General features: G+C 37.0%; 13 protein-coding genes and 1 long non-coding RNA gene across 25 annotated transcripts; 6 read left to right on the top strand and 8 right to left on the bottom strand.

Moving 5' to 3' along the window:
* Positions 1 to 5944: 5944 nt before the first annotated feature.
* On the top strand, positions 5945 to 8698 carry LOC100862796 (putative methyltransferase WBSCR22-like protein). Of its 2 annotated transcripts, none has more exons than XM_012692608.4 (6): positions 5945 to 6218; positions 6300 to 6337; positions 7221 to 7399; positions 7889 to 8082; positions 8150 to 8339; positions 8455 to 8698. In XM_012692608.4, the coding sequence occupies exons 1-6, from the start codon at positions 6180 to 6182 to the stop codon at positions 8640 to 8642; spliced, it is 828 nt and encodes a 275-aa protein (XP_012548062.1). In that variant the 5' UTR covers positions 5945 to 6179; the 3' UTR covers positions 8643 to 8698.
* On the bottom strand, positions 8633 to 9477 carry LOC101738130 (ATP synthase subunit C lysine N-methyltransferase). Its single transcript, XM_004928838.5, has one exon. It carries the CDS (start codon positions 9289 to 9291, stop codon positions 8695 to 8697), a length of 597 nt encoding a protein of 198 aa, XP_004928895.1. The 5' UTR covers positions 9292 to 9477; the 3' UTR covers positions 8633 to 8694.
* A 5893-nt stretch (positions 9478 to 15370) lies between these two features.
* On the top strand, positions 15371 to 33253 carry LOC101740015 (ATP-dependent RNA helicase Ddx1). Its single transcript, XM_038016488.2, has 13 exons — positions 15371 to 16687; positions 17744 to 17861; positions 18944 to 19110; positions 19436 to 19567; positions 25944 to 26133; positions 26278 to 26465; positions 27495 to 27619; positions 28184 to 28321; positions 29344 to 29558; positions 31126 to 31241; positions 32401 to 32508; positions 32807 to 32941; positions 33083 to 33253. The coding sequence occupies exons 1-13, from the start codon at positions 16238 to 16240 to the stop codon at positions 33185 to 33187; spliced, it is 2187 nt and encodes a 728-aa protein (XP_037872416.1). The 5' UTR covers positions 15371 to 16237; the 3' UTR covers positions 33188 to 33253.
* A 287-nt stretch (positions 33254 to 33540) lies between these two features.
* On the bottom strand, positions 33541 to 42306 carry LOC101738260 (histone-lysine N-methyltransferase Set8). Its single transcript, XM_004928839.5, has 6 exons — positions 41870 to 42306; positions 41092 to 41194; positions 40532 to 40952; positions 39233 to 39423; positions 38672 to 38884; positions 33541 to 38047 (listed from the first exon to the last, which is right to left on the bottom strand). Exons 1-5 carry the CDS (start codon positions 41877 to 41879, stop codon positions 38677 to 38679), a joined length of 933 nt encoding a protein of 310 aa, XP_004928896.1. The 5' UTR covers positions 41880 to 42306; the 3' UTR covers positions 33541 to 38047; positions 38672 to 38676.
* A 734-nt stretch (positions 42307 to 43040) lies between these two features.
* Positions 43041 to 53213, top strand: LOC101738400 (histone deacetylase 8). Of its 3 annotated transcripts, none has more exons than XM_038016490.2 (9): positions 43041 to 43154; positions 43369 to 43463; positions 43636 to 43825; positions 47166 to 47307; positions 47462 to 47568; positions 47661 to 47853; positions 47950 to 48122; positions 52407 to 52607; positions 52917 to 53213. In XM_038016490.2, the coding sequence occupies exons 2-9, from the start codon at positions 43383 to 43385 to the stop codon at positions 53108 to 53110; spliced, it is 1281 nt and encodes a 426-aa protein (XP_037872418.1). In that variant the 5' UTR covers positions 43041 to 43154; positions 43369 to 43382; the 3' UTR covers positions 53111 to 53213. The 3 variants fall into 3 exon arrangements, 2 of the variants coding, with proteins under 2 accessions (XP_037872418.1, XP_037872417.1); XR_009975180.1 differs by having other exon boundaries at positions 43057 to 43259; positions 52407 to 52807; positions 52917 to 53035; XM_038016489.2 differs by having other exon boundaries at positions 43057 to 43259.
* Positions 53214 to 53487: 274 nt separating this feature from the next.
* UBE2L (ubiquitin-conjugating enzyme E2L) lies at positions 53488 to 57729 on the bottom strand. The gene is given in 4 exon segments (NM_001043925.2): positions 53488 to 54282; positions 56534 to 56720; positions 57158 to 57253; positions 57532 to 57729. Coding segments are annotated over 4 exon segments (465 nt in total). The 5' UTR covers positions 57559 to 57729; the 3' UTR covers positions 53488 to 54127.
* A 5111-nt stretch (positions 57730 to 62840) lies between these two features.
* Positions 62841 to 69988, bottom strand: eIF3c (Eukaryotic translation initiation factor 3 subunit C). Of its 4 annotated transcripts, XR_005245596.2 has the most exons (8): positions 69750 to 69892; positions 69468 to 69584; positions 66787 to 67201; positions 66315 to 66691; positions 64947 to 66230; positions 64194 to 64487; positions 63184 to 63419; positions 62841 to 63011 (listed from the first exon to the last, which is right to left on the bottom strand). XR_005245596.2 is itself a non-coding variant. In XM_012692632.4 (7 exons), the coding sequence occupies exons 2-7, from the start codon at positions 69558 to 69560 to the stop codon at positions 63252 to 63254; spliced, it is 2631 nt and encodes an 876-aa protein (XP_012548086.1). In that variant the 5' UTR covers positions 69561 to 69584; positions 69854 to 69988; the 3' UTR covers positions 62841 to 63251.
* A 202-nt stretch (positions 69989 to 70190) lies between these two features.
* On the top strand, positions 70191 to 72042 carry LOC101738668 (soluble NSF attachment protein 29). The gene has a single exon (XM_004928842.5). The coding sequence runs from the start codon at positions 70191 to 70193 to the stop codon at positions 70986 to 70988; it is 798 nt and encodes a 265-aa protein (XP_004928899.1). The 3' UTR covers positions 70989 to 72042.
* LOC101738536 (gastrula zinc finger protein XlCGF57.1) lies at positions 72029 to 75972 on the bottom strand. The gene is made up of 2 exons (XM_004928841.4): positions 73248 to 75972; positions 72029 to 73174 (listed from the first exon to the last, which is right to left on the bottom strand). Exons 1-2 carry the CDS (start codon positions 73410 to 73412, stop codon positions 72083 to 72085), a joined length of 1257 nt encoding a protein of 418 aa, XP_004928898.1. The 5' UTR covers positions 73413 to 75972; the 3' UTR covers positions 72029 to 72082.
* A 4471-nt stretch (positions 75973 to 80443) lies between these two features.
* LOC101738806 (mediator of RNA polymerase II transcription subunit 31) lies at positions 80444 to 99653 on the top strand. Of its 6 annotated transcripts, none has more exons than XM_062672986.1 (5): positions 80761 to 81087; positions 81164 to 81253; positions 81636 to 81805; positions 82810 to 82981; positions 97006 to 99653. In XM_062672986.1, exons 1-4 carry the CDS (start codon positions 81072 to 81074, stop codon positions 82954 to 82956), a joined length of 423 nt encoding a protein of 140 aa, XP_062528970.1. In that variant the 5' UTR covers positions 80761 to 81071; the 3' UTR covers positions 82957 to 82981; positions 97006 to 99653. The 6 variants fall into 6 exon arrangements, with proteins under 6 accessions (XP_062528967.1, XP_062528970.1, XP_037872455.1 ...); XM_038016527.2 differs by lacking the exon at positions 97006 to 99653 and adding an exon at positions 84997 to 85244; XM_062672985.1 differs by lacking the exon at positions 97006 to 99653 and adding an exon at positions 85020 to 85175.
* LOC101740294 (pickpocket protein 28) lies at positions 85296 to 96094 on the bottom strand. The gene is made up of 13 exons (XM_062673166.1): positions 96032 to 96094; positions 93947 to 94089; positions 92967 to 93173; positions 92531 to 92651; positions 92002 to 92150; positions 91513 to 91625; positions 90932 to 91020; positions 89922 to 90106; positions 88785 to 88870; positions 88638 to 88712; positions 87907 to 88048; positions 86679 to 86770; positions 85296 to 85503 (listed from the first exon to the last, which is right to left on the bottom strand). Exons 1-13 carry the CDS (start codon positions 96092 to 96094, stop codon positions 85373 to 85375), a joined length of 1596 nt encoding a protein of 531 aa, XP_062529150.1. The 3' UTR covers positions 85296 to 85372.
* LOC101740420 (uncharacterized) lies at positions 97879 to 98707 on the top strand. Its single transcript, XM_004929017.1, has 2 exons — positions 97879 to 98112; positions 98489 to 98707. Exons 1-2 carry the CDS (start codon positions 97879 to 97881, stop codon positions 98705 to 98707), a joined length of 453 nt encoding a protein of 150 aa, XP_004929074.1.
* On the bottom strand, positions 99206 to 106443 carry CPH31 (cuticular protein hypothetical 31). The gene is made up of 2 exons (NM_001126257.2): positions 106295 to 106443; positions 99206 to 100255 (listed from the first exon to the last, which is right to left on the bottom strand). The coding sequence occupies exons 1-2, from the start codon at positions 106304 to 106306 to the stop codon at positions 99506 to 99508; spliced, it is 762 nt and encodes a 253-aa protein (NP_001119729.1). The 5' UTR covers positions 106307 to 106443; the 3' UTR covers positions 99206 to 99505.
* A 9455-nt stretch (positions 106444 to 115898) lies between these two features.
* On the bottom strand, positions 115899 to 116320 carry LOC134200288 (uncharacterized). Its single transcript, XR_009975118.1, has 2 exons — positions 116245 to 116320; positions 115899 to 116122 (listed from the first exon to the last, which is right to left on the bottom strand). It is a non-coding gene; the product is annotated as an uncharacterized LOC134200288 (long non-coding RNA).
* Between the last annotated feature and the right edge of the window lie 2911 nt (positions 116321 to 119231).

Here is a 119231-nt window from a genome sequence, read left to right as displayed (position 1 = left end):
GCGTATGTAATAACACGCACGTATTTTTTGTTAGTGTGTGATCGTACTTTGAATCGACCACGCGTAGAATACCGAGTGTTTTAAACATTAAGGAAAACATTGCGCGGAAACTTGTAAGACTGTTCTATTTTCAATACATCATAATGTTGAAACTATAGATGTATATAATATAACAATTATAGGTAGGTAATGACATTTAAAAAAAAAAAAAAAGATTGTAGTTACATGCTACTAGTAACATATATTAGAGCACTTTAATACAATTTTATTGTAAAATAGAAATAATATTCTTTTATAGTTTAAATGATTAACTATACACACTCATTGTTCATTCATCTTATTGAACGAGAACTGAACTCATCACTTTTACTTTAAATATGGCAACATTATTTTACAAAGTGACATTAGCTACTGTCAGGTGGCTTCGTCTAAATAAAAATCATAGAGTTACTATTCTAACTGGAGTGCTTACTTCGTTTGACATAAAAACTAAAAATATACTTTATGTCTATGGCTTAAAGTTTATTTTTAAATAGCAAAAGATGTAAGGAAAAACGGTCTGAAAAGAGAATGATTATTAAGTGGTGGTGTCCCTCTCGCACATTTTACAAACAAAAAGCAGTGTTGCTAGCTTAGCGGATTTTCCATAAAATCTCGGAATTTGGACCCCCGTCTTAGTTATCAAAAATGGCTTTTAGTGGTTAGTGGATTTTTTAGTAGCTTGGGCGTTGTTGAAAATTATCGAAAAGGTTAAAATCAATCCACTTTACAGGATTTTAAACATTTTATGACAATAATATATCTAAATACATATTATTTAAACGATGTGACTTAAACTTAACTAGAAAATGTTGCGAGAATTTAGAATTTCCATCAACGTCAAAAATTAAATTGGTTCAAAATAAACGTACAAAGTTATGGTGAAATTAGTTTCGGATGATGACAATTTATTAAAATAAATTATATAAGAAGTATTGATTATATGATATATATTGATTTTTAATAGAACATCATATATTAATAAAACTTATTAACAAAAAAATTATTGTTCTATATTAATAAGAACTCTGTTTAATGGAAAATTTAATGGTAGGTACGTAGATTTCTGATGGTTTTCATGTTGAATTTGGTGGAAAGCCAGATTAATTGTTGGCATCACCGAAAAAGAGCTATGAATGGATTAAAAGAAAAATGGCGTCTATTTACGTTTGTAGTGCGAAGTTAAAATGGCACTGATACAGCTTGTGGCTTGTTTTTTTTCGAAAATCGTGAAAGTTTCCGTGTAATCATGGTGAACACTTTTAATGTAAGTGGTTTTAAGCGAGAATCCTCTCCAGTTTGTGGAATATCCTTCCATATGTCAGATTCATTGATAAATTTTTACTAGTGTGAGCATATATTTTTAAAATGTGAGATATTTTGTCTCATTATAATATTTAATACCATTTGTCTTGTAAATTGTACTTAATCTATGTCATATACTAAATTTGAAAAAACAATCGTGAAAACTATAATTTTGCAATGTATTTTTCATATTATAAGAGCCATCACGTGGTATTTTTTGAACTTTTTTTATTGTATTGAATAGCGTCGCACGCAAGCATGTATATCATTTGCCTGACGTTAAGCGAACGAGGAGGATCTTCTAGTAAATATGACGTTGGAATTTCTGGAAAATGTCCTATATAAAGGTCAAACAAGAAGAATCAAGTACTCAAACGCAAGAAATAAAAAATACCCCGAGAAAAGCAAAATTACGACAAGATGTTAAGGTATTGAAACAAAAACTTAAAAGTCGCGAAATAGTGATTGTAAATATAAAGTCGATTTTAGATTTATTAGAGAAAAATGGCGATTTTTAATTGAATTGAAATTTAAATTGCGAAATTTTAATGATACTGATGGTCCACTTAGATATTGATTAAAATAAATTATGTATTTCGTTGAAAAAAAAAGAATTTACTTAAAATAGAGGAAATGTTATATTATAAGACTACAGAAAATTAACTGAACTTAATAATAATAATATGTATAACCAATATTTTGTAAATAGAGATCAAGTACTATGTGTATCGTGTTATGTGTATTGACTTGTCATTTAAGAGTTATTTAATTGTCTACATATAACAAATAAATGAATTTCAGTTCATTTCATTTTATTACCCATTGTGTTTTATTTCCTAAAATGTAACTAGTAGACCTAATATACACGTGTCATGAAAATAGCACAGAAGTAAAAATACAAGCAATTTTAAATCAATTAAAGATGTGAATGTAGGAAAAGAGCACCCGATATGCGCAGACCATGTCTGTTCAGTGTCTCACTCAGTGTGTCAAATATTAATTTGCACGGCCCACTTAGCCAGTACATTAAAGTAGGAATTGCGTAATTAAGTTCAACATAATATATTATTTAAGTCGCGGTTGAGTATTCGGACGTTAAACATGAGTTTGTGGAAGTTTAAGTAATAGAACTGAGGTAATGATGTTTATAATAAAACTCAGTGCTAGATTTTCGACAACGCAGCAATTTCCAAAAAAAACCGTCGAAAAAAATCACCATGACGACGAAGCAATGTTTAGAATTGAATTTACATAAATAAAAGGTTGCAAGCACGTGTTTTGTATTTACATAGGGTTACACAGAATTACTTAAGGTAAATTCAAAACTGATGCATGTGTATAATTTTGTCCTATAATTAAATTATATATGGTCACCACATTAGACAAGGACACCGCGACCAAAAAGTATTCTCTTTCGAGACCGATTTCTCGGCATTAGACAGCACTCCAGTTGTAGGTACATATTAACTCCATGATAAAAATACTATAGTTTTATTTTTCCAAATGGAAAGGCAAAGGTATTACACCATACAGCGTAATCTTTTATATATATTTTGAAATGAAATGAAGCTGATTAATATGAAACATTGAAATGAAATTAATTGAAATGAGATGATATGATATGATATGGGACATTTTTTATGAAAAATGATAATATGGAGTGAAATGAAATAAAGAATTTGAGACATTGATCAACTGGGATGAAATTAAATGAAATGAGATGAGATGATATAGGATGAAATATATTAGTAAAATGGTGGTCGTTTACTGAGATTTTTTCAGTGCACTTTTTAGAGGATCCCGGGAAGTTACGTCCAACGGCTTGGGTTTCCAAAGGCCAAACCTTTGGTTTGGGCCAAATTTTCCCCCCCTTGCCTTTTCATGAGTTTTGTCTCATGCGAGGTTTGGACGTTGGTTGTTGAGAGACAGGAGGTTTTAGTCGGTTCGACTCCGACATGCCTCGCCCTCCATCCCCAGTGAAGGGCGGAAGTCCGGCGATTTCCTCCTGACAAAAAAAAAAAAAAAAATGTAGGGGTGAGGCGTATATATCGGAACAGTCAAACGGAACAGGTTCGTCTATATAAAAAAACTTGGAACTGTTGTCTATAGACCGAAAGAACTGTTCCACAATATTCCATATGTTGCGTTGTTCTATTCCACAGCATACAGCCAGAAACAAAACAGTTTGGAACAAGTTCTTTTCCCTTTTCACGTACAGAAAGAAAAATATAGCATATACATCCTGTTCCCAAACAGTTTGTAACATGTTCTTTTTTCCTTTCGCTTATTGTAATAGAAAAAGATAGCAATAATATTAAGAAGCATGCACATTTCAAAACAAAACAAACAAAACTAGTTTCATATATCATTAATATTAATAAATCAAGTTGTCAGTCCTAAGCCTGAGAAAGCATGAAGGATTGTTTTCATTTCAGAAAATGTATTAAAACCATTTCATATGTATAACTGATCCTTTATGTGGAACATGTTCTACTTAAAACATCATTAAACCTGTAACAACACAACAGGCTGTTATATTGGAACAGGCTGTTATATTAGAACAGGCTTTATATTGGAACAGGCTGTTATATTGAAACGGGCTGTTATATTGGAACAGTCCATAGAGATAGTATTTGTCATCAGGTTTGAGCCCCGTAAGATCACCTACTAGCCACGGTTACGCTGAAATAGCCCCTAAGGCTATCAGCTTAGGAAGGAAAAAAAAAAAAAAAGTTAGTATTTTTCTTTTTAACTCCATGGAACAGTCTGTTATTTTGTAACAGGCTACTGAATCAGGAACAGGTCTCTAAGGTTACAGACCATCCCTAATTTAAGTACAGTACATATCTAATTTATTAATCTGTAGATTTTAAGTAGGTCGGTACCTAGTACCGTAAAACGGGGTGATTGAGATTGAGCGGTGAATGGGGAGAAAACAAGGAAAATCTTTGGGCACTCAATTATCGAGTAGAGGGAACTCGCTCTCGTCCCCATCATCTGACGGCCGGAATCCGCGCTCTCCCCGTTATTATTTAGTTTTTATATCAATGATATACCCTTCGTATCTACTACTCGTGTAGGAAGAAGTCGCTATTGCATCGGCGACTCAAGATTGCAGTAACCACCACGGGACAGTGGTTCTGGAAGTGGCGCATTCACATCAATCCTACGAAAAGCACAGCGGTGCCCTTCAAGGGTCGCCCTCCGGATACCACTTCGAGCAGCTCACTCGCTATTGAAGGCTGTTGCTTAATCCCTTTAATTGTATCCTTATGTTGTCGGTTTGTACCCTCATTGTGTCGTTTTAAGACATTTACCTCAGCTGTCATATTACCTAACAGCACATAAGGTGAATGTAGCTTTATGTGTATCAGTCGGGTGCTCACTTAACCAAGATGAAAAGTCCTTGTTAGTTAACCATTCAGAACGAAATTTCTGTTTATATATTTTTTTTTATTTTCACCTTCCTGAGTCTTTGGTTTTTTGGAGTAGGTGGGCCATCACCATCACTAATACTGTAAGGAGTAGCGCATGCGGTTGTCCATCGCTTATAGTCAGTCGTACATAGACGGCCCGACACTTGTGACGCCGCAAACACTTGTGACAATATACGGAGTAAAATTGGACCTCATTTGTTTTATTTATAAAGGGCAGCTATCACCTTACATACCTGGAAACCGTACAATTACTGTCTATAGTAGCCATTTTACAACACACAAAATGATAAAATGATTTTTTTTATTGTAATGATAGGAAAATTTGCCAGGTAATCGTTACATTGAAAAGTAACAGAGCAATATTTTATTTAAAAAAAAAAATGAATCTTATTATGTTGACAAAATATATAATAGTTCATTTTATTTTATTTGATTACATAAAAGTATGTATATTCTAATCCATTAGACTATTCTATTTGGTCAGCTTAATAACGGATGAACCATAGATAATACACTTAATATTTGAGATGAACCGTGGAATGAGCGCGCCGGCGCCGGCGCGCTCATTCCACGCATAAAAATTCCCTGATTAGATTTAAAAAATTGTCATATTAATATAAATGTTACCTTGTCTAAAAACCATAATGACAATAAAAATGTAATAATAAATGTGTTATTTTATTAATGAATATCAGTAACCTTGATATTCATGCAGTGCAGAACAATACTGAACCACCCTTCAGTACTGCTAAAATGATGACTGCTACAAATTGCGTGTGCAGAAGTCACTATAGAAGACTGGAGAAAAGTCGTAGAGAAAACAAAGAAAATAATTTTATACGATTTTGAACGAGATGTGAGAATAGACAATATTATTGAAAATTAATTAATAATATCTCGGAGTGCTGACAGCAGTGATGAAGATGACAATACTAATAACAGTTCTGATAGTTCAACTGAATAAATGTAATATTTTTGTTAAATTATGTATTTGTCTTATTTTGCTCTTTAAATTTACGAAAGAAAAAATAATAATGGAACAGGGATTCGCCTGATGATTATAAAAATTCACATTATAATATGTTTCAAGTTCGTATCGATTTATTCACATTAAACGATGTTTTTAAGCAGGCTACCTCACTATGAAGATAAAACTGACAAGTGACAACGTCAAATGCTACATATTATAAGTGGTAAAATGACTCAATACTAAATATATTTAAGTCTGTGGAGCAAGCCGTAGATAAGTAGTTTTTACACTTATTATTTTAAAAAGCTACATACTTCCTAGTTCATAAAATCATTTTATTAACGAGCACATACATATGTAGATACTTACTAAACACTAGGTTCATTTAAATTTGATTGATTTGAAAGTGATCCTTATATTGATGTAAGATGTCAAAAAGACCAGAACACCAGGCACCGCCTGAAGTTGTGAGTATAAGCTAATGTAAATATATTGTTTCAAATTTGAACAAAAAGGCACTATTGTTATTCGAATTATTTTTGTTCTAGTTTTATAATGATGAAGAGGCTAGAAAGTATACACAAAAGTACGTAAGTAAAAGTAACAAGGTATTGCGAATACTAACCTTTTTGCTAATGGTGGCACAAATGGAATTGTCTCTGAATTGTTGTAACCCAAAATATAATGTAAGTGGGCGATAGTGGTGAATGAGCACAACCACAAAAATCCACAACCTTCCCATGTCTAACGTCCTACAGTTTCATTAGTGTGGGAATTCGGGGGGCTTAATACTACATTTTAAAATAGTAAAGTGCTGTATAAAGTTTACAATAGAAACCATTATTGCAGGCAATCAACCCATCTAATGTTAATTAAATGGCCCCTGTTACTTATTTACTACAGTAATGTTTTATATTTAAACTGCAACTAAAGATATTTTCAAACTTCAAGTAAAAACAAGTACCTGTTTCTCGACGAACCCGTCGCTTACGACGAAGGGCTCGGCGACAAAATTAACCCACAGACATAGCCCACTGAGTTTCTTGCCAGATCTTCTCAGTGGGTTGCGTTTGTGATCCGGTGGTAGATTCTGCGAAGCACTGCTCTTGCTAACCCTAGCACTTACACGAACACTAACCCTAGTGTTAACGTCGTAGTTTGGGACTGGTGAGCTCACCTACTAATTCAGTGAATCTGGAATAACTCCTCAAGGTTACTAGAATAGGTAGGAAGCGATAAATGTAGAAATGCTAAGAATGATTGTCTTGTACTACAATGTTAATGATACTAGTTGGACAATATTTGCCAAATTCATTTGAGCATGGGGTTTATTGTACAATCCAGGAAAAACCTAACTATTTGTGAGATCTGGATTATGAACAATCTGAATGCTTCCCTCCTAATTCCAAAAATGTCTTTCCTTTTTTTATTAACTCTTTTTGAGAAAAAATTGTGTTTGATTATTTTAGCTCCAGGATCATAGAAATCCAAGGACAAATGACTGAGAGATGCTTAGAATTACTTCTATTACCGGAAGATTCATCTTGCTTGTTGTTGGATATTGGATGTGGTTCAGGATTATCTGGTACAGTGCTAGAAGAAAATGGACATATGTGGATTGGGATGGACATATCATCTTCAATGCTTGGTAAAAAATATTTTTGTCATCTGGCCACAGAAAGTAGCCTAGTCGATACTAGACTTAATTGGACACATAATGAGACATAATAAGACACATGACTTGTACCTTAGGTGTTGTATTTTTTCTCAGTTTTCACTACTTATAAAGATTGTTAATAACTGAAAGAGAACAAATTATAACCTGACAAAATTAAAACCCAAAAGGCTATTGGGTTGAAGTGACATTTTTGTAATTTTATAGAAGAACCATTTTAAATTTAAGTTTTGGAAAATTAATCATAATAAAACAGCTTCTTCAGCTATTTGAAAGTAGTAAACATAATTGATGTTCAACTAAAAATATTGAAATATAGATACTAATACCAAATAAATAGCATTTGTAATGTCACATAAACAGAATAGCCTTTCACCTTTTGATATATATCCTTGTTTCCTAAAGCCCAAAAAAGTATTTTGGTTCTTAAATTACACTATATATAATATGTCTATGTTGTAGATGTTGCTGTAGAGAGAGACACTGAAGGTGGTTTAGTTCTGGCTGATATGGGTGAAGGTGTCCCGTTTAGAGCAGGTTGCTTTGATGGAGCAGTATCCGTATCAGCTATACAATGGTTATTTAATGCTGATAAGAAAACTCATAATCCAGTGAAAAGACTAAACAAATTCTTCACCACTTTATATTCAAGTTTGGTAAGTTAACTATGAAAACGGTATTATTTATTATTCAATACAAAAACTCAATTATTATTTTTTTCAGTCAAGGTCTGCTCGAGCTGTCTTCCAATTTTACCCTGAGAATGAGAAGCAATTAGAACTCCTAACGACACAGGCAATGAAAGCTGGCTTTTATGGAGGAGTTGTAATTGACTATCCAAATTCTGCCAAAGCAAAGAAGTTCTTTTTAGTTTTAATGACTGGTGGCGTTGGTCCTTTACCTCAGGCTTTAGGTAATGTTGTATATATCATAAAATTATATCACATTAAAATAATACTATAGTGTGATGCTAATAAAAATGATGAAACCCACTTTTTTATATAATAAAATCAAAATTTGTATTACAGGTACTGAAGAACCAGACAGTCTTCAAGTTAAATATGCTAAAAGAGAAGCTACAAAAGGGATAAGAGGAAAACCTATAAAGAACTCAAAAGACTGGATTTTGGAGAAGAAAGAACGAAGAAGGAAACAGGGCAAAATTACAAAACCTGACACTAAATACACAGGAAGAAAAAGAAGTGGTCGATTCTAAAATAAAAACTGTTTATTATTTTGTATATCTAAGTAAATAAATTTGTTGCAACTTAACTGATTTTTACTTCATATTTCCAAACAGTGTCTACACCATGTCCAATAGTTTCTACAGGCACCATTGTTGGTAATGGGAATCGACACGCGACCACTACTGTGCGCTCTTGCGTTTCATCTAAAATTTTATTTTCTATATCGTGCATCATTTGCTCCACACCAAATATTACAACATTATTGTAAGGTTTGAGGTTGAATTTCCATAAATCACAATGATAAAACCTGGTATCATAATATTTTTGATTCAATAAGGCTGATATTCGTGAGTAATAAACAAGGAATGGATTTAGTTCTACTCCATCTGCTTTAAAACCCATTTTGGCTGCTGTTATTACTATTCTTCCATCACCAGATCCAATATCTATTAGTCTGCCTCTTCTGCCCTTTAATGCCTTCGTTACTCCTAGTAACTGTTCTGTTGTTGCAGGTACATAAGGCAAACAAATTTTCCTTGCTGCTGGAGACACAAAAGGTATACAAACGATGCTGACACCAATGGCTAAACCGCCCGTTGTGTATATTAATATTTTACCAACGAGTGACAGCTTTGACGGAACATTATAAATTTTATCCTCTATACATTCCGATTCCATTATGCAATGTGATCATAGATAATACACTTAAAATTTAAGAAATGTGAATAACCTATTTCATAATATTGTCCCGCAAACCTCCAAGAATTCCAGTACCTACTGACGACTTATACATCATAATTAACAATCCTTTTCATTTTTAAAACAACTTTTTTTTTTGCTTTATTTTTACTGTTGGATTTAAGCTCTTAAACTCTTCATTTGAGCCCTACCCTTTTATGTATTCTTAATAGTTATGTACTAGTTATGTTATGTACTACTACTATTAAAATTTTTAATATAATAATGTGACGTATGACATTAGGTGTTATCAACACTTGTGATTGTGACACTGTCAGTACTGTCACACTATGGGTGCACTTTTTTTTTTTTTTTTTTTTATATTTTGACTCGCACGGTTTGTGCATTTGCCACTACTAGTGTGGAAAAGGTAGGGAAACCAGTTTTATTTAGGAATCAATTGGAAGGTTCGAAATTTGGAAAGGATATGTATGTAATAGGATAATAATATATAATAATGCCTAAGAGTTTATAATATATAGTGATTGGGTATAAATAAAAAGAATATTATATTTTAAAACTGTTTACATTTTAATATTATTACTAAATAAAAAATTTGATATCAAGTTATACAAATCAGAATTTATAGTACTTAATAATGTAGGGATTGATGTGGGAAGAGGAACCCGGAGGTTTATCAGGGAATTTATGAATGAGGAACAGTCACGTAGGAGGCATCCAAAGAAAATGTGATTCAAGTCCTCCTCACCAACGCCACAAGCACACAAACTGTTGTTAATGACACCGAGTTTAGCAAGGTGAGAAGCTGTACAAACATGTCCCAATCGCATTCTTATAATACAGGAGGTTGCAAGCTTACATAGACTAATTTTACAGAACCACATTTTTAGAGGAATTCGTGGCTGTATATTTTTATAATAACGGCCTTTATGGCAGCTAGAGCTATTCCAAATACTTTCCCAAGACCTCAGTAAATGGTCTTTAGGAGTGGAAAGAAGGTCAGACACAACATTTTTGTAAGGTGACATATCACCACTATTTATCGCATCTCTCGCAAATTTATCAGCTATTTCATTCCCAAGTATTTTGTGATGGCCAGGTATCCACACAAAAAGAACATCATAACCTTTGAGCTTACAATTTAGAAGTAGCTGTCGACAGTCCATTATATAAACACAAGTTAAACAAGATTTGAAAGGAAATTTCTGCAAAGCTTGTAGAGCACTTTTCGAGTCTGTGAAGATGATGGATTTGTTAAGTTTTGCAAGTAGAATATATTCTAGAGATTTTAGAATACCAAAACATTCTCCAGAAAACACTGTTGTTTCGGGGGGTAGTTTTATCTTTTGGTGAATATTATACTGCTGATGATAAACAGCTACTCCAACTGTGTCAGAGAGTGCGTGTTTAGACGCATCGCAGTATATATAGTGCCAGTCTGCCCAATCTCTATCCATTACAAATTTGATATCAGTGTTAGCGTTTTGGTGGTTCTTCAGGATTTCAAAATTAAAATTTATTTTAGGAAGATTGACAAGAGCTTCGTAGCTGACGGAAAATATAGGTAGAAACTGTGAGCGATGAGTGGGAGCTTGTAATGAAATAAATTTATGGAAACTAATAACTAAGCACGGTGGAGATTTATGGGACCAATAGGAAGAGCATTTAACTTTTTCTGACAATTTTTTTAGTTTGTGATAGAGAGGATGGTTAGAAAATTGGAGAGCTCGAAATAAAAATTTGTCACATAAAAACTGTCTGCGTAATTTTAATGGGGGGTCTAAACATTCTACTTGCAAAGCATTAACAGGGCTGGACTTCATAGCTCCGGTCACAATACGCAACGCTTTAGATTGAATGGCGTCTAGCTTACTTAAGCCTACAACGCTACATGGTTCTAAAAAACATGTCCCGTAATCTAATACGCTTCTTATAATTGCATTATATAAGAGTTTTAATGTGAAGGGATGGGATCCCCACCAAACACCTGAGAGGCATCGTAATATGTTTAATAATCGTTCACATCTAGTGGAGACATAATAACAGTGAGATAATCCTGACAGTTTAGAATCTAATATGATACCCAAAAATTTTACTTCATTTTTTACGGGTATTGTTTGTTCATTGTACAAAAGTGTAAATGGTGGCGGTAAACGCATCCTTGAGAACAATACTGAGCAACTTTTGTTTACACAAAGACTTAGGGAGTTGTTATCCAGCCATAGTTTCAAAAATTCCAGAGCACAATTTAGAGAATAACTCAGTTTATTTACAAAGCGACCAGAAACATATAAGACTAAATCATCTGCATACTGCAGAATATTGGCTTTACTAGAAATATGAGATTCTAGGTCAAAGGTATATACATTATAAAGAAGTGGACTCAGCACCGAACCTTGGGGCAAACCTTTCCATGTAAGCCTTGTTATAACATTAGACTCATCAATATTTATTTGTATTTGTCTTTCAGAGAAAAGTTTATGAATAAAATTACAGAAAATTGGAGGCACTTTTAATTTACATAGTTTTGTATTTAAGATGTGAAGATCAACGTTATCGTATGCGGCAGAGATATCTAGAAAGACTGCAAGAACAGATTCATTATTTGAGTAAGCTAATCTTACATCTGTAGAAAAAATACCTAAGCTATCCATGGTACTTTTTCCTTTCCTAAATCCATACTGACTTGATGACAATAGACCTTGACTTTCGAGATACCATTCTAATCTATTTTTGACTAAATGTTCCGCTAGTTTACAGAGAACTGAGGCAAGGGCTATAGGTCTATAGGAGTTAGGATCTGATGGAGCTCTGTTTGGTTTTAAAATAGGGATAATTTCGTGAATTTTCCATGAAGCCGGGATTTCTCCGGAAGTTATGGTGGAATTGATAAGATGTAGCAGATAATTCAAACTTGAGTCGCCCAAATGTGCAATGAAAGAATATGGAATACCATCAATACCTGGTGCAGAATCTTTTACATAAGATAACACACCCTTTAATTCTATAACACTAAAAGGAGAAGCGAGATCAGCAAAATTACTTAATGGTGGAAGAAAAGAAAGGTGAGGTGATAAAATGGGCATTTGTGGAGTAAAAGGAGGGGCTAACTTGTCTAAGAATTTATCTGCCACAGACTCATCAAGAAACTGTGGCAAGGTTTCCTTAAATGCTGACCTAAATCTACGGATATTTTGCCAAATAGTCGATGGAGGAACATCAGGGGCTAAAGATGAGCAAAAAGCTCGCCAGCTATCCCATTTCTTTTTTTTAAATAATTTACGGGTATTATTAATTATCATGATTAGACTATCAAAATTTTCTGTTGTGCTGCATTCATTATATTTTATTTCAGCTTTTTTCCTCTCTTTCACTGCCGCTGAGCATTCACTATCCCACCACGGAGGAGAAGGTATATTATTAATTGATTTTTTAATGAGAAATGTTTGGTTTGCAGCCTCTATCATAGCCAAGGCCAAAGCATCAGCACAAACGGAATGATTATTTTTTTTAATATGAGGGAGCGAGGACACTTTCTTTGCAACATGCTCACGAAACGTTGTCCATCTGTCACTGTCAATATCATTGCATATTTTGTATTTTAGTCTTGGTGGGCGTCTAAATTTTGTTCTAACTAATTTTTTGGGCAAAGTTATTAATATGGGGTAGTGATCACTGTCGTATGTAGAGGAAAGTGTTTTCCAAGTCAGTAAGGAAGCTAAGCCAGGGGTGGTTAACGATAGATCTGGAGCACTGATACCTTCATGGGGCTGAGTGCGCCGTGTTGCGACTCCTGTATTTAGGATGCAAAAGTTATTAGAATCCAGTATATCCAATATTCTTGCACCATAGTAACTGGAATTGGTGCTACCCCAAGCTTGGTGCTGTGCATTAAAATCCCCTAATATTAAAACTGGTTTTGGGAGCTGTGATATAATTACTTCAATTTCGTCAAAGATTGATGATGTAGGATGTGGAATATACACCGAAACAAAACATATTTTATTAATACTTACTGCTATTATAGAGAAATCAATGCTATGGTTTGCAATAGGAATGTGGTCAAAAGGTATTGTATTATGAACAAGTAAAGCTACACCAGCATAGCCATCTGTTCTATCCTCTCTTACACATAAATATTGGGAAACTTTGAAGTTATAACCTGGTTTTAGCCAAGTTTCCTGTATTGCAATGATAACTGGTTTATACAAATTTATAAGGTGATAAATATCAATTTTTTTAGAGTTAATACTGCGGCAATTCCATTGAAGTATTGTTGATGGATCCATTATTGATATTATTATTAAAAAGGTTACTTACATTTAGCATAGCAGCGTTGGACGGTTCAACCATATTTTTGGATTGAGTTAATGATTTAATTAAAACAATGATAAGATCCCTAGTTGACATATTTGATAAAGGCATATTATTTTCATTGAGTGAGCCAATTGTGGGCAAAGGAATGTCGTAGTCTTTGGTTAGTGCGGCATGAGCTTGTTTGTCATAGCCCTTACTATACTGTTTAGGAACACTATTTGACTGAATAAATACTGTTTTTTTATAAGAAGTGCTTGTTTTATTACTATTACCTTTAGATATATCAAAAGTATTTTTTAAAGGAGATGAAGGGGTTGCAATGGATGTTAAAACATCCGAATAGGATTTTGTCACAGGTGGGTGTAGCTTGGAAGCTTCAGCATATGAAATGCAATTATTTGCCATCAATTCTTTTATAGATTTTTGTCTACTAAATTCGGGACATTTTCTGTTGGTTGCATAATGTGAGCCTGAGCATAGACAGCATACTACATCATCTTCATCAATGTTGCAACTATCACCCGAATGATTGTTACCACACTTAAAGCAACGTGGAGTAGACTGCATTGGACTTTAATATGACCGTAGCGGCAGCAGTTGAAGCATTGAACTGTTGGGAATATGTATAAATCAACTGGAAGGGAGTTATAACAAAGGAATATTCTCTTGGGTAAAACCTGGCCATCAAAAGTGAGAACCACTGTCTCTACTGGAACATAATTTGTCTTCCCTTCTACCACATTTTTCCTATTAATTCGGCGTACTTTTAATATATTTCCACATCCAAAAGGCACAGTGATATTTTTTATGATTTCGTCTTCGGACCATTCTGTTGGTACTCCTCTGACTACACCCATACGTGTTACAGATGAGGTAGGAATAAAGGCTTTACAATTAATTTGTTTTATTGCTTGATTCTCTAAGAAAGAGTTTGCGTCTGCATAGTTAGTGAAAGCTAAAACTAATCTATTTCTACCTATTTTTTTCAGGCTTCCATTAACTATGTTTTTAATGGATTTATTTTTTAAGAAACGGCCAAAAGAAATTGGATTGATAGAAACATTGTCATTTGGACATGATTGTACCTTTTGGATGTGAATGGTGTAAGGAGCTGAATCACATGCTTCATATAATTTCCTACCGACTGGTGTGCGAGGTTCAGTTAGACTGGTATTAGTAACATCAATCTGCTTGGGCTGTGGCGCTGGGATGGGTGCTAATTGAGGTGTCTTAAAAACTGTTGACGACTCTTTCTTCATAACATTTTCACAGTGGCAGTCACTTTCGCAAACAACATCGGAAGGCAATTTATGACGTCTCCTCTTTTTATTACAATGCCTACAAATTTTACGAGATAAGGCTCTTTTTCGTTTAGTACTTGTATTACTTTTGGTTTCTGAAGCATCTGTGTCTAATAAAGAGCTTTCAGTTTCCATTTCCGAGCAATCATTATTAATCGTGACAACATGAGACACCTGTGGGGTTGTCCCCCCAGGATCTTCAATGACATTCATCAGGGACTAAGAAAAAAAATCATAAAACTTACCTACTGGCTCCAAATATATACAAATAACACAAAATATTAATAAATAAACTAAATTAATAATACTACCACTAGAATAATCCTATTATTTACACAATAAAATGAATTTTAAACAAAAGACGCCAAAAACATCACCGCCTACTTCAAAGTTTCCCGCGCTTTCAAAGGGTGCACTATGGTCACAATGTATAGTGGGGTATATCTGTCAATGATAAGGGAAGATAGATGTTCTACTTAATTTTATAAAAAAAATACTCAAGCAAGTACATGCCGTTGGGGGTGGTGCGGTCGAGGCACTTTACAGCGCTCCGGTTTGGTGCCGTGCTCACCCGCGAGAACGTAGCCGCGTTGCGACGACATCAACGCGCGATCGTGTTCAGCGCAATTCGAGTATACCACACTGTCTCCTACGAGGTGGCGTGCCTGCTCGCCGGAGCGCCACCATGGGACCTGGAGGCGGAGGCGTTAATTGCTGACTATAGGTGGCGTAGTGACTTTCGCTCTAGGGGGAAAGGGGGTCCTGGTGAAGGAGTAATTCGAGCGCGGAGACTCCAATCTCAGCGCTCCGTGACGGAGGCGTTGTCTCGTTTGGTGGACCCGCCGGCTTCCTTCCATACCGTCGAGGTGGTTTCCCCGGTTCTCGTGGGCTGGGTGGGCCATAGCCGCGCATACCTCACCTTATGGCTCACACAAATGCTTACTGCCCACGGATGTTTCGACCGATATTCGCACAAAATTGTCGAAAGGGAACCGATGGCGCAGTGCAGTGCAGACCGCAACGAGGAACCTACATTGGCACGTTGCTCATCGAATCCAGAGCAACACGCCAATGTTGTGCTGCCCTCGTCGCGAGGATCGATACCCAATATAAATACAGCATCATTTTGAGAGATAGTACTGAAAAGTATGTACTTCTATTTCATAAAATTTAAAACCATAAAGTGACACTTCTACTATATTGTGATATTATCTATGCTATGTTCACCGGTACCCATCTGTGCGCATACATACCGTATGCTGAATAAAACTGAAAACACTATTTAAAATAGCATAATTCTTTAAAAGATGACTGCTTTCGAAGAATTTGGTGTGCTGCCTGAAATAGGCAAAGCTATTGAAGAAATGGATTGGACTCTACCGACTGATGTCCAAGCCGAAGCTATTCCCCTAATCTTAGGCGGTGGAGATGTACTTATGGCAGCCGAAACTGGCAGTGGAAAGACAGGAGCATTCTGTTTACCTATATTGCAGATTGTCTGGGAAACCTTGAAAGATATGCAGGAAGGAAAAACCGGTAAAGTAATAACACAAACGTCTTCTGAGTGTACTATGTCATTTTTCGATCGCACTGACGCACTGGCTGTTACTCCTGACGGGTTACGGTGTCAATCCAGAAATCAAAAAGACTGGCACGGGTGTAGGGCAACCAAAGGTGTTCATACGAAAGGTGCATATTACTTTGAAGCCACTGTCACTGATGAGGGCTTATGCCGTGTCGGCTGGTCTACACAAGCGGTAAGGGACATAACTTATTTTCAAAGGAAATCACTTTACGTAAATTAAATTCAATCTGTACAAAAATTAAATTTCTATTTAAACTAACCACAATGGAGCTATTTGAAACAGTTAATATAGGGACTTTATGAGTTGGTCTGCTTAATAAACAGGGTGAAAAATCACTGAGTTATCGTGGCCACATTTTCAATGTGCTTTGGTTATGTACTTAATTTTGAAAGTTTATTTTTAAGCTGAACTGTTCAAGGGGTTTAACCAATGAATATATTTTGCATTTCAACTCAATTACTTATAGACAATCTCAGAATTAAAGTCTTCACATTTGCCTTGATTTAAAGCTTTAGTATTCTATGACTTCTAGAACATTTTAAATTGCTGAATAATCTACACTGGTCTATTTATTTTATATGCTGGGGTGTGAACTTGTCCACCAATCTATGCTATAACAAAAAATATTATTAAGCAATTTACTAACTATGTAATATATAGTAAGTGTAGTCATGACCATCAGCATGAAAGGAGCATCTCAAATCTAGATACTTTTAAATGTGACCATGAACCAACACTGTATGTTGCCATGCCTTTTGTGCAGGGCTTAAACATTGCTATGCTAATGAGTACCTTAGCTGTTCTCATACTGATAGAAGAAAATTTTCTTAAAGGTACAATTTATAATATAAAAATTATTTTAATGCAAGTTCATTTAGGACAGGAATGTCATTATAGAAGAAATACAGCTTTGTTTACTGTAACTTATTGTTTTTAGATGTTAACACATCAATGCTAAAGAAATTATTCAAGTATAGTTAGTGTCTTGTCAGCCTTGTGGAACAATAATACTTTCTGGTTTAAAAGGGGGATTGCTAATATTCTATAGTATACAATTGAGACTTAGACCACATGTTTCAATATTTACGTTATTCATTTTGCCTATAGGCTTTGGTATAGGCTTTGGTATAGGAAAAATATTTTTTTTGGAATAAATAAATTTTCATTGCCTAATCTACTTGATTATGAAACTACTGCAAAAGAGTTAATCAAACTCATTGTTTTCAGGCAAAGCTGGATCTTGGAACTGACAGGCTAGGCTATGGATTTGGTGGTACAGGCAAGAAATCAAATTGTAAGCAATTTGATGATTATGGCGAGGCTTATGGGATGAATGATGTCATTGGTAAGATTAAGCATGAATTTCAAATATTTTCATAAAATTTTTAATGATTCTGATAATAATAATAAAATACAGTCTTTCATACTTTTTATGCCATACCAATAGGCATTGATTTAAAAATAAAATGTGATTTTAAATATTCACTATAGTTATTTTTTAACAATTTATTTAAAATTTCATCATTTTTAAGACAATGACTTCACCAGTGCCATAAATAAAATTGGTGCCATTGCCTTAAAAATATTAACTTGTGACATGATACTCCAACATTTACTGTACTTTTAATAAATGATATCTATTTTTTTGTACAGTCTAAGAAAAATATCTCTGAAAACACTTTCAGATTGTTATACTTAGCGTTGATAATTGAGACTATAAATTTTAATACCATTCAAGTAATGACCGCCTTCATGCTTTAAGTTGAAACAAGAAAAGTGTTTTGATTTTATCAATAAAATCATAACATAACTGACACTTAAGTCATATGCAATATAAAAAAAATTGTTAACATTAACACAAATAGGCCAATATTGTTTTGATAGATTTATTCAAATATTTTTTTTTTTACTATTATAAATATAGGTTATACAATATTTAATATTCCAATAAATTTAAATGATTTTATATAAAATAAAAATATATAAATAAGATTTAGCCTACAACCATATAATGGTCAGATTTATTGATCTTGGATCTTGGATTGGTATAAAAGATTTTTCTATTTGCTCTAAAGTGATGGACAAGTTGATCGGTCCATCTGATGAAAAGTGGTTACTGGAGCCCTTAGACATAATTTTGTGAAGGCCTCTTTAAGATACACAGGCAACCACTCGAATACTTCTTTACTGCTCTGAATTGACTGAATACTCTGCTTAATAATCTGTGTCTTTGAAGTGGTCACTAAACTGGGTCTGGGAAACTCACTTCCAGGTGAACTGGGTTGGCATTCATAAGATATGATAAGAAAATAATTTAAATATGAGTTTGGGGCTTGAGTTTGCAGAGAATGGCTTCTTTATCTACATCTACAATAAATGTCTACTGCATTTTTTACATATTCAATAAATTTGGTTTTTTTTTGCAAGGCTGTTTCCTGAATTTAAATAATGGTGAAATTCGATACTCTAAAAACGGAGAAGACTTGGGTGTGGCTTTCAGTCTTGATTCATCTAGAAAGTCAGACTGTTACTTCCCTGCAGTTGTCTTGAAAAATGCTGAGATGAGTTTTAACTTTGGTGCCACACCATTTAAGGTAATCATGTGAATAGTTGAATTATGTAGTTAGAATATAATTAATTAGTCCATAAAGAGTGTGTTGGTGGTATCCTGAATGAAGAGTATAGGAAAATCACTAAACCATATGGAGGCAGCGGTAGCTAGGGTAGCGGAGGCGGTAGGCAGTGGCTTGGCTCTGCCCCTGGCATTGCTGAAGTCCATGAGCGACAGTAACCACTCACCATCAGGTGGGCCGTTCGCTCGTCTGCCTACAAGAGCAATAAAAAAAGAGCTCTAGTATTATCAGTGCTGCAACCATCAAAATGCAACTTAAAAATATCAATAATAACTATCTTTTGTAGTACCCACCACCAAACGGATACATAGCAATCAGTCAAGCACCCAAAGAAAACGTCAAGCAGAATGTTATAGCCGCTGTAGCTTCAACAGATATTAAACCAGTGAATAATGCACCGCAGGCTATTATTATTGAGGTGAGTTTAGGTTTATTTTTAATTAGCAAACTCTTACTGCACTCATGACGAATTCAGGAAGCTCAATTTTAAACTAACCGTGCTTCTTTCAGCAAAATATGTTCATGTCATGTATACATAAATAAATAAATGGACGACCATTAAACATTTCACTCATTTGTGTACAAAATGGTAAAAACATTAAGATTCACGTAGATAATGAATCGGAAACAGAAAGTATTGATGCAACTTGACCATGATAATTGTGAAATATGCAATCGAAGCATTGGAAACAATATAATGACAATAAAAAGTCGTGTTTCTTATTTTATTGCCCTTAGAGGCTGACGAGTACATAGCCCGCGTGATGGTGAGTGGTTACCATCGCCCATAGACGTCAGCAATGCCAGGGGCAGAGCTAACCTGCTGTCTAACTGTTAAGGTAAACCGTAAGCATATGTGCAAGCCCTGAACCGCGTGGCCACCGCCGTGGAGACACGACTGGACGATCTCCTAAAACGTACAAGCACGGACGAAGTGATTAGCCTGCGGTTGCAAATGGAGCAACTGCAGGCACTATACACTTCCGTCCAAGTAGAAAACGCGGAGCTTCGTGCGGAGAGTGCTCGGGTGCGGGAGGAGATGGCCAGGATGCGTGTGGTCCTTGACGATGTCGTGGGATGCCAAGGCAGCTCGGCCTCTCCGCCACCCGTGCCCTCACCGCAGGAAGCAACGGATAAAGACCGCGAGATAGAGGAATTAAAGAGGTGTCTCGCGATAATGGAGGCCCGCACGTCTACGGTGGAACGCGCAAGGCCTCCACTGGCGCACGAGCGGCCTGTGCCCACAAATGCGACAGCGACCGCAGTTGTACCAGCGCCCACGGGGGCTGCAGCCAAGGTGCGTATGGCACCCGCCACACGAACGGTGCGCAGCTCTCGTGCACCGGCCAAGCCCGCTGGACGACGAACGCCCGCCCAGCCCACGAGGCCCCAAGCCGCTGCTTCTGCCCCGCCCCAGCCTGACAAGGTGGGGCCTGGCAGAAACCGCAAAAAGCGAGAGAGGGGCGTGAATGCCGCTGAGACGGCGCAGATCCCCCAGCCCCGCCCATTACCTCCTGCTCCGTCCAACATGGATGAAGCCTGGAACACGGTGGTGAGGCGGGGGCGAAGGAAGGCTGCAGAGCCAAGCACCCGAACCACCCCTGCGGTCGCCTCCCCTCAAGCAATGGGTCGAGCGACGACTGGGGGAGGGAGAAAAGGGCGCAAGGTGAAGAAACCGCGCGCCCCACGGTCGGCAGCGGTCGTATTAGAACTGCTGCCGGCTGGCAAGGAAAAGGGCCTCACCTATGGGGAGGTGATGGCTCGGGCGCGCGGTAGCGTCGACGTTGACGCCATAGGTGTGGAAGGGGGACTCCGAGTCCGGCAGACGGCCAGCGGGGCTCGGCTGTTGGTATGTCCTAGTGCTGACTCCGGCGCGGCCGCAGACAGACTGGCAGCCCGGCTTCGCGAAATTCTGCCGGACCCGGAAGTGGTGCGCATAGATAGGCCTGTCAAGATGGCGGAAGTCAAAGTGACGGGCCTGGATGAATGTGCCACTAAGGAGGAAGTGGCCGCCGCTATTGCATCGCAGAGCAACTGCGCCCTCGCACAAGTGAAGGTGGGGGAGCCTCGGAGTTCTTACTCTGGATCTTTCACTGTGTGGGCGCGTTGCCCTGTGCAGGTGGCCACTCTTTTGGCCACGCCTCCACAAGGTCGGCCCGCCGACTCGCCGGGGAGGCTGCGCGTGGGCTGGGTGATAGCCCACGTGCAGTTGCAGGAGGCACGTCCATGGCGATGCCTCCGGTGCTTTGGCACCGGTCACGGCCTCGCCAAGTGCCCATCGGCTGTGGATCGCAGCGGACTTTGCTTCCGTTGCGGTCAGGCTGGGCACAAGGCAGCCTCTTGCAGCGCCGCCACGCCACACTGCGTCTTGTGCGACGCGGCGAAGCGGCGGGCCGATCATCGAGCTGGAGGCCCGGCCTGCTGTTCCGCCCCCTCTTCCACAAAGAGGCGGCGTGGCGGGAAAAAAGAGAAGAAAAAGGCAGAGAGAGAGCCGGCTGCACGTGAAGCAGCCGGCCCGTCAGTTCCCGCCGCGGCCGTCGAGCCGCAAGGCGGGACGGAAGACGAGGGAGCGATGGATGTGACACCTCAATAATGGGTCACGTCCATCGCTTCCTCCAAGCGAATGTGAACCACTCCGCCAGGGCGCAGGATCTCCTCGTCCACACCATGGCGGAGTGGTTCATCGACATCGCGATCGTCGCGGAGCCATACTTTGTACCGACCGGGAGGATTCCTGGGCCGGAGATGTCGATGGCTCTGTGGCGATCGTGATGCGACAGTCGGCGGCGTTACCCCCCCTTGGAATGGTGGTCAAGGGACCCGGGTACGTCGTAGTTAAGGTCGACGAAACCGTCGTGATCGGGGTGTACTTCTCTCCGAACAGGAGTCTCGCCGAGTTCGAGCAGTTTCTGGGTGGGCTCGAGGCGTTGATCCATCGCTTCGAGTCTCGCCCGTTGATACTGGCGGGGGACCTCAACGCCAAATGTACGGCGTGGGGTTCCCCTCGCACGGACTCACGCGGCGAGTTCCTGTCGGAGTGGGCCTTCGCGACCGGCCTCTGTCTTTTGAATAGAGGTTCGGTCGCGACCTGCGTGCGGTGGAATGGGGAATCACACGTGGACGTCTCGTTTGCGTCCTCATCCGCCGCGCGCCGTGTCCTTGGCTGGCGTGTCCTCGAGGGGGCGGAGACGCTCTCGGACCATCGGTTTGTCCGATTCGAGCTCTCTGCTTCCAGCTCGTTGAACGCGCCGGCTGAAGACGCCCGCGGCGAGGAGGAGCTCCCGCGTAGCGCTCCCCGATCATTCCCACGATGGGCACTGAAGCGCCTGAACAAGGTGCTCGCGGTGGAGGCGGCCACAGTGGCCGCGTGGGCGCCGATGCCCGCGCGTCTAGTGGACGTGGAGTCGGAGGCCGACTGGTTCCGGGGTACAATGCGTCGCGTCTGCGATGCTTCGATGCCCCGGATCAGCGGTCGCGCTCCACGTGGTGGTGCGTATTGGTGGACGCCCGAGATCGCGCTCCTCCGAGAGGAGTGCGTGCGGGCGCGCCGCCGAAGCGCCCGACCGCCGTCGCCGCCTTCGCGATGCGGACTTCGCGGAGGTAGCGGCCCGCCTGCATGCCGACTGCCGTCAGAAGCAGGAGGCACTGCGGCGGGTCATCGGCGAGGCCAAGTCTCAGAGCATGAAGACGCTCCTAGAGACGCTCGACCAGGATCCCTGGGGGCGCCCGTACCAAACGGTCCGCAAGAAATTGCGGCCGTGGGCGCTCCCGGTGACAGAGCGTCTCCAGCCTCAGCAGCTGCGGGAGATTGTCTCCGGGCTGTTCCCGCGGATGGAGAGGGACTTCGAGCCCCCCTCCATGGGCGCGCCGCCACGGGGTGATGTGAGCGGTGATGCCCCTGCTGAGGTGGTCCCTCCGAGCATCTCGGAGGAGGAGATTCGTGCGGCCGTGTCGAGGATGCGGAGGAAGGACGCGGCCCCCGGCCCCCCGGTTCATGGTCGGGTCTGGGATTTGGCCTTCGGTGCCCTTGGGGACCGGCTCGTGCGGCTCTTTGAAGCCTGCCTCGAGTCGGGACGGTTTCCGAAACAGTGGAAGACGGGCAGACTTGTTTTGCTGAGGAAGGAGGGACGCCCTGCAGACTCACCTGCGGGGTACCGTCCAATCGTGTTGCTGGACGAGGCGGGAAAACTGCTCGAGCGAGTGGTGGCCGCCCGCATCGTCCAGCACTTGGCGGGGGTGGGTCCCGATCTGTCAACGGAGCAGTTCGGATTCAGGGAGGGCCGCTCGACCATCGACGCGGTGATGCGCGTGCGCGCCCTCTCTGATGAGGCTGTCGGCCGGGGCGGGGTTGCACTGGCGGTGTCCCTGGACATCGCCAATGCGTTCAACACCCTGCCCTGGTCGGTGATCGCAGGGGCGCTGGAGTATCACGGCGTCCCTGCGTATCTCCGTCGGCTGATCGGGTCCTACCTCGAGGACAGGTCGGTCATGTGCACCGAGCACGGTGGGGCGGTGCTCCGCTTCCCCGTCGAGCGCGGTGTCCCACAGGGGTCGGTCCTTGGCCCTCTCTTGTGGAACATCGGCTACGACTGGGTCCTGCGGGGTGCCCTTAGCGCTCCTCTCCCGGGTCTAAGCGTAGTTTGTTACGCGGACGACACCTTGGTCGTGGCCCGGGGTAGGGACTTGCGCGAGTCTGCCCGTCTTTCCTGCGCGGGGGTGGCCTTCGTCGTCGGCAGGATCCGAAGGCTGGGTCTGGAGGTGGCGTTCGATAAATCCCAGGCCCTGTTGTTCCACGGGGCCCGGAGAGCGCCGCCTCAGGGGGCCCACCTCGTGATCGGAGGCGTTCGCGTCGAGATCGAGGCGACCGGGTTGCGGTACCTCGGCCTCGTACTGGACGGTCGTTGGAGCTTCCGTGCTCACTTCGAAAGATTGGGTCCCCGACTGATGGCAGCCGCCGGCTCGCTGAGTCGGCTGATGCCGAACGTCGGGGGTCCCGACATGGTGGTGCGCCGCCTCTACACGGGGGTGGTGCGGTCAATGGCACTGTACGGGGCGCCCGTATGGTGCCACGCCCTGACCCGTGACAACGTCGCAGCGTTGCGACGTCCGCAGCGCGCGATTGCGGTCAGGGCGGTTCGTGGGTACCGCACCGTCTCGTTCGAGGCGGCGTGCGTGCTCGCCGGGACGCCTCCCTAGGACCTGGAAGCGGAGGCGCTTGCTGCGGATTACGCGTGGCAATGTGATCTCCGCTCCAGGGGGGAGCCGCGTCCCGGCGCGGCGGAAGTTCGAGCGCGGAAGCTTCAATCTCGGCGTGCCGTACTCGAGGCGTGGTCTCGCCGCCTGGCGGACCCCGCCTACGGGCGACGGACCGTCGAGGCGATCCGCCCGGTCCTCTCGGACTGGGTGAATCGCGACCGAGGACGTCTCACCTTCCGAGCGACGCAGGTGCTCACGGGACACGGCTGTTTCGGTCGCTACCTGCACCTCGTCGCCCGGAGGGAGCCGACGCCGAAGTGCCACCATTGCAGTGGCTGCAACGAGGACACGGCGGAGCACACGCTCGCGTGCTGCCCCGCTTTCGCGGAGCAGCGCCGCGTCCTCGTTGCAAAAATAGGACCGGACTTGTCGCTTCCGACCGTCGTGGCTGCGATGCTCGGCAGCGATGAGTCCTGGCAGGCGATGCTCGACTTCTGCGAGTCCACCATCTCGCAGAAGGAGGCGGCGGAACGGGAGAGGGAGAACTCTTCCTCCCTCTCGGCGCCGTGCCGCCGCCGTCGAGCCGGGGGTCGGAGGAGGGCGTTTGTCCAGCTCCGGCCCCTATGAGGAGGCAGTCTCCTCCCGGTGATGGTCACGGGGCGACCTAAGGGGGCTGAGACTGCGCCGCACGCTACCGTCACTCTAGCGCGCTGGCACCAGGAGGACGGGACGACGCGTCGGCGGCTGCGGACTGCGATGCGGTCCGCATTTTCGTCGTCGCTGTCGTCGCCGAACACTGTGGAAGAGCAACCCGGTCGGCGGTGTATCGCGTTCCGACCCGGCAGGCTGGTTCTGGCCCAGCGGGGTATCCCGGAACACCAGCGGCATCGCCCGGGCGGCCTGAAGGGCCGCCGTACCGCGGAGACTGACGTCGTTGGTCGTCGACTATCGCCTCGACGACCCGTCGGTCGGGCGTCCTCGGGGTGGCGCCGCGTGTCTGGTTGTAGTGTTGACCGCGGGAACCCCCCTACTCTGACCGGGTTTTGACCCCGGACGGAGATCGGACGCCGGGTGTAAGAGTGCAGGGGAGTCGTTTAGTGGGTGGGCCCTAAATTCCTTGGGCCCGCGGTCTGCTCTCAACACCTGCAGATCGTTGAGTCTCACATACCCCGCGCGCCCCCTAGGCGCGGGGACCTCGTAGGAGGTTCGGCCCTCGGCCCGGAAAAAAAAAAAAAAAACCGTAAGCAAATTATAGTCTTGAAAAAACTTTACTGGTGGTAGGACCTCTTGTGAGTCCGCACGGGTAGGTACCGCCACCCTGCCTATTTCTGCCGTGAAGCAGTAATGCGTTTCGGTTTGAAGGGCGGGGCAGCCGTTGTAACTATACTGAGACCTTAGCACTTATATCTCAAGGTGTGGGGCGCATTTACGTTGTAGATATCTATGGACTTCAGTAACCACTTAACACCAGATGGGCTGTGAGCTCATCCATCCGTGTCCAAATGGCGAGCAACTCGTCAGTCCAGCCTTCTGTTACCTGATAACATAGCGTAAAATGATAAAAATGTCAAGTAATTTTCATTTTTACTGTTTTCCAGCCGTCCAGAGAATTAGCGGAGCAGACCTGTACACAATTTACGAAATTCAAGAAGTATTTAGAAAATCCCAAAATTCGGGAGCTGCTGGTTGTTGGAGGTATAAATGTTAAAGATCAAATTAACCAGTTGAACTGTGGGGTGGATGTCGTCGTTGGGACGCCGGGACGCTTGGAAGACCTTATCCAAGGAGGTCAGTGTACCATCAGTATTTGTACATTGTTAATTCAGCTTTTTTGAAAGTGGCAAATAACACTTGGTGTTGGGTCCAAAAAGAAAAAAAAACAGCTTCATTTAGTTAGTTGATGTAGTTAATATTAATGTCATTTTTAAACAGGATACTTATCACTGACGCATTGCCGTTTCTTCGTCTTGGACGAGGCTGATGGTCTCTTGAAAGCGGGTTACGGAGAACTGATTGAACGCCTCCATCGTCAGATCCCGAAGATAACATCCGATGGACGGAGACTGCAGATGGTTGTGTGTTCGGCAACCCTGCACGCATTCGAAGTCAAGAAAATGGCTGTGAGTTTTATAATTGATTAATCCTAAAAGATTCAAATTTTTCATCAGATAGGAAAAATCAAATTATATATGAGTCGTCTATTATCAAAGGTGGCAATCTGTACATTTGGACAAAAATTTTTTATTGATATGTCAATACAGATTTATTTGAATATAATCGTCTCCTTCAAAGAATACGGTTCAAAACCTGATTTAAATAAAGGTTAATAGTTAACCTGTTATTTATCTAAGATCTCGTTCCGAAGAGTTTTGTGACTGCCAATGGAATACAAAGTCAATAATTCGTTTTTCTGATTTACCAATCATTGTCCAAAAGTCAGATTGCCGCTTTTGATAATAGTCGACTCATATATTATTATGTAAAATAACATTTAATATTTTACATGTATTTTTTTATGTATTAACATTTACTGGCGTCGGGCGTGTGGTGAGTACGCTGTGTCGGTACCATTGTCGAACCAATTTTTGCAAGCAATCTTATATTTCTCTTTGAGGGTAGGATAGCGGTATCTAAATTTTTGCTTAGATTTGTGGAAAAGTCTTTCGCCCTTCTGGTGTTGAGTTGTTACTGAAGCCCAAAGAGGCGTATTAATAATTTATATAGAACGCTATAACATAACTTATTAGACTCCTAGCAACCCGCCCTCGCTTCGCTTCGGAAACTGTAATTTATTATTGGTTTCTCCACTATTTAATGGATGTTATTATACATATTAACCCTCCTCTTCAATCACTCTATCTATTAAAAAAAACGCATTAAAATCCGTTGCGTAGTTTTAAAGATTTAAGCATACATAGGGACAGACAGATATAGGGACAGAGAAAGCGACTTTGCTTTATACTATGTAGTGAAGATATTTGTTATCATTCTCATGTTCTCTTAATATATTGGATGTTATTATTCATTAATAGCGACTTCGGTCGAAATGAGCGACGGAAATTTGTGTATTCCAGCAATCACTTTACACCTAACAGATTTTAGAATCGCTTAACCACTCATTTAGAAATATGTTTTTTATTGTTTGACAGGAAAAATTAATGCACTTTCCGACTTGGGTCGATTTGAAAGGGGAAGACGCAGTTCCTGAGACCGTACACCATGTTGTTGTGAACGTAGACCCGCAAAAGGACAGCTCTTGGCAAACACTGCGCAAGTTAGTTCATAGTATCACTATAAACTTTGTTCTATTACACTGCAGCTTACTCGACTAGGCCTTAGACCGCTAAGTGAATAACGCTCAATAATTTAAAATTATTATGCCCGGAGTGGTACGCTTCTGTAATTGATTCCTATTTCTAGAAATTTCGTACTTATAAAATACTGAATGGTAAATTATTATAATAAAATACCTATTATATTAAACATCACATGTGGTCGCGATCCTCAGCAGTGAGGAAACGATATAGAAGAAGAAATTATTATAAATGCTATATTTTCATATATTATTATACATATAATAATATGCTAAATAGCTAAAAAAAGGTATTGATTTTGTGTACTTATATCTATACTTAGAGATTTTAACAGACGAGCGAAACGGTTGGCATGAATATAGAAAAGGAAAATGTCGGTATTCCGCGACCGTAACGCTTTTTCGTTACGTGACGTTTTCTACCTTCGTTACGAAAACGCAGCCCTTATAAAAATTCTCGGTCCAAAATTTCTAAATCAATGCAGACACGTGGATGAGTTATTAATAAAAGTTTTTCTCTCTCAGGCACGTGCAGACCGACGGTGTGCACGCTAAGGACAACATTCGAAGCGGCAACACTACGCCTGAAACGTTGTCTGAAGCTGTTAAGATACTGAAAGGAGAATACTGTGTGCGCGCCATCAGGGAACACAAAATGGACCGGTAAGTTACGGCTTATTTAAAATTACTATTGGTTCCCCTGTAGTCGAAAATCGACTATAATAAATTGAAATTATAAGTTTGTACACTATTAAGATTCTCATTCTCATTAATTTTTTTATTGCTTAGATGGGTGGACGAGCTCACAGCCCACCTGGTGTTAAGTGGTTACTGGAGCCCATAGACATCTACAACGTAAATGCACCACCCCTCTTGAGATATAAGTTCTAAGGTCTCAGTATAGTTACAACGGCTGCCCCGCCTTTCAAACCGAAACTATTTCTGCAGAAATAGGCAGGGTGGTGGTACCTACCCGTGCGGACTCACAAGCGGTCCTACAACCAATAAATTCAAAGATTATTTATTATACTTCTATAATTACAGATTTCGCCAAGATTACACATTAAGACAAATATTGATAAAGACAAACAATATTTAATCTATTCTCATCTTGACCTTAGACTATAAGCAATAAGAAAAGTTTGACAATAAACAAATAGTATGCATGCGCGTGTTAAATACATGATAGTGTGTGTAATGTTTTTTTTTTCATTGATTTAATGTATATTTTACGCATAATTTAAAAAAATATTAATATTTTGCACTCCTTCTATATAAGTGTGGGAAGTTTCATATTCCTCCGTCTGTGCAATTTTCGTAAAAAGGGGTACGAAGTTTTTGCTTCACCTATTAATATATAGAAGTAAAGTTGACTTAAATTTCAAAGCTTTGTCAAAATGTTCATTTCTCGTCCCTTCTTTCGTCTCAAAAGCAAAATAAATATCATTACATTGAGGTCGGTAATGATTTATATATACATTTCGCGGTCGCGGGAATCCGCTGGAAGCAGAGAGCGCAAGATCGATCGTTGTGGCGAAGCTTGGGGGAGATCTATGCCCAGCAGTGGAAGTCTGGACTGGAAGATAGATGTTTCCTTATCTATCTAAATGAGAAAATAATAGAATAATAACCATTTATTTTATAATGAAAAATTAATTTAACTATGATTTGCTTTGTTTTCTTAGGGCCATAATATTCTGCCGCACTAAATTGGATTGCGACAACCTCGAGCGGTACTTCAAAACGTTCGGCAATGAGCTGTCCTGTGTGTGCCTGCACGGCGACCGAAAACCAAAGGAGCGCAAAGACAATTTGGAGATATTCAAGAACAGCCAAGTGAAGTTTTTGATTTGCACCGACGTCGCTGCTCGCGGCATCGACATCTCGGGCCTGCCGTTCAGTGAGTAGCTTTTTTTTTGTCTTACCTAAGCTGGTAGCCTTGAGAGGCTATGGCAGCGTAAGCGGGCGAATAGGTGAGCTAACGGGGCTCAAACCGGGAGTGTTGTTAACACTGGCCCTAGCAAGAGCAGTGCTTCCCAGAATCTACCACCGGACCGGAAACGTGACCCACTGAGAAGATCCGGCGAGAAACTCAGTGGGCTGTGTCTATGGGTTAATTTACTCGTCGAGCCCTTCGCCGCAAGTGATGGGTTCGGTGAGAACGATGACCGGTGCTTGAGGTACCTAAAAGCACCTTTAGTGGATTGAGAGGATCTGAAATGACGTATTTAGGGCGACGTCGACTGTTTACCATTCGGTCCACAGGATTGGGTATGGTGAGTGGCGATGAGACGCCGCTAGTATCGACTTTTGAATCGTACCACGCATGCGCGCACAAAAAACACATTAGATTACATCGAGGGGCGAAAGGCTATTTGGTTTAAGCGCAACATTTCGCAACTTTACAGGAGAGTAGGTTATTTAATGTTTAAAATTGGAAAAAATATCACAAATCAGATTTCGCGTGGAGTAATCTTAATTGAAGTTCAATTAAAAACATCGAACTGTTGATGTTAATACCAAATAAAACGCACCTTTAGTTACAAAGATGAATGTCGCTTAAACCAAATAGCCTTTCACTGGTCGTTATTAAACAGTACTTATACTTTAGAAATCGAATTGTATTTTCGATTTTAGCCGTGTCCGTTGGTTCACTGAAGCAATCGCATCAACTACCCGCTAAACGACAACACATGAAAAAGCTTTTTAAATAAACCATGAGTTTTCCTGCGTCTCTAAAAAATATGTCCTTTCTTGAGTAACGTTGGGAATATGCAACATTATGACTTGCAATTCCGCACGCATCAGTGTAGTCGCAATAAATAAATAAATATTTAAATATATTTTTAACAACAAAATAGACATGCTTTAACAAAAACCGACTTCAAATAGAAAAAACAAACAAATTAATATACACTAAAAACAATAATCATCGAAATCGGTTGGCGTGATATTGAGTTATTCATCTATTTTTATCGCCCATGTACTTAATGCAAATTTAAGACTTATATGGTTTTCTCATAGAAACCATTATCAGAATTGGATTAAATTGAAATGGGACCACACGGGAAGCGTCAGCTTTTTAAAAAAAGAGTCATCTAAATCGATTCACCCAGTCAAAAGTTATGAGGTATCAAACATAAAAAAAACCCTGTCGACTTGAGAACCTCCTTCCTTTTTGAAGGCGGTTAAAAAATTACTTTTAAGGTTTAATTTTTAATTAGATTTCTTACCGTACGCATGCTTTAAAATATTTGAGGTCTATTATACAAGATTGAAAATTGTGAAGGAAAGTCACATGTGATCGCGATACTCAGCAGATAGGGAACGATGAAGAAGAAATATATTTGGACTCCGGTAACCACTTAAATCAAGGGAGCCGAGAGCTGTTCTTATTTAGTATACATGAACTATTTCAGTATACGAACTATGAATGTAATGTTCACTAATAGTATTAACGTTTTTAGTGATCAACATAACGCTTCCCGACGAAAAGTCCAACTACGTACATCGCATCGGGCGCGTCGGTCGCGCGGAACGCATGGGCCTGGCCATCAGTCTCGTCTCCACCGTACCCGAAAAGGTGAGGATCTTTTGTGAAGGAGAAAATTTTGTGTGCGTCCTTGGTTGTGTGCGAAAGAGGATATGCGTGAACCCCAATAACCGTACACGTCAAGCTCGTGAGTTTCTCGCCGGATCTTGTCAGCGGGTCGCGATTCCGATCCGGTACTAGATTCATTCGCGAAGCAGCTGCTCTTGAGTTGTTAGGTCTTCTTCGTAGGCGCTCAGGCAGCTGTTAGCAAATCCCATCCCTCCTGGCTGAGCCTTTTCTCGCCCACCTGTCCTGATGAAACCGGAAAGGCCTCCGGGCCACCGGTAATCCCTCAATCCTAAAAAAAGATGTACGTGAGAAGAGCGTGACTGCCGAGATGTCGTACATATGCATGACAGGCTTGACGGGAGCGCCGACCCCGCCTAGTGGGATAAGAAGGTGATTTTCTAGACAAATTTACATTGAAATATGTAGAAATTAGATCCATGAATAGTAAAATGCAATATTATTTAATACACTAACATAAAAAAAAATATGTTAGAGAAAGTGTGATGGTATGGACCATGCGATGAGACGAAATGAAAATGAGGTTGGTAAGAGAATGTTAACTGTGAATGTGGAAGGATATAGAGGAAGAGGTAGAACTAAGAAGAAATTGATGGATTGCGTGAAAGACGATATATGTAAGAGGGGAGTGAGCGAAGAAATGGTATAAGATAGAGGAGTATGGAAGGAGAAAACATGTTGCGCCGACCCCAGGTGACTGGGAGAAGGGCAGGAGAATGATCATGACACATCGCACCATTAGAATTATAGAGACCCATTTCGAAATTTTTGGATTTCGTCTTTAATTAAAAAATGGACCTAGAACGACCCTTTTCTTAAGCAGTATGGTCATACCTACCCGTGCGGGCTCACAATACGTTTTACAATAAAAAATAAAGCAAATTATATTTTTCGCTGAAGTATTTCGTGTGAACACATGTTTAGTACAGCATAGTGGCATAGCTCGATAGGAGTAAATATACCGGGCGTCATATGATATATACGATATCACGACGACTTCGAAAATATAATTTTACGACTAAATTAAAAATACTAATATGCATTTTTAAACTTGCAAAATCTAAGTAGAGACCCTTTAACAACAAAAAATATCTGACTTCAGTTTTTGTTAAACATTATCAAGGTATGGTATCATGGCGAGTGGTGTTCATCTCGCGGACGGAACTGCTGGAACACTAATCTGATTGACGACAAACCTAAGGGATGCTGCATGTGGTACAATGAACCTCAGGTGAGAATTTTATGTAAGACGATTAAGCGCATAATAAAAACGGTAAAGATTGCATTTAACACGTTACAATTATAGAGCATGTTATGTAATCTTGTGTGATCACAGTATTATAATAAAATTAAGATCTGTTATAAAAGTAATATCTATAGTGATTGTACGTTCAGTTTTGTTAATATATAAATGTGATATAAAATATTACTACATATGCAGTGCAGTGGCGGGAGTGAGTGACTGAAAAGATCATGCTAAAAATCGTTAAAACAAAAATTCCTATATAAGTGTTTTCTGTTTCAAACAGTACCTGGCGGATATTGAAGATCACCTAAATATCACGATACAGCAGGTCGAGACGGATATGAAAGTCCCATCCAATGAGTTTGACGGTAAAGTAGTTTACGGTGAAAAAAGAAAACAAGCTGGTTCCGGATACCAAGTGAGTTAAAATATGTTTATTAAAAACTAGTTAATTTTATATTAATAAATAAACTTTTTCGCGATATTGCGTTCGGACAATAATTAGTAAAGTCATATGAAATAACAGATAATGCCAAAATGAACTTGTTTTTCTTTTCAGGACCATGTCAGTCAAATGGCGCCTGTTGTGAAATCTCTGCAAGAGCTAGAGTCGCAAGCACAACTCTACTATCTTAAAATGCATCATAATGTCTCCATTTCTTGAATCAGAAATATAATTAAAATATCTACTAATTTATTGTCGCATATTAATTAAACTGATTAGAGCGCAGGTGACTTTTATTTAAAATATTATTTAACAGACAAATTGATTTATTATTTTTAGCCTCGTAAGGCTGCCTGTCCACCGGAGCGGAGCAAGGCAGTGGAGCGGACAAACGGAGAAATATTAACCAATAAGATTGCACAAAATCTCCGCTCCTCTTTATAAATAATGTAAATGCATATTTATTTATGCCAGAATTAATGCACTAAGTATTTTTTCTCTAATCAATTGTCCACTTTGGGCCTGAAATGGGCATTCCCCTTTGTATCGAATGGAAGATTAAAGACAATAAATGAAAGGAAGTATTTTTTTATTTCATTCAATTTTCAATCTCTACGAATACTGCCAAACGATAGTGTTTTCGGCCTGCATTCTCACAATAAATTATTAAGTCTCATAACCGATACGTAGTAACATAATAGTTTTAAATACTGTTTCACTATATCATAATTTAGTTATAACAACGTGTCAGCCGTGCCTTATCAACCTGTTCATATCTCATAAATGTCTTAGACATTTTTAGAAAGGAACCACATTTATAAAAATATTGATTTCGTTTATACAAAATAACAAAGTGCTATTTTTCCTTGGTTTTGATTATGAACTATATTTCGATGCCTCCAATGAACACTACGCTAACTCCAAATTCGTAGGTTTACAGGAGGAGCGTTTAAACGAAAAAAGTTGATAAAATCTTTATTATTGCAGATATATTTATGGTTTTTTTGTGTAACTAGCTGATTTACTCTTGCTTCGAATCCCATCAATAATGATTAATTGTAATACTTTTAACATAGTGAAGCGATTTGCATGAAAAATGAAAATTTCAAAATTTTGAGTTAGAATAGTGTTCATTGGAGGCATCGATTTTCTTTTTGTATCATGTACAAAACATTGAAGTGTTTGACTATTTACCGTAAACTGTCTAATAACAACAAATTTAATAGGTAAACAAAATAGAATGTGGTCTAATGGTTTATAATTGAGTCGTCTATTATCAAAGGTGGCAATCTGTGCATTTGGACAAAAAAATGTTATTGATATGTCAATTCAGACTGATTTGAATATAATCGTCTCCTTCAAAGAATACGGTTCAAAACCTGCATTAAATAAAGGTTAATACTTAACCTGTTATTTATCTAAGATGTCGTTCAGAAGAGTTTTGTGACTGCCAATGGAATACAAAGTCAATAATTCGTTTTCCTGATTTACCAATAATTGTCCAAAAGTTACATTGCCGGCTTTGATAATAGTCGACTCAATTACAAAACATTCAACTCCTTACAATGGAAACATATTTTGTACAATCAGTAGTGTGGATTAACAATAAACTAGATTAAGTTTCAGTATTCACATATTTTATAATAATTGTGAGAAGAGTACTGTATTATCAATTCGTTAATATTGTACGTTTTCCTTCGTCAAATTCTAATTGGATTGAAATATAGGATTAAATTATTATAAGGGTTTTCGTTTCCAAAATATTAAAAGAAATTTTAGTACAGCCTACATTAAAATCTTAATTTCGCCTTCAGAATTGAATGCGCAAATCTCACAATTCGAATTGTTGTTCCGATAAACTATAGGTATTTTTTATTTTATTTTATTGCTTAGATGGGTGGACGAGCTCACAGCCCACCTGGTGTTAAGTGGTTACTGGAGCCCATAGACATCCACAACGTAAATGCGCCACCCACCTTGAGATACAAGTTCTAAGGTCTCCAGTATAGTTACAACGGCTGCCCCACCCTTCAAACCGAAACGCATTACTGCTTCACGGCAGAAATAGTATTATGCTATCTTTTTATAATAATCTAGTTATTTAAATTACTGACCTAATAATTATAAGTCAAGACGACCATATTTAATTATTAGACAGTTGAGAATCCCAAGAACAAGATAAAAACTACACACAAAGCGTACTCCAAAAAGTGACATGATTAATACAAATTAAGTGTTGATACGGTGTTTCAAAGTGTTGTGTTAGTTGATGACCGACTAACATTAGATTTAAAAGGAATAGGAACTAAGAAAGCACTATTTATCCCTATATTTGAAATGTAATACAATTTTCAAAACTAACCTGTAACTAACAACGGAATTTTTGTAAACGAATACATATAAAAACAATAGATAGAATAGATAGATATAGATATTGGGGCTAAGCAGTCTAAAATCCAACCACATAACGTTATGAATTAATCGTAAAGAAGTGCACGATTGGTACAACAATTTATTTACCAGTAGGTGCACCAGAGCTTCGCTAATGTCTAATTATAAACAAAGTTGATGATTTAATATTTGGAAACAACAATCGGAAATACTTTAGCCACAGCGAAAGACTGGTAAACCTTAAATTAGAAATAGACTACCTATATTAAGCAAACATACTTATTTAGTAATAAATTTACTAGTTCATCAGCGTCAAAACTTACATTATAAATTATAATACGATACATGATATAAAATCTAGATACTAAGAAATGTATCAAAATTGGTTGTGCCTCCTTGTTTTGTCTTCATAGACCCCTTTAACCTTTTTGTCTGATTACGCTTGAACGCGCAGTGGAGGTTTTTGGGTTGTTTTCCATTTTAGCATCATAACTTTATACACTAAAATGGTATTATGCCACCTCCTTAAAAATTGAGATCACTAGATCGTTATGAATGAAATAACATTAGTAAAAGCTACATTTTTGTAGCTTGGGTCGTGTTATACATTACATTAGTAACAAAGCAATTGTACAATTATTTATCGCATTGTTGTCATTTAATTTACACATAAAATTTATAGGTCTAAACATTACTATACTAATAGAAATCGAAAGCAGTCTATGCCAGTCTATGGTAACAGCATTCGTTCTGCATACTTTTTTTTTTGGCTCAATTACACTAAAGGAGCCTGGCAGTTTGTCTTATTACGCTCATTTGTTTAAATGTTTTCGAAAATACAAGGGCATTTTATACTTGACATCTGAACAATACTATGAAAAAACGCTTTTAAAAAATGGACGTGTTTTACAACTATAATATCCTATCTACGTAATAATTATTTAATTAAATATTGCTTATTAAACAGGTCAGGTGTGTTTAGCATTATAACCGATGTCTAACTAACACGCACACGCAGCTAATACGGCGTCAAAATTCATTAATGATAAATGTTAATATTATCACCATTTATCATAGTATTTTCATCATCTCAGTGAACAAAATTGCTTATTATTTAGGTACAAATGAATTAAAATTGATGAGTTTAACTCTGAATTCATAGTTCGCTTCCGCAATTTTAAATTGATTGTTCCTATAAAATATTTCTGGATCCCTGGCAAAACAATTTAGTTCTATACATTGTAAATCTATTATTAAAATTGTTGCATCTCCACATTCTTTCATATCTAACAACACTGAATTCACTAATTAAATTACAATTAATGCTACTTATAAATAAGAGAATTATTCGAGTATATGAAAGCCTGTGTCCTTTAAGCACGGAAGCCATAGAATTTTACGATTTCAAGAGTAAATTTATTACCACTTAATTCTGTCTTTGTAAATCTTTTACCAATAACTAAGATTGTATCCTTCTAGAAATTTTAATTGAAAAAAAAGGAAGAAATAATTTACTATGTTATTGTAATTACAATAAAGCACAGGTTTCAACGGAGTCTAGTAATGAGATTTGAGATGACAATAAGGCGCTTAAACGTGGGAAATCTGCAATGGTAGGTAGTCCAATTAACATAATTCGACCATATGCTCACCTTAAGCTTATGATCCGTTTTATCTACTTATTACAAATTTTCTTTTGTTTTGTTATTGAAATTTTAAGGACAATTTCCAAAAAAAAAGGTATTGATCACCTAATAGTCATCATTAGAAAGAAAACAAAACGATCGGTGCAAGCAGAGAAGAAATCAGTTCCTAATTGTTTTGTCTTTGTCTATTTAAGATATCGGTACTTTAGGATTTTAACCATATTTCTCTTCATTAGATTAACACACAGACTGATTTTATTAAATGTTGTACTTCCACTGATAAGATAATCTTTTCTGCACTTTAAAAAGTTATTTTCATAACTGAAATTGATAATGTAGGTTGATTTTTAAACACATTTTAAATTCCCTAAATAAATTACTTTCGTGATAAACTTTGAACCGTATACGTGAATATAAGTATCACAATTGAAAGTAATTTATATAACTTAAATTCCAGTGCATCTTTACTGATCATCGTCGATGAAACGAATCTTTTATATTTAGGTATTCTATTGTGCCAGTCTTTTTATTTTATTTTATCCTTTGTTGAGTCTTTTTACACTTACAATAGTTTATTTAGTATTATTTTCTATTTAAAACAATAGTGTTTTAACGATACGATGGCGTCGTCTTGAAATTTGTATAAAATGAGAAATTTTCTTATCAATAGATCGACTACGTATTTTGTTTGGTTTTCCATTAATATTCGACCGCGCATAACTTCTATGTTGAAATGTTGATAAAAGCCGCTGCAAACATGCCGTAATCATTATCAACGTACCACGAAAAATTCTCAAAACCTACGTATTTATAATAATTTACTTTTTAAATATTAATGTGCAATAAGGCAGTTAACAAACTATCCACATCATTCGTATATAAAACTATTATTATTAGGCCACTATTGTCTCACTACATAACGATTATGCTATGTCAAATTCAAACCATTAATAATAATAATATTAAAATTTATATTAATTTAATAACTAAAATTATTTTAATAAATAATGCTTAGTAGTCCATGAGATTACTGTTGACAAACCTGTAAAAATTAAGTAGAATTAAAACTTTCTTTTAAGCAATTATATATTAATATAAAAATTAATTGTTGTTCGTTAGTCTCGCTAAAACTCGAGAACGGCTGAACCGATTTGGCTAATTTTGGTCTTGAATTATTTGTGAAAGTCCAGAGAAGGTTTAAAAGGTAGATAAATATGAAAATGCTCGGAATTAAATAAAAATAACAATTTTGTTTTCCCTTTGATGTGTCTCCCGTCGGACGGACTCCTTTTGTTTGTTTTAAGTTTATTTTATACAAACGTTTAAGTCTTTTATTTATCGATTGAGGCACTACGAAGTCTGCCGGGTCAGCTAGTTTTAAATAAAATTTAGTTAGTAATATTTCTACATTCATAACCTACATTAAAATACTTTGTTTTATTCCATCTTTTAAGTCTTACAAAAAGTAGTAATCACCTAGTAAGCAAGTCAATGTTTATATTGAAAACATACATTTTGAAATCTAACTTATGTGCATTGTTACCAAATCTAATGTAACATTTGAAACCCTTTTATCCCAAATAAAGATATCACAAAAATTTGATATTATTGAATGAATTTAATCGAAAAGCTTATTAAGGAATTTGGAGAAGTGTTGCAAACTCACCCAGGTCAGAAAGCGAGCCAGGGATGATGTTGCAGGGATTCCTTAGAGCGGTCTCCATAATCATAAGTGAGTTCATCCCCCGGGGAGATATCCTGTGCAGCGATCAGCACGAGTCGCGGCCCGTCCACCCACAACGCCTTTGTGTGAAGATTACCGTTGCGAGAGTGGTTCACCAATCGACCCAGCCGTCCCGACTCAGCAGTTGCATCAATACTATAAAACATTTATTAGATATAGTCTAAATATAGTATTTAAATCATTTTTATTGTATAAAAATAATGAGTGATGTTTGAAACTACTTTTACAGTTCAACCTTATTGTTTTTGAAGTAAACTGTAAACTGTAAAATTAGTTGAAATTATGCTGATGATTCGCGAAAATCAAAGAAAATATATTATTAGTTATGTTTTTTTTTGTTTCTGTAGTTCATCCTAAGACTGTAGCTGTTCTTGACATCAGTGGTAGTGCTTATTTTAACCTTTGACAAGCATATTAAATGGAATTCTAATTTATATAAATTATTTGAATAGAAACGACGGATTTTTTCCACGAGAAACTCACCAATACTGTTGATCTCCATGTCTGAAGTAATACATGTAACATCCGGCCTCAGGATCCAGGGCGTACAAACGTTCTCGTTCACGAGCTTCTGCCACGCCGATCAGTTCACCGGCATATTCCACCACGTACTGACCGCGACTAAACGGACGGGTTGCGATCACTCCGCGACCTTTGGCTTCGAAATAGGCAACCTGAATCAAAATACAAGAGGTTAAATACACAATTTTAAAAGAACATAGCAGAGTACTTTTTATTGGTGGCAGGACCTTTTGTGAGTCCGCGCAGGTAGGTACCACCACCCTGCCTATTTCTGCCGTGAAGCAGTAATGCGTTTCGGTTTGAAGGGTAGCGCAGCCGTTGTAAATATACTGAGATCTTAGAACTTATATTTCAAGGTGGGTGGCGCATTTACGTTGTAATGTCTATGGGCTCCAGTAACCACTTAACACTAGGTGGGCTATGAGCTCTTCCACCAACGTAAGCAATAAAAAAAAAAGTACACTATTCAATCTCAAAATTTAGATAGTATAATTTAGTTTAAGTACTCCTGCAACCTTTTTCCCTGGATTTGCCTTTCCTTGCCAGGTTATCTGCTGATATATTTCTTCCTTGGACTATGTCAATGATCTCTATTTTAATTGTAGTAGTATTTGTAGTTTTGAAGAGTTGCAGTTCTTTTTTTTTGGTATTCTTTAATCCATTTTTTGTTATAGTTGCAAGTATTTTATTCTTGCCAGCACTCTTTTTTCAGTTATAGACAATGACCTCTCAATTAGAACAATTATTAATTAGTGGTAAAACACCTACTTAGCTTATTTTGCAGTTTGTTTTTAACATTCAATAATCAAATGTAGAATCAATAAATTAGTAGCTATTTGTAGACATCATTGTTGTGTTTTCTGATACCAGATGGATGAATGGGAGGTTTAACAATTTTCTCACTTGAATCTTGGCTTTGAAGATTAATTATAATAAAAATGACTATTGTACTGTACTCAATTCTAAGCTTTAAGGTCACAATAGGAACATCTTCCACTGAGCAGGTGCTATTTTATTTTTATTGAATATGTCCTCAATACAATTCAGCATTTTTGTCTCCTTTCCAGAATATTTATATTCTATAAAAACTACACTAATCAATAATGAGCACTTCAAATTCCACGTAAATTACAAAACATTAGAAAGAATAAATCATAATCAAGATATCAAAATAGCATAAGGTGGGTCAATTTTATATGAAAATAAAATCTCATCTTATCATACTTAAAAATAACCATGTAAGATTTGAAAGAGACTTACTTGTAATCCATCTTCTCTTTGTTCTCTAACAGCTCTTTCTAAATCTCTCATTTTCTCAGCCATGACACATTTTGATGTTTTCCTTACACTTCTTCTTACAGGAAAAAATTCAGTTAATTTGTGGTTTGCATTTCCATTTGAAACTTTCTCAACTTTAACAGTCTTTTCTATGGGTGAAGGAGATACAGCAGGTTCTACTTTAGGAACTTTTATTTCCTCTTTGAAATACTCTGTTAATTTGTGGCTTTCCGCTGCACGTATCTCTGCCCTTGCAGCACGTGTCCTCAGTGAGTGTCCATTTGTCATATTGGAAATACCGTTGCTAGTCTTCAATGGTTTCGATTTTTGTTCAGTTTTCTTGAATGGAGGCTCAGAACTCAGTTCTTCATTTTCAGTCTTTGGCTGTATTGCAGTGATAATCCTAAAATTAAAGTTTTTTTTTCAAATCATGAATCATAGTTTTAGTTTAATATATTTGTAATTAACTGCGCTATTATATGCATAATCTTATAGTAATAAGAAAAATAGTGTAAATAAATTACTTTTACTGATTTATTTACCTTCGTTTCCTATAATTCCGTGTGGGCCTAGCAGGCTTGTCTTCACACAATTCAATGCGATGTGGAGTCTTTACCCCTTCTTGAACTGCCATTAAAGTATTGACTGAAAATGTAAAATATAATATAATAAGGTGCATTAAGTTGAATAAATAAATAAATAAATAAATAACCCCAATTTATAATTAAGTAAGTCCTTTTTAATATATAATCATGTTTTATTTTATTTTGTCATATATATCTGAAACTTTACACTTTAGACTACACCAGTCAGTATTTGTGATAAAATTAAAATTGAGTTCTAATTTTTCTTCTCACAATATTTATAAATTACTGGCTACTTCACACTCTATTCAAATAGTCCTTTGCTTATTTTAGAACTAGAAAAGTATAAAATTAATGAAGCATTATACAGTCGATTGAAAGAGAGATTTCATTTTAAAATCAAAACCATTTTTTAATCAAGGCATTTAAACAGTCTATAACACCAGTTCGTAATTCAGTTTCATCAGAGAAATAGAGAATTTAACACCGGGAATCCTCCTATTGTGGTGATGAATTTCCAAGTTAAGCTGTTCAATCTAATTAAAAATTAATTCTTTTTTCTTGATTAACCTCTATATATTTTTTATAATTAAATGAAATACTATCTATTCATGAGGAGCACGAAGAACATAACGTTGAGGGTAAATACAATATTAACCATATATGAACAAAGGACGTCTCATTAAGCAAATCGCTGCACTGTTACATAAATAAATAAAAACAGTAATACACTAACCTCGCACCATTTCCACTCGGGATGTCTTCAATACAAAAATTTATACAAAAAAAACATCAGAAAATAACCTGATAGATAACTCCTGATACAAAACAAAACAGACTGGCTCGAGTTACTGCTATTTTGTAACAGACCTCCCTGTCATATTACGATCGTAACAAGATTACATGTGATTAGTTTTTCCTAGGTCACGAAATCATCTTGATAATTATTAATGGGCAATTTACACTAATTATGTTATTTTAAGACATCATAAACTATTAGATCGGTACTTTAGCTCACAATCTAACCGAATCCATTAAAACCGAAACGTCAAGCCTGATTAATATTGATGGCTAGTCCGTAGAAAATGGACGCTTGTTTTTTGTTTTTCGTGACAAATTTATTAAATCGTTTTGATTTGATTGGTAGATGGCTCAAATTTAACCAATGGAATCAAACTATTTTCCATAGACATTTTTTTCTTTTTTCTACAAGTAATAGAATGTGGCGCATTCTAATAAGTTTTTTAACCTCAAAACTAAAATCATATCTAATGAAATAATATGATATACTATGAAAGTAGATATAATATGCGATATATGACTTCCAATCTTCAATGGACTTCCTTAGCTAGGTACCCTAAAAGTCATGTCCAACGATTTTGTTCCATAATCTGTCTCAATTCCTAAACTGTTATTATGCCACCATTGTGCTATGTTTAGTAAATGAATTAATTAGTAGTGTATCGTGGTCACTTTTCTGGTAAAAATCATCCATAGACTCTATTATATCACAATATACTAAAATTTGGGGATCGTACTTCGACGCTCGTAATTCAAAGTTCATATCCTTGTAGAAGAGACTCTGCGTCTTATGTAGAATAAATTGGCACTGCATTTGAAAAATAGTAATAATATTGATTTGAAGTTTATGGCGCTGTTTTTTAAATATTTCCACCTGCTATTATGGCGGCACCTTAATTAGCTTCCTTTCAAATGACCACCATTTTACAGAGATTATATTTCATCCCACATCATCTCATCTCATTTCATTTCATTTCATTTCGTTTCGTTTCATTTCATTTCATTTTATTTCATGCGATGCCATGTTTCATATTAATCAACTTCATTTCGTTTCATAAAATAATTTTTCATATAAAAAATATATAGAAGATTAAGCAAAATGGTATGACACCCTTGCCTTTCCAATTGAAAAAATAAAACTACTACTACTATTAGTTATCAATTAACATTCCCGCCAAAAAGTTCACAATTGAATATTGACTGAATAAGACTAACAAATGGTATTTTATTATGATATCGTACTGTGTTTATTACTTTTCTCATTTATTTACTGTTAGATCATTTCGTTCAATTTTAAAATTAATCTGTGTGTAATTAGTACCTACGTAAGTGAATTGTTTTAGGAGATTCATATGAATAATTGGATAAATCAAACTTAAAACAACTTTACATTTTACAACAAAATTAACACTTTCTGCTACCTATTTATTATAGATTTCAGATTTATCATGAACAATGCTCGTGTTGCTTATCTTTGGGATGAGAAATTAGTGAAGGAATGTATTAGGCTACCAGCAGTATTCGGCAGGGTGAGAAGTACTAAAATTCATATCTATGTCCTGGTTATTTTCGCAATTGAATTCTTATTCATTATTTGTGTTTTGAATATATATTTTTAAGTTTATTCTATAAGTAATGAATTGATTATTTTTCGGAACCTTAGGAATAAGTATAATTCCCTCTATTTTTACGTTTTCTCAGGCTCGACTCGTGCACAATTTAATCGAAGCATATGGTCTGATTAGTAAATTGAAAGTAATCCGTTCATCTCCAGCAAGTTATGAAGATTTAAACGTTTTTCATTCAGACTTATATTTAGAACATTTAAAACAAATAACAGACATTGATGATGATTACATTTCTAATGCTCAAGATGAAAATTTTGGGATAGGTAAAGTCTATTTATGTTCTAGTTGAACACAGGTCCCCTAGGATTGTGTTAGGTTAGATAATAAAATTATAGATATAATAAAATGAATTCATCCTTATTGTAAACATTGTTATTTTATACTTTAAAGTAATAGTGACAGAAATATGCAGAATGGTGGTTTCTATTCATGCAAAATAACCCAATGACTATGATATCTTATAAATAATTACAGTTTTATATTTATCTCAAAATGTCAACCTGTGTATATTGAATTGAGTCAGTAAATATCAATAAATAAAAGTCATAATATGACTTTGATATCTTAAAACTGAAACAACAGTGTGTTGTCAGTATGGTGCCAGAGAAAATTCTAGTCTTGTATCATCCAGCTCTGGAATTAACTTCCTTCTGATTTCTTCAAGATGTTTTCTATTCCCTTCAAATTCTTACTTTTATAGACAAGAGAAGAAAAATGTGTCAGCTTTCATGCCTGACTGGTGTTTTCTTTTTAAGTGTGATTGTTTTTTAATATAGAACAGGCAGAGGCAGTAAATAAATGCATCTCAAAGACATGAATATACTGCAATTCATGTTTATATAGATTTGGTAAAATATGACTACATTTTTTTTTTGCTGTTGTAGGCATACGGCCCTCCCGATGGTGAGTGGTGACCGTCGATCATGGATGTCATGCCAGGAGCAGAGCCAAGCTACTGCCTATTGATTAATACTTTCCACAAGCCTTGCTTGAAGAAGGACATGTCATAGTGCTCAGGAAACACTGTAGAGGGGAGTTCATTCCAAGGAAGGATGGTACGTGGTAAAAAACACCTCTGGAAGCTCACTGTGGATGAACGCAGTGGTTCTAGGTAGTATGGTTGAACTCTACTCGCTGCTTGGCGCCGATGATTCCTGGAAGGCTATGCTCGACTTCTGCGAGTGCATCATCTCGCAGAAAGTGGCGACGGGGCGGGTGAGGCAAAGCTCTCCTTACTACGCAGAAATCCGCCGCCGCCGAACAGGGGGTCGGGACTGGGGTCCCATCCGTGACCCGGTCCCCTAAGAGCTTCGGGCTCCACTCGCTTTATGCGGGGAGGGATCTAGGCGTAGTGTAAAGCACCCCGCCCGTAATAAGAACCGGGTGATGGTAGACCGCGTTCCCCTGACTGCTCCGGGGGAAGGTGCAGCGCGGCGCCATCAAGGCGGGCTCTCGGCCTGTCGACCGAGGGAACCGGTGGTAGTATCGCCGGCGGCCGCCGGTCCAGCGTCTAGGGGACGGCGGGATGGATGTAATATCATCATCATCATCATCATCAGCCTTTGTCTGCCCACTGCTGGACATAGGAATTCCACATAATGCGGCCCTCGGCCTTCCGCATCCAATAACTTCCCGCCGTGCGCACTAAGTCGATGGTCCATCTGGTTGGAGGACGCCCCACGCTCCTGGTACCCATACGTGGCCTCCTGTCGAGAAGGATCGTCCTGGGTACGACGTTAAACTTTCTAGTCGCCATTCCCGCATGCCTAGCATGGTGAATTAAGGGCACAAACTTCCCAATGACAGGACACAGAATGCTAGGGCCCTCAGTACCCGGCAGCTCTACTATTCCTGGCCACGGTGGCGGTCACGGTAACGGTAGGGCAGGGGGTGCGAAGGATGTAATATGCTCTGCGTAAACCCTGTTCCGCCGGCGCCGTCTCAATAACTCCGACTGGGCTCCGGCCCGGTCCGGGGTAGGGCGCCGGCTGTAAGCGGCAGGAGTTTTTAGTGAGGCTCAACTCCCACATACCTCATCCGCCGCGCAGATGGGGATCCGGCGATTTTCACCTATGGAAAAAAAAATTAATAACCCACTGAATTTCTCGCTGGATCTTCTCAGTAGGTCGCGATTGCGATCCGATGGTAGATTCTGTGAAACATTGCTCTTGCTAGAGCTGGTGTTAGCAAATTCTAACACTACACCTACCCGTCCGGGTGTAGCTGGAATAGCCTTTTAGATTACCAGCGAATAGGTAAGGAAAAAAGATAATTTAAACCATTTCCAATGTGATGAATCAAGAGCCCGTAAATCTTATTACCATTCAGTCTATTTTTCGTTTCTGGTTCTGTTGAGCAACGCAAGGCACGCTTCGCGTCGCTGGCTATTGATCAGTTTGTCTGGCATTCACTTCTCAAGCTTTTTTGCCTTGCTAATTTGACAGAAATAGGCAATACTATTATGAAGAGCGGTTTCTTCCTCAGCCGCAAATTAAGTATCGTCAGTTTTCACAATTTCCTTTAAATCGTCATGTTATAACGTAGTTTCCGAGCGACCACTAGGTTCATTTTTCAATTTTCAATTTGCTTACTGGAAGCTATATGTTCGCTTCATAAAAGTCGTTGATGTTACATGTCGTTTGGCATATTGCCATTATATTTCTATAATTTTTCATACTTTTATTGCACATGTTGACAAAAAATAGCTCAAACGTAGCAAGGTATGCGCGGAGAACGTATCTCTCCTCGTATGACTTGTACTTTGTAAAGATAACTTCATATCACTAAAATACTAACTTATTTCACATAAAAACTACATAATTTTAATTTCGTCTATACTAATATATAAATCTACAGGGTTTTTACGGATGTTCCGTTATAGCTACTGAACTATGCATCCGATTGACTTGAAATATGGTATCCATGTAGAAAATACATGCACTTAATGGATAGGCTAATATTTATATTAATGTTGGACTCCCTACACAAGTTGCGGGGGCGTTAATGATGAAAATCGTCTTGGGGGCGCTGATGATCAAAAACGCTAAATTTAAAATCAGCTTTTATCAACTTATTATTAATTGTTGTTATTATTATCATGTAAATTAACTACTATTGTTATTAATTTTAATAAATATTAATATATATTTTTTCTGTGCGTGTGTTTGTCACTGATCTCCTAAACTGCTGGACCGATTTAAATGTTTTTTTTTTGTATGCGTTTGGGTGGCACCCTGGATGGTTTAGATTCACAAATCAGCCCGGTAGATGAGGCTGCAGTCGGTATCTAGGCTATTTATCTTTCCTAGAAATAATTTATATGACAAAACAACGTTTGCCGGGTCAGCTAGTGTTTAATATTGTCATAATATTGTTTCCAACGTGTCCATACTCACAAGATATAATATTAATGTTCGAAAAAACCAAGAAATAATTGTTATAGAAAATTAGACAGTTGTTTGCACATTTTTTTGTCGAAAGTAGTGGAGTGTGTTGAAAACGTCGGAAATAATATTGACTTAATAAGGACTTACATTTTGATACAACTACCTACTACTACCTACGTTTTAATAAGGACAATTTTGTTAACATTTCAATTTTTAGGATATGATTGTCCCCCTGTCCCTAATATGTTCGAGCTGGTGTCAACCATTGCTGGAGGTTCAGTGACGGCTGCTAAGTGTTTGACGATGGGTATTGCTGATATAGCCATTAATTGGTGTGGGGGCTGGCATCATGCACATAAGTATGATTTCCTTTATTCGTGAACTAATAGAAATAAGCTTCATAATTCGTACAAATATTACAAATGTGAGTGTGTTTGTTTGTTCTTTAGTAACGTAGAAACGGATTTTTAAATTAAAAAAAAATAATCATGATTTTATATATTTGTTTTTCAGTAATCGTGCAGAGGGTTTCTGTTACGTAAACGACATTGTAATAGCAATAGAAAAATTGAAAGGAAAATTCAAAAATATTTTATACGTTGATTTAGATGTGCATCATGGTTAGTAGTTTGGAATCAAATGATTGATTAAATTAGTGTTCGATACCAATTCTTTAAAAGTGCATTTCGTATTTCATTAATTTCCTTTTAAGGCAATGGTGTTCAAGATGCTTATTGGACGACTCGGTCAGTATACACATTGTCTTTTCACAAGTTCGAACCAGGTTTCTATCCAGGTACAGGGAGTATAGAAGACATTGGTTGCGGTGACGGTGAAGGATATTCATGTAACTTCCCACTTAATGAAGCTTATTCCGATAATACAATTCAATTTGTTTTTGAAAAGTAAGTACTTTCTAGGTTGCACGCTTGTAAGTTCTTCTAAGTATACATTAACTTCTGAGGGATAGTCATAGTCTGATCGATTTTTTTTATTTTTAGGGTATTCAATTCTGTTTATTCGAATTTTGCTCCTGACGCAATCGTAGTACAATGCGGGGCTGACGCATTGTCTCATGATCCGCACGGCGGTGCTTGTTTGACTAGTCGCGGTTATTGCGCCTGCATAAGCACTGTTCTCGATAAACAAAAACCTACAATGCTACTCGGAGGGGGTGAGTGTTGTTTTGTTATATAAGTATCATAAAATGGCCCTACCTTAATTACTCTATAGTGGATACACCTAAAGTCAAAATATGTTCTCATTTTTTAATTATTATTATCTTCTAAACTAGAACGAGCTCACGACCCAACTGGTGTAAACTGATTACCAGAGCCCATAGACATCACAACGTGAAAGTTGCCATATTTGTGAGATAAATCACGGAGTTTGTTTTTATAATTACATAGTTTATTTTTTTCATCACACACTAATAATGAACATAGAAGTACGTCATGAAAAAAAATTATTAAACTTTCCTTTATGGTTTGTCGAATTTTGGGTCGGTTTGGGGGTGGGAAGGGGCAAGGGCTTACCCCCTGCACCATTAGCAACCCGCAGAACCCCATGGTTATGAAGGTATTCACGGTTAATGTTTTAGTTTAATTTATATTTTACAGCATTATTTAGTCTTAACTCGAAGGGAGCTTCCCTCTCCGCCCCCAGTTTGAATCCGCCTTATCTCCGGCGCACAGTGGGTCGATACTATGATTTTAGTGACTTAGGGACCAACTTTGTTTTTTTATAATTTTTTTTATGTAGATTGATAGAGCTCGTTAATCTCAATAATAATTGTTTTAGGCAAAAATTACAAAAACTTTATAGTTTGGTCAGAAAAATGTGTTTTGTGATTTTTTTGTATGGAGCGGGTCACATTAAATTAAATTCCTGCTAAGTACCGCGAGGTCCCGCTTTGAAACTTTATTTTCCTTACACCTTGTCTAGTCTACTATCATTTGATGCTATGAACATGTGCATAAAGTTGCAACTCTGCCAAATAAATGGATCGAAAAAAATGAATAAATACATAGAATAAAAACCTTTATATTTTTTTTTGTAAGTGCTTTTAAGTTAAATTTGGTATGGACTAGTAAGTAAAAGCACGTAATGATACCCATAATTACATAATACCTAACAACAATACATTTAGTAGGTCTCTAATTATGCAATCTTAAGTATTATATATTTTGTTTCACTTTTCGATCTTTGGGTCAGAAGACGAAAGAAGATTGTATAAAATATCCTCATTAGTCGACTTTCTACTTATACTAACAACTAGTGTTCGTTTATTCGTACTACTACTAACATCTCGTGATTGTCGTTATGATCTTCCTGTTTCCGTTATAATTGATAATTTTGTTAACAATTTAGAATTACTTATGATTTTAAGAGAGCAACTACAGTCGCTGTCTGATAATAAAAAACTCTTACAATTCCTACAAAATCAAATAAATGTGACCGAAGAGAAAAGTATTGAGCTTCAAAAATTCTGTACGCAATTTTGTTCAAATATAAGTGCAATATGGAAACGAAGTAGTCGCATGTTAGCGCAGTTTATAGGAAAAAAATGTGATTGGTTAGAATGTGCAATAAACTGGCCCGAAGGAATGATACCTGAACTATCAACACTGCACAGGAAAGGCTCGAGATTTCTAATACTGAAGATGTTCAAAATTTACCACCCTCAAATGTTCTACAGAAGCCTCGACATCTATTTTTACACCTCGAAAACCTTTTGAAGAATTGGGATCCAGGCAAAAACGATGACGCATTGAACAAATTTACCAATCGCTTTCGTTATCCCCGGATGAAATGAAAGCTACTACAATTGCTAGTTTGAGAAACACTGGAAATGAAGATGTAGGAGAAATAATGAACCATTTGTCAAATCACCCCGAAGATCTAGAAAAAGTTAAGGAGTGTTTAATTACAAGTAAAGTGAAAAGTAGTACATATTCTCCCGATAAGGCACTATTAGTTTCACTTAAATTAAGTGGCAGTATATAAACCTAAGAGAAGCAGCAAGTGAAAATGGGTCTGATTTATACCCTTCTTAATATAAAATTAAGCAAGAAAAGACCAAATGTTATCCAGGGAAAGACGAGGTAATTATTACTGAAAAAGGAGCTGCTATTAAAATGCAAGCATTACTAAATGTTGGAGTTTGTATATAAATATAATGGCAGGCAACACTTGACACATGATTACAGATTTCGAATATTAGAATTATTTTAAATGTTTAAAAACAGATGGTTGTATTCTCCTAAGAAAAAGTCAGTACTTCTCATCTAGACACGGCAAGAGAAACATGTAATAGTTTTATAAAAAATATTAAGACAATAATTTTATGATGGTGTAAAAGTGTTCAAGCTATCTGCAATATAATTATAATGAAACCTACCTCTCTAACCTCATCAACCTACAGAACCCAATCCCTCAAATTTAATCGTCCATCACTAAACTTGGCGCTATATAGGCTTTTAGATGTGATTATTTCGGATTTGGACTCGGCAAGAGAGCTACTGCTTATAAGCAAATAGGCTTTGATAGAGCCCCAGGTCAAAGTAATGATAAACAAAAAACTGAAACAGAGTTTGATGATTCATCTATTTTCATGGTCAGTCTAGTTCCTATAAGGCTTCAGAAATTTGATGGAACAATTGTTTGGGAAAACGACCTACCCTCATCAACTTTTTATTGCTGTCCAATAATGTTTAAATTTACAAAAGAAACGCAGTCAACAGTGACAATTATAAAAGCTAGCATAACAGAAGAAATAGAAAGACTTCAGCCATCAAAAATCAAACAAGTTGAAGTTAAGCATCAATTGCACATGACGATGATAGACGGCAAAATAGCCCCATATTTGTCAGAAACATTTTCTGCTGTCTGTGATACTTGCAAAGCAAAACCGTCAGAGTTTTTTGGAGTGACTTGCTTATCAAAGAGAAAATAATGAAGAAATATTCCAGTATGGAATGCCATCTTTACATGCCTGGATAAGATGAATGGAGTGCTTACTTCATATCGGTAAATAAAATTTTATTACTTCACAATTTTTTCATCATATGTAGGTTCCTGTGAGATTATTTTTTAAATGACACTTTTTTGTTTGCGTCTTATCGTTTGGACTTCAAGAAATGGAGTTGCAAGGGGCGATGACAAAGAAAAAATATCATTCAGAAAGAGCGCTATACAGCAAGCATTTAAAAAGGAATGCGGTTTACTTATAGATGTTGTCAAGCAAGGAGTAGGAACAACCCATGATGGCAATACTGCCAGAAGATTTTTCAGGGATGCACAAGAAACAGCCCGCATAACAGGAATACGTTAAGATTTAATAGAGAGGTTTCACGTGATTCTTCAGTCTGTTGCATCTGGAGAGCGCGTGGACCTTTCCAATTGTTCCGATTTTTTTAGATATACTGCAGAATTGTATGTTAATTTATATCCCTGGTATTATATTATATCCCTTCCAGTATCCATAAATTGTTGGCATATGGCAGTGATATACAATAATGAAGAACTTTGGTGCCATTCGTATAGGTAAACTCTCAGAAGAGGCAGCGGAAGCTCCCAATAAAGATTTTCGGAAATATACAGAGAGTTGTTATTCTAGAAAGATAAGTAGAACGCTGACTAATGAGGATATTTTATACAATCTTCTTTCTTCTGATCCAAAGATCGAAAAGTGAAACAAAATATATAATACTTAAGATTGCATAATTAGAGACCTACTAAATGTATTTTTGTTAGGTATTATGTAATTATGGGTATCATTACGTGCTTTTACTTACTAGTCCATACCAAATTTAACTTAAAAGCACTTACAAAAAAAATATAAAGGTTTTTATTCTATGTATTTATTCATTTTTTTCGATCCATTTATTTGGCAGAGTTGCAACTTTATGCAAATGTTCATAGCATCAAATGATAGTAGACTAGACAAGGTGTAAGGAAAATAAAGTTTCAAAGCGGGACCTCGCGGTACTTAGCAGGAATTTAATTTAATGTGACCCGCTCCATACAAAAAAATCACAAAACATATTTTTCTGACCAAACTATAAAGTTTTTGTAATTTTTGCCCAAAACAATTATTATTGAGATTAACGAGCTCTATCAATCTACATAAAAGAAATTATAAAAAAACAAAGTTGGTCCCTAAGTCACTAAAATCATAGTATCGACCCACTGTGCGGCGCCGCGTAAAGAGCAGCCCTTTCGGCCTTGGGTGCCGAAGCACAGTCACTTATGCTCCGCTCCGCAGCTAAAAAAATTATATCTCGTAAATCGTGAATTTCCGCAACTTGAAATTTTGCAATAAGCTTTCTGTTTATGAGTAATATCTACGAAAAAATTGTGAACTTCCAAATCGACGGACCACAAAGGAAAGTTTAGACCCTTTTCCTTTCCTTTTAAAAATAATATATTTCATACCTCTTATATGTCTCTTTTACAGGAGGATACAACCACTCAAATACTGCTCGTCTGTGGACAACCTTGACAGCTTTCGTTACTGGTGTAGAATTAGATGAGATAATTCCTGAACACAATGAGTGGCCTGAGTATGGACCAGATTACATGCTTCCTGTTCAAGGCACCCTTATTAAGGATACAAACAAGAAATCTTATCTTGAAGACTGTATAAATAAAATAAATGGTAATAATAAAAAAAAACATAAGTTATAATAACCAACTTATATAACACCATTAAGACAAGACAGCCAAGCAGCTGGTGTTTGGTAGTCCCCACGGCCTCTGGACGAACTATGGAAGTTGTACATCAAAACTGTACAATATAACTGAGATAATATGAAAAACGAACGAATTAAATAAATGTCAATATAAAAACCAATCAAGGTAGAACCAGCTCACCATATGTTCATTGGTATCTAACAGAAAAACTTCTATATGTTAATTCTGAAATCGACCTGTTTTTATAGTTATCAATTTAATATTCCTGTTGCAGAAAACTTGAAAAAACACTTAGCCAAAACGGAAAAACTTGAACCTGAATCAAAAATATATAAAACAGGTGGAGAATTGGTAAAAAGTGATTATAAAATAAACAAGAGCTATATTCCTAAATATAGTTATGTGCAGAAGACTGAAAGTACCTGTGATACAATGCAGCCTGTTGATGTATACGACTTTGTAGAATAATAAAAAGAGATCGGAAAAAAATATATTTAACTTCAAACTGAACATCATCATGCTATCGAGTAACACTTAGCCTTTTCAATAAACCATTTTTCTAGACTCCGTTTATTGTAGTTTAATAGTAGGATCGGACTCAATCACACTAAAAACTCAAAATTCCAATTAACTTAAATTTTAATTGTTTACTGTTTCGGAGTCTATTTGATCAACAAAATAAATACAATTCTACAGGTGAGAGAAAAAATATTTATTTCTTTGATAGTTATTTATTTAGAAAAAGGTACTCTTAAGAAGAATTTTCAATTGTGGAGCTATTGAGTAATCTCTCAACTGTAGAAGCAAATGCAAATTTCAATTCTAAGTCGTAAAATGCATATTACTAGATTGTTCTAAACATCAAATCTCTTCATATTATATTTACACAGACACATTCAAAGCTGATCATAGATGTAGCAAATATTAAGCAACATTTTAAGCCATTAAATGGAAACTGCTAATACTACGAAATGTTCACATTTTCCTTCATTAAAACACTAAGTAAAAAACTGTTATATAAAATTTAGTAAACCAAAAGATAAATAGAACCAATATCTTAACTCACTATGATTCCCTCTTATAAGATTTTGTAAAGTGCTTTTGAATAAAGTGCTAGTAAAATAAGAAATGACAAAAGCAAACAGCATAGACCTGTTAAATATTTTAAAATGATTTACAGCAGCATCATAGAAAACAATGAGCCCATAAATTTTGAGTATATTGTGGACATTTATTTTATTTTATTTTAGTAATAAAGTGGTGGTTTTATTTTATTAGTTTGTCCTTTGACATCCATATGACACTATATGTACTTCAATTGTTATTTATGGGTTGAATTAATAATTAGCAAGTAATTATCAATACAGTTTAGTTATATATTTTAACATCAACATTGTAAAAGCAAAACAATAAATTTTTTACTATTTTTCAATGATAACATTTAGGCACTGCTGTAAATCTAAACTTAAAATTCTTATAGTGTATTTAATCTGTAGGCCGTTTTTCACTGTGTTTTTTGGTAAATTCTTCTGCATTCTTTGTAAATTTCTTCCTATCTTTGAGAAATTCTTCGGCTAGTTCCGCCCGCAGTGGATGCTCTGGTTCTGGATCATTCACAAGAGCCACTAATGCTTGGATAACTGAAATAAATTAAATGAATGAAATGAAAAATAAAAAATGGAAGTTTAGGTTTCTTGCAGAACATTAGGCCTATGTAGTCAGTTAATTTGTGGCAGGTAGCCATCATACAACGCAAGATAATTGACAGATGCCTGAATCTCGCTTACGACGATTTCAAGATAAAGCGCATATATACAAGTTCCGAACAACAACATTCGGACCGTCGGTCTACCGAGCAATATCACCCGCTCGGTGGAAGATCTTCCCTTTGTCGTTTAAGCCTCCCAAAAAATTTTAATTGGATGTATTAGTAAAAAAGAGTTGATTGTATTTTTACCAGGGGCAGAGCCAATCCGCTGCCTACCGCTTAATACTCTCCGCAAGTCTCGTTTGAAGAAGGACATGTCATAGCGCTCGGGAGACACCGTGGAGGGGAGCTCATTCCATAGCCGGATGGTACGTGGCAAAAAAAACCTGGAAACGCACTGTGGATGACAACAGTGGCTCCAAGTGGATGAACTCTACTCCGATGGCGGGCGGTGCGATGGATAAAGCGGGAGGATGGTATCATCTCGAATAATTTCTCAGAGCGCTCTCCATGGAACTTACAGTACAAAATATAGAGGGAACCGAAATCCCTCCGCAGACCCAGAGGTTTCAAACGATCCGTGAGAATGAGTTTATCGACAAACCGAACGGCCCTTTTCTTGATGGGAGTCAAATGGAAGAAGCTGGTATTTCGGAGCCCCGGCCCAGGTATGAGAGCAGTACTCCACGCGAGGCCGGACTTGTGCTTTATAAAACAAAAGTCTTTGCTGTCCAGGCGTGAAGTACCGCTTCGCTCTGTTGAGGACTCCCAGGATTTTAATGCCAACTTGGCTTTGCCCAACAAATGACTCCGAAATTGGACATCGCTCGAAATGTCGACCCCAAGTATCCCGATACTCTAAGGTAAGTTGCAGGGATACTCCTTGGAATTGAGGCGTCATGATAAAGAGGTCCTTCTTTGCAGTGAACGCGCAAACTTGTGTTTTTAACGGGTTGACTTTCGGACTTTCATCCCATTCGGAGACTCGCCCCAGAAAGTTCTCCACTTCAGACACAAGTTTTGAACATCCCTCTTGCACCACGCTCCGAGAGAGACTCTGAGGCCGATATATCGCGTATCACCCGTGTTGATATCCGCATAGCGATGCATGCCGTCAATTGTCATTGATATACAGGATAAGCGTGGGGAGGGCCGGACATTGTGGAACGCCAGCGTTAATGGTCATGGTCAGAGCAGTCAACGTCTACAACGACCGTGATGCTCCGCTCACCCAAAAAGCTAGCGATCCACTTGCAGAGACCCTCGGGGATTCCGTAAGATGGTAGCTTCGACAGAATTGCCCTATGCCAGACCTACCAGAATCTACTATTATATCGTTTTTGATTCTCACTATCTGACAGTTGTCTGATCTATACTTTTGTAATTTTATTTAAGTGTACAATAAGGCATTATCTTATTCTTACTCTATGGCTGTAAGATTAGATAATTATCTGAATATTGGCAAACCATACTTTAAGTATTTTTTTGTTCAAGACCTTCTTAAGCTTCGAATCTAAGGGTTTCTTAACAATAAAAAATAAAATCCGGGTTCTGTAGGCTTTGTCTTGTATTATTGAACAGTAGTGTTCCTGAATAAGATATTTATTTACAAATGAATGTACAGATGAGAGAATTCCAAAAGAGCCAATATCAGTTTTCCAGGGGTGACATAAGCAAAAACTTATTTTGTATAAACAGGTCTAAAAATTGACCTCTATTAATGAACAGAAGTACTTATTTGAAATTTTCAAAATACTGTTTAAATTGTGTTATGTGTCACAACTTGTTATAAGAATGACTAATTGTACTTTGAAAAAACTCAACAAATTGATAAGAGTGTACAGGTCCATATCCTGGAGCAGTTAGATCTCCTTCAGAGGCACTCAGGCAGTTGTTAGCAAATTCCAGCTTTTGCTGAGCCTGTGCTTTCCCTTTCTTTGCAAGTTAGAGTATTTAAAGTAATTTGGCAATGGTAGTCTGAGGCATGAGTATGTTTTGTAAAAGAGGTTATCTTGCCCATTTTGTGAATTCCTGTTCCAGATGTTAGTGTAGTGTAGTGTAATTCCGCATAAACCTCATTCTCTGAGATTGGGGTAACAAACATTTATTTTGGGTTTAATGTTATATTCACTTTTATTTAAATATTTTAGATATTCTATGGACCTAACATATCACTACTTTACCTTGATCAGTCTTGGTAGCAGGCTTCCAATTTTCTGCACTAATGATGGGCAGGCACACCTGACCCTTTTCATCAATGTTAGGGTGGTAAATCTTTGTTTTGAAACTAATTTTCGGGGGTTTGAATGGGTATTCTGCTGGAAAGTTAATCTCAATGCGGAAAGCACCTTTGTTGTAAGGTGGGTTGTCCTAAAAGAGAATATTTAGTTATTAATTAAAAATATCACTTGGGGAGTGTATAACAGACAAGATCTTTTACCTATGACAACTAAATCAAAATGTTTGTTTTACATGATAAGATTCTTTTTATTAGATACATCTGACCATGAAAGACTACAAATACATACATTATCACACAAAATTGTTCTAGCACATAACTCATGACTCACCTAACATTATACAGATATTGAAATCCATACCTAAAAGTACACCCTGATAAAGGTTGAACTTGAACACTTGCATTACAATAATGGGATACCCCTTCTTTCTGATCAGAATACATGAGACAATAATTTTGAATAAATTTAATTGAAACAATAATTTACTGATATTGTTCTTTGTGTAAATATATTAAAATATCTATAAAAAAAAATTACAAATTCACTACTAAATCAATGGTTACTTACTGGAACAATTAGACCTTGCCATGTTAAGATGTTGGACTCATCAACCTGTATGTCTCTGAAAGACTTCAGGCCAGACTGTCTGATGTCATTAAGTTCCTAAAAAATATTATTGTGTAGTATTATGACAGTAATGGGAGAAAGTTGCTGAAAATATACTTTTTTTAAATTGTTCTCGTTGTAATAACTATTTTAGGTTTGTGACATTCTCTCGATTTGATTGATTTACTACATGAAGTGTTTAAGCAGATTTGACAATTCGTACAGCAACAAACTTTCGTAATTAACTTTTAGGTTAAATTTACGGGTAAAACTATACGTGGTTTAAATATATATTCGTCCCAAAGTATCAATGAAATACAAAATATATTTTTTACTTTTTGTAGTCTTCTCGTTGCAGCCATTGTACAAAATTTGCTAAAATGTCCCAAAATATTCCAAAGGTATTCTTTTTTAAAATTCAAATCGATTAATTGTCATTCCAATCAAACACCATAATTACGCAGCACAATAGAAATTAAGAAACTGAATTAACATGGAAAACGTCAATGAATTCAGTATTTTATCACAGAAAAACGGTGATCGGTGACTGTACTAAACTTTATTTAGTGTTGCCACCTATTTTTTTTAATTAAGGGGCTATGATGCAAACCGGTCTTTTAAAATAATATGATTGTTGATTGATTGTAACAAGAGTTAAAAGAGCACTAATAAAGTTATTAAAAATATATTTAATAAAGCTATTCCCTGTTTTCCAATTACAGCACAAGAGCGCATTATGCGGCATAATGCTCAACGTTGAATGTTTCAATGGTTAATGTTTCAATCGAGTCGGTATCGATTGCGAGTATCACGCTAGAGCATTACTTTTGGGAGTGCTCGATTGTGCGAAACGTTGCTGTAGTGGAAACATTCAACGTTGAGCATTATGCTGCATAATGCGCTCTTGTGCTGTAATTGGAAAACAGGGACTATATCCAACTAATAAATCAAAATTGTTCAATGCACTATTTTCTACAAACGCTTTATTAATGATGTTGGTTTGTAGCGATTGTATTTTCTGCGATCTACGTTGTATTACAGATTAATATATTATAACTGGTGCTGATAACGTACTGGTTACTACAGCTAATGCTCATTTCTTGTTAGTCTATGCTTCTCCCTACCTTTAACCGCCATTGACTTTTTGGCGGGAGCGCGAGGAGTAAAGTTGTGTGATTTGTTTTATTTTGTCTATTTAGTGTTTCTTCAGGTTTAAATGTGTAATAACGGTGGTTTATTATCTGTTTAATGTTTGTGAAAGTGCACAAATGTGGGAAAATGAAACAAAGCCTCTGGACGTAACTTCTCGGGATCCTCCAAAAAGGCTACTGAAAAAATCTCAGTAAATGACCACCATTTTACTAAGATAATGTTTCATCCCATATCATGTCATTTCATCCCAATTGGTTAATATCTCAAATTAATCATCTTCATTTCATTTCGTTTCACTACATATTATTATCATTTTTCATAAAAATAAGAATATAAATTAAAAATAAGACATCGCTTAAAGGTCTCAGTAACCAGGTCATAAAATCATTTAGAATTAACCGCCATTTAATATAGCATCTGCCCACAGCAATGTTAATGAATGGTCCGAATGGTAAACAGTCGACGTCGCCTTAAGCGCGTCATTACGGATCGTCCCGATCCGTTAACAGTGCCTTTAGATACCTCAAGCAAAGGTCATCGTCCTCGCCGAACACGTCGCTTGCGACCAAGGGCTTGACGAGTAAATTACCCAATAGACACAGCCCACAGAGTTTCTCGTCGGAGTGGGTCGCGTTTCCGACGGTGGTATTCTGCGAAGCACTGATGTTGCTAGATGCTATCTACACTTCCAGCTTAGTTCACCTACTCGTTAGGGTGGAGCTGAAATAGTCTCTTAAGGCTATCAGCAGAGGTAGGGGGAAAAAAAGATATTGAATGACGACAACGACCGCTCTGACAATAATGATACGAAAAAGAAAAAGAGGTAAGGAGCACTAAATCGTATAAGGGACAAGAAGAAAAAGTGTCGACCGTAAACAAAAAGTTTTTATTCGAAGACTCAGCGACATATCGCTAGTGTAGGAATGGAAATTAAATGGATAAAGTAGTTTTAAGCAGAGTGAAGTTTGCTGGATTAAAGGGAAGATTGCAGTTGGTACATGTAGAAGATGGTAGTTTATGATCTGTTTTTTAAATCTTTTCCCTTGCTACTATGGCGCTACCATAATTGACTCCCTTTCAGCGGTCACTTTTAATACACTGAGATTATGCTCCTTACTTCTACCCTTCATAATACATTAGATAGGTAGTGGTTTTTTGGTCGAAATTTTCATTTATAATGATCATCTAAATAGTTTTATTCAGTTAATGAGTAAATGTTTCTTCAGGCTTAAACCAGCAATAACAATTTTTATTATCCGATTACCGCTTATGTCTTTATTAGAACGGGAAAATGAAACAAAATCAAGGACGTTATTTCACTAGTTCTTACAAAAAAAAATTAATTTCTTACTTTACTACCCCCATTTTACTGGGATATATTTACACTTTATCACGTGTCGTTTAATGCCAATTTCTCTAAAAAAAAAATTTATTTCTTATCAATTTCACATTAATCAACTTTCTTCATACCAGTTAAATTCATTTGAAATGGCCAAGTTTATTAGAGTAAGTTGAAATTTTGGCTCTTTAGCCTTTAGGCTAAAATCTAGCGATTAAATAAGTAATTTAAAAAAATCACAACAATAGAACTTTTTTCAATTTAAAAGAAGACAGGCAAAGGAAGTCAGGCTTTTTGTGACGGGAACGTTATGTTTAAAAAAGTGTCAAATTGTGTGTGTGTGTTTATTTTTTTACTATAGTGTATGGCGGGTAGAGGTAAGGAGAACGAACCGTCTCTGTGTGTAAAAAGTATCCGCTAAAATCTGCTAAATAAGGGTCGCGCCATAGTAGCAATCGGGTAAATTTAAAAAAAGGCGCTGAAAGCTATTAGAATAAGATATAGAAATAAAAAAAGGACGAAAGAACTGTAAGCACTACAAAATCACAAAAAGTATTTTATTTAAAGCTGATAAGGAAATGCAATCGATTTCTCCACGTTTTACCACAGCAATAATTTTAGGTTATATTGACGAAATTAGTTTGGACTACGTAGACATGTGAGGTCTTGTATATTACACTGTCACTAACTACTCTAGTTATTTATTAAATTTCCTAACTCAGCATACTTCAATCAGATAACAACTGCTCAATTCATCATATCATACCCTGTGGATTTTGCAGGATTTTTTAACTGTTATTTAGTGCTGAAAGTGGGACACTTTTTCAAGCTTCTCCCATATGAGATGGTTCTCCTTACCTCTACCCTCCATACTTTAATATTTCAACTTGAGTAATAAATAATAATGGTAACTTAATCGTGTACAATTTATACTCCGCGCGCGAGCTCCGAGGATTCGGGGGCTAAGGAAGCGGGCGGGTGTGCACCGCGCCCGACCGTCGCTTCATACCCCGCACTCTCCCAGAACTAGTGTTGACCTTAACGTGAGAGTACGCTTACCGACTCGTTGTTTTTAATTTTGCGATAGCAGTGTTAATTACGTATGATTTCTAATATAAATAGTCTTACACTTATAAGTATTTTTGTTTACACAAATAACTATTTAATTTGATGAAAAAGGAATGGCGACCACTAGCATAATAAACATGTCTTAGCATTAGAGGAATATTACTGGCAAAAGGATGGCTTAATGGAGGACGTTGTCGAATCATTTATTATTGAAGTATGTGAGGAGAGTGACATCAAGAGGAGAGTACATCAAATTCTTCAACTACTGATTAATCTGATCACGAGAGTAATTAATAAGATTTCACGTTCATTTTGTTCAATAAAAATCAGTTCATGAAATGAAATTCATACGTGATCAATTGTTTTTTTTTTCAAGTACATAACACCCTCATAAAACTATTTTATACTTTACACTCGCACGGAGGCTTAAGATGTGTTAGTTTCGATAGCGCAATATCGACTAATCGACAACACTAGCTCATTACGTCAACATTCCTTAAAAATCCTCGGAGCTCGCGCGCGGACAGTATGTAAATGTTTGTACATTTTGGCGAAATTAAATAGTGGTTAAATAGAATTTCCTATGCATGAACGACATCTTCCTACTCGAGCAGTAGATAGCCGTATCATCCACGAAAAGGGCTAAGTGGATCGACCAGGGTAAATTGTCAATAAACAGGCTAAAAAGTAGCGGGGACATAGCAGAGCCTTGCGGGACTCAGACCGAGATATGTCGCGGGAGAGAGCGAGCTCCACTCGATACCGAAACGAACGGTATGGCTTCAGCGCTTATTATAAGACAGTTGCTGTATGGGTTATGTACTTTGCCCCGTCCAAATGGAACATTCAATGTAAAACTGGCCTTTCCTAGATGCCCCTAGTGATTTAACCGATTACAAAATTCGTCACTGGTAATTTTAGATTTTTTCAAATAGTCTGCGTTTCTTCGGCTTAAGCCGATGTATGTGACCTAAAGATTTACTTAGTGTACAACAGGGGATCGGAGAAGGGTGTTCGTCTAGCTCCCGTTCCAGTACAGAGGTAGTCTCCTTTCAGTGATGGTAATGAGGCGACCTGAGGAGGTCGAGGTTGCGCCACGCGTTACCGTCACTCTAGCGTGCTGGCAGCAGAAGGATGAGACGACATGTTGGTGGCCATAATCCACCATCGCCTGACGTACTGTGGAAGAGCATCGGTCCGCGGTCTTACCAAAATGGCCGTTATGAGCTGTCAAAGTTCGCGCGTTCTAATGAAAAACCCTATATTTATAAATATTTAATGTAAAATTACTTATCAACCAAAGTAATGAAATCATGTGTACGGTAAAAGTGATCACGTGATCAAAGCTTATTTGTATTATCTATGATCAAAGCACTGAGAGCACCTTATTCGAAAACACCTGTATTCACAGTAGAAACATGGCGACGTTTTATGATGTTATACCCTTAAGATACTACGACTGTTTACTGTCAGTCCTTAATTCCTTCACAGTAAGAGTACTGAAACGTGCTCGCACTGTATTTCGGAACACGGCCTATAAACGAGTAGCAATCCAGCAAACCTCATTCTGTTTAAAACTACTATGTTTATACCATTTCCACTTCCTACAGCTAGCGCTATTTCGGTGAGTTCTCGAACAATAATTTGCTGAGTTCAGATAGACTTTTTTAATTTGTCACCTGGTGCTTCTTTGTTCTATTCTTTATGGTTCGCGGGCAGCTTATGAAGCTATTCCAGCTACGGGCGGACGGGTAGGTGAGCTCACGGGCTCAACCTGAGAATTTGCTAACACAAGCCTTAGCAAGAGTAGTGCTTCGCTGAATCTACCACCGGATTGGATTCATTACCCACTGAGAATATTCAGTGAGAAACTCCGTAGTTTGTGTCAATAGTCAAGTTGCAAATCGAACTTTTCGATAAGAATGGTGTCCGGTGTTTGAAGAGCCTAAAAGCACCCAGAATGGTTCGGAGGATTCGAAGTCATGTTTGGGGCGACGGCGGCTTTGTGTTGCCCCCTCGCCTAGGTCAGATTGGGGGTCGTGTGACAGACATAAATTACGCTATTTAAAAATAAAATAAAAATGCTTCTCAAGTGACACGATTTATTTTTCCAAAATTTAAGATAAATGAAAAAATGAATACACATTTGTGAAATTAATTGTTCTTGGAATCGAAAAAGAAACTGTCTGGAGTTGATAATGCTGACGAGTTTTACACAATTAATTTTATAACTACAATGTTTACAGTGTGCTTAGTGCGAATTTTTTAACGTTTTCGATAGAGTAAAAGTTAACCCAATTTTGTATGCAGTTGGAACAGCGCCCCTAGCGACAAACGCAGGCAAACGATCCCATTCCATACAGATATGAGCTACCTTTTATGTTATCGAGAACGTTAAAAAACTCGCACTAAGCACACAGTTCGTAGTATTTACGGAGACTATTAATTAAAATGTGATAGAAAAATTCTCGTATCGTTTTTTGCTTTAGAGCAATTCTAGTCGTCTGCGCGTTCGTCGTCGCGGCGACGGTTGCGGGTGCGTCGGTTCCAGCCCTCACGCGGCCGCTCTCGCTGACGCCCCTCCCCGCGCTGTGCGCCGCCCCGTTGGAAGAACGAGCCTTGTTTTTCGAATATACGCTCATTCGAATCCACCAAATTTCCGACCTGCAATAATACAAGTCTCAAGTTGTAGAACAAAATATTTTCAACCCACCATGACAGTCCGCGATTGTTGCAAGCTTGACTTTTGCTTTATGTGGACTCAAAAACCTTGAGTTACGTCATTATCATCATCAGCCTGTGGCAGTCCACTGCTGGACATAGGCCTCCCCCAAAGCTCGCCACTGAACCCGATCTTCAGTTCTACGCATCCAGTCATTGCCAGCTGCCTTGCGTAGGTCGTCGCTTTATCTAGCAGAAGGGCGTCCTACACTACGTTTGCCGGTTCGCGGTCTCCACTCCAGAACACGTCTACCCCAATGGTTATCGGTTCTGCGACATATGTGACCAGTCCATTGCCACTTCAGCTTACTAACTCTGCGAGCTATATCAATTACTTTGGTTATTGCCCGAATGACTTCATTACGTATTCGGACTCGCAATTACAAACCAAGCATACATAGCAAAATTATAAATTATAGGACATATATCAAAATTATTGGATGAAGTATATCAGCATAGATTAAAAGTGTAAGCGGAATCAATTAATTAGTTAGTATCAAGTGCGGGCTCTTCAAAGCATCTCACTTAAGCGCGTAAATATATCGCGGAATACTATTGGAAGATATTGTACCCATCTATAGGTTGGGGGATGAGAAGAGTTTGAATAGGAGTATTATACGTGGTGGCGGTACGCTAGATGACATCGCTAGATATAAATGCACCAGACGTCTTATCCTAAATTAATCAAAATATCCATCATATTCCAAAACCACCTACCTTGTCGGCAAGCTGTAGTGCCAGAGCCTGCATACGTGTTGGTTCGGAACGGTGCAAGATAGCACATTCGCTCGGGTCATCCAATGATGCCAAGAGCTCCTCGTTGATGATCATTTTAGACACTAGAGAATGTACGCGTTGACGTGGTAATTCAAACATGTCAGCGAGAGAACGCAATGACAGTGACGCGTACACGTGAGCATATGTGAACAGATAGGTACGTAGGGACTCTTCACGTATAAGACGACCTAGCATTGCACGAACATTATCAGCTCCGACCATTAAATCCCAAACCTGAAATTACAGTAACTTTAACTAAAATTTATTTACAACTAATTAAATATTGCGGGTTGAAAGGCTATCAGGTTTAAGCGACGTTTTTGCAATTTTACAGGAGAGTCATTTCAAGTTTAAAATTTGGACAAAATATCCAAAAAAATCTTCAGCTAATTCATTGGAGTAAACATAATTGAAGTTCAATTAAAAGCATCTGACTGTTGATGCCAACACTGAAGATAAATTTCGCGTATTAAACGAAATGTCACTTAAACCTTTCACCTGACACCCCCCTCGATATGGTTCGTACCACCATCCTACTCATTTTTACAGCAAAAAAGACACGTGTTCCGGTCTGAAGGGCGGGATAACAACGATTCCGTGCATCTGAGACTTTTAATCCCGGAAGGTTGGCAGCAGTGAAGCCTGAACTAAATACTCAATTTAGCAATATTTTAATAATGTTTAATATAGTACCTTGGCATTCATTTTTTCATTCACGATGTAATTTAGGCAAGCTCTCCAATCACCTCTGCGCATGGCCCTTGCAGCCGCCACTGCGTGCTCTCGCATCGACTCAGGAGGGCCGACAAGCGCCTGACGTTCACTAGCACGTAGATTTTGATAGAAAGTTTTACTAATCATGCGACGTCGGGCATCAAATTCGTGTGCTGCCATGTACGGAATCTCAATCAGCATCGCTGATACTAAATAGACACACTCGAGTAATTCCAGATTAATGTGCATGTGAAAAGGCATCTGGCGTTGTTTTTCAATTTTCTCCTGCTCCTTTGAGCGCTCATGTTGACGTTGAGGTAGTAGACCTTGAGCCAATAGCTCTTTAGGCTTTCCAGTCATCATTAACTCGGCCAAACAGCCATGAGCTTCTTTCACGTTACCTCGGCGAAAAGCACACAGACCTAAATTAGCCATTGTCCGATTATACAAAATCTGTGTACTAGGATCAGAGTGTTGTACGGTCTCTTGAAGATGAGACATGAGTAACAAATCACGGGCTTGGAACCAGTTGTCATGCAGGGCATGGTGATAGATATGAGAAAGTATAGCACGAGTTCTCAGACGATCGGTCTCATCATGGGCATAAATGTATTTGCAGTAACGTTCCATTTTCTTAATAGTTGTTTCCTCAGTAGGCGGAAGATCTTTTCGAACTGCACGTGGATCAAATTTGTAGTACAAATGATCTATTTTTCTTAGATACGCCCTACAAATTTCTTGAGGTGTACCATCACGTTCAACAACTTGACATACACGGTCAATGAGAGCTGAAACTCGCACTTCATCTTTTAATCTCTCTACATACTCATTAGAATGTGGGTCACATTCTTTTAGCAACTTGGTAAATTCATCATCAAGTCTTTCCAGATAAGTAAGTAGACAACCGCGAACTTGGTATGGTGGTGTGACGAGTTGTTCATTCTCTTCAAGGATTGTCTCACTCAGAACCATATCTTCGTGAGCCAGAAGAAGAGTTACCATGTGATCAATATTTTCAACCAGTTTTGACCAATATTCCGGTTTCATTGCATCAGAGACTTTAGGATTATAGTCAAAGAGGGCAGCCACGATGGCCGAGCGTAGTTTTAGTTGTAGTGCATCTCCCAAATTATGTTGAAGCGCAACAGTACGCAACTCATGTAAAAGTTCTAACTGAGCACGACGATCAGTTCTTTTTCGACCTCTGGCTGCGCTTATTTCACCAAGTTTCTTCACGACAAGTGCAGCATCAATATCACTATCCTAAAAATTTGGTAACAAAAAAAATTTGCTTAATTTATGTATCACTAATTGAATATTTAAGTAAGGAGATTGTAATATACATACTTTAGCGAACATTTTAGGCTTATCAGAAGTCGCCGCACCCTTTCTGACTGTTTCCCATTCACCACCATCATCAGCTACGTCGCGTTTATTGATTTTACCAGACCTTTCACGTCTTTCCTCACGTTTCTTTAGTTTAAGTTTTATTTTCTCTTCATCATCCTCTTTCTTGGTAACTTTCTTGATGAATTGTTCACGAATATTGGAGGTACCACGTTCCTCATCATCAGAGCTAAAACTGGAGTCAGAAGAACTAGAAGCCCAATCCATAGAATCTGATGATTCATCATCTTCTGGTGGTGGACGAAGAAGGGGCTCGGGTTTAGGCTTCTCTTTAATTGGTTTTTCTTCATCTTCAGACTCATCTGATGATGATGAATCTATGAACAAAGTTTGTTATTAATTGTTTTGCATTGAATATGAAGTAGTGTTGAAGAATGTAATTTAAGTTTTCGTTTATTTTTAATTTGCTTACCTTTACGTTCATTGTCATCGGGTAGATCAGGATCTTCACGGAACTTGGATATTTCAGCTTCAAAATCTTTAGTGTACTTCCTAAGTTTCTGTCTTAGTGAGGTAAGAGCTTTACTGTTTCCTTTTGATAGAGCTTTTCGGGCTTCACGTTCATTCCATGCTCCTACTACCCAATCGTCCAATTCTACAAGAGCTCTTATGAAGAATCTAGGAGCAACTCCATTCTCCTCCTTTTGAACAACCGGTGCGGCTCGAGTGTATGCCTTTTGGAGCTCTTCGAAAGAAGCTAATGCTGAACTAAAATCCTTGATTTTCCGATGATTGCGTATAGAGTGTATAATTCCTTCTAATTCCTCATAACGCTTCTCTTTCATTGAGCGCACAACTCGCTTTGTTTCTTCCTCATCGTCACTAAACTGTTGCCAATATAAAGAATTATAATTAATTGTACTTTTCTTGTTCAATATTCTTCTACAGTTGACTGAATTATTAAATAAAATTTGAAAAAATTATTATTCTAAGCTTATAATTCTAAAGATGTAAAATAGACATGTATTAATTTGTTTGAAATTGCCACCAACTAAATCAACGATCTTGAAAAATTTTTGTACCACAGACCAAACAAATTTTATGTAATAAGGCGAACCTATTCATGCTTAGTCGATTTTGAAAGTACTTCAGAACGAGAACTCTAGTAAAATAATGTAATAGCCCTTAATATAGGAAGTCCGCTGAGCGGACGCGGCACTGTTGCCGCCACTGGCCGCGTCTGTTTGAAGTCCTTTGAGCGGACGGGTCCCTGTTGATAGATAAATGTGATTTGACATTTCACGTATCTGTGGAGTCCGCTCAGAGGACACCGCACTGGGGAGAGGTTAATGTATCACAATAGAACATTAACTAGAGTTACAACCATGCTCGGTAAGAGCTGTTGTTAGTAAGCTAGTGTTAATAAGAAATAACTATCCAGTTGATTTTATTAACGCAATATTATAATGGAAGAAATTTTCAATACTCGAATAATCATCATTTGAAGACCAAAACTAAGACATGTAAAACATGCATGCCGTGGTAGCGCAGGCTCTTCTTACACAAGTATACGCAACCTTCCTGTTGTTCACTTATCCTGAGTGCATACCTCAAAATAGAGGCAATTTACTGAAATGACTTGGGACTATAATAATATTGTGAATTGTAATTATAATCTTGTAGAATTTTCCCACAATGGCGCACTTTTAAGATTTTTAATCTGTTAACAATATACAATATTAAAAGATGACAACAAAAAAAAAATTAGCAAAAAAACACAGCAACTCTTATCTCCCAATCAATTTATAACTTTTAGTCTGATCATTTTCTTTTTAAAATTTGAAGCATATGTTTAATGTTTATTACAATTAACATTAGATATGTGTCGTTCGCCAACGAACGAACCAAACGACCCGGGTTTCAAAATCCGCGCGAACATTTCAAAAAATATGAGTCGTTCACTAGATTGACCCGTTTAACAAAACCTACGAATCAGAAGAAAAGAACCATGCAACAGTCATTCGGGTCATTTCGGGTTGCCGGGTCTCGCCCCGCGCCCGTCTCGGTTAGACGTTCGCTGTCGCATAATGACGCATAACGTATTTGAATTTTTTTTATCTCACCTAAACAATCGAACTATAACAGTTCCTTTAAACTGTTATTCAATACTAAACTTCATTCAGCCAGTGACCTGATAATATTAATCACATCATAAATTGGTGTGATTAACGGAAATCCAAACGTTTGACTGAACGGGTCGAACGAACCGGATCATTTTGTCAACAGGTCAGTATTGATCTGATTCTCTAAAATTGATTGAACAACACATATCTAATTCACATCACTGTACTATTCCGGAATCAAAGCATCTTGTTATACAAGTCAAGACAAATTAATAACAAATTGATATGCCAATCACTAGATGCACTTATTAAACTCATAATTGAAATAAATAGAAGTTTTAGTGGCTTACTATTGTTACTATTAAATTATTTATCCATGTATATTATTATATTACTCCAAATTATCTTTCAAGCAGTATGCCAGTTGACCAACAAGTCTACTAAGAGTTTAGGAACGAAAGAGTAGCACGAGCAACCCTTTGTCCTGCCAAGATGTAACTTGTGGGATTTTTTCAGATATTTTAAATTTAACATGGGTTGAATCCTATGTCATACCTTATTTATTATGAATTAAAAATGTTTTAATAATATTATACCATATTTTACAAAGATGACTGAATACAAGAAATAAAATTTATAATTAAAATAATTTCACAATCATTACAAAATATGGCTGTTCCCTTTGCCCATTCAATTTTTTGGACAAGTCGTTAGAAAGCTGTAAGCTGGCACAATAGCAGATTGCGAGCAGAGCAGAAATACATTATTGATCGCTACCCCCTCTATTAGCTACTGATAGTGGACATTTAGGAAAGAATTTAAAGGATCACATTTTTCAAAACTTCTAAAAGAGTTACAAAATTTTGCTAATTGCATTGCTGATTACCGAAAAAAAGTTTCATATATCTTGTCATCCTACATGAGATTAATGTTAGTCTCCCTTGGTAACTTAAAAAACTATTTATCTTTTTTTAAACTATAAATTGAAAATTTTGTTTCCTTGATTCCCAATTATTTATTTTAAATTTACCGTGTAAACTGGCGCGGGGGCGCGTACTACTGGCTCGTCCTCGCTGCTGCTCTCTGACTCCGAGTCCGTCCCAGTTGCAAAGAAACGACTCATATTTACAAGAGTTAGTTAATGCTTCTGTAAAAGAAAACTTCGTTAATTCCAAATGAACATTATTTGACTCCAATGGTAATTTATTTTCTTAAATATCTTAAATAAACATCAAAATTAGTAATAAATAGTTGACTTGTCCTCGCGTTGAGGTTATAAATTAGAACTGTTTAACATTTTTACAATACTTACTGTCTTATATTAAAAACAGAGTAGGTATTCAGTTTTCAAGCAATCCTCTGATGATAGACTTAATAAATTTGTAGCGAATAGAAAGAAAGCTCTCAAATACAGACCTTGCCCACGACTCACTTCATACGTCAAACGCATCAAAGTTGATCAAAGAGCTAAACTTTGTTTCAATTGTTCAATTGGAAAGGCAAAGGGAACGTGGCATATTGACTTTTTTTGTTCAATTAGACAGACACTTAAAAAAATCGTTTTATTTGGCTACATCCCTTTGCTCGTCGTATCAGATAAATTAAACCTAAAATAAACATTTATGGTACATACCTACCATAATAATTGTGTATTATCTGTGCTTACCACCCCCATAATTTCAAGTGCATTCTTTTTGAACATCACCAATAAAGTAACGAGAACACACCTACGTAGTAAATTACATTTTAAGCAATGTCTGGGCATAAATATTTCACAAATCCGAACAACCTATTCGAAAATGACGACGTCGATGATAACGAATTTGTAGATCGCTTCCGGTCAAGAATACCTCAAACACAGCAAGCAAATAAGCCTTATGGAGGTCATATTGCAGAACTGGAACGTCAACGCCAAGCTATGATCCAAACACAAAGAGAAATCGAACAACGGACAATAGATTCATCAACGAGAAGTATCGGATTGCTTCGTGATTCTGAACAAATTGGTATTGCAACGGCCGAAGAGCTTTCCCGACAACGTGAACAGCTACAGAACACAGACAGGCGACTTGATGAGATTAACACCAATTTAAACTATAGTCAAAAACATTTAAATGGTATAAAGTCTGTATTTTATGGTCTGAAGAATTATATTTCCGGAAAAAGTGATCAAACACCATCTAAAAGTCCAGCGACCTCGAATGTACGTAATGCTGGTACAAGTAGTAGCAGGCTTGATGAAACCCTAGATAATATGTCTAGGAACGTTGAAGATCGCTTTGAGAGTCATCCCTCAGCACGCCTACATGGTTTGTCTCAAGAAAGCGCTAAGAGTCCTGAAACAGAAAACGAGAGAGTAAATAATATACTTGATTCGAACTTGGATGAAATGGTGCATGCTATATCCCGGCTCAAACATCTAGGAGTTGCACTTGGTGAAGAGATAGAACAGCAAAACAACCTCGTGGATACTATTCAAGACAAAGTTGAGATTGCAGATATCAAGATTGGTAAACAAAATAAACAAATGAATAAACTACTTGGGAAATAGCAATAATTATAGCAAATTAAAGATTTATTTTAAACAACAACTAAAAGGGTCTATTAATCTATTAAATGTATCTGTTTATAAAGATTTAGCATGTTTTTAATGTGAGTGGTTTGCAAAATTCAGTAGTGTAATCATTTTGTGTGATAAGGAATACTAATGTATGGCAAAGTTTGATAAGATTATTTTTTATTTGAATCACATGACCAGCAGCAATTTGATAAACAACATGGTGTAAAAAGGGGATTTCATAGTAAAGGAAAAATCCATATATAATAAACCTACTAGTAATGTAAATTGTCTGAAAGGCTTCTTACTGCATACTAATGCTCTATACATTCGTCACCACTGCTGAGCTGACTGGCATTTTTATAAAGCTTCATAGTATGTAATAATGGTTCTTGTGTGATACTGTCCATTGTTAGCTGATCATGTACACTTAGTTACATCTAATAAAATGGTGTATGATTCATATTATTTAGGTAAACCTTTTCTGTATCATATTCGATCATCATAACCTTCATTCATTCTTCATAACTTTATTGTGCACAGTATATAGTAAAAAAAATTATCTTGTAATCTTTAAATAAATGTGTTATCTTTTTGGCTAGCAACTTATCATGACAAATTTCTTCTATTTGTTTCTAATTGTTGTTCATGCAATTAGAGACAGTTACAGTATAATAGCTAGGTTTCACTATTTTAAGATAAAGTTTTAAGTACACTTAAATATATATAAATAAGACTTGTGTGCAAATAAAACAATATTAGGGCAAAACAACCAATATAAGGTGAGTACTTACTTTAAGTACCTATGTTCTATTAACTAATCCAAATTTTAAATGGGTGAAAGTTCCAGACACCTCATCATGAATTATGTTCTTGCATCATAAAGTAAGGTACATACATACTAATATTGTTATCAATGAGTTAATGTTTGCCATTAACAATAATTTCATTTATATCCAAGAACCTAGCGATAAGTGTAAACAGTCATTATTATTATATATACTTATTTTATATTGTTTCCATTAATAAATATATTTCAAATCACAAATGCTTTATTTTCTTTAGTTTTTTAAATTCTAGATAGTAATTTACATATTTGCATCAAATACTTGTTCGAAGAAAGTATTATCAACAACAGTTTCCAATATCATGTCATTGGCATCAACATTATGAGTTTTTATATGTTTTTGAAGAACTCTTTTATTTGACAGTTTCTTCCCGCATATATTGCAATGGAGCTCCACAGTGGCATGAGATTCCATATGCATTTTTAAGCCTGAGGCTGTTGCAAAACCTTTGAAACAAGTTGTGCATTTGTGCTGTCTCTCTGTCGTGTGAGTGTGTGCAAAATGCACCAACAATGAATGTTTGGTGGCAAAGCTTCTTTCACAGTCTTTATTGGAACATTTAAATGGTTTTGGTCTCTGTTGGCCAGTATGAACTATGCTATGTTCCCGTAAATAAATAGCTCTGGTGTAAGCTTTAGGGCAACTAGGGCAAGCAAACTGTTTTACTCCAGTATGACTTTTCATGTGCATGACTAGAGTTGATTTTGCTGTAAATCGTTTTCCACATGTAACACATACAAACAGTTTACTGTTGCTCGAATGAGCGACTCGAAAGTGCTCTTTCAATGACTGCCTTGATTTATAGGTTTTGTTGCAAAAACCACATTTGAACTGAGCAATATCTCTGTGGCTCAAGAGATGTTGGCGTAAGCATCCAGAGTTGTGAAATGTTTTGCCACATTTGGAACACAAGAAGCTTTTCACATTAGCATGCTTAGTCATGTGATACCTTAAACCATATATTCTTGTAAATGACTTAGAGCAAACTGTACATGTGTATTTTTTTTCACTTTCTTTTTTAGGCGGTTGTTCAGTTGATTTAATTACAGTAACAGGAGGTAAAGGCGTTAACTCTTTAGATGAGAATGGTTCAAAGTCTAATGAAGCATGGTTATTGAAAAGTGGAATATCATATTCATGATCTTGATAAACAACATTAATATCAATATTTTCTATTTCAGTCCTGTGAAGATTAGTCAGAGATTGCATCATAAGCATTTGAGATAAGGTTGCATTAGCTTTTAGACAGTTTAATTTGAAATTGTAGGAATGCAAAGCTGTAGAAACACACGACGAACATATTCCTTGTGGCCAATTCTCTTCGTCATTATTCTGAAAATTAAAATAATATTAAATAAGATACATAATATTGTAGCAACAAAAAAGTGGGATAAACACCGTTTACCTCTAAACAGTTCAGGAAAACTAAAACATCGATCAGTTTAACCTTACTCATTTCGTGTTCTACTAAGTCCTGAACATTCATAAACATTGTAGAATCAGATTCTGTTAAGCAAGTCCGACATATGTTTTTTGACAAAGGTATTATTAGACTTGTGAATTCCATCATTAATGGTAGGTACTAAAAATCAAACGGAAATTTATCAAAAACATCAACCATATTTTTCACAGCAAAATTCACATCAATTAAATAAATTAGTGCAGTCTATGTCCATAGATTATACACTTAATATTTGTGCTATGTCAACTACTTACAGATAAGTAATACTCGGCTCACTGAATTTGGCCTCCTTTTTTTTGATTTACGGATTTTTTTATTTTTAATTATTTGTTCATCGTTTGTTCGTTAATGTTCGAATGTAAAAATTGTTTGTTCGTCTTTTATTTATTTATAATTATTAAACAAATGATCACCCTTAAGTTGGCCCCCTTTACTAGATTTTTTTTCTATCGCTCAGATTAATTAATTTTGATCAATTATCGTCTGCTCGACGACTATTGGTCATTGTTCGATCATAAAAACAATTTAATTCCCAATTATTAATTATTTTATATCTAATAAGGAAACCATCACCTCACGCCTACATTGCGCATGCGCTGCTTTTGTCAGTCAGCTGACAACGGCCGTATTTGCTAGCGTTTTGTTAACAACTGCGTTTATAAATGCAATTGAGACTTTTTGGTTGGAAAAACGCGGGAAACCTTTGAATTTGGCGGGCGCGGTTTTTGTTTGAATTTGTTGAAAAATATTTTTTTTTAATCTATTAAGTGATCAGAATAGTTAAAACTTGTATATATTTGTAATTTTTATTATTATTTAAATTTTTTTGTATTTTATTCTTTTTTTCTTCGAGTTGGGGTAAGTTTTTTATATTTATATGAACGAGCCTCCGGACCCGGGGGGCACAGCGCCCCCCGCGGTTGCATTTGTCACAATCTCCAACGAATCCGGAATGGATTCTGACTGCTCTTTGGTGTCTAAAAGGAAGCTGAAGCGTAACCAGCTCCACAAAATTTGTAAAAATTGTAACAAAAGGAAAAGAAAAAATAATACAGAAACATTTAAACAATCGGACTGTCAATGCAAAGACGAATTTACTGAGAGCACTATTGATTTGCCTGCACCTGGTCCTTGCACTGATACATCTTCAAAGCCCGTTCCTCCCACTGATATGTCTCATAAAGCCTCCACACAAATTGGTAGGGCTAGTTATGATGCCAATGACCACGGCCCGTTTGTGGTACACGTGCAGAAAATACAGTCTGCTGATGATGATGGTACAACATTACACCCAGTTGTGTTTGGCAGATTTTTAAAAAAAAATTTTTTCAAAAATATTGTTAACGGAAGTTTGAAACGTATTGGCCGAAATAAAATGACACTTTCTTTTAATAATTATACAGACGCTAACAGCTTTGTCACTTCAAACTGCTTAGCTACAAACAACATGAAGGCTTTTATCCCAACTTTTAACATTACGAGGATGGGTTTAGTTAGGGGAGTCCCAACTGAGTGGTCCCCTGAAGATATTATGCAGAACACTAATGTACCCATTGGGTGTGGGGAAATTCTGAAAATTAGAAGACTAAACTATAAAGTCATGATAAACAACACACCCACATGGAAACCTTCGCAAACAGTCGTGTTTACATTTGATGGACAAGTTTTGCCCAAACGTGTATTTATGTGTTATAATTCTATGCCTGTTAAATTGTATATATACCCAACCATCCAGTGCTTTAATTGTTGCCGCTTTGGGCACACCAAGGTCCAATGTAGGTCAAAGCCCAGGTGCTTCAAGTGTGGTCAGGGCCACACTGGAGATACTTGTAATGTGGAGGAAGACTGTGTATCTTGCTGCTTATGTTCTGGGCTGCACTTTGCTTCGAGCAAAAAGTGTCCAGAGTACGTGAGACAAACAGATATTAAAGTAACAATGGCAGAGAATAGCTTATCCTATATTGAAGCGTCAAAATTACATCCCCCCATTTCTAAATCATTTGCTGATATTGTATCCTCTCTCCCAACTAAATCTGTTCCTGGTGGAAATACAGTATTGCCTGGTTCACCATCCTCACGTACAATATCTTATAAAAAAACAGTCTTCACTAAACCCAGAACTCCTCCTCAACACAGTAAAGGTTTTGATCATGTAGCACATGAGTCTCTTGTAAGGGACTACAATATGCCAGAGCCTTCTAATGGATGTGCATTACCATCCTCGTCTAATGCAAATTCACAACAGACAATAGCAGAGTTAATTACTATATTGATCAAATTACTTTCTGAACCCAATTTATCTATACCGTCCCACGCTGCTAATTTAATTCGTACTTATACTAATATTAATAATGGCCAACATGGACAAGTTAGTTCAATGGAATTGCCGCAGTATTATAAACAAAAAGCATGAAATTATACATATTATAAATACTTTTAATCCTTTTATATTTTCTCTATCTGAAACCTGGCTAAAGCCAGATTTTGTATTCAAAATCCCTGGTTATTCGTGCTTAAGAGAAGACAGGGCTGATGGATATGGTGGTGTATGCCTACTCATCAGAAACTCTAGCACCTTTTCTTCCTTCCCTCTCCCTTCACATAGTAACTGCTTTTCTGTCATTGCAGCTATTGTTGATGGTATCTGTTTTGTCTCTATCTATGTCCCTCATCCCTCCTTGCAAATCTTCAATGAAATTAAAAACTTCATTTCAGTTCTTCCTCGGCCTTTCATGATTCTGGGTGATTTCAACTCTCATCACACATCTTGGGGTAGTTCAGTATCTAATAGTTATGGTTATGAATTATTAGATATCTTAGACATGTATAGCCTGTGCATTTTAAACTCGGGTTCTCCTACTCGCCTCACAAAGCCTGGTGAAGTAATTAGTGCCATTGATCTGTCCATTTGTACTCCCCAGTTAGCATCTTCTCTATCTTGGTCTACTTTGTGTTCCACTTATAATAGTGATCACTATCCCATAATCATTTCATTTCCCTGTAAAAAAAAGGATACAATGTGTATTCAAAACTCTCGCCTCAAACACAAAATCATAGACTCTAAATGGAGTCAATACACGTTATTAATAGAAGAGAAAATTAATAATTGCTCAGAAGTTAATGTCATAGATAATAATTATTTCAAAGCTATTTTGTTAGAATCGGCTGATAATGTTTTTCCAAAGAAAAAGCCGTGTAGTAATAAGTTGTCATCTCCACCGTGGTGGGATGAAGAATGTACCAATGCTATAAAGAAACGCAAGGCAGCAGAGCGTAATTATCACAATAATATGTCTATGAAAAACTACGAGGCATTAATGACTATAATGAAAGAGGTTAGAAAACTATTTAAAAAAAAGAAATTTGACGGGTGGAGGAAATTTTGTAGCACTATATCACCTGAAACACATGCTACTGTCATATGGCGAAATATCAAAAGATTTAGATCAGCTGTCAATCCTTCTAACGCATTGTTGCTGCCTATAGAATTAGCAGATCAATTCCTTGATCGTTTGGCTCCTCCTTCTGCTCCACTCAACGATCCTATCCTGTCTTATAAGCAATATAACTCTGATGCCCCTTCTTCTCTAAATCTAACTTTTACGTTAGGGGAGTTAAAAGGTGTATTAAATCACGTCAAAGACAGTGCTCCAGGGGAAGATGGGATTCCATATTCCTTTTTGTCTCACCTTGGCGAAAAAGGATTAAATTACTTTTTAAATTTAATAAATAAAATTTTACTGACAGGTGACATTCCACCGTCATGGCGAAGTCAAATAGTATTGCCATTTTTAAAGCCGTCTAAGGTACAATCTGATATCAAATCATATCGTCCGATAGTTTTGTCATCGGTGATCACAAAAGTTGTTGAACATTTAATTAAAAATCGGCTTGAATGGTATATAGAAAATAACGAATATCTGTCCCAAACTCAGTTTGGATTTCGAAAAGGTAAAAGTGTGGGGGACAATTTAGGCATATTAGTTACGGATATTCGTAATGCTTTCTCAGATAAAAAGTCAGTAGTTGCTGCTTTTTTGGATATTAATTCGGCTTATGATAACGTTCTATTACATATTCTAAAAAGTAAATTAGATAAATTAAAGGTTCCCTATTTTTTAACTAATTCCATTGTAAATCTTCTTTCGGAGAGGAAAATTATTTTAGATGTTGGCGGCCCTTATAAGCCTAGTAGGCTGGTATGGAGAGGTTTGCCACAGGGGTCTGTTCTGAGTCCTTTATTGTACAATATTTATACATATGATCTAGAAGGTTCAGTCGGAGATTCAGCAAGTTTATTACAGTATGCCGATGACTTGGTTATTTATGCCTCTGATATGTCTGTAAGTACTGCTGAACGATATGTTTCCTCCTCTTTATCTTTGCTAAAAATCTGGATGGATGCAAATGGCCTTGATCTGTCTCCCTCAAAAAGTACTGTTGTACTTTTCACCAAATCCCGTACTCCTTGCTCACTTAATATAACATATGATGGGGATATATTACCCATTAGGAATCAAGTTAAGTTCTTAGGAGCTATTCTTGATTCTAAACTAACGGGTCAACCACACTGCGAATTTGTGGTTAGTAAATGTGAGCGAAACTTGAACATGCTGAGATGTCTCGGTGGGGTTTGGTGGGGTGCTCACCCGGCTACACTGAGGTTGGTGTATAATGCTGTCATTAGAAGTGTACTGGATTTTGGGACCTTTTTCTTAGACCCAGGTAATGTGGCTGGCTTTAGAAAACTAGATCTCATACAGTCTAGGGCTTTGAGGATTGTTTCTGGTGCCATGAAATCGAGTCCGGTTAATGCTCTGCAAATAGAATGTTGTGACCCTCCTTTAAACTTAAGACGTCAATATCTGTCCGATAGATTCATTTTTAGAATTGTTCAGTTCCATAATCATCCCCTCATTTCGAAACTAGAGTTTCTTTCTAAAAAAGTACCCTCTTCACATAAACCTTTACCTTGTCTGTTAAAAAGTTTCCTGAAATTCAAACAATTACAAGCCCCAACTCATTCTTTTCAGGTGCTTCCTTTATTTGGCGCTTCTTATGATTCTCTCTTACTTTCTCCAGTGATTTGCTTTTCTCTTGGCATTGAAAAATCTGATTTTAATGCCAATGAAAATTTTAATTGCAATGTCAATAGTAAATGGCCTAACTGGCATCAAATTTATACAGATGCATCTAAACACTCCAGTGGGTGTGTTGGTGTTGGAGTGTATCACAAACAGTACAACATAGTTCAGAAAATTAAATTACCTCCGGAATCATCGGTCTTTACCGGTGAATGTTTTGGACTATTAAAAGCTCTTGAATATGTGCTGTCTTTCAAACTAAAAAAAACCGTTATATTTACTGATTCCTTAAGTGCATTACAGAGCTTAGCAAAATTTTCACTAAAACTTAACCCTTTTTTTCATGTAATATTTGAATGTAAGAGAAAGCTGTTGCACTGCCAATCACACAACTATTTAGTATCATTTTGTTGGGTACCTAGTCACTGTGGCATATCTGGAAATGTGAAAGCTGACAGTTTGGCCAACAGTGCTACTGTGACCGGTGACGTATACCCGTACAAGAATTTTGGCCATGATCTTGCTGCTTTGCCCGGCATATGCCTCCACAAATCGTGGAATATGTGTTGGGAAGAGAGCGGCCGGATTAAGGGTCGTTTCTTGTATGCTATACAGTCTTCCGTTCCCAGGAAGCCATGGTTTGCCAAATTGTCGTTTGGTAAAACCGCCACTTCTACTATAATTCGTATGCGTCTGGGACATAACAGCCTTCCAGTTCATTTGCACAAACTTGGTATCGTAACTAGTACCGCCTGTGAGTGTGGCGAGAGTTATTGTGACCTGAATCATATTTTCTTTTCTTGTTCTTTATATGATCATTCTTCCTTATATACTTCTTTAGTATCTCTCTCTGTTCCCCTTCCTACTAATATTTCTTTACTTCTTCGAGATTTTAATCCCCTTGTATATAGTATTTTAAGTAGGTTTATATTAAATAATAACATTAAACTATAATTTTGATTTATTTTCCCTGTTATATAATTATTCTGATTTTTTTTGTAAATTCAATTCGTTCTAAATCATTTATGTTTTGTTGCGATAAGTTTCCTTCGTTTTTTATTATTTATAAACTGTAAATAAATAAAACGGCGAATTATAAAAACGTTATTACTTGACGCTGGCTAATGCACAAAACGTGCCAGAGCCAAAAATAAAGAAGAAGAAGAAGAACTGCGTTTATACCATAGAGTTACTACTTATTAACTCCATGGTTTATACATATATTAAGTGTATAATCTATGGTTTATACTGTCTAATTATTTCATAAGTGGATCAAAAAAATATTGAAAACTTCAACAATAATTCAACAAAAAAATGTCGGTGAAGAGTGAAGACGGTCAATTAGTCGTTAAAGTACAATTAGCGTGGTTTTCAGTTCAGTTATTTTTAATGATACTATTCATTACCATGCAATAGGAGATAGTTAAGATACTTGTATTTTATAATAAAATTAATAATTCCTAAATTCATACTTAGTTCAAAAAATGTAAATATAATGCACACAAAATCTGTTTTTGTTGAAATGATAATTATTTATAAGTTCAAGAAATATATTGCAGGGACATTTAGTAGAAATTCATTTAATATAGAAGAATAAACTTAGTATATATACTTATACTCTATAAACAGGATTTTTTAAGAATAATTATATCTATTTGATATATATAATAATATTATAATAATGATATTAAGTATAAATGAAGCTGATTAATACGAAACATGGCATGAAATGAAATGAGATGAGATGATATGGAATGAAATATAATTTCAGTAAAATGGTGGTTATTTATTGAGACTTTTTCTGTGGACTTGTTGGAGGATCCCGAGAAGTTATGTTCAGCGGCTATATTTTATTTTCCCACATTTGTGCACTTTTACAGATATTAAACAGTTAATAAACCAGCTCTATTAAACATTTAAACCAGATTTTTTTTAAGGGATGTTATGACCTGTTAACTAAGACCTTTAAGTTATATTTTATTTTAATTTATATTCTTATTTTTATGAAAAATTATAATATGGAGTGAAATGAAATGAAGATGATTAATTTGAGAAATTAATCAACTGGGATGAAATTAAATGGAATGAGATAATATGGGATGAAATATAATCTCAGTAAAATGGTGATCATTTACTGTGGTTTGTTCAGTGGACTTTTTGGAGGAACCCATTTAAACTTGAAGAAACATTAAATAGACAAAATAAAACAAATCACACAACTTCACTCATCGCGTTCCCGCCAAAAAGTTTAGGTATAGTACCTTTAGGCCAAATATTAAGCCTAAGTAGGATGATGATCATAGTCATAGACTAACTTAATGTGTAGTGTAGTATTGCTCGTATATATTAAGTGTATAATCTATGTATATTAAGTGTATAATCTATGTAGTATTGTGTAGTTGTGTTACGTTGTGTAGGACTCGGAAAAAAATATATACACAAATTTATTTATGTGATTTAATTAATTTAAAAATTTTAAGAGCTTACTAAGTACTGTGTAACATTTTAGTAATGATAAAATCTTAAATATCACATATTTATATAAGGATAAAATGAACTGTCTTGTGTAACCTGAAAATATGTTATTATTTTGGTCATAGATTTGTTGAGACGTACACCACTGACCAACTTGTTTAATTTTGAATAATTTAAATACTCCAGCTGCATATATTTCGGGTTCAAAATGATGGCTGGAAAAGGTAAGAAAGAATGAAATAATTTTATTTAACAGTTTGTTATTTCATGATAAATTAATAATCTTTAATTTAATTGCAGTAATGCCAGAAACTGAAGAGCAGAATCGAATAAGATTTCAAGTGGAACTTGAATTTGTGCAGTGCTTAGCAAATCCAAATTACATTCACTGTAAGTTGCCTTTTTGGTTTTTGTTGTTAGACTTCACACTCACCTGGTATACAATGATTACTAGAGTACATAGACATCATAATGTAAATGTTGCCACTTGAACTTATGCAGGCTAATGCTGCTCACTGCATACATACACTTATGGAAACTTATAATGATAACTTAATGTGATGACTGATCTGAAGCTATCAAGTTGGTCATCAAATCATCACAAGAGGGAAATAAGTAATAAATTGTTAGGTATTTTTCATACCGGTTTAATGATTTTGTTATTGTGACTTAGTTTCTAATCGTCTATTTTGTGATTAAATGTTTTTCTGCCCAGTGTTTTTAAATGTTATGTGTAATGGATGTCAATTATGTCAACTCTGTCTATTTACAGTTTTGGCACAGCGAGGTTATCTTAAAGAACAAACTTTTGTAAACTATCTTAAATATTTGCAATATTGGAGAGAGCCAGAATATGCTAGATATTTGAAGTATCCCATGTGTTTGCATTTTTTGGAGTTATTACAACATGAAGCATTTAGAAGAGAATGTGTATCGGCACAAGTGAGTACAAATTGCACCTACTAAATTATTTTCCATATAATCTTTGCTTGAGCGGTAGATAATGCCATAGGTTTTAAGTCCGCTGATAAACATTCTTCTTCTTCTTCTCTGTCGTTTCCTCATTGCTGAGGGTCGTGACCACCTTGGTCCAGTTTTTGAAGTAGTGTTTATATGAAGGTTTGTTGTGGCCTGAAGGCTTATCGCTCAGGCTGACCTGACGCATTCATATCAAGCGATACAAAGGTGTTCAGATCCTGCAGGCAGGTTCCAATTATTATAATGAGATACATACTAAACAAATGTTCACTATTGACTTCCACAGTTAAGGAATAACACCATCTAGTAAAAGAATCAAACTTGCGAAATTATAATTTGTGTAGTTACTGGTTGTAGGATGTCTTGTGAGTCCGCAGGGGTAGGTACCTCTACCCTGCCTATTTCTACAGTGAAGTAGTAATGTGTTTCGGTTTGATGGGTGGGGCAGCCATTGTATTTTTTTTTGTTTAGGCATTTACTTTGTACATGTCTATGGGCTCAGGTAACAACTTAACACTACTTGGCCTTTTTTTTTTCTGATATAGTTTTATGATTTATAGGTTTCACAGTATGATGTTTATGGGCTTAAAACCAAAACAGAGCTTGACTTACAAATCAACAGTAAAAAAAATATGCAAATGAAATTGAGCTAGTTTGAATGTAAGAATATAAATTTGGTAATTGTTAATGACCACGTACAAGTTACTGCAAAAGTCATATTATTATAATTTATTGGCTTTTATTTACCACCTCATTAGTAGCTGTGCTTTATTCTTGTACTCTACCAAATATAAAATTTATGACTGTGCCAAACTGGCCCTTGACCAAATACCGCTTTTAATTTTATCCGATAGCAGTATAATTTGTATGTATTACAATTTTTAAATAAAGCCTGTGTTTAGATCACTCTGATGGATAGGTACTGTTCAAAATATCTTCATTAATGAATGATTAATATTTTCCTTAAGGTTTGCAAATTCATGGACGATCAAGCAATATTGCTATGGCAACATTATACTCGTCGGCGTACACGCACGTTACAACCGCCGGACGCACCGGCGCTTCCTGCGCCGCCCGCACCGCCACAACAAGGTCCACCAAGACAACAAACTTAGGATGTTCATGATTGTTGTTTTAGAAGTGAGTGGAAAATAAAATAAACTTTTTATAAATCTATACTTAATAAATAAATCTACAGTGGTTTTTATGGATGTTCCGTTATAACTACTGAACCATGCATCCGATTGACTTGAACTTGTTATCCATGTAGAAAATACATGTACATAATGGATAGGCTAATTATATGAGTGTTGGACTCCCTACACCAGTTGCGGGGGCGTTAATGATGTGAATCTTTGTGGGGGTGAGAAATAATAATGTTAATTTTAAATGCCCAGTGAAGCGGACGGGTACAGATAGTAGTGTATAATAATGTTAAAAAAATATTGGGCATGTCCTCTAGTAGGATGTCCCACCGGGGGACAAAGATCTCCCTCTAAATTATCTAAATGGGTGTTAATGAAACCTCTTTGTTATGTTATAAAAATAATTTGGCTGATATTAAAATATTTGTTCTGTGTAGTAGTAAAATATACGTAGTCTTACTCATAAAAAATATATTTAATTACTTGAAATGGGCACTGAACGTTTTTCAAAACGAATTTTATTTGATTGAACATAAACAAATCCTTTGTATAATAACCGGCAAACTTCTTGAGCATTTGTTGACGTAGTGGGGGTAAGTTTGCGCATGGTACACTCACGTGCAAAAACATTACTTACTCTGCGTCATAATGCTATTAAATTATTAAAATGAACATATGTATTTATTTATATATTTATTAGAACATTAACAAAACATATAGGTTAATAATTGTAATAATTTAATCTTGGGGTAAAATAGATATTCCTTCTATTAAGTCAAAACTAGAGCTGTTGCCAGGTCTTGGTTCAGTTGAAGCGAAGCTGGTATTTGTAATTTTTTTTCCGTTATCATAATCTTGACCATCATCATCATCACTGTTTTCATCACCCGAGTCGCTATCATCGTGATGAGTCGACATAGGGCTCATCGGCGTAGTTTACAACTCGGTCGATTCGGTCTTCTTTTTTGTCTATAATTAATTATTTTTTGAAGATATTCGATTCGTAGTAATCGAATGTTACTTTTTTCATTTACCAGCTTCCGATTATTTTCTGTTCTTTTTTTCCATCTGAAGCCTAGCTCTTTCATAATTCGTCGTAAGCTTCATTCCGAGCCATTAAAATTTAAATCTTCTTTAAATGTTTCGAAGCCTTTCGACGGTACGGAGTTTCGCTGCTTGTTATGTAGTTATTATGATTACATCTTTTTATTACACATTGAACGAAACTATCCATTCCGGTAACTTTCTTCTTCCCTGATCTTTTCTTACCCGGAGTCCGCAACACGGCGAGCAAGCCAGAGCCTTTAGCTTCGTTAATAATGCACCTAACAGTACTCACTGATGTTTTTGTTGCTTCCGAAGTCTGTTTTAATTTTTCCATATCATTCTTCCCCTGTTTTATAATGAAGCAATATACGTCGTACACAAATTTTCTACCCTTTCTTTTATAAGAAAGGGTAGAAAATTTGTACTTAAGTACTACACCAGTTTGTCACGGCATAGTGTATGTTTTATAAAAAATCAACAAACACTCAACAAATAGCAATGGCAACAAAGTCCACAAGCAATTATAACAAATAACTTAACGATTAATAACGATAGACTTTCCACTGTACGCAAGCGTACTTTTGGGAGCAAGCGGAATGAGGGCGCGGTGCGGGACGCAAGGTTCGACTGATCTACCAATAACGCGCTCGATACGATTTCCCCTGCCGTCGCGCCTCACCCTCACCACCAAAGTGATCTAAAATTCGGTTCTGCGCAGTCAAGGTCATTTGCTCAAGAAGTTTGCCGATTACTATACAGATAGATATGCAGTTAAATGTGTGCCTAGCTAGACTGAATTATGTAGTTTAAGTTTTGAGGTTAAGAAAAGACGAAATAAATTTATGTATTTTTCAGATCGGTTTTTTAATTATATTAATTCGAAATATATTATTATTTTTTATTGCATGTAATGTTATAAGGTAAACGGCCTTTTTTCTTCTTTGTCGTTATCACTCTTGACAGAGTGGTCGTGGTCATCACTTCAGGTGTCGGTGGCAAGCTTCGCAACACGCCGCTAATCTTCTGACGGCCAGACGGCTATTTTTGCCTCAAGAAGTGATAGATTATCATTTATCCACATACAGATTGTAGATAGAAGAGTCGACTATATGGCAAGGAATTATAATTATATACATAAACAATAGGGCTTTATCATTTGTATCTTTTGCATCAACAAGGATATTTTGAAAATACGAGTAATTATAAAATTTTGTCTGTCGAGTTTTTTTTAGCATAGACATAGGAATGAATAAAATCATTAGTTTATCGACACAATGCACATCCATATATTTCTAAAATAATTTTCGTGACACATAAAAATTAAACATAAGAAATAATTTTAATTAGTGAAAGGATGCTTTGGACGTCGTCTTGCCATGCACAGCGCTCGGAGAGTGAGGTAGTATATGAGTTCTACGGCACTCATAATACTGAAGCCCATACACAATCCTAGAAGGCCACCCGTGTTCGCTGAAAGCATTATTTGAAGCAAATACGTTGTATCAACTTAACTTAAAGCTATTGTTGAGTTGAGTTCTATTTTATTGAATACTTTAAATCAACATATTTATAATTTATACAGTTCAGATTTAAGTTTATGATATTGAGGGGTGTAAGGCTACTTTTTGCATTTTTGCAGATCTGTGAAAATCTGTTTTGAATTTTTGGTACAAATATATCACAAAAATCTTTTGCATCTATTTGAATGGGGTAAACAAAATTCAAATTCAATTAAAAACATCGAATTGTTGATACTAATATTTTTATATTTTTTATTGCCCTTGTAGGCAGACGACCATACGGCCCACCTGATGGTGAGTGGTTAGCGTCGCCCATGGACTTCAGTAATGCCAGGGGCAGAGCCAAGCCGCTGTCTGCCGCTTAATACTCTTCACAAGCTTCGTTTGTAGAAGGACATGTCATAACAAATAAAACGCACCTTTAGTCTAAACCAGTGATTCTCAACCTTTTTTTTTGTTGCGGCACATATTTAACGATTTCAAAATTTGGCGGCACACAAAAAAAAAGATATAAATTATTTACTTACTACAACACACGGCATAAATAGTTTATCAAAAAATTTTAATATACGAAATAAACTACAATATACTATAAATTTTTTTTGTGGATTTAAATATATATTATATTCATGTTTAATATATTTTTCTTTTAAAATGATATAATTTAATAATATTAACATTATTATATATTCGCAAAATTTGGCGGCACACTTTTGAAATTTGGCGGCACACAAAAGTGCCGCGGAACGGTGGTTGAGAATCACTGGTCTAAACCAAACAACTTTTCACCCCTCGATATAGTTAGTCTTTTTTGACGACTGCAAACTTGGATCTACACACTAATTATAACAAAATATTGTGCATAGTGTATACTGTCATATGTATTTGTTCTAAATATTAAGTGTGCTACTAACTATTAGTATTTATTAGGACGGGGTAGTGAATTAAAAAGTAATCGATATTCTAGACACAACTAGAATTTTTGTCATTTGATAAGGACATGCCAAATTTTTTTCTATTCTGTAATTTAATCCACGGATCTTATAAAAGTATTAGGTTATTTAGAGAATCATGAATGTGAATTTTATTCTTAGGTGATGTTTTGGGAAGGGAATTGTTTCTTACATAAAAATTCTGTTAGTCCAAATATTTCACCCTTTGTGAACCTCAAGAAGGTGTTGTCTTCAAAGAAAAAGTGCACTACCAGCATGTTTTCACTGAAATCGTAAAATAAGTTTTGTTTTAAGATGGAATAATTGAAATATTTTTTTTCTCCTACCTACGCCGAAAGTTCGGTTTCCCTCCCGGTGTACAGGGAAGAAAGTGTAACTTTTCCTCCCTGGGTACTGACAAGTGCGCATGCGCGTTAGTGTCTACTACGGCTGCTCTCACGCACCTAAAATTCTCCGCCATTGTTGTGCTCGGGTAGTTTTCAATACTGTGTTTAGTGTAAAAGTGAAATAAACAAAAGGCAATAAAATTTAATAGTGAAGTATTAAACAAAGATGAGTTCATCAGACAGTTCTTATTCAATTAGTAGTAGTTTATTAAAAAAAACAGTTAAATTGTTTTTTTATGAGTATTCCCCCTACCCCCTGCCAGGGCTTCGCCCCTGGACCCCACCGGGGCTTCGCCCCTGGACCCCGGCTCGGTACTCCACGAACTTTCCGCCTGGTAGGAGAAAAAATAGTATGTGCATCGCGGGAAAAAAGTAGGACATCTCATCCCGCGTGTTTGCAACCAATGCAATTTTACACGCGGGAGGAAATGTCCTACTTTTCTCCCTTGGTGCGCAATGTACTATTGCCGGTTTGATTTTTATTACACGATGTAATTCCTTCACCGTGGACGTCAGTCGTGATCATTTGTTAAGTACGTATTTCATTAGAAAAATTGGTACTTGCCGGCGGGATTCGAACAACGGTGCATCGCAACATAATTATGAAAGCACCAGACGTCTTATCCTTTAGGCCACGACGACTTCTTGTTTTTTTGAAAATAATCACTTTTCGATCTTGGTGAAGTTGATCAGGATATTAGGCGCAATAAGATTATTGTGTTGATGACGCGTGTGCCAATTTTCGTCTTAATCGAATTTGACATCCATGACAACAATGTTAGTTATTACATTGGTTACCATGAGCACTCTTATCTTGAAATTGGCGATAGTCACGTTGAAATATTTCAATACATACATATATAGAAAGATGATACAGGTCAAGCTGATAGCGTATTAAAATGGCTTTGTTATTAGGAAATCTTGAACGAAAATTAGCATGAATTACAAGAATGATAATGAAGGTTTACCTCTATATATTATAGTTGAAAATATATATTTGTTAAATTTATTTACGTGAAATATTCAGCGCTTTTATTTCCGGCGTTCGTCGCTATCTCTTCAACAAGGAAGTTTCTGAGGGGAGCCGAACTAACGCGTTCAACGTAAGCGATTTCTGTACACGCCTGCAGACATTCTTCACATTCTACTTCGCGACCTGGCAAACATTGTTTTAAAAACCAACATACATACAATAGATGAAATATAATTCTAGTTATTTTAAAGATGTAAGAACTTTAAACGCTAATTTATTTTATCTGGTGGTAGGACCTCTTGTGAGTCCGCGCGGGTAGGTACCACCACCTTGCCTATTTCTGCCGTAAAGCAGTAATGCGTTTCGGTTTGAAAGGTGGAGCAGCCGCTGTAACTAAACTTGAGACCTTAGAACTGATAACTCAAGGTGGGTGGCTCATTTACGTCGTAGATGTTTATGGGCTCCAGTAACCACTTAACACCAGGTGGGCTGTGAGCTTGTCCAACCATCTAATCTGTTTTTTTTCCTACCTAAGCTGATAGCCTTGAGAGGCTATATCAGCGTCGCCTTAACTAGTAGTAGGTGAGCTCACGGAGCTCAAACCTGATGACGTTGCTAACACGAACCCTAGCTAGTGCCGTGCTTCGCAGAATCTACCCAACGCGACCCACTGAGAAGATCCGGCGAGAAACTCATTGGGCTAAAAAATAAATAAAAACAAATTGAGGATTGTTTCGACAACACTGTGAAAGTTAAAAGTGAAATTTCAAACCTTCAGGCATTACGATGCTCATGTTATTGTAGCATTTAGCATCGACTTTGCCGCAGATACGCGTTGATTTGTTTTCTGAAAATTCAATTCAACTCAGATAAGTATATCTTAACTGTGAATTAATATTATTTCCGAAATAACACTTACTGGGCATATAATAATGTACACAGTTGCATACGTCGAGTAAAGCTCGGGCTTCACACTCCATTTCGCAGTTCTTAATCGTGTAAGTTCTAGGGAGCATAAATTAAATTTCATGACCAGAAACTCAACTTTATACCCAAGAGATTTTGGTAGAGGCTGTAGCACTCCAAGAAGGTTTCTATCATAGTATCTTTAATATACTATAGGTCGCGCCTGAGTATTTTCAAGCAATATATATTTTTCTTATAAAATTGACAATAATCACACGAAGCGTCACCGCGTTTGTGGGTGGCGGCGTTTACGTTGTAGATGTCTATGGGCTCCGGTAACAACTTAACACAAGGTGGGCCGAGAGCTCGTCCACCCATGTAAGCAATAAAAAAAATACACACACATATAAAAAGAATGAATGTGTTTCTTATGGCTTTTGTTTTAATATTATATTAAATCAGTTTTTACTCCTATAAATTCTTAATTAAAACAGGCATGTAGTTTTAGCAAGAAGTTGCGTAAATATATTTTTAAGCTTTGACTGTAGTCGTTACTATTGATATAAAGAAATAGGCTGTAAAGATATGTAATCGTTATTAAATTAACGACCTTATTACTTAAAAATATTGAAGATTATGTCTTAGGTTTCAATTTTTTAATGATCCTTTCAAAGTTAGTATTCATTACAATATTTTAGAAGTATTTTACGATTTTCGACTTCCATTTTATGTAAAGGTCGAATCGCCTCGCGGCACTGGTGGTTAGTGACCCTAACTATGATACCTGGAGTCCTTGTGACCAAAATAATACCCGTGTCAAACATATTGCGTTACTTATTGTTTTGGTTTGGCAGTGAAATAAGCTGCTTGTGGTTGATTTGGAACAATACTTTGTTGAATAGCAATAAAACTAACTCGTTATAAATAAAAAGGCTACCGTATATAATCAAACACTTATGATCCGACTAGTTTTTTTTTTTACTTCTCTCATGTGTTTGCGGCACACGTAGCGAGATACTTTTGCCTTGGTTTCTTTAGTCATTAAAATGTAGCGTGATGCCATTTAATGGTGGTACGTTAATCGTCTTAAGCTACTGTTTATTGACGTGTCTAAACAATCAAATTTTGATTTAAAGAATTCATTACGTACCTAAAGAAAGCCAATTCTTTTTCGCTGGAGAATAGGCATAATCTCTTTTGGATATCGATAGTTTGCAGAGAGGGATTTGCATCTAGTATCCTTGGCTTTATCGCAACTCTTGCTTCTATTCCGGGCCCGTAAATTTCGCCTAGATTTCGTAATTTTGGTGTTTCAGTAGGGTTGTGGAGGAGGATCTGGAAAAAAAATTTTTTTTTGTTCGTAAAAGCGACATAGTCATATTTTTCATTTTCATTTACAATGTTCTGTATCTATACGGTTTTGTTTTGCTTGCTCTTTGTTATCTACCGATTTTTCTGGACAAAGTTGAGTTTGATTAATAAGTATAAGAACTTATACTTATAAGATGAAGTTATTTGTTAAGGAAATTTATTAATATGTTCCTTTTAATACTGTATAAACTATTATATGTATGTATGTGTGTATATATGTATGTATGTATATGTATATGTGATTTTGTATATATGTAGATATACTTTTTTTGTATGTATTCGTAACCTAATATAAATTTCATTGCACCTACCACTATTTACTCTGCACTACCTTTGGTTGACTGGTAGAGAATGCCTTAGGCATTAAGTCCGCCAATGTAAATTTTACATGAAGTGTAATAAATAAATAAATAAATATATCGATTCAAATAACAATGATTAAATATAGTTACTGGTGGCAGTACCTCTTGCGAGTCTGCGCGGGTGTGTACCACCACCCTGCCTCTTTCTGCCGTGAAGCAGTAATGTGTTTCGGTTTGAAGGGTGGGGCAGCCGTTGTAACTATACTTGAGACCTTAGAACTTATATCTCAAGGTGGGTGGCGCATTTTACGTTGTGGATGTCTATGGGCTCCAGTAACCACTTAACACCAGGTGGGCTGTGAGCTCGTCCACCCATCTAAGTATTAAATTTTTTTATTAAGATTATACCCTGTGTTCAAGGTTAATTTTAGATGAAAATTTTAATAATTTTTTTTAAGTGTTTAATACAAACTATATTTAGACGCACCTTAAATCCTATGCTTTTTGTAGAAGCACAAAAATATTCGGCTAAATTTGCGTCTAAAACTAAGGTTAGACCATGATGGGTTCCTGTACCTATAAAATGAGATACTTAAAGTAATGTGCATTTTAATTTGATTTGCCATTAAATTGAATGAATTGAATTGAGATTCGCCATTGCTATTGAAGTCAAAAGAGCTGATAGCCCATTAGACAGTAAGTGACTAATATCGTTAATTCTAGAAAATGCACCGCTGTCTTGATTCATACCAATGATTTTCTGTTAATACCATTGATTCAAATCAAAACTACTTAGGGGTCCACTATTCCATCATTTTCAAGATTTATAAAAATCTTGTAGGTACATGTCTCGGTATTATTTTGTACCAACATCACTAGATATTTGAAAGATTCTTGAATCGACATCTTCCACACAATCGACATTTTCAAGATTAGCTTAGATATATACAAGTTCCGAATAACAACATCTGGACCGTTGTTCTAGCGAGCAATTTCACCCGCTCGGTGGAAGATCAATCCTTTGTCGTTAAACTCCCAAAAAACACATTTAGTTAAATACTGTGGTACCTCTAGGTCTCCAAGGAAATCCATTCATTGGTGAGTCTGCAGGATACCCACTCTCCGGTGTCCAATCTACAGCTGGCAACGGAAAAGTCAAATTTAAATCGTTCAACGATCTTCTGTAAAAGAAAACAATGGTACTAAATTGGTTTATATTGCACATATAATATTACATATATGTATAATATTGCACAATTTTTGATGATCTATTGCACAAAGATTTAATAGAAGGTATCCAAGTTAGCCAAGAGCTTAAATTTTTTTTTTTTTTTTATTGCCCTTGTAGGCAGACGAGCATACAGCCCACCTGATGGTGAGTGGTTACCGTTGCCCATGGACTTCAGCAATGCCAGGGGTAGAGCCAAGCCGCTGCCTACCGCTAATATATTATTTTATAAATATATCATTATAAAATAATATAAATATATTATTTTTAGTTATTATCATACGAGAATCAACTTCGAAAGCAATTAATTTGAAAAAATGTTTCTATACGGATTTCGAAACATCATTTTTCGGTGTACGACGTTAAATGTGCAGCAGAGTCCTTCGTCAGTGAGTTGTGCATTGAACAGATCCTGACAGTTCATCTTTTCAGAATCCCAGTTGCATAAAGCCAACATTTCTTGGCAAGGCTGGGTGACCTGTAAATGAATAAACCAATGGCGAAACATACCAAGATAATGACGTAATTTTCATGAAGACGAACTTTGAGATTTCAAATAAATCGAAATCTCAGGAAATTAAAAGTCAATGTTTAAACATTAGTCCCATTTTATCTAATTTAAACACATACACACGCAGTAGGCAGCGGCTTGGCTCTGCTCCTGGCATTGCTGAAGTCCATGGGCGACGGTAACCACTTACCATCAGGTGGGCCGTACGCTCGTCTGCCTACAAAGGCAATAAAAAAAAAAGAAAGAAAAACATAAAATTAAACTAGTGTGTGCATGAGATTGTATTTATACAAATATTATCTAATTGCGGCCATTACAATGTAAATAATATATTTGATAGTACGAACATTGATGAGAAATGATCGAGTGTAGTCCCAGTCTGCACTTCCAGCAATATCATCTTCAAATAATTCGATGTCACCGCGGGTCGTACACACGCTCTGCAGTAACTTCTTATCGATTGAATTTCTAAAAGTTTAATATGATTAAACATCGATATGTGGTAATATATCGATGTGATTAAACAACACTACTTTTAGGTTCAATTTTGCTGAGTAATAACAAGGAAAACACCATGTTTTCGAATCGATAAATATTTTATAAAATTGTTAAACACGGAAAATACTATACCTATATTTATTTTAAAAAAAGTCTGCCAGAGCAAAATTCGGGGCAGACTGAATGATAGGTATTAAACTTAACGATAGGAAATCGTGATGTTTTTGCATACATATAAATAAAAGATCCATTATAATATTTTTGTAGATAAATTAGTGAATTCACCCGTATTTTTGGTATCCTTCGGCGATAGATTTCTTTGCTTGATTAACATTGCAAATGGTTATAGCTGGGAAAGGCAAGCCATGCAAAGGCATATTTTCAGGATTGATGCTCACTATCATTGGCGACATCCGCCATTTCGAATACACGTTTAGAATAAAGAATCCAGCGCAAATTAAGGAGGAGCTAAAAGCTGCCAGCCAGAAGAACCTGTAACGTAAATATGCGTATTTTTTGTCTTTTATTAATGTTAGCAATATGTTGGTTGAAAAGCGGACACTACCCATCATGACGATGGGCAATGTCAAATATACCAGTCCCTTGCTTTTTATTGTGATGATGTTTTTAACCGACTTCAAAAAAGGAGGTGGTTCTCAATTCGATTGTATGTTTTTTTTTTTATGTTTGTTACCTCATAACTTTTGACTGGGTGCATCGATTTTGATGATTCTTTTTTATTAGAAAGCTGACGCTTCCCATGTGGTTCCATTAAGGCCAGTTCTGATAATAGTATCCGTGAGAAAAACACATAAGTCTTAAATTTCTATTAAGTACGTGCGAGACAAATATATGAATATATCAATATCACGTCAACCGATGTCGATGATTATCGTTTTTAGTGTGTATTAATTTGTTTTGGAATATATATTTTTTTCTTTATTCGAATTCGGTTTTTGTTAAAGTATGTCTATTTAAAATTATTAATTTCAATGTTGTTCACTGTACTTATGGGGTACTGTCAGACAGTAGTACTGTGTATATCGTCGAATTTCGATCAATAAGCACATGTATTTTTATTTAAAGTGTATTATTTATTCACTTAATAAAATTTGTTACATGCTTTCACTTATAAACTTGAATGTTTGTTCTGAATACAAGATCCTTCCTTGTGTTGCTTGTTAGACATTTTCCTTCGCTGTTTAGTAGATAATTTACGCTCGATAATATGAAAGATATCTTACAGCTACTATTACATTATTTACCTTTCGAACCAAGTCAGTTTCTTCTCGGCAATATACCGAAGACCGTGCAACGTGGAACATTGTAGATATTGCCTTATGTCACTCGCAAAAGACAGAGGTTCTTCGTCATCTAAACTTTGGTTCTTTGATTGTGGGGCTCTTGCCTGTATTCGGAAAGAATGCAGATAAATCAGTTAGAATTTGACTGTTGAATTTTGGTCATTTAGATTGAAGTATAGATGTTTAATTTGTTTAGGCTGGATGGCTACTGCGACTCTGCCAATTTGTTATTCACGCGGTATTCAAGAGTAGTCTTTATTTGTTTTTTTTCAATATTTTTTTCTTAGATGGGTGGACGGTCTCACAGGCCACATGGTGTTGCCTTCGGCGCACACTGTACGGTACCGTGGGTTTCGTGGAGTCGGAGTGGTGGTGCTCGATGGGGTTTAGTCGGTAGTCGGTTTTGCGGGGTAGCTCTTGCGTGGCTGACGCCGTGCAATGCGCGCGCGCCTTTCCCGGTAACCACTAAACACCAGGTTGGCCGTGAGCTCTTCCACCCATCTAAGCAATAAGAAATTAAAAAAAAACGCGCAGACTTACACCCTACGCCCTATCTTGTGTTAGGAAGCTTACTTTACTATGGCTCCCCGTTATGGGAAGTCTTCGGTCCCAGACGTACCATGGCTGATCTTGAACACCTTGTGTAGTCCAGTAATTCTGTTTTTTATTATTATTTTGTAACGCAATGCTCAATTTTAATGATAATACAGTCAAAATCTGTTATAACGACATCGAAGGGACTGCTCATATTCAGTCGTAAAAACCGATAGACGTAACAACCGGTGATGTTTAATGTGTATCGCGCAAGTACAAACAAATCGATAGGGAATTATTGGAAAAATATATTTACATAATACGCGATTTTTCTTCAATATTAATTTGTTTTCTTTTTCTTTGCGACATTTTGAAAGTTTCACGAATAACTCCACAAAGTTTTGGTGCGTCTTGTGTATAGATAAGTAACATACTAACTGAAGAGATATGAAGAAGCGGGCTTTGACTCTACCGCATGCACGTGTTTTGTTTCTAAGAATTAGAAAACTGAATCCTATTGTTTTCTTTCCTGATTTTAATAGCCATTGAAGACAAATGTGGATACGTATTCAAATTGTTTACAATACATCTTAGCCGGTCGTTCTAACAGATCTAATTTTCCGAAATATAGTTAAATGTGGTCGTTTTATGAGGTATGTCGTTATTACCAATGTCGTAGAAAGCAATATTTTTAATAAGGCGGTCATATGGCATTCAGCCGGGACCTTTGTTTTTGGTTATTATAACCGGCATGTTGTATTAAACGATGTCGCAGTAAACAGTTTTGACTGTATATGCAAATATTTATTTGTTATTTTATAAGCTTAGAAGACAGTTTATGGATAATTTTTCGTTAAGAGGTTACTGGAATTCATTGAGAACACATGTGAATGCAGTCACACTCTAGTGAGACTAGTTCGCAGCCGTGGTGGAAAACCTATCCTGTCTTCACAAGCAGAATGCAAATGGCTGCTTCGCACCAGTAATGCTCAATGCGTTGAGTCCATGGATTTCAGAATGTAAATGGCGCCATTCACAATGAAATATGAAGTTGAAGCTTTAAATGTATAGTTTAACAGCCGTCCCATCCTCCACACTCGAACGCCTTAGATACTGGTGGGCGGCAAAAATGGACAGCTTTTTTTTAGAAATTTTCTCTTTTTTCAATTTGTAGCTTTAAATAGCTAGCTGTAAATTCTGAACAACTTACTTTACTTTTACATTTTAAAATGTTGAATTGAAATAAGGAAATGAACAAGCAGCTCAACCGCATGTGATATCTATGGCTTTAACAATGTCAATGCATGGCTAACAGTTAGCTTTCTTGAACACAATGTCATGTTACGTGTAAATATATTATGTAGGATTTCGAAATAAAATGGTAAGGCCTCGAATTGTTAGTTGACATAGAACAATTAATTGATTATATAACAATTTTAGACTAAATATTTTTTCGTCTTTATATAGTTACATAGTTGAAGAATTAACGTTTTCTGGTTTTCGAATATTTACCTTCCTTATATTGCTTATTTTCTTCGGACGAATGTTATTTGGGCCGTTAAGATGTGTCGTCATGTTTTAAACCCAATATTATAATATTCAATTTAAAGGTAAACCTGGTACTTGGTCGTGCAGTTGTGATGAATGGTCGAGACTGTTTTGACTGACTGTTAACTGTGTGTCGAATTGAATAATTTCGATATTCAATCGTAACATAATTCAACAAAGTCAACCAATTGTTTGATTACCGCTATCGTTGTTATAGATCGACCTTGTGTTCTATCCAGTTAGGGTCTTTGAAGGGAAAATTATATACACAGCGTAGTTATTTCTCCTTGTGTCTTGTACGAGTGATTACTCGTTTACAATCAAGTAAATTAATGCTTTTTGTGGTTTTAAATCAACGAATAAAGTTTAAAATGATTGTGGTATTTCAATAGCACTCCGATTACTTTGTATAAAAAACAGATTCGAAGTGAGAACCTCCTCCTTTTTTGAAGTCGGTTAACAAAATTAAATGTGTTTTGTCGTATTATTTTTTCATTGCCTAGGTAGGCAGACGAGCTTAGGGCCCACCTGATCATGAGTGGTTACCATACCCATGGACGTCAGAAATGCCACGGGCAGAGCCAAGCCGTTGTCTACCGTATGTAGTTACTGCGGCTGCGGCAAAATAATACTTATAATTGAGTCGTCTATTATCAAAGGTGGCAATCTGTGCATTTGGACAAAAAAAAATTATTGATATGTCAATACAGATTGATTTGAATATAATCGTCTCTTTCAAAGAATACGGTTCAAAACCTGCATTAAATAAAGGTTAATAGTTAACCTGTTATTTATCTAAGATGTCGTTCCGAAGAGTTTTGTGACTGCCGATGGAATACAAAGTCAATAATTCGTTTTTCTGATTTACCAATCATTGTCCAAAAGTCAGATTGCCGGCTTTGATAATAGTCGACTCAATTCGTAAATTATCTTTACAGATCTTTTCAATGCATGAAAGTCACGCTATGTACACGGCATGATCCTGTTTTGTAATTAGTTTCATATGAAATTTAAATTTGTAATTGTTTTAACTCTAGATAAGTAATTAATTACATTGGAACATGCACCTACAATGTAAAAAGTAATTGCTAACGACCTCTTTGCGTTTCATATTTTGTTTTACGAAATGTTTAGTTCGTTATGACGTAGTTTGACGTAATAATTTGCTTAATAAAACTATGTATCTACGTTTATAAAATATATCTATCGTATTTAACTTAACCTACATAGATGTATGAGCGGTTAAGCAAATTGTTATTAATAAATACAATAAATAAATAAATATTTACTAACAATCACGCCACGTTAGCTGGTCCCGTGATAAGTTCGTAAAGAACTTGTGTTACAGGTACCAGATAACGGAAATAAATGTAAGATTTTTATTATACACATACATATATTTAATATACATCCATAACCCTGGAAAAGACATTTATATTTATCATACATTTATCTTCCCTTGGCGGGATTCGAACCCGCGACCCCCTTGTGTAGTGACCATGTCACTTACCACTACACCAGACGGCCGTTAAATAAATAAGTTGATGATTTGAATTCTCTCACTATCAGTTACTACTTGCACTACATTGTGCACTGCTTACACCTATGTTTTCAAAGTAAAGATAATTTGTTATATTAGGTACTTATTTATTATGAAATTAGCGTTTTGTCGTACTGACCACTTTGATCTGAATTAACTTCTCTTTGGTTAAGAATTCCAAATTCAAATTTATAAATTCATTTAGCTGGTACATTTGAGTTTTGAAAACAGTCATTCATTTGTTTTTTCCACGAGCAGTACGTGTTCTACCATGGCACCAGTGCTGAAGAATCAGCTCGAAGGATTAATGGTGTGTACGACGCTGGTGTCGCAAAAGGAATCACGGTACATACGCTTTTGGTTTCAACGTTTTCGTTCTAGAAATGTCGACCTTCAGATCCAATCCCGTGGACGGCTGGAGACCAAATTGGAAAATGAAGAATTAAAGGCTATCATGGAAGCGGATCCATCACAAAGCGCTTCAGAGATAGCTGCAAGCTTCGTGGTAAGTGATGAAACTGTAGTAATCCACTTGAAGCAAATCGGGAGAGTAAAAAAACTTGAACGATGGGTACCTACCTCATGAATTGAGTGAATCGAACTTGCAAACATGCCTCGACTCCTGTGATAATTTGCTCAACCGACACAATAATGAAGGGATTTTAAATCGAATCATTACTTGTGATGAAAAGTGTATACTGTACGATAGTCGGAAGCGCTCGTCGCAATGGCTGGACCCTGGAGTACCAGCTAAATCCTGCCCTAAACGAAAATCGACTCAGAAAAAGTTACTTGTGAGTGTTTGGTGGACTAGGGCCGTTATCGTTCACTGCAGCTTTCTAAAATCTGGCCAAACGATTACGGCAGATATTTATTGTCAGCAACTGCAAACCATGAAGGAAGAGCTAGCTGCTAAACAACCGAGATTGGTCAATCGCTCTAAGCCACTGCTGCTTCACGACAACGCAAGACCACACACTGCACAAAAAACAATCACTAAGTTAGATGAGCTACAATTGGAATGTCTGTGGCATCCACCGTACTCCCCGGACCTTGTACCAGCAGATTACCATTTTTCCGGAATTTGGAACACATCTTGAAAGGAAAAAAATTCAACTCCGATACGGCAGGGCAGTCCAAACCGCCTTCAAGGATATTATTGATTCTCGTCCCCATGGTTTTTTTAATAAAGGGATAAAGGAACTACCTATGAGATGGCAAAAGTGCATAGATAACAACGGTGCATACTTTGATTATTTAAATGTATTGTAAAAAAAAAGACTTTATATTCCTCCCGTACAAAACGCTAATTTCATATGTAAGGACCTAATATATCTATCTATAGAATTAAAGTTAAAGTTCGATTCTAAACTTTATACAGAACACACGATGAAATAATTACAACAGGAAGGAATAGGAATTCTAAGTGACGATAACTTTATCATCATTTAGAACTAACTCAGTGTGATTTTTAAAACTAACAAATAAAAAAATAAGTTTGACGATCTAAATTTAACATTTTTCAATTTTTAATGACCATTCCTTCGGCGATTTGTCGAGGACGAGGTAGTTTTGTAGTTGTGATTAAAATAACTATGCATTTTCCATTCCGTATAATTTGATTCGTTAATTACGCATACATACAAATCTATATTTTAAATATGTACAAAAGTTCATAGAGTAGGAAGTAGTTTTATAAAAGTATCAAAAAGCCACAGAATATGTAAAAAAAAAAGACTGACGCACTAGCACTTTGAAACTAAAAGTCAATAAGAGATCGAAGGAAAGAAGACACCTCCACGTGATCCTTGAGCGTAACACGTTCACGGCTTACAGACCGCTAGTTACGAGCCGGCTCACTTTGGGGAGCTCGGAAAGGGAAGAAGAGGCGAATTAATTCACCAGTGTTGCTGAGGGGCGTGAGCTGGGGCAGAGTGAGCGGCTTGCGCGTGGGCGGCCAAATGAGCAGCACGCGCGGCGGCGACCTCAGGTGTGTCGAGGATGCCGGAACCATCGTTGGCTAGTCTGATGTTAGCGGGCTGGTGAGCGGGGGCACCGGATTGCCAGGAGGGAGCTCCGTTCCATGATTGGTGAGCGGGAGCATTCCAGTCCTGGTGAGCGGGAGCGTTCCAGTCCTGGTGGGCGGGGGCATTCCAGTCCTGGTGAGCTGGGGCGTTCCATTGTTGTTGGGCAGGAGCAGCGGACTTAGCGGCAGATAGAGCGGCCAAGTGAGCGGCACGGGCTTGTGCTACTTCTGGAGTTTCGGCTACGGGGGCGGGAGCAGATCCGGCAGCATTCCAGGAATGAGCTGGGGCAGCGTTCCATGAAGGAGCAGCAGCATGGGCACCGTTCCATGAGGGGGCGGGGGCAGCGTTCCAGGCAGGAGCGGGAGCACCGTTCCATTTACCCTCAGCTTGTTGCCAGTACTCTTCATTGTCCCATCTAGGGTCGTATGATCCGTCGTCATTTGGGTTGGGGTTATTTTTCGAAGCCTGCTGAAGAGCGGAAATGTGTGCGGCACGAGCCTGTGCGACTTCGGGTGTGTCCAGAATATTGCGTCCATCTTGAGACAGAGCAATGTTGGCGGGTGGGCCGGCCCAACCGGACGCGTGTGCGCCGCACGCCAACGCCAAACAAGCTACTACGATCTGAAAAAGAGATATTGGTTTAGTATTTGAGATTATTAATGATGTTCCGGTTTGCTCCTGCAGCCAAATCCGATAAGAAGACTCAAGAGAGCCGACGTGCTACCCTACCAAGGCGAGACGGAGCATTGGCTCTGCCCCTCCAAACTATAACCTCTTGCAACTCGCCTAATTGTAGTCCTGGCGACTGATCGCAGGTGTTATACAGGAAAAAAATAAAACGAGTAATAATGATGTCAACGGTACGGTAAGAGTAAATGTAAGGTAAACGCTGTTGTAACATAATCCTGCAAATTAAATTCGTTTCCGCGAGAATACTGAAGAATACAGACCGAGATTATGGAATCATGAAATCTGAGTTAATGAAAACAAAGTGCTAATTTAATTACTGCCGTGAGATTAATCAGGGGTTACAGTTTTTACTTTTTGTAATTTTGCAGATTTAATCTGATGCTCATTATGTAAAGATGTATGACGCGTATTAGTGGATAATTAAGAGATCAAAATACAAAAGGTCACCTAGCAACGTGGGAAATTATATTAAATTTCAGTATCTTGTTCTGGTTTTGTGGCAATCTCCTTGTTATTGTCATACGAAATGGCACAACTACAAGTAAGGTAATAAGGTGTTGTGGGCGGGTTGTCATAATCGGACAATTGTAATCTAGTGTTTTGACACCACTTATAAAATATATGGGTAAGTTATTCAATGGTTATGCGCTATGCTGATGTTAATGTTTTCTTGCATTTAAATTTTTCTTTCGTACTATGTATTATTAGGTATATAATCCAATTTGAACATTTCAATTATGGAGCTAAAAAGAAGAGTTGGCGAATCAATTTTAAAGTCGTATATAACAATCGAAAGTTAATTTTGATGCGAAAGTAAAATGTACAATAAGCAATTTGCGGTAAAATTGAGTGTAAATTAATGATTCCTGGTCTCTGTATACTCGATTTAATTATAAATCTAATTGTTTAGTTAAGTTAATATACGGTTATTGATTGGTTGTTGATTTAAAAGTTTTCGTTCATAAAGAAATCGATGTAATGATTGACAGATGTGAATTGAATCTCGGCAGTCTTCATTTAGGAGTGACTACGGTACATCTAATAACCGAAGCGTTTTAACATGTAAACTAGAAATAAGCACGCCCGCAACAAAACGGCTTAGTTTTTCTAAGCTCTAGTTTCGTTCTCGTTTAATTATAAAAGTATTTAGAGCAGTAAGTGAATGGCGTCAAGGTCTGAAGGCCACCCGAAGGTCGGTGAGCAGGAAGCAAACCTTCCGGACCTGCTCGCGACATATTCAGACCAGTTACCCTCGCTTGTCAATCCCGCTTAAGGCTTTTAATATTTTCATTAACCCTTTAGATATATTTGTACAAATGTTAATGGAAGGTGCTCAGTAAATTTAGTACAGATAATAAAGACTTGAAAATATGGGTTTTTACTGCTTTATCAAAGAACATCAATAAAAATAAATGGTAGGTCAGCGCAATTCTTGCAAAAAATGCATTGAATAGTAGGCTTAGTATATAATAATATTCGATGCATCGATATTTGTAAGTCTTTTATACTTATGACGTATTAAAGCTCATATATAATATAAAATCACAGGTTGACTTGTCCGCGCGTATTTGGAATAGCCTCGTAGGCTACCAACCATTAGGCAGGATAAAAAACGCACGTTGAATTTAAATAACTGTTTTTATGTACTTTTCGCTTTTAGTTAAAAGCCATTATTATTTTAGTTTAAGTTTATTATTTGACCTTCTGAAAACATTCGGTTAATATAAATAAAGCTGATGCAATCCAAGTCAGAAATGATCTAATTGAGACCAACTAGCACAATGAATGGGCAAGTAATAAATGTGTTTATGTTGGTTTTCAACATTCCACTGAATTAAATGATATCTAAATATTTATGTAATAGATAATTATTTCATTTCAGTGCTTGTAAAGTCTTCTTTTGAGACAAATTTTTCACGTCTAAGTGTACAGTACATAAACATCCGTTTTTTTTATTACATTAGGAAATACTTATGCTGCAGAAAAAAAAAAAATTTGTAGAAAAAAAAAATATTATCGGAAGTTGCGATTGAATAATATACAAAATAATTAGAATTTCGATTAAGTATTGAAGGCGCGTGGGCATGCCCTTCTAAATCGGTCCGCAACGGAATGCAGACAAAAAGCCCTGGTGAGTGGCGAGGACAATTATCAGGTATGACCACCTATAATAAGTTGTATACAACAGTATCGCGTCGTCCGAGCCTTCCACCGATGAACACGTGCGAGGATATTTATAGAATTAATGGTTGGAATGAATGGTTTTTTAACATTATCTATCGACCCGATATTCTCCGGTTTCTGATGGAATGATACATGCAATAAATCGCACACTTCAAAGTGTGAATTTGCAATGGATTTCATCTAAACTTTCGTTTTCATTCTTAATAACACATAATCCAAAAGATATCCATGTGAAGTGCAGAATAAGACTTTTCGGAATTTGCTTTGTTGGCAATTTTGATCTCGCATACCGCAAATTCAATGAGAAAGGTTTTTTTGGATGTGATACCGCCATTTTTTTACTGGTGGTAGGACCTGTTGTGAGTCCGCGTGGGTAGGTACCACCACCCAATCTATTTCTGCCGTGAAGCAGTAATACGTTTCGGTTTGAAGGGTGGGGCAGCCGCTGTAACTATACTTGAGACCTTAGAACTTATATCTCAAGGTGGGTGGTGCATTTACGTCGTAGATGTCTATGGGCTCTTGTAACCACTCAACACCAGGTGGGCTGTGAGCACGTCCAACAATCTAAGCAATAAAAAAAATAATCTTTTCTTTGCTAATATACCAACTACTGAACCAGAGTTCAACCCTACAATATTGAATCACTGCGTTCATTCAGCGTGTTTCAAGACACCATTTTTGTTTCGTGCCATCGAATTCTAGAATAAGCACTTATTTCGGATTTTTTCCGAAACGATACGTGATGAGATATTCCTTAGCGTCAGGCTGCCGCTTAACTGATCCCAGATAATCCTGATGTCCATAAGCCACCATTATCCATAAGAGTACCAGTTCCGTCGATTAAAATTTAATCACCTCTTCTATATGAATTAAAGAACAATGCAGCACTGAGAACGGTAGCTTAAAATTGAAATGAAATGCAATAACCGAGGTAAGTGAAGAGGTGGAAATGCGGTTGACATTGTCAGCTTAAATGGAGCATGAACGATGCTATGTTAAGCTAGATGGCAACTTCACCTTGAATATTATACGCGAACGTTTCACGAATTATGAATAGCCTGCGATGAGAAAGAAAAAGGCACACGACACTCGGCATAATTAAGACAAAGCCTTATGATGACTTTTATTTTATGTGGTCTTTAATATAAATCAATGTTTTCGTTCTTAATAATACAGATCAATAATTATTTTACACTGTAATTCGCTGCAAATTATACAAAAATGTCAATGAAAAATTGTGTCTACTGACATTTTAAAATGAATTATGACACACCCAAAAAGTATTTGCGTTGCTTGAGCGTAATTTAAAAAAAAAAAAAAATCATTTATCATCGAATCGGTATTCTGTTAAGACTGTTTTTATTTTTTATTATCGATCGAATACAATAGCCGCGAATCGAAAATGGAGCACTCAATGTAAATAAATCGTATCGAACTTTACATTTTCATTTACAACATCAATCACAGTTGACAAGGCAGACGTGTTCGCAGATTTAATTCATTGTAAATGTGATTTTAAAGGGCACAAAACTCTCACATATTCAAGTAGTACTTGCTTAGTGGTTGAATTTCGACCACAGAAGCTGATACCTAAAGATTTAAGAGTCATTTTATTTTGCATTTTTTTTTTACTGTTATTGTGCTTTATGTTGGAGGGTGGGAAAAGAGTTTTTAATTTTATTGCAATCACTTATTTCCTAGTCTTTAGACCCTTGTGTATCTTATTTCCCATTTCTTAAGGTCACCTTTGTAAAAAAGTAGCAAATCAATAGTTTCTAAAACTATTTTATTGATGATACTAAAGCTTGAAAAAAAGAAAAACAGAGGGGAAAGTAAACCATTTTTTTCTTTACCTATTTGAACATAGATCTGGCGATATGAAACTTTAAAGTAGTGATGTTAATTAATAAAGTTACGTTATTAAAGATATACCTTTTGTAGATTAGAAATACGGATAGAGAAAATCCTGATTTGAATTACTTTCTAGTAGATATGGTAGATCTTTGTGTATATTCTTTGCGATTTTCCACGACTGAAACCGAGATGACTGAGCAATTTTAGTGACATTGACACAAAATTGGTACGATTTATTTATCATAGCCTTCGTGTTTTTACATATCCATTTTTTTCTGTTTTTTTTTGCGTGCTTGTTTTATTTATTAAAGGTATCTTTTATGAAGTTGTCTTAAGAAAGAAAAAATATTTTTTCAATTACTCTTCATATTGAATTTTACATATTATGTTGCGTTTTATGAAAATTCGTATTCTTAAACACTTAAAGTAATAGTTTTGTAAAGGATGTGGCAACAACAATATTACGAAGTACCCAAGTCCACACAGTCGTGCACGTGACTTTGCTCATGGAATTTACGTAAACACGAGATCATTGATACGTGCGAACGTTTAGAAATACTGCGTGCTTTTATATTTATTGTACTTACGAAAATTTGGAATGTTTCAATGTCTAACTTTTAAAATTTACTACATAGACGTATTTGGAAATAATTATACCTGATGAATTATAAAAGCGGTTGAATTAAAAAAAAAACTGAATCAAGACATTAGACTTTGGCTAGATTTTGACTGATTTTATGCATCAGACATAATTAAATTTCAAATAGCGTTAAATATTCATAATCTACGTTTTATTTGAGTTTACAAAAATTTAGAAAGTAAAATAAAAATATGTGGTATTGCGCGTGTCCGATTATTATTTCGTTTGAAACAATTAAATTATATTTGTTCACGGGCTGAGTTAATTAATTAGATAATTGCTTCAAATTGCTGCTCTAGCTCCGGACGTAGCATAGCGGCTCGTTTAATAATTGTATTTTATTTTTATTTCGAAAATATAATATTTATGACATTGATGTTGCTCCATCTTACGGGGTAGAACACTTATATTATATATATTATTACGCGAAGCAAAAACTTTGTAACCCTTTTTACGAAAATTGCGCGGACGGAGGAGTATGAAATTTTCCACACTTATAGAGAATATAGAGAAGAAGTGCAAAATGATAATATTTTTTTTAAATAATGCATAAAAGGTACATTAAATCAATAAAGAAAACATTACACACACCACATACCATGTATTTGACGCACACACGCATGCATACTATTTAAGTCAAATTTTTGTTCTTGACGTCTGTGGTCAAATTGAGAATAGATTAATTATTGTTTGTCTTTATTAATATTTTTTTATAGTGTAGCCTTGGTGAAATTTGTAATTATAGAAGTATAAAAAACAATCATAATAGTGTACAAACTTACAATTCCAATTAATTATAGTCGAATTTCGACTACTGCGGGCCTTCTAGTGAATTTAAAAAACGCCAATATTTCGGTTATTCGTTTTTTTTTTAATAAAGTTGAATAGAGATCAAAATTTCTTTGTTTTAAATTTTCATTAAACGATTTCAATAGAGTTGTCCTTGACAGTGTATTGATTTAAATTTGTTATATTACACGGTGTACGGAGGTCAAGTGTCCTGCGGCGTTCAACAAATCGGATATTGAGTAATATATTTGAAAACGAAGTGCGTTTTAGACTGTTATCTAGATGTAGCATTGTGTTCGTTCTCTTATTCGAACGAAGTTTCAATCATCAATCAATATTATTGAAACATTTCATTACCGTAGGTGTTGTGTCGGACAGAATTATTTGTACATTAATCATTAGCAAGCGGCTATGTTGTTTTGTTATAAGTTTTTTTTTATTTTTAGAAGATAGAAGAAAGCTTTTTTTTTTTTTTGGTCAAAGATAGAAATAGTACTCACCATGGATTTCATTTTCGTAATGAAATGAAGCACAGAAGTGAAAGAGTGAAAGAAAGATAAAGATAGTGTTTGTTTTTGTCGGTTGATAGCGCTGCTGGAAGACTAGGCTCTTCCAGGAATCGCTATGTCGAGGTGCAACTTGCGTCTGTATGAAATGAGGGCGGCTGCCGGTTTATATACTTCGGCGTGGCCGCAGAGGGGGTGTAGCTCCACGAGTCTGGTAGCGCGTGAAAGTATTGTAATGTGCCATTGATAATACGCGAATATCATACGCATTTCAATGGCAAACGGTTGTGGATTCGGCCGTCTGTTATCCGAGCTTGATCTTGACGGATAGTGGAATTACTGTGAATGTTTAAAAGAAATTTTTTTAGCTTATCGAAGCTGTATTAGATTAGTGATTATCGTTTTAATATAATATTCAGGTTCAGCAAATCGCGATTTCTGAAAAATTGGTTTACAACAGATCAGCACCAGCAGCAGCTTAGGTTCCTAAATATTTAATTTTAATTGTATACATAAAATCTGAATTAGATCGTTCATAAAATTATTTCTAATAATTCTAAACTACTACAGTTCCGTTATAGTAGAATTATTCTCGCGGTAGGTTCAATATGAAATGGATACAGCGTGTGGATTATAAAAAATAATTATAATATTTAAAACATGAAAACATTTAAACCTCGACCTCTCAAGCACCTTCTAGTATTTAGGCTCTGGTTTGATATTCCATAATTTATCTGTACTGGTATAATTGCCAGTATTTTCCTACTTAACTGTCAGCACCTACCATTAGTTAGTAGGTGCTGAAGGTCGGACGGCATGTTGCAGGTACGCACGGACATGTTTTTTTTGCTTATTTTCACTATTTTGTAATTATGAGTTTTGGTTTTGATTGTAGGTTTACGACAAAGGGAAGATCTTCCACCGAGCGGGTGATATTGCTCGGTAGACCGACGGTCCGAATGTTGTTGTTCGGAACTTGTATATATGCAAGCTTATCTTGAAAATGTCGTAAGCGAGATTCAGGCATTTGTTAAATATCTTGTGTTGCATGATGGCTATCGCCACAGGATGGTGAGAGAAAAAAAAGCCTTAGTTCAGTAGCCATCATCCCAGGGCAGTTAAAAACGCATCCGCAGAATTTACAATCATCATGTCTCAATATCTACGTCGTACGTCCGGTGACCGCTCAGAATAAGGAGGGTTGCGAGATCATATTAATTATTACATGAAACCACGAAATCTTTTACATACAACTGTGCGTTCCTAATTCAATTCAAGTACCGGGCTACGACTGTGAATTGAACCCGAACCCCTATAGTATGAGAGTATAGTATTCAGGCTCACTACGTCTATACTAATATTATAAAGAGGAAAGATTTGTTTGTTTGTTTGTTTCGAATAGGCTCCGAAACTACTGGACCGATTTGAAAAATTCTTTTTCCATTAGAAGCCGACATTGTCCCTGATGAACATAGGCTACTTTTTTTTATTATTTTTTTTTGGTTTCATGTATGTTTTAATGTTTCCGAAGCGAAGCGAGGGCGGGTCGCTATACTAGATAAAATAACTGATTATGTTTCTGAACCGAATATAGACGTAGCAATATAAAACTAGACGTTCTCCATCAAATAGATTAAACCTCTCATTCACGTACAGCTTTTGTTTAATGTAATAAGCTATCTGTGTCTTTAATAATAAAAAAATCCACAAATATTTTGCTAGTTTTCAATTACCGTAAGTAAATTACTGAGCGTATCAATAATATAGTTTGTACATGTCTTATTTTAATTTAAATCCCGCCACGCCAGCATAAATGACATCATCCGTCGAACCCTTGTCAGCGCCGGCGTGCCAGCCATTCTAGAACCGAATGGTTTGGTGCGAGGCGATGGTAAGAGACCAGACGGTATGTCGATAATTCCCTGGAAGATGGGTCGGTCGCTCGTTTGGGATGCGACTTGTGTAGATACCATGGCACCGACACATCTTCCTGGGACTAATTCTAACGCTGGCAGCGCTGCTTCAACGGTTGAAGGCCTCAAACGACGGAAATATGAAAATCTCTCTAAAGATTTCATTTTTGTTCCGTTTGGGGTGGAAACTTTGGGCCCCTGGGGTCCATCTGCTAAAAGCTTTTTTAAGGACCTTAAAAAGAAACTTTTTGAGGCCTCGGGAGACCAGAAGGCCGGTACGTATTTTGCACAAAGAATTAGCATTGCTATCCAGCGCGGAAATGCTGCCAGCCTTCTGGGAACTCTGCCAACCGGCGGTGAGCTAACGCAGATTTTCTATTTATAAGTAGCTTTACCTAAATAATTATTATTTTTATTAATTTATAGGTTGTTTGTATATACATTTGATAGAATATAATATCGTTTAATAGTAGTAATATTTACTTAAAGCACTTTGCAGTGGTAGTGTTTCTATCCAGCAAGCGGCTTGGCTGTGCCCCTGGCGTTATCCATAGACGACGGTAACGATAAACCATCGGGTGGACCGTTGATTTATCTATTACGGCCTTAAAAATGGTGAGTTGACGGCCAGTCTATGAATCCGACGAGGCCACAGGCCGATGTTTTAGGTACCTCAAGCACCGGTCACCGTCCTCGCCGAACCTGTCGCTTGCAACAAAGGGCTTGACGACTAAATTAACCCATAGACCCAGCCCACTGAGTTTTTCGCCGGATCTTCTTAGTGGGTCGCGTTTCTGATCTTCCGGTTTCCGGTGGTAGATTCTGCGAAGCATTGCTCTTGCTAGGGCCAGTGTTAGCGACACTCCCGGCTTGAGCCCCGTGAGCTCACCTACACGTCAAGGCGAAGCTGAAATAGCCTCTTAAGGCTATCAGCAAAGGTAAGAGAAAAAAAAGGCCGATGTCTCAGCTGTATTGGAATTACGACTACCTATCTTCGAACAAGAACGCATTCATGACACATCATTTTTCTTGCAAATTAACGTATATCTTAAAATTGTATAACCTCAAAATTTGCATGACGTCCAGACACTTATAATATGTTGTCTCGGTTTTGAATAAAAATCTAAGACTAATTAATATCATCATAGAATTCTCTCCGGTTTTCACGATTCGTAGATAGATTAAATCTACTTTTACGATTTAATCTAGCGTTTTTTTACGTCGACGAATAATACTTTAGTCGTTCGTGACCACGAAAATTGTAATGTGTTCGAAACGTCATACGAGTAATGTGACCCGTGCAGGCCGACCTGTCCTGCCGAAACTGAAGTGGCCTTCGGGCCAAAAGTAATCCTTCCACCCTATAAAACTATAATTAAATTCGTTAATCTTGTCTTAATTTACATATAGCTTTTATTAGTAATGTATTAGCAGCTAGTTTTCTAAATATAAAAAAAAACTGTAGAAAAATTATGCAGACTCATATTACACAACCTGTCTATAATGCGAATTTTTTTTATTTACTTTTTATTGTAGTTGATAAGTATTAAAGCGTACATAGTTGTTTGAGTTGGGTCGCTATCTTTCTTGATCGAGATTTTGAAATTAAAAAAAACTGATTAGTGTTTAGTTCGGTGTTGTTATGCTGCGTTTTTAATCTAAAATATTATTAGGTGGCTGTTTGCGAGTGGATATCTTACCTTGAGCTTAAAACCAATTGAACACGAGCTCTGAACGTGCAAGAGGCATTTTGTGAGCATTGTCATAAAGAGTGTGAAGTGAAATTTATTATTTAGAGGAAAGCAAAAAAACAATTTCTTAAAAAATACTAACTAAAAAGCATAAAAATGAGTTCTATTGTCTATCTGACATACTTAAACTTTTAGTAAAACCAATGGGGACAGATACGTTTAAATAGTATACTATGTTTTTTATTGGTGGTAGGACCTCTTGTGAGTCCGCACGGGTAGGTACCACCACCCTGCCTATTTCCGCCGTGAAGCAGTAATGCGTTGCGGTTTGAAGGGTGGGGTAGCCGTTGTAACTATACTGAGATCTTAGAACTCATATCTCAAGGTGGGTGGCGCATTTACGTTGTAGATGTCTATGGGCTCCAGTACCACATAACACCAGGTGGGCTGTGAGCTCGTCCACTGATCGTAGCAATGAAAAAAAAAATAGAAAAAAAAATGTTACTTTTACAATTGAAACGAATCTAGCGACAGCTCATGTGATGAAATCTTTTAAAAGATTACCCTCTTTTAAAAAATATCTAAAGATCTATCTGAAGATACTAGGCTACAAAACGGGTCAGCGCATTCCATATTTATCTTCGATTTGTTTTTTATGATGATAATGTGTCTATGAAAATACTATCGGTGTTGGTGAATCTACTTTTGAGACAAGTAAGATTACGAATAGGTTTTTATTTATTTATTGCGTAGATGGGTGAATTAGCTCACGGGCCATCTAGTCTGAAGTGATTTCAAGAGCCCATAGGCATCAAAACGTGAACATCGCCACTCACATTGGGTCGAAATCTCAGTTAAATTGTATGTCGGCCAGCTACAGACATGAGTGATGTGAGTGTAACTTCAATTTGACTTTCAATAAATTTAAATTAGCCTCTGATAGACCGGATATGTGCAACTAGAGTAAAACCGGCGCCGCGTTGTTCTTTTTAAAGTATTTAAAAAGAATAGACTCATCGATCATACCAGAAAAAGGCTGATGAATCTTATTTTTTGGAAGCAGGGCGAACCAGGAGATTCAGAGATTTTTAGCGCGGCAATGAAAGTTCCTATTTTAATTAGAATTGGGTAGGACATGTGCAATAAAAAATAGATTTTTGTGAAATGTACATTTTGTTTATTAAAATAATAAAATAAAGAAGTATCCGCAAGAAACACAATAATAATGGTATATATATATATGTATATTAAGGTAGACCTTATCATCTTAATCTAAAAACTAAGGTAACGTAGTCGAAACAATTAATTTGATTTCTGCCGTTGCTGTTGTTGTAATTAATATTGAATCTGTTGTATTTTATTTCAGGCAACGAATCAGATGTTAATGATAACAAGTCAAAAATAAATTGCTCAGATATTGATGTGCAGTGTTACGCTATAACACAACACAATATGTATATATGAGAGATGCCTGAATTTCGTAACGCTATTTTCAAAATAAGCGTACATACTATATATACAAGTTTCGAAAAACAAGATTAGGACCCGCATGATTTGTAAGCGGTGTAAAATATCCCTTCATAACACGACGAAGCTTTACAAAACTTGCATATGACCCATTATGACATACGCGAGTGTGGTATTTGCTTTAACGGCTTGCACCCACATATACACCCTCCAAGCCCTCCAATCCCGTATTTGTAAGTTAGCCATTGGAGCACCGCACCTCAAGTACCGGTCATCGTCCTCGCCGAACCCGTCGCTTGCGACGAAGGGCACGACGAGTAAATGAACCCATAGATACAGCCCACTTAGTTTCTCGCCGGATCTTCTAAGTGGGTCGCGTTTCCGATCTGGCGGTAGATTCGGCGAAGCACTGCTCTTGCTAGGACCAGTGTTAGCAACACTCTCGGTTTGAGCCCCGTGGTCTCACCTACACGTCAAGGAGAAGCTGAAATAGCCTCTCAAAGATATCAGGATAGGTAGGAAAAAAAAAGAAGCACCGAGGTTCGTAAGAAACGTTGTCCTACACGACGTTCGTTGGCCTTGAATACATCAGAATATTCATTCAATTCCCACCCATCCTGGCTGAGTCCGTGCTTACCCACCTGTCCTTGTGAAACTGGAAAGGTCTCCGGGCCACCATTATCCTGTTTTCTTAAAAAAAGGTAAAAAAAATTTGGACCGTCCAGGTAGTTTTTTAACCGATTTCAAAGAAAGGAGGAGGTTATCAATTCGACTGATATTTTAAATGTGTAATGGAAACAATTTAAGGAAAACTGGTTTTCATGATCCTATTATATTTGAAAAAGTAGTAGCTTTCACATTCATCACGACCTGACCAGTACTTTTTGAGATATGAGCATCTTCTTGTGTTTCATTTTCTTATGGTTCAAAAAACTCGATTTTCTTTTTGTTAATATTTTGTATTTTTAGATATTTAAATTGCTTGCTTGAGTCACTTAAAGTTCGATCATGGATCAGACTGTGCCCGGCAGACATGGTGTTGAGTAGCCTTGTTGAGATTCCATAATCAACGACCCTGATTTAAGATCTTATTCAAGTTTACGAAACATACACATACTAAATAAGAACACGACAATTTAATTCAATATTTTTTTTGGGTCCCATCGATAGTCATCATCATCATCATCATCAGCCTGTATCTCTCCACTGCTGGATGTAGGCCTCTCCCATAGTCCGCCACAATGAACGATCCTCCGCCTTCCGCATCCAATCTCTCCCAGCATATCGCCGCAAGTCATCGGTCCAACGGGCATATAACGATAGTCATAGCCATAGTCAATTCCAAACTCCGTTGTTCATTAGCTCGTCGAAATTCCTGGATAAATGAAACAAAAATAAGCAAAATATTTAAGAGTGTACTTAGATAAGTGGTATTGAATTATGTTATGCGCCTCACGAGCAATCGCCACCGCATCCGGTTTGTGGTGAGCCTGGCACACTCAACAGCCGCACGTTGCCAACTTGACCTGGTCGGTCCATCGCATGGTCAACCTTCCACGACGAATGACAACCACGACCGCTCTGACAAGAGTAATACAACAAAGAAGAAGTATTGAATTATGAAGCTAGCATTAAGCTTGTAAAGGAAACTCTAAGCTACTGGTTACTGGTGGTAGGACCTCTTGTGAGTCCGCGCGGGTAAGTACCGCCACCCTGCCTATTTCTGTCGTGAAGCAGAAATACGTTTCGGTTTGAAGGGTGGGGCAGCCGTCGTAACTATACTTGAGACCTTACATATGCCTTAGAACTTATATCTCAAGGTGGGTGGCGCATTTACGTTGTAGATGTCTATGGGCTCCAGTAACCACTTAACACCAGGTGAGCTGTAAACTCGTCCACCCATCTAAAAAAAAAAAAAACATAGATGTTAGACTTACAAGAGTTGGCGAGCGCTTCTAACGGCTCAGCGAACCTATGCGCTGGTCTCAAATAAGAGATCTAGGTCAAGGCTCGAGATTGGACTATTATTTTTCACATCAGATAGTTAAACTAGCTCACAGCCCACCTGGGGTGTAGTGTTTACTTGATTGATATCACAATGTCACTGCAGCCGCCCAAGTTGGAAGACGAGATTGAAGCCTTAATTATATTGTAAAAATGTAGGTACAACGTACACATGTATAGTCCTTTATAGGTAAGAGTCAATAAAGTTTTAAGAGTAATTATTTTACATTAAAAAAAAAAACATGTGGTCCGACCTTTTAAATTTTCCGTTTTCCATTCCGACTGTGAACGCATAAAGATGAGCCGCACCATAATCGTTATTGTATCTTTATCGATAAAATTAATGTGTCATCTGTTCACGTAAGACGATTTAATTTGATTCGAATATAGATACAGGGTGTGGATTTCTTTGATTCTTGCAGGTGTATTAATACTCAAAGGTAGGTAGGTAGGTATTGTTATCATGTCTATTTCGGTCATAAACGATTCATACGTTCGAATTTGAACTATAGAATCTATAACATAATTCATACATTACAATTGAATAGATGAAGACCGAGCATTGCTCGGTTGTTTTTTGATAACGCCATCTTGTTGTGTCTTTAAAGCGGTTAGTTGCCCTTAATTAAGAAAAATAGTATTATTTTCGCCAATATATGTCGGGAAGAGTTGATTATTGAAAACACGAATAAAACCTCATTTTCTGAAAACTAAATCGTAGCTAGATCGATTTATCGCCCCCGAAATCCCCTGTATACTAAATTTTATGAAAATCGTGGGAGTCGTTTCCGAGATTCAATATATACAAGAATTGCTCGTTTAAAGGTACCTATAAGATAAGATATTTCAATCTCATATCTCAGGGTGGCGGCATTCAGATTGAGATGTTTATGCACTCCTCATGTAACAATTTAGCACTAGTAGGTCCCAGAATTTTGTTCAACCGTTAATGCAGTAAAAAAATCACATTATAAATGTGTTGCTTTCTTATTTTAAATAGGTCTTATTAAACATAATATGTAATGGGGTAAATAAATCAAAATGACGACACAAAATGTAAGTAGTTTTCTTTAGTAAGGAAGGAGTACTAGTGGTCCGGAGGCGTTTCTAGTTTCACCAGGACGGGTGGGCGAGCATCGGCTCAGCCAGGAGGGGTGGGATTTTCTAACAGCTGTTAGAGCCTCTCCGAAGGAGACCAAACGGCTCAAGTGCAGCTGTTTCGCGAATGCATCTAGTACCAGATCGGATTCGCGACCCGCTGAGAAGATCCGGCGGAAAACTCAGCGGGCTGATGTATGGGTTAGGTTACACGTCGAACCCTTGCCGAGTTCGACGAGTACTGCCACCAAGGTCCCTAAGCCTAGTGATAGAGCTGCAGGCGTCTAATAATAGTGTTAGTAGATCGGAAGGATCCGTAAGGACATGAAATGTGAGAAGTCTGAACTGAAGTATTTTTACTGGTTTACGTCGGCGACCGAGCACCTCGTTGGTAATAATAAAGTATATACAATACATTTGGCGCACAGAGACTTCGTAAAGTAACTTGTGTCAATATCACCAAACTAAAATACTTTCATAATAAACAGCTCCCTGTTGCTGTATTTTCGAGCATCCTCATTTAATTTAATTTCTATATAATTAAGAGTATCTTTCAATTTTCATTGTGAACACGTTTTATTTAAATTAACGTTTACAGAAATAATTTTTACAGTTCTTGGCCAATGTGCTCATTAAAGGGTCGGTCGGATGATGTATTTTTAAGTTTACATTCATTTCTCGTTTTCAAGGTATTCCGTGCATTTTTTGTGGATGTAGTAAAAGACATAAAGTTAAAATTGGATCAGATTTATTGACTATATGTATTATTATTGACTGTATATACAAGTCATGAAAGTCAGTAATGCTGAAGTGGTAAAATGCGAATTGAATATATTTTGGTTTCTATAGTTGGATCTCATTACAAAAGAAACGTACACTAAATAATATTGAAAAAATATTATTTGGAAAAACGGAAGAGATAAAATCGAAAATGTGTTATTTTTTGTCCCAAAAATGGGATAAATCTTTTATATGCAGTAAAAAATAACAGATAGTTGTAAAGCCATACATAGATACAACAAAACTAATTCATGCCTTAAGGTAATCGTATTATGAACCACAAAAATTGCAGTAGCTGCACCTGCGCTCTCTGCAATCCAAAACAATATTAAATGTAAGTAAATCTTAAAGCCGGTTAATTATCAGTTTGCTGTATCGAAGGCTGCTTGCCACAATTAAGCCGAGACAAATTTAATTTTGGTACCTAAAGTTAATTTGCCTTATGGCCAAGCGTTATTACGGGTCTTTTTTCTCAGTGGGTCGCGTTTCCGATCCGGTGGTAGATTCTGCGAAGCACTGCTCTTGCTAGGGTCAGTGTTAGCATCACTCCAGTTTGAGCCCCGTGAGCTCACCTACAGCTAAGGTTACGCTGAAATAGCTTCTCAAGGCTATCAGCTTAGGTAGGAAAAAAAAACTGGTCTGGAATTTTTTTATTTCAATTCTTTTTATTTTCATTTCAATTCTTTTCTTGCACTAGATGGCTAGACTACATCACGGCTTACCTTGAATTACTTTACGAGTTCATATTTGTAGACATTTTGATATCTCGTTTTCGCAAATATGTGAAAACCGTTACACATTTTGAAATATGGATTCTAAGTATCAATTGTATTGTGTAAAAGCTTTAAACCAAAACTCATTAATGCTTTCTGGAAGAAATAAGGAAAAAACCATTTTAAATTAATACTTTTTCGGTCATCTACTTTGGTCACACACCAAAGTCATCCACTTTATATCTCTCAACTAGTGTTAAATAGTATTAAATGCTTACCGAACACACAACAACACAGATAGCATTGTTCTGTGTGAAAAATCTCAAGTCTACTAATGGCTGTTTTCCGTTTAAAATATTACATAATCTGTGGATATTTCGCGGCATATCTATATATTATAATACGTGAAGCAAAAACTTTGTATCCCTTTTTACGAAAATTGCGCGGACGGAGGAGTATGAAATTTTCCACACATAAAGAGAATATAGAGAAGAAGTGCACAATGCTAATATTTTTTTTAAATAATGCGTAAAAGATACATTAAATCAATAAAGAAAACATTACACACACTACATACCATGTATTTGACGCACACACGAATGCATACTATTTATTGTCAAACTTTTGTTCTTGACGTCTGTGGCCAAATTGAGAATAGATTAAATATTGTTTGTCTTTTATTATTTTAAATATTTTTTTTTAGAGTAGTCTTGGCGAAATTTGTGATTATAGAAGTATAAAATACAAGCATAATAGTGTACAAACTTACAATTCCAATTAATTATAGTCGAATTTCGACTACTGCGGGACCTCTAGTATAGTTAAAACGGTGTTAAAAAGTCTTCTCAGTTTGCACGCCTAATCTTGTGGACGCTAAAATATAGTGGGTGTTGGATAATTGTGGCATTCGCTTTGTGTAATGTATTCAGCTGAAACCGCTACTACTAAGTGGTATATAGCAGTAACGTAATTAATCCCATTCTCACGGATCGTTTGGAACCTTTGGGTCTGTGGAGGGATTTCGGTTCCCTCTGTATTTTGTACCGTATGTTCCATGGGAGTGCTCTGAGGAATTATTCGAGATGATACCATCATTTCGTTTTTACTATCGCACCGCTCGCCACCAGAGTAGAGTTCATCCGTACTACTTGGAGCCACTGCGGTCATCCACAGTGCGTTTCTAGAGGTCTTTTATGCCACGTACCACCCGGCTATGGAATGAGCTTACCTCCACAGTGTTTCCCGAGCGCTATTACATGTCCTTCTTCAAACGAGGCTTGTGGAGAGTGTTAAGCGGTAGGCAGCGGCTTGGCTCTGCCCTGCACTGCTGAAGTCCATGGGCGACGGTAACCACTCACCATCAGGTGGGCCGTATGCTCGTTTGCCTGCTGGGGCAATAAAAAAATAAAAGTATAAATAAATAAATATAGGGCAGATTCAATTAACATAAAATTTTAAATTTATGCAATTCCTTGTAATTAAATAAAAAAAAATGTGTGCGTGTACTAGTGTACACACGTAAGAAGTGAAACTTGTTTATGGCCTTATTTTTCGAAAAATGATCTACATGCAACTTTCTAGAAATTGGTTAAATAAAGTTAAATTAGATAAAGTTTAAACAAAAGGATTTTATTATCATAGACATGAATACAAATAATACAATTATTTCACTTTACCTTTTTGCTACTAAGATTATTACAGCATTTTAATAATACATCTCTTTGATATCATAATACCCTGGTACTTTTCTTCCTATAAATTAATAATAATAGCACGGTCCACGTGGTGTTAAATGGGGTTCCTGAGGTTCGTGAAGTTTGACCCACCTTGAGACATGAGGTCGATTTCTCAAATCCGAAACCATGCTTCAGAACATACCGCCGTTAATTATTAATAAATCTCTTTGCTATCATAATACCCTGGTACTTTTCTTCCTATTATTTTACGTAATAACAGTAATAAATAGCACGGTCCACGTGATATTATTAAGTGGGCTCCCTGAGATTATTGGAATTACAAAATGATTTCCGTAATCCACCTGGAGACATGAGGTCAATTTCTCAAATCGGAATCCATACTTCAGAACATACAGCCGTTAATTAATAAAGAAGGCTGTACGTCAGAGTAAAGTTATAATAATACATCTCTTTGATATCATAATACCCTGGTACTTTTCTTCCTATTATTTTACGTAATAACAATAATAGCACGGTCCACGTGATATTAAGTGGGTTACCTGGGATTATTGCAATTACAAAATGTATTCCGTGACCCACCTTGAGACATGAGGTCGGTTTCTCAAATGCGCATCCATACTTCAGAACATACAGCCGTTAATTAAAAGATGGCGCGTAACGGAAAAATGTGACGCGTAACCGAAAAATGTGACGGTAAATTTTTTTCCAACGCCGATAAGGAAGTTTCACTTCAAAAAGTAAAATAACTATTGCTCCGTTTACTAGTAAAACAATATCATACATTATCTCGATTTTATCCAATTCGAATTCCATCGCCGAGTTATTCAGTCAATGCGATTTTATTTGTATTTAAAAAGGGCAATGTTTTGTGCGCATATCGATTTTATAGCTTAAACGAGGTTATCAAGTATACAGCCATCGAACGTGACCTTCCAGTGCATTTTCTAGCTGCATATCTCGTGCTTCCGTTTATGCGCGACATATTCACCGTTTTTTTTTTTTAAATCTTATTCGCGATTTTATTCGCTCGGAATGTAATGAATGTGATATTCATGAAACGATTTTCGAAAGGCATTTTTATTTATTTTGCGCTTTGTATTGTTGACCTTTGCTGTCAAAACGATTGAACTTAATAATTTGTGGTTATAATTTTGAATACAATACTGTACTGCTGAGAATAAGATATCCAATTTAAAAATTGCCTATTTTTAAGCTTTTAAGCATATTGCGAGACGTTTATGGTGTGTTATTTATTTTCTACTATGACGTCGTGTGTATCTGTATGAATTTTAATTTCTCTTTGCAATCTTATTATACTCGAACTGAAGGTTTAACTTGTGAAATGTAAGAGTGTAACTCAATGACACGATTTAATCACAATATAATCCTGTTAAATGAGACGTTTCTTTCTCATGTTTATCTTAATGGTCAATCAACATTGACTCGGCTTTTCAAAATAAATTTATATAAGCATGAACTGATTTTCTGAGAGACAACGTTCGTTGAAATTATGGAAAATTACTGAGAAAGTAGTTCTTCTAGTAGTAGTCATGGAAAATACGATTTTA

The sequence above is a fragment of the Bombyx mori genome, chromosome 16 (genome assembly GCF_030269925.1).
Source record: "Bombyx mori chromosome 16, ASM3026992v2".
In the NCBI taxonomy this organism is placed as follows: Eukaryota; Metazoa; Arthropoda; class Insecta; order Lepidoptera; family Bombycidae; genus Bombyx; species Bombyx mori.
Note: the sequence above shows the minus strand (reverse complement) of the source record. Positions and strands in the feature narration are given on the sequence as shown.

Excerpts from the sequence above, each read along its gene's own strand:
- LOC100862796 (XM_012692608.4), top strand. The coding sequence starts at position 6,180 with ATGTCAAAAAGACCAGAACACCAGGCACCGCCTGAAGTT. Across the intron at positions 6,219-6,299 it reads ACCAGGCACCGCCTGAAGTT|TTTTATAATGATGAAGAGGC; the intron begins GTGAGTATAAGC and ends TTTTTGTTCTAG. Across the intron at positions 8,083-8,149 it reads CCACTTTATATTCAAGTTTG|TCAAGGTCTGCTCGAGCTGT; the intron begins GTAAGTTAACTA and ends TATTTTTTTCAG.
- LOC101738130 (XM_004928838.5), bottom strand. The coding sequence starts at position 9,291 with ATGGAATCGGAATGTATAGAGGATAAAATTTATAATGTTCCGTCAAAG.
- LOC101740015 (XM_038016488.2), top strand. The coding sequence starts at position 16,238 with ATGACTGCTTTCGAAGAATTTGGTGTGCTGCCTGAAATAGGCAAAGCT. Across the intron at positions 16,688-17,743 it reads TCGGCTGGTCTACACAAGCG|GCAAAGCTGGATCTTGGAAC; the intron begins GTAAGGGACATA and ends CATTGTTTTCAG. Across the intron at positions 32,942-33,082 it reads AAGCTGGTTCCGGATACCAA|GACCATGTCAGTCAAATGGC; the intron begins GTGAGTTAAAAT and ends TTTTCTTTTCAG.
- LOC101738260 (XM_004928839.5), bottom strand. Across the intron at positions 39,424-40,531 it reads AAAGAGAAGATGGATTACAA|GTTGCCTATTTCGAAGCCAA; the intron begins GTAAGTCTCTTT and ends ATTTTGATTCAG. Across the intron at positions 38,885-39,232 it reads CATGGAGATCAACAGTATTG|TATTGATGCAACTGCTGAGT; the intron begins GTGAGTTTCTCG and ends AATGTTTTATAG.
- LOC101738400 (XM_038016490.2), top strand. The coding sequence starts at position 43,383 with ATGAACAATGCTCGTGTTGCTTATCTTTGGGATGAGAAATTAGTGAAG. Across the intron at positions 47,308-47,461 it reads GGCTGGCATCATGCACATAA|TAATCGTGCAGAGGGTTTCT; the intron begins GTATGATTTCCT and ends TTTGTTTTTCAG. Across the intron at positions 48,123-52,406 it reads TACAATGCTACTCGGAGGGG|GAGGATACAACCACTCAAAT; the intron begins GTGAGTGTTGTT and ends TCTCTTTTACAG.
- eIF3c (XM_012692632.4), bottom strand. The coding sequence starts at position 69,560 with ATGAGTCGTTTCTTTGCAACTGGGACGGACTCGGAGTCAGAGAGCAGC. Across the intron at positions 67,202-69,467 it reads CCCCCGCGCCAGTTTACACG|TTTAGTGACGATGAGGAAGA; the intron begins GTAAATTTAAAA and ends TATTGGCAACAG. Across the intron at positions 66,231-66,314 it reads AGCCTAAAATGTTCGCTAAA|GATAGTGATATTGATGCTGC; the intron begins GTATGTATATTA and ends CCAAATTTTTAG.
- LOC101738668 (XM_004928842.5), top strand. The coding sequence starts at position 70,191 with ATGTCTGGGCATAAATATTTCACAAATCCGAACAACCTATTCGAAAAT.
- LOC101738536 (XM_004928841.4), bottom strand. The coding sequence starts at position 73,412 with ATGATGGAATTCACAAGTCTAATAATACCTTTGTCAAAAAACATATGT. Across the intron at positions 73,175-73,247 it reads TTTTCCTGAACTGTTTAGAG|AATAATGACGAAGAGAATTG; the intron begins GTAAACGGTGTT and ends TTTAATTTTCAG.
- LOC101738806 (XM_062672986.1), top strand. Across the intron at positions 81,254-81,635 it reads AAATCCAAATTACATTCACT|TTTTGGCACAGCGAGGTTAT; the intron begins GTAAGTTGCCTT and ends GTCTATTTACAG. Across the intron at positions 81,806-82,809 it reads GAGAATGTGTATCGGCACAA|GTTTGCAAATTCATGGACGA; the intron begins GTGAGTACAAAT and ends ATTTTCCTTAAG.
- LOC101740294 (XM_062673166.1), bottom strand. The coding sequence starts at position 96,094 with ATGACGACACATCTTAACGGCCCAAATAACATTCGTCCGAAGAAAATA. Across the intron at positions 94,090-96,031 it reads AAATAAGCAATATAAGGAAG|GCAAGAGCCCCACAATCAAA; the intron begins GTAAATATTCGA and ends TTCCGAATACAG. Across the intron at positions 88,713-88,784 it reads TGTACATTATTATATGCCCA|AAAACAAATCAACGCGTATC; the intron begins GTAAGTGTTATT and ends TTGAATTTTCAG.
- LOC101740420 (XM_004929017.1), top strand. The coding sequence starts at position 97,879 with ATGGCACCAGTGCTGAAGAATCAGCTCGAAGGATTAATGGTGTGTACG. Across the intron at positions 98,113-98,488 it reads AGATAGCTGCAAGCTTCGTG|CAACTGCAAACCATGAAGGA; the intron begins GTAAGTGATGAA and ends ATTTATTGTCAG.